The sequence below is a fragment of the Haliotis rubra genome, unplaced genomic scaffold (genome assembly GCF_003918875.1).
Source record: "Haliotis rubra isolate DU_JTF1 unplaced genomic scaffold, ASM391887v1 Scf171, whole genome shotgun sequence".
NCBI classification, from domain to species: Eukaryota; Metazoa; Mollusca; class Gastropoda; order Lepetellida; family Haliotidae; genus Haliotis; species Haliotis rubra.
In genome coordinates, this window is record NW_025765681.1 from 866,429 (window position 1) to 968,302 (window position 101,874).

The window sequence follows — 101,874 nt, forward strand, 5'->3', positions numbered from 1 at the left end:
AAGAATATTGGCACCTTTCAGTTTGTTATAACCTCTAATGGGATAGTAGGTCCCCAGCATCTGAGGACCAATCAATCGGTCAATCAGACTCGGTGACGTGGTTGATGGTGGGTCTCATTCTCCGACAACATTACTCAGTAAATTGATCAGGGGTGGCGGGGTAGCCTAAAGCGTTTGCTCGTCACGCTGAAGACATTCGATTTCCTACATGTGTACAATGTGTGAAGCCCATTTCTGATGTCCTCTGCCGTGATATTGCTAGGATATTGCTAAAAGTAGCATAAAACCAAAACTCAGGATTGTCAGGGCATTGTATAGCTGGAATATTGCTGAGTGTGGAATTAATCAGAAAGCAAACCATCCAAGGGTCCTGAAAAGAGGCCTTGATGAGGCGATAGGTGAAACTTGGTAGAACTGTATAGTGGCAGGCCCTACAGTGAAGTACTGACATTCCATGCATCAAATAACATACAGTTAACATGTATTATGAACATGTTTATAATGAAGTGACGGATATGATGACTTATACATGTATTTGGTCCTGAACACTTGGTGTGTGTTTAAGCTGAAATGCATATAATGAACTACGGTTATTATGAACTAAGAATATTGGTACCTTTCAGTTTGTTATAACCTCTAACGGGATCGGGTGGTCAGGGTCACTGACTTGGTTGACACGTCATCGGTTCCCAATTGCGCAGATCGATGCTCATGCTGTTGATCACTGGATTGTCTGGTCTAGACTTGATTATTTACAGACTGCCGCCATATAGCTGGAATATTGCTGAGTGCGGCATATAACTAAACTCACTCACTTGTTATAACCTCAGTTTAATGTAATTATGGAATTTGACATATGTTTTATTGCAGAAACAGATTATGGGAGCAAGACTTTAAAACAGACAGGTCTTTATTTGCCTGGTTTCTCTATGCCTAAACTAGTAGATAGGCAGCAGTTGATTTATGAAAGCCTGCATCCGGACAATACTAAACACATTGGTCCATAGTTCTGAATGAAAACAATAAGTGGACTATGTGAACAGGTTTCATTTTTGACAAAAAGAAACCTAAAGAAACCAAGTCATACGTTCTCAGAGGTTTCAGTCAAGAGTCACATTGTTTTGATTTTATTGAGAGACCACATACCTGTATATGGTCTGTTGATAAAATACTGTATATTACCGTAGATTTCCCCTATTTATTCTTACCAAACATACTTATGATTGTCAGTTGTCTTGTACGTGGTCTGAGTTGGCTGCTATTAAGACCCCCATTACAGGGGGTCGGCTTATGTATGAAACATACCATTTTGATACTGATTTTAAGGGTCAAGTTTGGGGGTTGGCTTATCTATGAGATCGGCTTATATACGGTACCTGGATATTATCTCTTGTTAAAATACCTGTAAATGGTATCTTGTAAAAATACCTCTTTATGTCTTAACCTTATACTGTTTTTAAGTGTAAATGAATGATACAGTGTCTATGATTGCTGAAAATATGATTGTCAGTGAATGTTTGTAGTAATAAGAATTTGATTAAGAATTACCCTTTGTTGAATAGCATAACTGATGGAACAGCATAACAATCAACTGAACTGGATGTTGTTATGGCTAGGGTCATACAAGTCATGAAAGCATGGAATTTCAGTTTGAATTTCAAGGGCACAATAATTTTGAAAAATGAAATATTGTTATGAAGTGTAATATTTTTACGCCAGTAAGATTTTTCTGGTGATCTGCTACTTGAACGGAGTTGGCAAGCACCCAGTTCTTCCATATTGTTTTAGATATCCTGCCATAACCCAATACACTGTTGTACACTTGAAATTTCTTGAAAGTTTTGAAAGTTTCTTTTCAGTTGTACATATCAAGCATTAGCCATTTTGTGTGTTGTTATCAGTTTGTTATCTTATTGCCATTGTCTTGTTAAATTGGAATGATAATCTGTGAGAGTCATAAAGATCTGTCAGGCTAATTGTGTATGAATCCTGTATGGTCTAGAAATAGTTGAGGAGCAGGTGCCCCAGTTGTTGGTGCACTTTTCAGTGTAGAGTTGCCTCCCTTGCTAGAAATCAGTGATCCTGGGTTTGAATCCCAGTTTGCCCTGATTACGACTTTTAGGTTTGTCTCCACCATTTCCATACTGACAGGTTTCGGGGCGGAGGGGTAGCCCAGTGGTTAAAGCGTCTGCTCGTCACCCTGAAGACCCAGGTTCGATTCCACATGGGTACAATGTGTGAAGCCCATTTCTGATGTGATATTGCTGGAATATTGCTAAAAGTGGCGTAAAGCCAAACTCACTCACTCACTGATAGGTTTCACTAAGGTTGTAAATGTCTCAGACATGGATCACTTTGAGCTCTCCTCACATTGCTGACTGACTGACTGACTGAGTTTGGTTTTACGCCGCTTTTAGCAATATTTCAGCAACATCACGGCTGGGTACACCAGAAATGGGCTTCACACATTGTACCCATGTGGGGATTCGAACCCGGGTCTTCGGCGTGACGAGCCAACGCTTTAACCACTAGGCTTCCCCTCACATTAAGCCAACTGTTCCAATATACCTGGAATACTGTTCCAACCAGCATTAAACCCCAGTTACTTTTGTTATGGGTACAATTGTTATTTTAAGGGATCATAGTGCCATAAATGTTCTCAAATTGTGCCATTCCTGTGTACTATGTGATGTCTCTGCCCTTTTAACCATATACTTATATAACAGTGTGAAATTCATTGTAAATGAGAAAATATGCAGAGGTGACCAGTCTGTTATACAAGATTGTTTCTAATCTGGTTCCCAATAAACATGATAACCAATCATAATCAACCTCCTTGTTATTTACAGTGCATGAACAGTGTTTGAGTTTATATTTTTGATGCCACACTGAACACTGGAAAGTATTGAAGACTGGACAAGGCAATCCAGTGGGGGATCTTTTGAGAAACACTCCATGGTCATCAGAATAAGGTGACACTCCTTCAACCAACTGGACTACCCGATGTTATTTGGTGCCACTTCCAACCAGCTCAATTTGTGGGTCCAATTCTAAGTCAGATTTCCCATAGGGAATGTGAACAGCGAGTGTACGTCTCTTGAAGTCACAGCAGTATTCCAGCTGTATCAGACCAATGATGTTACAGGTTAGAATTCTTCAGCAACCCATGCTTGTCGTAAGAGGCGATTAACAGGATCGGGTGGTCAGGCTCGCTGACTTGGTTGACACATGTCATTGTATCCCAATCTCATAGATCGATGCTCATGCTGTTGATCACTGGATTGTTTGTGTATAATTTTATTCTTACAATATGGCTGCCAATGGAGGCCATTTTAAATCAAAATTCAACAAATTCATCATTATGACAAAGAACAAGCAGCACACAAAAGAAGCTCATTTTAATTTCAGCCCAGAGAACTTAAACTGAAAAATCACTCAACACCAAGTATCTCAAAGTGAGTTTATTTACACAAAGCATTCACATCCCAAGGAATGATGCTTCTAGTTGTACCTTGTCCCATAGTGATTCATACAAATGCCCTTACTAACATCATGATGCAAGTATATCATGGGACCAGTAGCTTTTTTCCACACTTTTCAGTTCATGGTTTACACATTCTTGCTTACCAATTACCTTAGATTGGTCGAAATACAAATAGGTTAGTGAAGCTCAGTATATTCTCATTTCTATTGACACGATACTGTTTGGGTCAGTAGATGTAGTGGAAAAGTAAATGCAAATTCTGTATTAGGTGCAGGATTCATAGTATAATAGTAGCTTAATATGTTCTTCTGAGGTTTTAAATACACAATGCCATTTAGAAAGTGGTCAAATGCAATGGTATATTTGGGATTACTTTCTCAGTAAAGGACAGATTCTAGTACTTTTGGGGGTTGAACTGAACTCAGGATTCAAACCCACATTCTCAGGGTGAGGTATCAAATTGCCAGCACATAAAGGAGGTATTGTTGTCTATAGAAGAGTTCTGCAGACATAAGGGTGTATCAGTAAGTTTCGAGCCTGGCATACATAAGTTAAACATACATGTGACATTAGTATTGACTGGAGTCACTTTTATCAATAACTGATAACTGATGTTGACTGAGATACCCAATTTATTAGTAAGGACAGGGACAAAACTGAAGAAATGGAAAGAACTGAACATAGAGCAGTCATCAAATATTTTACCTAGTAAAGTCAATCACCAAAGACCCTAATATGCCACAATGAAACATATTTATGCCACTTCTATGATGAATTTAATCAATTTTATCAGTTATTTATCAATTCACATTCAAGTCACGTCCATTTTTCGAAGATCAGTGTAATATTTTTTACTAAGCCCGTGAAAGCAATATTACACTAGTGTAATATTAACAGCTAGACGTATGACGTCATAACGATTTACAGTTATGATGTCACAATGCTAATACCTCTGTCACAATGTTATGAGACCTTGCTTGACTCGCAGAAAGCTGAGAGTCATCACACTGTAGGCAGTTTCTATCAATTTACATTGGAGAGTAATAAACAGAATACTAAACTCGCTTCCATGAAATACCATTTTTATTAAACCTCGTGAAAGATTTAGTATCAAACTTGCTTTCGCTCGTTTGATACCAAATCATTAACTCGTTTAATAAAAATGGTATTACATGGAAGATCGTTTAGTATCCTCTATTTATTTTACTGACTTGTCACAGCAGACAGTTTGCTTAACTGAGTCAAGTTTTGTGGATACACTTCTATGACCATCAGTGATTTACTGTTCAACTAACAGATAAAAACATCAATCTGTTGTTATTAACCTGTTTCTTCACCCCTATAGAATGTAATGCGTAGTATCGAATGTATGGGCATACAGAGGCTGTAAAACCATGTACTTTATAATAATCCTCTTACAGGGACACTCTACCATATCACAGTACCATTACTCAATTGATATCATACTGTAAACAACACAGTTCCTCACTAGGTGAGAGCAGCTTGACTCTCCTAACTACCAGTAACTAACCTGTCCTATAAGCTGCTTTGGCCTCAACAGTACAACACTCACACAACCTTAATAGATCATACAGAAAACATCACAGATCACAGATGCTTAAATTATCAACAACTGTTCTACAAATATATCCAAGACACTGAATTTCGTATAAAAGTAGGTGTGAAATTTACAACACGTACATTTCGATCCTGTCATTTTGCACCAAGGACTATAATATATCTCGCTAAAAGTTATGCAAACAATTAGACATACTTAAACAATAAACTGATTATAGGACTTGCATAGAAAACAAAATATCATTCATACGACTTAAATAAACGTAAATACTGGCGGTGTGTGTGAATTTGGTTTTACACAGTTTTAACGACAATGTTATGTCAAGAGACACCAGTACCCCGTTCCTCAAAGCGATCGTAGTGCTACAACAGTCGTAAGTCTATGTTAAAGTATAGGAGTTACGATCATCTTAGCGCTACGATTGTTTTGTGGATCGGGGCCCAGAAATGGTCATCACACAGTACAGCCATTCAACTCACATTATCTGGAGAACAAACATGATCAAATGTCCACAAAACAAACTGCATTGATATGTCTAATATTATTATTATGGCTTATGCTGATAGAAACAATTACTAATCAAGTTTGTAAACTACAAACACGTGCAAAATAGTTAAATGTAGCCTATTCCCAGTGTTTCTGCAAAATAGTTAAACATAGCCAATTTCCAGAGTTTCACCAAAGTAGTTAAGTGCAGCCTATTCCCACTGTTACAGCCAAAATAGTTAAGTGCAGCCTATTCCCACTGTTTCAGCAAAATAGTTACCGGGCAAGTGCAGCCTATTCCCATTGTTTCAGCAAAATAGTTAAGTGCAGCCTATTCCCACTGTTTCAGCAAAATAGTTACAGAGTAAGTGCAGCCTATTCCCATTGTTTCAGCAAAATAGTTACAAGGTAAGTGCAGCCTCTTCCCATTGGTTCAGCAAAATAGTAAAGTGCAGCCTATTCCCACTGACTTAGCAACAAAATTAAGTGAAACATATTCACATTGCTTCAGCAAAACAGTGTATCACAATTCAAACATGCCGTGAAATAAATAGTCCATTCACCAAAACGACTGCCAAATATCAGCTGCACTCAACACAAGCTACAACTACTGTATGTATTATGTTCAGAGCACCACAGGAATCAGTGGAACACGTTCAGCTACAGAACAGATGGAATAAGCAGCACATCTGCAACATCTGAGCTATTGTGGTTCTATTAGGAACAAAAGCAAGTCCTGAGTTTTTATGTGCATCTAGAATTGTTATTATCTTTACACACATACAAATGTTTAGGATCCAGTATCATGGTATCTGGTTATGTATTCATACACTGAAAGCATACTTTTACATGATTAGGCCATGGTTTCTTCTCAGTTGGTTTACGAGCTCAATGACAAAGAAATAAAACTTATTTTAGGGGGGGAAAAAGACTTCCGGACAACTTTTTCACTATTAGGTAAAATGAAAAAAAACAAAAAACAAAATGTATCTCCAATGTTGGTAACATATGGAGAAGTAAAATTTAAAGATATTTATTTTAACCCCCCAAAAAACTCCTATTACCAGGTATCTTTCAGTTTCTCGTTCATAAGTAGTAGTACCAATCTAAAGTTTAGGCCAAATGTTTAACAAACTAATTTACAAAGCATAACATGCCCTAAAAATATACCTTGCCGTGATTGTCTTTCATTTTCAAAATTTCCTAACTCCTAGAGACAAACATTAACATATCAAGCAGTTCAATACAAGATTATTGGTTGGGATGTACAGAGCTGAGATTCCATTTGCTTGAATTGGATTTCAATATAGGTTTCTTTGACCTTGGCCTAAAGAAACATCAACATGGCAGATCAGTATGATTTGTATTACCGTAAATAAAGTATTTTGTGGCTCCCTGTTTTTGGCCAAATGTGTTAAAAAGTGGAACCAGTTAGAAAAGAAAAATTATCATGGTACCATGCTTTTTATCATACTGTGTTAACTGTTTAGACTGCACTGAATACTAAATGCAGGTCAAAGTCTTGCAACTGAGTATTGAATGGCAAGACTAGCATCATCATATTTTATATAAATATGCAAATATAGGTTGTTAGGATGATATGATTTAGCGGGTCTTGAATATGTCTAATAACCACAGAAAAGTAAAACTGTCATTGAAATATGCAAGCTGGAACCTACAGCTTTTCATGGCTACTGGTATAGATAACAGTTGTTAACAATCGATGGATTATTGATAAATTGAAGGGAAGTAAATTTGAGCAAAAATGCAAAAAAGGTCTGATAGAAATCAACATATTTCACATCACTGGAGAGTGAAGACATGTTTATGCATGGATGACTAACAAAACAGCCTCCTGAACATAATTTAGAAGTAGCCTATGAGTTAAAGACCTAACTTTGTGTACTGTGTGAGTAAGTTCAAACTATATTTCATCACAAATGTTTATGTAGGATAATTTTCATATCTGAAGATGCCACAATTTTCATATCAATGTTATTACTGATTATCGATCGTTATAGCCAGCCGTAAGTTAGCTTCTATTTATTTCAGTGTAGCAGAGAGAGTGGTACAGTGAAAGAACAAAGAAATTGTTAGTGTTCTGATGCGAGTGTCAACCAATTGGGAGATCCTGACGACCCATTCCAATAAATCGCCTCTTACAACATGCATGGGTTACTGAAGATCAATTCTTGAACAGATATCATGAGAACTATCTACAAAACTGGAATACAATATGACAAGGCTGACCATCCAATCCATTGTCACTTCTTCGACAAATATGTTTGTTTGTACCTATTTTCTTACCTGTAATCCACACTAGTAGCAATAGTCAGCTATACCAAGTGAACATCTGCCTTGGAAAAGCCTATGACACCGTGTGTACATCATCCTTCACTTACACATTCTAGTTTGTCTGATCTTGTTTCCATTTTAAAAAAATTATATTACAAAACATAAGTGCACAAAAGAAACCAAAACATCTAAACAAATATAATTTAAATAGACGAAAATATCTTCTGAAACAACAAGACATGAGGACACTTTTCACAGGAAAAATGGGTCACTTTGTACATGTATATGTATGTACACCGAACACACATTATGTGTAGTAGTGTTGGGATTTGGTTAAAATCTCATAATTGATGATTGGTTCATTACCACCTTCAATCATCGAAAATAATTGGTTAGCGTCATTTATGAAATTTGTTAATGCACCAAAAATAAGGAAAAAAACATAGTTATTTTGGGGTTTTTTGGCAAAATTTCACATCTTTAAAGGATGACTAGTATGTTAGGAACATAAATTTCTTGGTGTCTTTAAGATAAATTCAATCATGAGCTTGTAGTGCTTATGAAATGTAACAGACAAAACCAATCTTGTGAAAAATGTTGTTGATGAAAACAAGTGTTCCAGAATTGTTTGTGTTCCATTATGGGAAAACATGATCGATTGCTTGATTGTTTAGTCACTGCGACCAATCTTCGATTATTTCGATTAATCGGATCACCACTAATGTGTAGCCATACTGCTGTAGTTAGTTTCATGGGTTAGAAATGCACCGCTAGCAATAAAAGTATCTGGTAGTCAGTATTACATCAGACATCAAGAAATACTACTTCAATTCAAATTGTAAAAACAAGATTACTTCACAAAAACGAATATAGAATGAATTTTAAATAATATAAATTGTCTTCTTAACACGAATTAGTTACAGATAACATTTTACATCGCATTAGCATTATTTCAGCCATATAGCGACAAGATATTAGTGATAATACTGGGCTGTATCATTTCATCTGAATCAGGAATAAGCTGGAAGATATATGAATCCCGGAGCCACTCTTACCACCAAGCCAGTAATCCAGTATAGACTTTAGACAAACATAAATACACACCAATATAACCAGGGTTTCACTTACTCAGTTTCCATTGTGGTTGTACATCTCTTGACACACTTCTAGCCTACCAGATGATATTCATTATAAAACAGCTTATGACTGCATCACAAGTTGTTTATCTCAGATGAATATATACAGTACCATCCTCACTTATTTAGATCTCTTACACTGATACAACATCCTTCTGAAAGAAGATATGAGCTTACTTTGTTTGTCAAATTGAAATCAAAGATTCATTGGTTCTTCAGTCAGATGTCGTCTTTCCTAAACAATTCAGATTAATGTTTTTACCACCATGGAATTCACTTAATAGCGCACCTTCTTGGACATAGATGTCATTGTGCCAAAAATGAAAGGGTATATAATATCTTCAAAGTATAACAGCATTGCTTTTGGTATATTCCATTCAGAGTTACCGTGCTGTTTAATGATAATTTAGTCGCCTCAGTGCTGATAGCCAATAAGAAACATGTCCAATCTAGGATTTGTCACTTGTTCATGCAGAAAACATCTTATGAGAGAGAGAGGATAGATGTTGATGAGATCATTGTATCATCATGACTAAAAACATTCACAATAACTCACATGAATATTCTTTGGTTTGTCTGAACACATCAAGATCTGGTACAGCTGATTATCAGTGGAATATGTCTCTACAGGTATATTCTGGTTATACAAGATCAGCACTACTACCAGCTGCATGTTAGCACTATAACAGTTACCATGGTTACTGATGCCTCACTATTGTGCCAGCCACACCACATTTTGACTCTTCTCACAATTTCACATAAAGTCTCTGACATGCTTCCAAACATAAAGACTTTCAAATTACCACATGTACTGTATACAACTCACTTTAATATGCTTCAAGCATTATCAGTTACAAGTGTGTCTTCTTTAATATTTGATATGTCCCTCTGTTCCAGCAGTAACGAATACCACTACACAACAATATGAATACAATTCAGTATTCATGCAAATTGTGTTGGTAAAAGTTGACATAATTTTCATAACAGCACTTTCAGCATTTTCAGCACTTAATAAACACCTATGTTACTATCAGTTCTGTTCACGGGTACCAGTAAGTCTTCATCTTCACATTCATCACATAATCAACGCACCTAACTAATGACAAGAAATCACATTTCAAATCATGGCAGACAATCAAGTCCACTGGGTCATCAAAAGGTTGGATTCATGTACATACATAATTCCATGGATTGTGGAATATTCAGGTGTTTTCTCATCAAAACGTTCAAGCAACCGAGGCTCGAACTCAGACACTTGTGCACAGAGCTCTCCTTGTTGTTCTCTACTGGGACTGTATCTGTTCCTATACATTTACTTCATAGTTCAATATCATATCTGTAGAAGGAATGAGAACGTATCGTCGGCAACCACTACTGCTGTTGCTGCTGCTGCTCCTGCTGTGTCTCCTGCTTCGTGTTCTCTTTCTCCTCCTTCTCACGGCGCTTCTCCTCCTCCTGAATGACATCCTCTTGTCTCAGCAGCTCCAGCATCTCGGCCACCTGGGACTTGTTCAACTTCACATTCTCCCGCCCTAGGGTCTCAATCACCTGGAACAATCCGAGATTAGAAGATGTTAACTTGTAATGGGTGCTTTCTGCTGTAATAATCCTGTTTCACCCTCACTGAACATCCAACTTATCAAAGAGGTCGGTAACAAGATCGGATGTCAGGACTTTCTTCATACCCCAATTACTAAAATCGATTGGAGCAGACTTTGCTTACAGACCGCCATTGCATATAGCTTGAATATTGCCAACTGCAGAATTCAACCAGAAACAAACTACGACACTAGTCATACTAGTACTAGAATCTGTACTTTATTAAGAAAGTGTTATCCCAAATATAACATATGTTACATTAGTCATACTCTATACAAGCAACTGATAGGTAATATGTAACAATGCACTGTTTATGGATATTAATTAAGACACAGATGGATTTCTTGTAGAAACCATGAGATTTTGTTTCTTTTGACATCAAATAAATGGCTATAATCAATTGCAGTGTCCACTGCTGCTGCATACCTTCAGAGCATCATTGATGTCGATGATGCCGTCCATGTCTTGGTCCAGCACCTCCACGATAGTCTGCAGCTTGGTCTCATCGGGCACCTTCTGGATCCGCTTCAGTGCCAGAACCATCTCGTTGATGCTGATGATGGTGTTTCTGACAAGCACAACAACAGATTAATGAAGTGTTAAACATGAGCTAGAACTGACCATGATCTCAATCATGATTACATTGTGACTGTGAGCAGATAGATCAAGGGGAGATAATTCAATATACTTTTCGAACCTCAATTACAACAAAAATTTGTGGTGACAAAGATGACAAGATCGATGCAGACATGCTAACCCTCAATCTGTGTGTATAACAAATTCCATCAATTTCTGTGATCACATTGGAAAATACTGGAGACTGCTCCTTCAAACCAAATCAGTGAACAGAAATCCTTAACACCCTAGTGACACAAAATGACGTGTATTGCAATCTCCATCTGAGTCTGCTAGACACACACTACCATCCAAAATCAACTCTACATCCACACTCAACTCTATAAAGCCCGAGCAACAGACACAAGATGACATGTACTGACTTCTCATCTGCAATCTCCTTGCGTATCTGTTCTAGTCGTTCGTCATCTTTGTTCTCTGAAGTCCACTTCATCCTGACCTGCTTGACCTCCAGCTCCTCCTGGAACTTCTGCTTCTCCTTGTGAAGTCCCGTGATCACGTCATCCAGCTGGGAGATCATCTTACTCACTCGCTTCGTCAGACGCTGGGCGGCCTTGGACTCACGAAGATCCTCCTGAGGTCTCCCAGATGCCAGAATGACACTCTTCAAGTCTTCCAAGTCCTAATGATGAGCATACTGATGTCAATTTCATTTTCCACTCACCTACAGATGGCCTAACAATACATATTATCTATTAGGGTTGAATGATCACATTCATAATTAGCTATATCATGCTCGAAAAGGACACAGTGAAAGGGCTTCTTCACACATTGTAACAATGAAGGAATAAACAGGAACAACTACATGATGATGATTTCAAGTTTAACGTCGGCTTCTGGCTGTAGCCAATGTCGCCGACGGAACAACTACATCGTGTTTAACTGCTTTAAATACTGGGTGAACTTCACCACTGACACCCAAACCCCCTGCCCCCTCACCCCATGTGACTCCTCACCTCCTTATACTCTTCCACTTCCTCCTTGAGATCCTGGAGTTCCTCTTTCTCAATGTTCAGCTGCTTCTGCTCAGCAATCTCCTCCAGAGCAGATTCAATCTCCTCCAAGTCTTTACTTGAGATCTTCTCTTCCTCTGGCTCTTCCATCACAGGGGCAGTGTCCTTCAGCTCTGTGTACACAAACACAGTAGACTGACTGACTGAGTTTAGTTTTACGCCGCTTTTAGCAATATTCCAGCAATATCACGGCGGGGGACACCAGAAATGGGCTTAACACATTGTGCCCATGTGGGGAATCGAACCCGGGTCTTCTGCGTGACGAGCCAACGCTTTAACCACTAGGCTACCCCACCACCCCCTCAAACACAGTAGAAGTAATCATCATGTCATAACCACACAACCACAATGTCAGGGATTTACTAAGCAGTCATACATCATTATTTATGATAGATTATTTTGGATAATGATGGGAATTACAATCATCTTAGCACTTTGATGGCTTTGTGGAATGGGTATATAATGATACACAAACTGTAGCTAAATGTTAGAGGATCATCACAAGCTGTTTCCCAACCTTCTGCAGGTTTGACATCTAGAATGGCAGCTTCATCCTGGAGCACGTCCTTGGTATCCATGGCAGTCTGTGCTGCCAGTGCTTCAGCAGCCTCACGCTCCAATTGCTGAAACAGACACCCTTGTTATACACCCAATATCATACTGATGGTCACACCATGCTTACATTGCTGAAACACACACCCTCATTATATATATACCAATATTATCATACTGATTGTCAGACCATGCTCCAGCTGCTGAAATACAAACACCCTAAACCCACTCACATACATGCACATCACCTCATCCGTAACCACAAATACCCACAAATACACACCCATCACACACACTGACACCTTGGCCTTGTCCATCTCTCCTCCTCCCCTTCACACTAAGGATATTAAATGGTCAATGTCCAAGCTGGTTGTCACATTACACCAAAGATTGTCCTAACCTTGGCCTTGTCCATCTCCTCCTCCTCCATCTATGCCTGCTTCTCCTTCTGAATGCACATCACCTCATCCGTAATCACAAATACACACCCATACATACACACTCATATCCACACACTCAGAATATTAAATGGTCAATGTCCAAGCTGGTTGTCACAATACATCAAAGATTGTCCTAACCTTGGCCTTGTCCATCTCCTCCTCCTCCATCTGTGCCTGCTTCTCCTTTTGGATGGCCTCCTCCTCGTGCTTGATGATGTCCCTCTTAGTCTTGTTGTCCACCTCCTCACCTACAGTGCTTGATGAGGATGTCCAGCTACAGTACATAACACACATACACATTGATGAGGACAGCCTACAGTACATAACACACACATACTTGTGAGGACAGCCTGTCCACCTTGTACATAACCACTACACAGTGAGGACAGCCACGCCACCTTGATCAGCTACAGTACATAACACACATACAAATTGATGGCCATAACACCTCCATTGATGAGGACAGCTCCATACTAACACACATACACATTGATGATGGACCTCCTACAGTACATAACACACATACACATTGATGAGGACAGCCTACAGTACATAACACACATACACATTGATGAGGACAGCCTACAGTACATAACACACATACACATTGATGAGGACAGCCTACAGTACATAACACACATACACATTGATGAAGACAGCACACAGAAAAACACAGACAATGTTCAGGACAGGAATACAGCCACAACTGCTGGATCATCTTGTTTCCTAAACTTCAAAGAGTGAAGGGATTGTCAGAGCCCCATTAGACAATAACCTAAATGAAATATTCTTGCCAGGCCTTTTGTTTTCAGCGACACAACTTTTATCATAAGCAATTTTCTAAGAGAGTGGTACACTGTTCAAACACCATAAAATATCACTCACACATACCACTTTTCAAATGGCATGCTTGATCTATATACCTTTTAGTATGTATTAAGATCTTTATGAAGTACTACTAATTAATACTAAGAATGACATTTTAATTTTAACATGCATTTTGAGTTATGGCAACTGAGGTCTATATCTCTTTCCTCATTCAACAAAGGACAGCAACTTCTGAATTAATTCTCGAAGGGATACAACAGACACACACATCAATATCTTCACAGAGATACTAGCTGCTGAATCATATGAACATATTTGGCATCCATTTGCTCTAAATATTTCAAGTTCTCCATATTCTGATCCTGGTAGAAATGACATGACAGCAAGCTGAACTGACCGGTGTGTCAGAGAGAGTTGAGATGGTAGCCTCCAGTTGCTGTGTAGTGGACAATGTCTCCGGGAGATAAAGGGCACGTGATAGCAGCAACAGTGATGTTGGGATCTTCTCGTAAAGGTGAAGGTCAAGCCACTGCTGCAGCTGTAGGCGGAGTCTGTTTTCTGACACACCCAAGGCTCGCATACCCCTGGCTCGGCAGGCCACCTGCAGCTCCGTTACTGATAGACTCTCAATACCATCCTTGATGATCATCTGATTAGAATCAAAGAATAGAACATTATGATCAAAAGTTTGTTTCTCGTCTAACACAGCATCCAGCAACATTCCAGCTATATGATGGTGATTTGTAAAGAATAGTCAGGACCAGACAATCCAGTGTTTGTCATCTTGAGCAATGATATACGCAATTGGGAAAAGATGACATGCATCAACCAAGTCAGTGAACCTGACCACCCAAGTCTACTCTTACAATAAACATGGGTTGCTGAAGACCAGTTCTGAGAGGGATCTTCAATGGTCAGTGATCAGTGCTGCAGCAGTCAAGGAACAGGTTAAACAAGACTTTGAGAGGCATCTTCAAGAGATACACATCTTTCTTAAAAAGACCACAATATTTAAGAGTATATGCTTGCTCCTTTCATCAGCTGATTCAAAAAAGAACAGAATATTCCTAATTAATTCTCAAACAGTCTCAATAGACAGACTGACTGACTGACTGAGTTTGGTTTTACGCCACTTTTAGCAATATTCCAGCAACATCACGGCAGGGGACACCAGAAATGGGCTTCACACATTGTAACCCATGTGGGGATTCGAACCCAGGTCATCTGCGTGACGTCAATAGACAGACAAACAGACAGTTGTAATTGTTGTTTGCTTGTTGTTTAAGACTGCTCTCCGTAATTTTCTAGCAATATGACATCATGAGCATTGATCTATGCAGTCAGGATACAATGACATGCATCAACCAAGTCAGCAAGCCTGACCACCTGATCCTGTTAGTCACCTTTTACAACAAACATGGGTTGCTGAAAATCAATTTTTGTAATCATAGGTTTGTGGTGTGCCTAAGGGACACAACTCTGCACAGTCAATTGAAGCATTACACAAGACTGAGCCCTCCATGCCCCTACCTCCTTATGAATTCCAAGGAATGAACACTACTAGCTCATGTGTCTTAGTTGTAACATAGAGACTCTCTTTCCTGAGATATTTCTTCACAAGGAATGAGCTAAGATATGTTTTTCTTTGCTTTCAAATTTATATATGAAATAGGGAATGCCTCTAGTCAAGACTCTACCTTGTCGTCAGCCTTGAGTTGCCTGAGCTTAAGCTTCAGCTGGAAGCGGAGCAGGGCGTCAGTGCCAATGGGGGTGATGCTGAGAACACGACACAGTGCCTGCAGCTGCTGGTGGGACAGGTTGTCCAACGTCATCTCATCCTCAAATAGCTTCGAGAACTTGATAATGTCATCTGTGCTTGGGCGGATACCTTCATTTCGAATCTGGTAAATCAGAAGCACTTTCAGTACAAGCAAATCTCCAGCCACAATTATAGAATGTCTTGGTTTACAAATCATACAACTGGCTTTTGAGAATAAAGGAGAAAGATAAAATACCCGCGTATTAACTCACATTCTTTGTACCTCATTCTACCTCCACAAACAGGCTGAAAAAATACCCAACTCTTTGAAAACAAATACAAGAGCAAGCTTGACTTACCTTGTTCATGAAGTCAGAGAACTTCTGGACCTTCTCCCCAGAGGACTTCTTGCCCTGGAGAGCACTCTCATTGATGGTGTCCTGGAGGAACTTGGCCATCTCCAGCTTCACCTTCAGCTGCTTCTTCAGCTTCTCTTGCTGCAACACACAGACAAACATTTCTACAACCTCCTAATGGAACCTGTCGGAAAGTAAACCTACAGCCTACATATGCCAAGGTAGAAGAGTACCATTTACAAAAGTGGTCTTAGTGCTACAACAAAATTATACGCAGAATTTGCTGGATGTCCAGCAGCTGAAACAAACATTTCCTTGAAGTATAAAGAACAGTTTGTTTCTTTTTGCCAACAAACTAACAGTCGCATAACTATAATTGTATTCAGTTTTTGTAACATGTTTATTCAAGATCTGACTCGAACTGTTTCTACAATATCTGTTACATCCTCACAACCTAACCAGATATCCTAGCAACAAGTAGCAACCATTCCATCCCTTGCTCTTACTCACTTTTACCTAGCAATATTAGCATATCCCTATTTAACTGACAGTGTTTACATTCCTTATCACCACCGATATCTTGAGTTACCTCCCTTTGACAATAACTACCTTTAGCAGTCATCGGATTCCCATTAATATACTCCCTTCTGATGAAAAAGGGGGGGAGGGGAGATGATGATAAATTTAAGGGGGGTCATCAATTTTGTACACATCTACTAGGGGGTCATCAATTTTGTACCTAAATATTTAAAAATTATGCATAAAAATTAAGGAAAGGGGAGGGGGGTCAGTGATTTTGTACATGACATGCAGGGCGGGGTCACTTACTGTGTACATAAAGTGTGTGTGTGGGGGGGGGCTTTCACATTGTACATGCTTCTCCATAAAAATCATCATCACGCCCCTCTAGCCATAAATTATGAACGGTCCCTAAATTTCAACAAAATCATTCATAAAATTTACTTTTGGATGTTTTGCTGTTAGAAAAATAGTTTGCACCTATAATCTGGATGGTGCTAGTTACAAGAAACTCATGTATACTTCACCTCTTTGTTCTCTTCCTTGAACGTACTGGGTAGCATGGTTGGGAAAAGTTTGATAGCCACTGGCAGCAGAAACTCCATGAACGGTACCAACAGGAACACCAAGAATGGCACCAGTCGAAACAGGTCAGCAGTTGTGCGGACAAGCTACAAGATGTTATTATTCTTATTCAATCACTTTATGTCATTATCAAAATATATTTCAGAAATGCAGCAAACATTACTTTACACACAGTTTTCCCAATAGCTTGATTATTTTAGGAGGGAAATTATTGACAAAATAAGTCAGATCGGGCTCAACATTTAATAGCTAAAAGAGGAAGTGAATGATTATTGTCTAATGACACTCTTATCCACAAGAACTTTGAACTAAAGTAAACATTCCTGAGTACAACTATACCTGTCTGTGTTCTCTCCGTGATAAGCTGCTTCCATTGAGGATGGTCCACACCATTCTGGCAGCAATCTTAATATCTATGAACAACAACCTAAACCCATGGTAGTAATGTTTACATTCTGCTACAAATCTTTGCCACAAAGACTTTTTCACCATCACCACAGTCTCTTCTTCTGGTTTCTTAGCAACATCAGTGGCCTCCTCTTTCAGTGCTTTCACAGTTTTTTCTACTTTTGACTCTTCTTTGTAAAATAACTTAGTTGTATGAAATCCTCTATAAATCACATTATTATGGAACGCAGACAGACTACTAAGATCTAGGGAAGAGCCTATGAGATATCTTGACTTGTAGTAGCTAGAGTCTTGAGGGGAATCTAGCTTGTACTTTGTTGAAAGAACATAGGCAGCTGGGTGAATCTGTGATAATAGTGTTTTCCTTGTTGCTTCAGTCTGTACTTTAGCCACAGTCATCAGATAACTCCTGGAAAAAGCATACAATGCATGACACTTGTCTGAAAGTAATTAACAGCAAATAAACATTCATGACAGGTATCATCGCAAAGCTCAAACTAAACATTATAAAGTCATCATTTCATCCAGGTATTAATAACTGCTGCCTCCCATTGAATACCTTTAAAATTCATTGCCACAATGTTTCTAAACTTGTCCAAATACCTATGATGTAACTTGTAAAATTCTGTTGCAAGGTATAGTGTATATCATGGTTTGGTGATTGCGAGTGGGAAGTGACTGGTCTTGGGTAGCAAAAAGAAAGCCCTCAGTTTCACATTTAAGACCAGCAGACTTCATCCAGGTGAAGAGTCTGTTGGATCACTATTCTGTTCCACACACTGCATGTACACACGATGCAATGGTTTCTAAGAAAGCTTCTCCACAAAAGACCGACTCTGAGCAGACTTGGTGGAGGACTTCACCTGGTTTACTCCCATTACTGTACCATAGAGCAGTGAATCGTCATCAACAAAATCAAACTCTAATTTCAGATTCTGTCCAACAACCTTGGCATGCTTAACATAGCTTAAACGACATGATGGCATGGCTGGTTGCTTCTACTATCGTCTTCGCCATGCCTGTGACTTTGACTCTGAGGTCCATCCATGGTACGACCCTGAACATGTCCAGGGCATCACGGAAAATGATGCCTTCAAACTTCTTTGGAATAGGCCCATATACAGCCTCAGAAGAATTCCAGCCAACAAACCTGATCTTGTCCTTTTTGATAAAGCCAATGAATTTATTGATATCATTGAATTTTCTGTCCCTTTTGACAGCAACTTGATTGACAAGATTTAGGAAAAGCATGTTAAATATGAGGACCTCGCCTAGGAAATGTCTCGCTTTCATCCCAGTTCATTGTCATCAGGCTCTCCATTGTTCTCGGTGCCCTTGGTTTGGTCCCTCCTTAATCTCTTAATAGCACAGATCAGGAGAGTGCCCAGGTTCTCCACTGGGAGCACAGCCCTTCTGACACTCTGGGTAATGCAGAAGGCTGCAATGTTGGGGAGTCTACTTTGGTGGGTTCGACTAGGCAGCATGTTCAAGTTATTTTTGTTGTTTTCAAATTGTTAGGGGCATGGGTGGCCTATTTATTCTCCACACTGAAATATTTAGAGAGTTGAATAAAGTGGTTGGGAGAAGACTATTGTGGCTGGTGGAAACTGTCAGAACTTTCAGTAGCCATGCTCATGCCTCTTTCATTCCTTACTATATTACGTGTTATCATTTCCACACTCTGCTGTCACAAAACCACCCAATGAATTATCAAATACCCTGTCAGTCAATATACTCATGTAATCCATATCTGACATCTGGAACCATTTCCAGTTCATTCAACATTCCTCACCAGTGACACTATGACTAACCATAGCCTTCAGAAATGTCTGTCACCTATTCACCTCTTTCCATTCATTTCTATATTTAGTGGACAGAGTGGACATAGTTCAGTCGGTTATCTTGTTGGGTTAACAGTCTGATGGTCAATGGTTCCGCTTCAACAGATTCTCACATGACACAAACAAATGGCAGATATCGCCCTAACAGGTCACTGTGGTGCTGAATTCTAAAGGTACTCCATTCATTATTACCCAAACATAGCATTGATTCAAACTACATCAAATGCTACTGGCTAGCGAACAGTTATCGCCGCATAACACTTATCGCCAACACATCAGTATCACACGTGCGCAGTTCTGGTCAATTTCAATTCCGGTATTTTTGCCTACGGTATTTGACAACAATACAGGACAGCAAAAGAAAATTCTTCATGGCAAGTAACATAAGAGAAAAATTACAGATAAAGTTATGAACCCTGTAATTTTTTTTAACTTAGTCGGGGGGGAATGTCCTGCGACCTATATAATAGCAAGTGCAGGTTCACAAGTCATTAATTGTTTCATTCCCTATCAATCTACTGTAAAAGAAACACTCAAATAGTCACACAATCAATTATTCGAGGGTTACTGTATGATATAAATATATATTATTTCACGAATGGCATGAGAAATTCTGAATGGCGATAACTGTTACAGTTAGTTGTGAGAAAACAGCTATTTATACTTCCATTATTCCCTTCCGCCGCGTTATATAAAAACATGATCGGCGGCAGTGAACGGGCTGGACACATCGATGAATAGCTTATTATGTATCATAATTAATTCTGTTTCAATAATTTAACAAACGGCAGAGTAATTTTGTAAATACCAATAAAATATGGCGATAACTGTTCGCTAGCCAGTATAGCATTTCAATCAAAGAATTTACTTAGTTCGGAACATTTCATTTTCTAGCCAACATCTTATTGAATGTGTAGAAAATATTAATGTCATTTAACAAGTTAGCTATTTTTTTTAAATATTTACATGAACATGACAAAGGACAATGAGAGGACAATATGAAAATTATTAATATTATTATCTTGTGACATCAATACATGCTCTTTCATCATTTTTTCATCTCCATAATTCTCTTTAGTTGCTATTTGCTCTGTGAAACTTGTTTGACATAAAATCTACAGATTGTCGAAAACAGGACATGTCAAGTAGGTGATAGACTTGTTAAAATAGTGACGTTTCCTTATATTGGGTTACCGTGGGCATAACCCTGTTACGTCATGGAGAGCTGTTGACAGTGACACCAACCTCTTTGAGTTCGAAGTCATGAGTGAGCGAGTATGGCACCGACATACACAAGGTGGTCGACGACAGATCTTTAACCCTGCAAACAAACAAAAACTTGCGTGAACTGTCACTAATATATCCAAGATTATAATCACCGAGACTAGAGAGTAACTGTTGCCGGCGCTGGCGTTGTTTTGATTTGGAGCAACTGTCGGCATCGGTTGATAAAGACGTGAACCTAAATCTTTCAGTATCGCTTACCATAGTTTACTGCCCTGGGCACGGTACTTGATATCACCCGATGCGACATTTTGCACCTCTAGAAACAGCATATCATGAAAAATAATTCAATGTCATTCACAGCTGACCGACACACTTTCCCCAAACCTTCATGCAGTCGGCCATCTTAGTGACCTCCAAGGTCATTCAAATGGATGATGGGAAAGTTTGGCATTCGCATCAATCGTGGTTTTTTTTAACTATTGCCTAACTTATTATGATGATACCACTAAATACATGCTTGAAATTATTAGTAATATTATTAACATTCTTAATTGTGTGCATATTAGAGTTACGTCCCTTTCATTTAGACTTGTGGGTCATGTCGCTTGTTAGAAAAAGGTGATAAATAGATATATATCTTGCAACTGGCAAACAGTTAAATTACCAGCTGAGTTCTACTTAAATTATTATAACAGTGGTATGATTTCTAGTTTATGAATGAACAAACCATTTAACATGTAACACAATGTTATACAGTTTATGTATAAATCAAACTGCAAGTTTGACACACACTTGAGATAAAACTCCACAAATGCCTCCAACTATTTATTGCTTCATAAATAAATCATCGCTCTCATTTTCTCATTTGAACAATCAAACACTTCCTTTACCATGTCAGTTTAAACCTCTAGCTACATATGAGAGTATCAGAGTACCCCATGTTCATTGTTCAATTTATGAAGTTACCCTTCATTATCATCCCTGATGGGAATGCAACCAAGTCATGTATTTATTTAATAAAGAACCTAAAAAGTGAGTGAGTGAGTTTACTTTTACACCATGTTTAGCAATATTCCAGCAATATCACGGTGGGGACACCAGAAATTGGCTTCACACATAGTACCCATGTGGGGATCGAACATGGGCCTTTGACGTGATGAGTGAACGCTTTAACCACTAGGCTACCCCACCGCCTAGAACCCCCAAAGACATATGTGATATTAATAAAATGGTTTGTCAAGATAATTTCATTGGCTGAATGGACTATGATTGAGTGTGAGATATGCATTGTAAGCGGAGTCCAGACATCTGTTCCTGAAACTGAATTATTGTACATGGAGTTACATCCCTTAGTCATGCCAGGTTCTGCTAGTACTGTGTTTGAATTGACAATTCATTTGAATTATGTTCTATTATTCCTTTCCAGGTATGTTTTGAGAGCTAGTTCACATGCTGTGATGTAAATGAAATACTTCTCACTCACTCTCCTTCATTTTAGCTTTCTGGCTCAAATATCACAGCAGAGGACACCAGAAATGGGTTTCACACATTGTGCTCATGTGGGGAATCGAACCGGGGTCTCTTGCATGACTAGCAAACGCCTTAACCACTGGGCTACCCAACCGCCTCGTTTCTTTTTTGTGTATACTACCGTATATCACTTTAAACAGTCAATGTGTCTGGAGTTCAGCACATTACATATTACCTGTTGTTGATGATGATGATGATGATGATGATGATGATGTTGATGATGATTATGTCATCTTAGTTACTATTGCTGTCATTGTCATCATCTTAGGGCTAATATATGGGGTATTTCGAACCCTGCATCATCTTATAATTATTATTGTATATCTGTATCAGCACTGCAGTCTTCATTGGTTGTCAACAGGACAGGGTGAGTGAGTAAGTTTTCTGAAGCTATCATCAGTATCTAACCTGCATATTTTTCACCCTTGAGGGATCCAAAACAGATATTTTAACATTTTCATCTGCTATCATTCTTGGTCACTAACGCTACATTGCTTATTAATGGAAGCATTTACGATGGGCAACATCTTAAGAATTGATTTCTTGCAGCATTAAAGTATACAGGAATAAATAAACCAGTCTCGACCAACACTGTCTCAACAAATAGACAACAAAATCAGGTTCATACCTCATCTTTTAATAACAGTTATGACAAGTTACAAACAATATGTATTCTGTTTATACAAAAACCTCACCATCAACAACCACAGACATATCAATATTAGAACAAGCAACATTTGATGCGGAAAGATGAATGAGATCTGCTTATGATATCACACACATTTTGATACTTACAAAGAAATATTTCCAGGATCTGTTATACACTCGCAACAATCCTGTTCCACCACAAATAAAGTGCTTCTGAATATGGAAGACTAAGCCTTGAAAACAAGTTAATAGACAATGAATCTTTGTTAAAATATGTGAAAGATATTTCTATGGCTACTGTAGCAATGTGGGCATAGGCATAGTTATATTTGGCATTACACTTTCTAAGTAAAATACAGATTCTAGTACATCCGGGATTCAAACCCACCACTCTTGAGTCGGGCACCTAATGCCAGCATACAAAGTCAGCACTCTAACCCACTCAGCCACCACGGCTTCCACAAGAAACAGACTGTTGGGGATCTAGTCTAATCCAGGTTCTAGACACAAGTCACATAATGTTGAGGGTACTAACCTGTACTCCACCCTCTTGGCATCCAGCACTACTTAATTTGTCTTGGCATTCTCTTTAAGACCTCTCGAGTCATGACAATGGTCACAGCTGGTATAAATAAATTAAACTGGATTTTCATATAGAAAGCATGGCCATGTATGCTCATATCTATTGGGCTAAATATTGGGCTACTTTGTCACTCTTTGTGAAAAAACACAACTTAAACATTGAAATTTTGACATCCATTTCCCAGAGAATACTTCATGGAATCCAGGATATTGCACTATGGCATCGAGAATACCACAAACTGGGGTCAGCAAACTGTATTACTAAAAGACTGTTGACACTATCAGTTTAATATCACAACGCTACGGTTCATAAACAACTGACATAATATATGGTGAAGCAGCTATCATGTGGCTATAACAACAGCTACTCTTTAGGGTCCTGATCCACAAAGCTTTCGAAGCACAACGACATTTGTAAGCAGATGATAAACTATAGAGTTATGACAGGTCATAACATTATGAATGAGTGAGTGAGTTGGTTTTTACGCCGCTTTTACAATATTCCAGCAATATCACAGCATGGGGACACCGCAAATGGGCTTCACACATTGTACCCACGTGGGGAATCAAACTCGGACCCTCGGCATGACGAACGAACGCTTTAACCACTAGGCTGCCCCACCGCCCCCATAACATTATGAATGCTTTGCGGATTGAAACCCTTGAGATATATTTTTAACAAAATATATTTCCCAATGCTAAAATGAAGCAACACGCCCAATCCTTTAAGGTATAATTAAAACTATTACTTAGTCATTGACTAAACTCATTTTCTTAGGAAATGCTAATCCTTCAGTATGTGCAACAATATATTATCATCATTAATGTAATCTGTACAATCATGAAATACTAGTCACTGAACATGACAAGGGCTCAAGATAATGTTAGAGACAATCAGCAATGACACACAAGTTATACACATTGAAGATATATTTTTAAGAACAAAATATCTTTCCCAATGCTATTTGAGTATTAATAGTCTCATTTGGTATTCAATACATTTTTATTCGCTTGGGTCTAGTCTTTTGGTATTTCAACTCCCATGTTTGCTGTATAATGCCGCACTCAGCAATATTCCTGCTATATGGCAGCAGTCTGTAAATGATCGAATCTGGACAAGACAATCCAGTGGTCAACATCCTGAGCATTGATCTACTCCCCAGAGACCAATTAGTTAAAAAAATTCTTCTCAAAATTCTGTTTCAGGTGACTTTTTATTTGTATCTGTCACATAAGCTCCAAGAGTGTAATATGTTGGTTAAACTCACAACTGCAACATATACAGGTGTAATTACATGTACCAATTAGCGAGTCTCACATAACTACTGTGCTTGCATTTGATCGTAAAATTATATGATCTTTAAAGGAAAATAGGCACCTCTGTTGAAAAGAAACATTGTGTACTCCTGCCCAGTGCAGTAATACTACAAAATCTTTCATGCATATTTGTACACAAGTAACTTAGTGGTCAGTTGATAAAATCAAATTTGTACTGGATATTTTATGCAAATATTCAACACACCTGAGTTAAGCATGCATCTGAATAACTGGAATGAATCTGATTGTATACATAGACAAGCTGTTTCAAAGTAAAAGACCCTGTCATCCAGCAATACTGAATTTTCCATTAAGATGTTATATTCTGTCTCAAACAACATTGTTGATGGTTTTGCCAATATCTTCAATTCCACATTCAACAACGTCTCCTCTCTGAAACAGACATGAATATACATATATATATATACATACATAGTTATTGTAGACATTTATGACAAGGAAAACTGTACTTGTCAGTTGCAATATTGCCATTTATCACATCCTGCTTAGGCCAGACCAATTATATTTCTTGTACGTATCCACCAACCATATTTTTTCAAGAATTAGAAAAAATAAAACTAAATTTTCCCCACTCCAAAAATAAACAGTTAACAAATTGCCAAAAGTAAAATACTTTTAGCATTTGAAAGGAATATTACTTTGGTGATTTTTTTTCCCCTCCTGCCTCTAGGTTTTCTAAGGACAAAACTCTGTAAAACAAGAAATAAAATTGGTCTGGCCTTAGTATGGATTTCACATAATTTGTAACAATTCTTAATGCTACAAAATGCAAGGTCAGCACAACCTTTTTTTAGGGAGTACACTAGCTTTTTCTTTAAAGGAGCAGGTAAGGGAAGGTGTTGGACTTTACAAAAAAAGAAAAAATACCACAATTCAGGAAACAATTTGCACTTGTAAGTAAGAACATAAGTCAGTCAGTTGTTACTTTTGCTGAAAAAGATGTCGCCGAATGATTTACAATTGCTTTCATATTTGTTAATGTGTTATCATGATTAATGGGCTTCAAAAAGGACTGGACACCCTAAATACAATCTGGTGAGTGAGTTTTCGATTTACGCTGCTTTTACCAATATCATGGCAGGGACACTAGAAATGGGCTTCACACACTGTACCCATGAGGAGAATCGAACCCAGGTTTTCGGCATGACAAGTGAACACTTTAACCACTAGGCTACTCCACCACCCCAATCCCCATCTGGATTCAGCACCATGAAGTGTGGACTCAAAGTAGGGTACCGGTATACATATTCCTGATTAACCCCTCACATTGGGTTGGGGGTGGTTTACTACAGGATTATCATGGCATATGAATGCTTCTGTCAAACTGTCAAATGTCTGCTTCAAACTCTAAAATTCACCATTCTATAAATATTGTAGAGCTATAATGATAACACTACGACTCTCATAGGCCTGTGTTCCAGTACTTTGTTCACTTGTTCATCGTCACACTCAGCAATATTCCAGCTGTAAGGAAGAGATCTGTAACTAATCGAGTTCAGACCAGACAATCACATGATAAACAGCATGAGCATGTGAAAATACTATCTGTAATGATTACGCCGACAGGAAATATATCTGGTTTATCGAACGCTACCTTAAGGAACTCTGGGGGTTTCCTGAAAACTCCAACACCAGGGGGAGTTCCTGTTAGGATGATATCTCCTGGTCTCAGAGTGAGGAACCTGGTGACAGAAATATTTAAGGGAGATAACTCATGAACTCATGTGAGAGTTGAAGTGGGTTAATTCATTAAACTAGATGTATCACCACAGATGTATACTACCCATCAAGAGTTTAGACTCACTTAAAGCACTCACTATATGTTATGCATATATGTGTGGTTACTTTGGAGATGAATTTCTCCACTAACTTCAGGGAACCAACTGCAAACTTTATGCAGATGAATTGCATACACGAGGATCATGCATTAAATTGCTAAAAGCATGTGCAAATATCGTGCATGTGTTGTGGCAGGGGCGTAGGAACAGGGGGCTTTTCAAAGGTCCCACCGAAACCATATCTACCTTACCATAATTCTACAATTTCATCTTTTCAATACTTTTCATAAATTAGCCCCATTGCAACTTATCAGGCTTACACGAAGAAAAGTGGATTGCTACGTGCCTGGCTATATCACAGCAATATATATCGCAAGTATTAACAGAATACAGGTTCATGTCACTGCTTCATCCCAAACAAAATATCCAACTAAGATACGTTTCTGTATACAGATCTGTAGTAGCCATGCCAACGACCCCTTCAGCCTAGCTAAGGCATCTAAAGTTCACAAAATACATGTATTTCAAATAGTTTGTATTTACCCCCAAATTTCCAGATCTAAAATTCGATTAAAAAGTAAACTAAGACTAATAATCTATACCTGATCAAATGCATTGTATGCCTATGCAACTACTTTGAGTTATCCAAGGTTGCAAGTTATCCCATTAACAGGCTCAACTATATATATTTACACATATTATCAAAATGTTCAAAGCTATGGAGAGATAACTGGAAATGCTGACCTTGACAGAAACACCAGCAGCTCCTCTGTCTTGTGGACAAGATTACTGGTAGTGCTGTCCTGCTTGGTCACCCCATTCACCTTACACCACAGTCGCAGATTGTGGGGATCTGGAAACAACAGCCTCATGAGTCACATGTAAAATTGATATACTGAACAACAAAAGATAGGGATCATGCTAGAGCTGTCCTGCTTGGTCACCCCATTGACCTTACACCAGTCGCAGAAAATGTATACTGAACAACAAAAGATAGGGATCATGGTAGAGCTGTCCTGCTTGGTCACCCCATTGACCTTACACCACAATTACAGAAAATGTATATACTGAACAACAAAAGTTATGGATCATGGTAGAGCTGTCCTGCTTGGTCACCCCATTGACCTTACACCACAATTACAGAAAATGTATATACTGTAGTGTTGGGTATTGGTTAAAATCTCATAATTGATGATTGGTTCATTACTACCGATCAATCATCAAAAATAATTGGTTAGCGTCATTTATGGAATTTGTGAATGCAGATTAAAATAAGGGAGAAAAAATGAAGTTCTTCTGAAGTTTTTTGGGCAAAGTTTCACATCTTTAAAGGTTAATTGACTTAAATCGACCTTTTTGACAACAGTGCACAATTCTCACCCACCCGAACAAAATTTCAACCAATCAAGCGGCGCGCCTCTGTGACGTCATATGAGGGAATAGCTTTGAGAGGCGATGCAGAATTCATCTACATTTTAGGGGTAAATTATCATTGTCTACAGGCTTGTATAAACCTGAAAAAATCGTGACAATTGTTGTGGAAAATGAAAGCTATATGTTCTCACAATCTACTGTCATTTAATTTTGTCTCCTGCTTTGCCCTAGTTTCGAGTTACAACTTGTTTTCATAGAGCGATTCTGTCAAAATCGATTGGTGTCGTTAGGCCCTATTTGTGTAATGACTGATCCAAATTGATCCCATTTCTGTGTTGTTTTACCTCGATATTTAATCATGTCATGTAAAAATCTGTTTGTATTCTCAAAACAGTGTCGGCCCATAAGTTTTCACATGCAATACAGCAATTAATACTCCCTCGTTGTAACCCGTGTTAGGTGGTATAAACCTACACATGTTATTTGTCATCATTCACTTGATGGTCAGTTAATGACTTTATAACAGGTATAATTAGTGGTAACACACTTAGATTACCCGACAAAGGTTCCCATTTGGCATTTCTTGTGTCTGGAGTAAATATTCAACATTATAAACATCGATCAAAGGATTAACCGATAACAGCTGATTGATTAATTACTTTTATCTTACACAGCAGAATTGTCAAAGGTAGTGTTTATGTATGTAGATTTACTAATCTTTACTGAATACACTCTGTCGTGTCGGTGTCTGCGTAAAAACAACATCCTTCTTTCAAAGGATTAACTGGCAATACATTGATTGATTGCCCATTATTGGCTAACTAAATTACTGTTTTAAAGAAAGGCGGACATTATGCAATTAGTTGCCAGGTGTGCTATCTTGGGTGACCAATGAGACTATACACCAATACCTGAAAAGATTTATCACTTTTTCGTATATTAAACTGTTAAAAGACACATCATTTGGAACAGTTTTGTGGATATTGATGGATACATTCCTCGAACAAGGTAATGGCCTGATATTGTTCCTATAACTTTAATCTGTTTTAATTTTAATATTTGCATTTTGTTTTTATTCATTTTGTCGTAGCATTCAACAGAATCATTGTTTTCGCCGTGAAGTGTAATGAGACAGACAACATGCACTAGGTGTGTGTGTGAATTATGATGATTCACAATGGCAAACTATAAAATGTCTAGATATTACAGTTCTGTTATAAATTCACTATAAGTATCAGCAGATCGTCTGCTTTTATTTAGTTTCAAAATGCATACAAGTGTGATAATAAACTAATTAGGATTATAAGACCAAATAAAAAGACGCACATTGACTAAGTATCTACATACTGGTGAGTGGACATTAACAATGGGAATGTAGCAAGAAATTTATCGCGCAGTATTGTGACTTTGACCCCCACCTCGCTTCCGTGGAAGAAATCGTTATGTTATAAGTTGTGTCATGCAAAATCCGTTTGGTTATGATTCCAATACATATTTAACAACGAGTAGAAAGTAGTCTTGATTTTCTAGCAGTGAAAACAAACTATAATCTCATTAATTCTAACAGATTTTTTATTTTTAAAAATGGCGGCGCCCTGTCGGGAACATCCGCCAGTCTGACGATAAATGGTATTTAGGTTTGTTTCACCGAGTTACAAAATCAAAACTACTTTTACTGGTAGTAAAATATGTATTTGATTGATGGTAATGGGATTTTGCATGACATAAGCGTATATCATAACAATTTCTCGTGGCAGCGAGGTGGGTGTCAATATAATACTACTTACAATATTATTGTTACTTCGACCACAACCTCACTTCGAGGAAGAAATCGTTATGTTACAAGTTGTGTCATAGAAAATCTTTATGGTCATCAATCATATACATATTTTACTACAACTAGTAAGTAGTTTTGATTCTTTAACTTCCGTGAAGCGATCTGAACACAAGTAAGATATCGTTTCAGGCTTCCACAACGCTCGCTTCGCACTCCACAAACATAAACCATTTAGCACGAACTGCGGGGTCCTGTGGAAATCTGTGCATGGTCACGCACCATCGCCCGACCCCTAGGAGCAATTGACGACAAGGCAACGATTCGGCATGTCGTCGTTGATGTCGAGAAATCATCAAATGATGAGCGTGCTACACTTTCTGAACAACTAACTGAAAATCGTTCCTCATATGACGTCACTGCAGTGCTCTGGCGACAGAGTTACGTAACCTGTCTGTGGTTTCGTTGGCGGGCGAGAGGGAAGCAGGCGACTTTTGGCCACTTTTAATCGCTCGGTATTAATTAACCACAAGTTTTAAAGAATAAATTTGCTGTTCCGCATAAGACTAACCACAAATCTTTCATATGTAATGGTTAAAAGAGTAACAAAAACAAAGTTTATTGGTTCTTTAAAGGATTACTAGTATGTTAGGAACATAAATTTCTTGGAATCTTTAAGATAAATTCAATCATGACTTGAAACGAGCTTGTAGTGCTTACGAAATGTAACAGACAAAACCAACCACGTGAAAAATATTGTTAATGAAAACAAGTGTTCCAGAATTGTTTGTGTTCGATTATGAGAAATTATGATCGATTGCTTGGTCGTTTAGCCACTACGACCAATCTTTGATTATTTCAATTAATCGGACCACCACTAATATACTGAACAACAAAAGTTATGGAACATGGTAGAAATGTTCTGCTTAGTCACCCCATTGACCTTAAACCAGAGTTGCAGAGTGACATGTAAAATTGATATACTGAACAAAAAAAGTTAATCATCATGATTTTGTTTTGGATACTGGACACAGAATTTCATACATATATCCAAAATGTTCAGTAGCCCTAACTTATGTTGTTCAGGAGAGGAGTGAGTGAGTGAATGAATGACTTTCACTCCTGCACTTAACAATATTCCAGAATTCCGATGCACAAAGCATTTGTAGCTTTATGAGTGAGTTTAGTTTTACGCTGCACTCAGCAATATTCCAACTGTATGGCGGAGGTCTGTAAATAATCGAGTCTGGACCAGACAATCCAGTGATCAACAGTATGAGCATCGATCTGCGTAATCGGGAACCGATGACATGTGTGAACGCCTGACCACCCTCCTCTTACGTGTAGCCTTATGAGCTATCGTAACTATACAGTTTATCATAGAATTACCCCAGGACACCAGGGTCCTGGGCCTAGATTTTTTAAGCTCTCTTAGTGCTAAGATAGTCGTAAGTTAATGTTAATGTATGGGACTTACGACTATCTTCGCGCTAAGAGAACTTCGAAAATCTAGGCCCTGATCCACAAAGCATTTGTACCATTACGACTCATCGTAACTCTACACTCTAACACTGACTTACAAATGGTGTGGTGCTATGAGAGCTCTGTGGGTGGGGTCCCTGCCTTATACCAGTGGTTTGCAGTCTGGACCTTGAAGACTTACAAGATGGGATGCCACCACATATCCCATGTTGGGATTTAAACCACAGATCTTCTACTCCAGGATCAGATGTCCACATGACCAAAATGATATTGCCAGAATGATTGACTGAGTTTAAAACCAAACTTTAGCAATATTCCTCCAGGATCAGATGGGGACATGACCAAAATGATTAACCCAGACTGACATGACTGAGTTTGGTTTCGCCGCTTTAGCAATAGCTTTAACCACTAGGATACCAGAAATGGGCTTCACATTAACCCAGACAACAAGCTGACAAGAAAAGGATGTCATATGTAAGATGACTTCATGCCCGCTAGATACCCTGCTAGGCAATCATATGTCTGTATAACATTTCCTGTAGACAACAAGCTGACAAGTAAAGGATGTCATATGTAAGATGACTTCATGCCCTGCTAGATAATCCCTGCCATTTCTGGTGTGCAATCATATGTCTGTATAACATGTTTCCTGTCCTGTACCCACAGGTCGGATTGGGGCCTGAAGAGCTCTGTATCAAGAGTGAGTGAGTGAGTTTACTTTTATGCTGCTTTTAGCAATATTCCAGCAATATCATAGCGGTGTACACCAGAATTGTCTGTATCAAGAACAGACTGTAACAGAATATGTTTGCCTACCCTTGATATCTTCCTTCATGACGACAGCCGGCCCGAGAGGACAGAAACAGTCCATTGTTTTACCCAGAAGCCACTGGCCGCCATTTTTCTTCATCTGCCAGTCTCGGGCACTGACATCGTGTGCCACGGTGAAGCCAAACACGTGACTCATGGCGTCCTCCCTCTGAGGACACACATATGAGGACACACATGAGGACATACATATATATATATACAAAATTAGCCTTGTAAACATTCATGATAACTCACCACACATTTCTAAAAAATATTCGAAATTTGGGAGTAATGATACTGATGAAGTAACCATAGTTACATATTTCTTGCAATAAGATGTCTGATAATGATTTACAATGTTGTTTATCATGTAAACTACTACATCTCAGATTGTGCAGGTTTCATGCAAACATTTATTTAAGACCAACTGTTTTGACACCCAGAACCCACCTAACAGAAGAGAAATTTATCTCACTCGGACCTTGGCATATGAGGTACAAACACTCACAACATAATGAGACAGATAGATTATCAACAGGGAGCTTTAACAACTTTCATGATGATATCAGTATAATTACAAAGATTCTTGTGGACAGAGATTTTTGAAGAATTAAAGAATTCTATGAACTTATTTAGTTGATTTCTATATTAACATCGGACATACAATTTTCAGGGATTGTTAAAATATGTGAGTGAACGAGTGAATATAGTTTTTCGCCACTTTTAGCAATATTCCAGCAATATCACGGCTTGGAACACAAGAAATGGGCTTCACACATTATACCCATGTGTGGAATCGAACCTGTGTCTTCAGTGTGATGAGCGAATGCTTTAACCACTTGGCCACCCACTGCCCAAGTTAAAACATGTACATATAAGGAGATGATGGTGTTCATCACCAACATCATTTGTTTACAAAAATACAGAAATACTTGCAGCTTATTGGTCGGTCATGTCAGCCAATATTGAGAAAACTAAAAACATTTAAACCTGAATTGCTTTCATATATATATATATTTTGTTCCAGTAACCTCCGACAGGCGTTTTCCTAATAAATCCATGAAGTGTGACATTATGAGTTTCATATTTCACAAAACATATATATTTCATCAAATTCTAAATAGGTAACCATGTACTTCTGTAAACAACATTGATATGCATGCCTGTGCCAAGCAATATGATGAAAGTGGTGATTGATACACGTGTGTTACCTTAATATGTCTTCCAGTCTTCCCGATGACAATTGTCATCTCCACCTCCCAGTCCAGTTCCTGCAACAGAAGATGACAATAAGTGGGGTGAGGTTACTTACACATAGCTGGAGGGTACATTTGCCACTGACCACACCCACTCAAATCCCACCCCCACACCCAACACTCGCACACCTGCAGCCCACACCCAACCTGCACTTAGCTCGAACACAAATTCACAGGATCCTTCACAGTACTATAGATCATCATGGCCCCACCTGTGTTCATCATAGTAAATGTAGATCATCATGGCCCCACCTGTGTTCATCATAGTAAATGTAGATCATCATGGCCCCACCTGTGTTCATCATAGTAAATGTAGATCATCATGGCCCCACCTGTGTTCATCATAGTAAATGTAGATCATCATGGCCCCATCTGTGTGTTCATCATAGTAAATGTAGATCATCATGGGCCTACCTGTGTTCATCATAGTAAATGTAGATCATCATGGGCCTACCTGTGTTCATCATAGTAAATGTAGATCATCATGGCCCTACCTGTGTTCATCATAGTAAATGTAGATCACCAGCCACATCATCATGGGCCTACCTGTGTTCCATAGTAAATGTCAGATCATCATCAGGGCCACCTGTGTTCATCATAGTAAATGTAGATCATCATGGCCCTACCTGATCATCATGGCCCTACCTGTGTTCATCATAGTAAATGTAGATCATCATGGGCCTACCTGTGTTCATCATAGTAAATGTAGATCATCATGGCCCCACCTGTGTTCATCATAGTAAATGTAGATCATCATGGCCCCACCTGTGTTCATCATAGTAAATGTAGATCATCATGGCCCCACCTGTGTTCATCATAGTAAATGTAGATCATCATGGCCCTACCTGTGTTCATCATAGTAAATGTAGATCATCATGGGCCTACCTGTGTTCATCATAGTAAATGTAGATCATCATGGGCCTACCTGTGTTCATCATAGTAAATGTAGATCATCATGGGCCTACCTGTGTTCATCATAGTAAATGTAGATCATCATGGCCCTACCTGTGTTCATCATAGTAAATGTAGATCATCATGGCCCTACCTGTGTTCATCATAGTAAATGTAGATCATCATGGGCCTACCTGTGTTCATCATAGTAAATGTAGATCATCATGGCCCTACCTGTGTTCATCATAGTAAATGTAGATCATCATGGCCCTACCTGTGTTCATCATAGTAAATGTAGATCATCATGGGCCTACCTGTGTTTCGTCACAGTACTGCAGATCATCATAGGGTCCAACAATGGCACTGGCAAACTTGCTGAATATCACTGGCTCCACTGGGACAGGGGCGTTTTGTTCTTTGCAGTGGTCTATGTAGTTCATGCCGATGCAGATGACCTTCTCAGGGGCTGTAATAGGAGCAAGCAGCCGGACACCATCTCGTTTCATGATGTGGTGTCCACTCTCTACAGCGCTGCAATGAAACAGGCCTTTTTTCATGTCATACGTGCTAAATACTTTGTTATCCGTGAAAATCTGGGTTAGAATATTGATCTTCAGTAACTCATCCTTGTCGTGAGAGGTAGCTAATGGGATCGGGTGGTCAGACTCGCTGACTAGGTTGACAATGTCATCGGTTCCCACTTGCGTAGATCGATGCTCATGCTGTTTATCACTAGATTGTCTGGTCCAGACTCGATTATTTACAGACCGCCACCATATAGCAGGGATATTGCTGAGTGTGGCGTAAAACCCAAATCACTCACTAAATACTTTGTCTGAAATGAGCAAAATTGATTAACTTGCAATGTTGGATGTGAAAGTTCTTAAATTCTTTATTCACAATTTTGATCAGAGTGTCACAAATATTAAGACAGGTAATGGTATGCTATTTCTTTTGGGAGGAAACATGACTGATTTGTCATGCCTTTAAAACGACAGAAAATCTGCAGATGTAACATATGTTATATTTGGGATTACACTTTCTTTGTAAAGTACAGATTCTAGTACTTTTGTTGGATTGAGTCCCATTCAGGATTCGAACCCACACCCTCAGAGTCAGGCACCTAATCGCCAGCACACAAAGTCAGACGCCAAGACCGCTCAGCCACCGCGGTTTCCACAAAAATGGAAGTCGGACAACTGGTAGTCTAGTCTGCAGACTTTGTGTACCCCCCCTGATAAGTGTTAATTGGCACGGCTCCCACGGCCAACACAAAGTCCGCAGTCTAGACTACCAGTTGTCCGACTTCCATTTTTGTGGAAGCCGCCGTTGCTGAGCAGTCTTGGCATCTGACTTTGTGTGCTGGCGATTAGGTGCCTGACTCTGAGGGTGTGGGTTCGAATCCGAATGGGACTCAATCCAACAAAAGTACTAGAATCTGTACTTTACAAAGAAAGTGTAATCCCAAATATAACATATGTTACATTTGACCACTTTCTAAATGGCATTGTGTATTTCAATCTGCAGATGGTCAATGAACGTGGAAACAACGAATGAAACGCTCATAAAATATTCACATTTCAATGGGCGACATTTTTACCCCTACCTCTTGGCCCTCAACAACTGAGCCTGTCCTCCCGCAATGAAGCTTCTTAGATCGTGTGGAATTTCTTTGTCGGCTTCATTTAAGTCGACAATGTCACCTCCATCGGATAATTCCACACCAACCTTCTGTGCACCATTCACTTCAAACTGCACAAATCGCATCTTCTTGCTTGTTTCTGTACTTATATTGCGGACAAAATGATGACAAACATATGAAACACGACCAAAGTACACACGGGCACTCCACATATTACAACCTTTGACCCCAGCGACCGTCGGTACTTCAGCCAATGAATGCTTCGCCCTCAAGGTCGAGGGTCAAATTTACACTTGTCCAACATGGCAGATGCGAGGTAAGAAGTGGGGTGGAACCGGGTTATCAAAACGACGGTCACAGCCGCCATGACAGTGGTGTTACTGTAGTGCCATTGTATATCCGTTTTAAAGCGTATTCAAAGATCTAGCTTGGTTCACTCGGTGTTTTATGGAGAGACACGGTTACTTTTTTGCATCTTGCAAATTTTGTCGTTCATGGCTTATCTGACGATGAGGGTGTAAACAGGTGGTCAACTATTTACTTTATATCTTGACACCTAAAACATGATTTGTTATCCCAGATATCTGTTTAGTCTCAAGACATATCAGTTATATTCAGTATGCCCTTCCAATTGCACATGAAAAATATGCTAAAATGGTGAACTAAACGTTATTCTCTTTGAATACAGATGAGGAACTATATTGGGAGCTAAATCATTTAGTAAATGTGATTCTCTCACAATATATAATATATGGGGAACTAAACATGATTCTCTTTGAATATGGATAGGAAACTAAATGGGGAACTAGATTATCTTATTCTGAAAATATGTGAGGTGAGGTGAGGTGAAATTGGGTTTAACATCGTGCTTGAGAATATTTTGCTCATATGACGACGTGCATGCATGTGTATGTTTATGTGCGGCTGCTTGTACTACCCCAGACTGAAGCTGGTTTTATAGTGCTAGCCCACTGAGATACAATGCCGCAGTGAAGCATGAATACCCCACTCTGACACATTATACTGACTCCGAGCCGACCAGTCCTTGTTGTACCCATTAATGCCGAGCGCCAGGCAGGGACCAACAAGTACCATATTTTAACGTCTTTTGGTATGACGCGTTCGGGGATCAAACCCGCGACCTTCCGCTCTCCGGGCGGACGCTCTAACCACTACACCACGGAGGCGGTCCTGAAAATATGTAAACTCGGCTAAATAATTGATCCCGCAAGTAGGATAATCATGCTGAAGGGGTCGTTGTCGGCACAGGTACTACAGATATGTACCCCAGGTTCGTTTTCGTTTCTGTATACAGACATGTACCCTAAACAAAGACAAACTACAGAAACGTACCCGGTACCCAAAACGACGGACGAGTCCATATTCCGCAACCCAAAACCAAAACTGTATGTAGTTGTTCCCGTTCAGATGATTGCGAGTGGTGTACCTTGTGCACCGTGAAATATTCGTTACTGTGTATGCTCTTATATAACGCAATTAAATGCATCTTAATACAACAGTATGACAGTTCTGATCAAGAAAACTCCACAATGCAGAATGGAATCGTCCAAGGGTACGTTTCTGTATTCTGATTTTGGCTAGGGTACGTGTCTTTAAACAGAAACATACCTGGGGTACACATCTGTAGTACCCTTGCCGACAACGACTCCTTCAGCAATAATCATGTTTTGAAGCAAGTACACATATTTCTTTGAGAGGCATTTTAGAAGTTGTATAGATGATGGAAAACCAAGTTCTATGTATAGTCAACTTCTTTATTGCAGTCACCAGTAATCCACCCATACCTTGTCCAATTGGCTTCTATGCACCCTTTTGTGTATTGTAATCACAACCAGTTAATGTGTACATCATCCTACTCTCTTCAACTCACGATTACCATCTCAGTGTACATCAACTCATCTATTGTATAAACTCATTCTGCATATAGTTTTAATCACTATCACTCTGTACATCAACCTACTCTGCTCAAATCACTAATTAGCAATCCAATGTATATCGGTCAATTGTATACACACACTATGCAGCTATGTATATATTCTCCATGTTACAACTCTTTGTATCACTTGCTTGATAATGGTATTAGTACCTACATCGAAACGACGCACTCGACATTGCAATAAAGAAGTTGACTATCCATATAACTTGGTTTTCCTTCAAGTACACATATTAATTATAGTCTGTTTGCAGTGAACTGAACATTTAAATCTCAGAATTCTATTCAGCTTAGGATAAAAAGTTGTTTAACAAACAATCATAGTTTCAAATTGCTATTATTGGTTTGTATTACAAGGGGGTATGCACATTAAATGAAACACCAAGAACATGTAGGTTTGGTCGAAGTTAACTCTCATCACGTACCGCACGTGCATTTGTTTCACTGTTCCAACTACTGCGCTTACCCCCTTGTAATACAAACCAATAATACTGATTTGAAACTATAATCCTTTGTTAAACAACTTTTATTCTACGTTGAGTAAAATTCTGAGATTTAAATGTCAATTGGCAAGGTAAAGTTATGAGGATTAGCAATCTCAATTTCATTTTATTTGATTTACTTTTTTGTTTAAAGTGAAATTCATTGGTACGCTTTGCAAACAGACTATAAATGAGGACCACAAATATTAGTCCAAACCACAAATATTGGTCAACAATATATATATATATATATAGAAAATCTATATAGAAAATCTAGGCCCATGAGTATTGGTCAACGGGAATAAAAGTAAAATGTTTTCTTGCTCTAGCAAACAAAGGCCTACACTGTACCTCCAGTGAAAGAAAATCATACACTGATGCAGTTGTTAGAATTTCAGTTTCTGCATGTGGAAATAATGCAATGAAATTATTGAAGTGTTTTCCACAAATGCAGCATTTGTTTATGTTCATCTCACATGAACTGTGCTGAGAAACCAATGTTTCCACAACTTCTCTACATCAGACAGTGTTAATTTATCACAATAATGACAAGTGACCATATTACTATCAGTTTGTATATAGAAGAGTGTTGGCTGTTATCCTGCCTGGCTTGGATATATTCGGTGTCCTCCCATTACGCAGACAGCCAGTTCGCAGACACCTTAAAACAACAACATTTAAGGTTCAGTGAACAGATTATCTACTACCTGTTACCTACACATTATTATGGAATAGTCCAAATAAAAACACAGGAACAAACTGAAGCTAAATTCTTCAAAGGCATTTAGAAGTTGGTGTAGTAATACAAGACAAATCTTATGGATAACATAAATCAAGAAGTTGTTATCCATAAGATTTGTCTTGTATTAAAACTGAAGCTATATTATTTATTTTGAAAGATGGACGAAAGGACAGTAATTTGAATTTTTATTGCTGCAATATGAAAACAGTTTTTCACAAACATTTCGGTTTAACCTTCTAGTCTAGCGGGAGTCGGCATCATTATATTGAAAACATTAGCTTAGCTATTAGAAATTGCAACACTGATGTATAATATAAAGACAAATGTGAACCTAAATATTATTCATATGGATTAAAGAAGTTATATGTTTTGCACACAGTATTAAGATATATGACAAGTGCACTTAATTACGATTTATTTAGAATAAATATTTAAAATATTTTTGCTTGTTATATTTTGATAAATAACATGCAAATTACAGTGAAAACACTTTTTATTAATATATTCATAAATATTCTATCCTTGCTATTGTGAATAACAAACAGAATTCATTAAGAGATAGGGTTCAATTCACAAAATACACCAAGTGAATTGTACCATCCCTCATATGGAGGATATTGTAAGTCATTTATGCAAAGGAACGTCATTTGCATATTTATTAGATGACGTATCATTAATGCTATCAAGAATTCTTATATCATGTATATTGCCATTGACTGAAGTACATGTATGACTTTAACATGAACTCTGGACAACTATTCAGTCAAGTGACATGAGAAAGCTTTTACATGTGATTTAAGAATGGACATCAAATGTTTTATGGAAACAAAAACAGATTTGATAATATCAGCATTATTTGAATTAAGTAGGTTATACATTGTTTGTGGGGTATCATTAGGACAATTTTTAATAATAATATGTGAAATATGTCTTCAGTTTTATAAGAAGAACAATGAGAACATGTTAAATCTTCCACTGTATTGTTATCTGTACTAAAACGTTGTATTTTTAAGACATGTAGAGAGATTCTAAATTTACAAAAAAATTCTCAAAAGTGACTTATCATTAAGAACACTGATATATCTTTTGGGCCCGAACATCAATTTACATTGTGAATAATGACTAAGAAAACTGGATGAATTTACTGTTTCGGACCAATTCCGAGTGAATGGGTGAGTTTAATTTTTATGCCGCACTCAGCAATATTGCAGCTATATGGTGGCGGTCTGTAAATAATCGAGTCTGGTGGACCAGACAATCCAGTGATCAACAGCATGATCATCAATCTACGCAATTAGGAACCGATGACATGTGTCAACCAAGTCAGCGAGCCTGACCACCCGATCCCGTTAGTAGCCTCAATTCTAACCTCAATCAATCAATTCTATCCCGAATCCTCACAGGTCCGACCAATTCTAAATATGAATATCTTTCATTATATCAGCTTTATCACATGTGTGATTTATATGGGTGGAAAGTTAGAAGTGACATGGGGTATGAAGCCTGGCCACTGATTTGCTTTGTTTTACAGATGGGCTTACATTTAACTAAGAATTCCATTATCCAACACCACTGAGGTGTGTTATTATGATTATCCAACGCCATTGAGCTGTGTCATTGTCATTATAATGATCATCAAATCTAGAGCTCATTGGAGTATATGTTAATGAAAGAAGTACCCATATATTATGTTATAAACTGTCTGTTCAAATCAGCTCATATATCTTGAATTCTTATGATTGATATGAACTTTTCATGTACTACTTGTCTAAAACTGATCTCAGTATACTGAGTGAGTGAGTTTAGTTTTACGCTGCACTCAACAATATTCCAGCTATATAGTGGCGGTCTGTAAATAATCAAGTCTGGACCAGATAATCCAGTAAAAAACAGCATGAACATCGATCTGCGCAATTGGGAACCGATGACATATGTCAACCATGTCACCGAGCCTGACCACCCGATTCCGTTAGTTGTCTTTTACGACAAGCATGGGTTACTGGAGATCAATATTCTAACCTTTACCGGTCTCAGCAGTAAAGATAACAATACAGTGGAAGATTTATCATGTTCTCATTGTTCTTCTGATAAAACTGAAGACATATTTCACATATTATTTAGTCTGTGAAGATTCAAGTATTAAAAATTGTCCTAATGATACCCCACAAACAATGTATAATCTACTTAATGCTGATATTATCAAATGTGTTGCTTTTTTCATAAAACATTTGATGTCCATTCTTAAATCACATGTAAAGCCTTTCTTATGCCACATGACCAATAGTTGTCATTAAGAAACGTATCATATAAAACCTGTCTGTCTGTCTGATATACTGATGAAAGCAGAATTAAACCCAACTCACTCACTCATCCCACATCTAAGCAACAAATCATGTCATAACTGAAATACTGTTCAAAGCAGCAGTAAGCACAGCTTACTCACTCACTCACTCACTATATGGCACATGTTAATAATCTATCACAAAGAAAATGAAAATAAATATATCAACTATACAGTTTGTGTCTTTGTATTATCTTGTTATTGTGTGCGTACAAGATAGGATATCTATAGGCCTTTGTGAGATATACAAAGTTCATTTCACAGAAAAACAGCATATTCCTGGGGAATTACAGAGTTTAACCCCAAGAAACATGTATTCCTGGGGAATGCACTGAGGCATTGAATAGCCTCTGTTTTTTGGATATACTATTATATCAGCAGGGAGGACAAGTCTGTTGAATTACAGAAATGTATGGCACTATACTTGCGCAATCTTTCATGCATCAAATTCTTACTTGTGTCAAACTAATAGACTACGCTCAGCAAATTTCTACAATCTTTTCATGAATTGACTAGTCATAAGTCAATTGAAATGTGTCAGTGTTATGTCTGACTATCTGCTACAGATTATAATTCCCCAAATTTGACCCAAAAATTTATCTTAATATTATTCCATATGACGACTGATCACTGTGTCAGTGTCAATTTTTGAAAAGGTTCATGTAAGTTTCCCCTTCCAATGATATTGGCAATAAAGTATGTTTGACCCAAACGCTCAAAACAACTTGCCACAAATCAGTCGTATGGTGGTCACTTTAAGGCAGACACATTGAAATAGTATCCTGTCTCCCATCAGTTTGATAATGAACTCTTCTGTGCAGTATAAGTGTCGCCTGTTTGCCTTGGACTGCTAGATAGTTGCAGCTAGCAGCTCAGGAAGGACACTGTCTGAGAGTACTATGTGAGTTAAAAGTTAACGAAATTTGTTTGTCTTTGTAATTAATTGAACTTAAAGAGCAAGTGATTTACTTTCAATTGTGATTTTAATGCCTATTGCAGCATTAGAGGTTATGCCCTCTCGGTAACGTACTGATAATAGTACTTTTTCGGGGCTTAGTCTCATCTGGAATTCAAACCCACATTCTAAGAGTAAGGCACCTAGTCGCCAGTTCAAAGTCAGCAGTCAGTAGTGGAGTAGACTAGTGGTTCAAACGTTAGTCACATGAAAGACACGGGTTTGATTGCCATACATGGGTACAATGTGTCAAACCCATGCCTGGTGTCTTCCCCCCCCCCCATGATATTGCTTAAAGCGGCATTAAACTACACTCTCACTCACTCACTAGCTCACGTACTTTGTGATCTGTTCTTTACTGATCCATAACATATATTGCATTTGGCCCCTTTCTAAAAGTCAAAATGTGTTCATTAATGCTGATTGATTGTAGTTGTTTGCATCCCGTTAAACCCCAAATGCATTTTTTTTGTACTTACGTTGTGCAATATTTTGCGTCCTTTAAACACGAACTCTGTGACAATAGACATTCATACTACATATGCTAATTTTTATGCTTATGTGCAGCCATATATATATTATGTTTTGTGTCCCCCAAAATGCTGACTCCTTATCAGCTTAATGTGACAATGACCACACATGATGGTTTGTATACTGATATGGCAATATTTTGTGCACCTGAAAATGCTGACTCCGAATGTGGCAATGGGCGTTTCTCAAAGACGATGTGGTATTTTTATACTTATATTGTGCAGGGTGTGGGGTAGCCTAGTGTTTCGTGTGTTCAATCCCCAAAATGCTGACTCTTCTGGTATCAGCGGATGTTGCTGGAATATTGCTAAAATGTGACAAAAGTGACCACACTATGATGGTTTGTATACTGAAAAAACATTAATGGCATATATTTATCTTTTAGCCCTGAAAATGCTTGATTTCCTGAAGCTGATGAAATCTAATGGGCATTTCTAGACTTGCATGGACTTTCTTGGCGATGTATTTTTATCAGTCAGTCAGTATATTGTGCAATATTTTGTGCACCTAAAAACACTTTATCAGCTTAAAGTGACAATGTTTGTTTCTCCCGCATGATATGGAATAACTAAAATACTGTTTTAGTAGCAGGATTTACTATATATGTTTAAAATAATTATGGCCATAAAATAATTATGTAAATTTAACCATTTGGAATGGAATTTGTAACGAAACTGATAAAATAGTTTACAAACATGAGTCAAGATATACGATGAACATTTTTATTCGGCAATTTTATAACATGATTAAAATAATGATGTTGAATGTTGGATAGGGAATGATGAAGTGAAGAAAATACTGACAAGTGTGTATGTTGTCAGTAAGAGGGATACAGTACAGTGTATTTTGCAGTGTTGGTCATTCAGCAGGGCTCCAGATAACTTTTGGGGGTGTGAGTGTACTTACACATCATATTGCAAGTGGAGGTGTACTGAGAATTTTGAAGGAGTACTGACATGTTTTGTGTGAGCGAAGTTGATGTGGGTTTGTCTGGACGATTCATCGATCACTATTTCCAACCATGTATTTGTATTTGAAGACGCCAGCGTGAGAAATAACTGAGCCGACTGTGTGATGCGCTGAAATGTCAGGTCCGACTGGATATAAATAGGAACAGTGTAGTTTTTAGCCAATCGAAAAAATAGTGACGATATCATCATGCATTGGCAACGCAAGGGATTCCTACTGTCAGGGTTTCCTTATGTGTCAAATCGTGTTTCGCGAAAGAAACTCTTGACAACAAGTATTTATCCGAAATAGATTTCCATTTACACGCACGATACTCACGGAAATTAAATGTTAGACGTACGAAGGTATTTATGTAATGCATTACCGATAGGCTTGAAATCTTATATTGTGTCGTACTTAATTGATTTTGAGGTGTACATTACGCCTATACGCCCCTCTTATCTGTAGCCCTGATTCAGGAAACTGGAAGTCTTTATAAATTATATTGTATGTAGTGTGTATTTTGTTTCATGTAAATATCATCTGGAAATGAGGTGTCCAGATATCTAGGGTCGAGATAAATGAGGTGTTCACATAGCTAGGGTCCAGTTTAGTGAGGTGTCCACATATCTAGGGTGCACTATAGTGAGGTGTCCACATATCTAAGGTCCAGATAAGTGAGGTGTCCACATAAGCGAGGTTTCACTGTGTAATAGATTATTTCTAATATTCTGCTGACCACTTGTATCCCAGGCTTCCAACACTTGTCCCCTGCCTGGATGTCAACGACCGCCAGTTTGATGGGGTTGTCGTGGTAACAGATTCCATCTCCAAACTGACTGTGTAACAGATTATTTCTAATATTCTCTAATATTCTGCCTGACCACTTGTATCCCAGGCTTCCAACACTTGTCCCCTGCCTGAATGTCAAGGACCCCCACTTTGATGGGGTTGTCGTGGTAACAGATTCCATCTCCAAACTGACAGGTGACTTGGAGTGTCTGAAAGCTCCTTTGGAGAACTATGGAAGGGTAATATACTAAGCATGCTATTACTTCCTTATTTTTATACTTTCATATATGTAAAATTACAACTCGGGTAGAAATTTGTATTGACTTATTTTATAATTCTTTGGAAATGGTACTTACAAAATCTTCTTAAGAATATAAGCAGATTTCAAAATTATATCTCGGTTATAATAATTGAAAATAAAAATACAAACTATTCTATTAATGAACCATTAAGTACATGCCATGCTTAACTATTTAACACTTTTTACTTACACTAAACGTGGACATGTGATTAATAACTAATAGTAATAACTAATAGATATGATTTACTGATGTCTACCTGATATCATTTAAAGAGAGTTGTTTGGATAAGGAGAGGACCAGGTGTGCTGAATATATGTTTGATTAATGAGCATACCTGGCCTTTTCAAACAAATTTGTAATATGAAATATCAGTTTATTTTGTTCTGTTAATTTAAACTATTGTATTCCACCATGAATTCTCAAATGTGTTCATTCAACAATTATCGTATCTGGACTCAATTCTTTGTCATGTTCACTGAAAAATGGTCAAATCTGGCCTTCTGTCCATTAGCTGTATGTGATGCTACCTGTTGGATCTGTTCACTGATCTGTGAACAGGTGAACATCATTGCCCTCTGTGCATGAGCTGTATGTGATGCTGCCAATCGTCTCTGTACCCTGATCTGTGAACAGGTGGTCAGTATTGTCCTTTTGTCCATGAGCTGTATGTGATGCTGCCAATCGTCTCTGTACCCTGATCTGTGAACAGGTGGTCAGTATTGCCCTTCCGTTCATGAGCCATCTGTTACTGCCTATTGGTTCCATTCACCAAATGTGAACACGGTGAACAGCATTGCCCTTTCAAGGTGAGGTAAATTGGGTTTAACGTCACGTTGGAGAATATTTTGCTCATATGACGACGTGATGCGTGTGTATGTGTATGTGCGGCTGCTTGTACTAGCCCAGACTGAAGCTGGTTTTATAGTGCTAGCCCACTGAGATACCTTGCCGCAGTGAAGCATGAATACCCCACTCAGACACATTATACTGACTCCGAGCCGACCAGTCCTTGTTGTACCCATTAATGCCGAGCGCCAGGCAGGGACCAACAAGTACCATATTTTAACGTCTTTTGGTATGACGCGGTCGGGGATTAAACCTGCGACCTTCCGCTCTCCGGGCGGACACTCTAATTACTACACCCTGGAGGCGGCCCTGCCCTTTCAATCTATTGGAGGTTATATTTGCAATGGTCACTTTCTGCCCAGGTGGACAGTGCGTTGGAGAAGGACGTGGTACTGGTGCAGACAGATGAGACAGTTGTGCCGTCCCGGAGACTGGTAACATATTACACTAATTATATTTGTGAAGCGCCATCTTCCACTCAGGATATGTTTGCTCAAAACATGCATGATAAATATGATAATTTCTTGTGTGGTATTTGTGAAAGAAAACATTATTTAGACTTCAACATAAAAGTGGAGGATAGTTCTCAGGGGCGGATCCAGAAGTGGGGTGCGCATCCCCCATCTCCCCGAAAAAAATGTCCATGAGGAGCATTTCCCCCTAACCTTTGGACTTCATGATTTATGCACCCTCCCACTTCCACAAAATCCTGGATCCGCTCCTGGTTCTTGAGTTCATTTGGGAGAGAGTTTCACAATGAACGTCCACAGGTTTTGAGGTTAACACTGGAAATGGAGAGATTAAGTTTATCTGTGGATCAGAGATTCTTTATTTGCCTGTTATCTCCACCATCTCTAACGGAAACACCTGGTATAGGATGATGAATCATTTCCATTATTGATAACAATGGGAGAATTTATGCTTAGATTGATTTCTGTAAGGAAAGATTTGGAAACGTTTATTAGGCTCTATTTTATTCATGCGAAGTATTTATACTTGATACAAATTAGGCGTATTCAAAACTTTAAAAAAGGCCATAATAGTTTTGTTCCCTTCCCTTTTTGGGTATCATGCCTAGGATAAAAAATGCATTGTAGTTTTAAGATGATGACACTAGAAAAGTGAAGTGTGGATTACAGTTAAACAGGTTACAAACATACCTTGTCAGTCCTTACACCACTTGAAGCAATCACTCCATGCACTGAAGTGAACATGCTGTTCTCTATAGATCTTCTCCCCCACTGGCCCTCTGAACCGTGACCAGGACGATGTGAGGAGCTTCGCTGATGCAGGACTCAAGGGCATCAAAAGGTGAGAGAGGGGTACTTGATTTAGTTTGTTTGTTTTGACTTTGTCCCACCGGTCAATGTTGTTCATGACAGCTTCATGTCTGGGTGAATGTTGTTTGATGCGTTAGTCAGCAGTACCCTGGCATCATGTCAGATGGGAAATGCCTCTCAAAGAAAGTTAATTTCCAAGTGAGTGAGTTAGTGAATGTTTAATGCTGGCTTAATGTATGAGTGAATATTGTTTATGGTGGCATAATGAGTAAGTGAGTTGCTGTTATTTACTTTTTGTGTTTTAGTGTTTATGTCTAGCTTAATGTATGCAATGTTGAAAATTCCCCAAATTTCATCCAGACAACCAGTCTGGCAACTCTCCAAAGTTATCAGACCGGATAAAATGCTGCCAGCCCAGAATTTTCTGGACTAGCAAAAGCAACAGGAAGGTAAATGTGAGGAGGAACGCTGGGGTGTCATCATGTTGTCAACTTTAACCAGAGCTCATATACACGTTCGCAAGCTTCTGCATGTCCACAGTGTACTCTGTAATACAGCCTTACGAGTACAAGTCTAAAATGGGCTCTGATTGGATAATGTCAATCACTTGGCCAATGGCGAGGGAGGATAGAAACACAATTTTTATGTCAGAAAAAGTGAGGAAGAATAAAGTAACTTTGGTCTTACCGGTACATTAAGTTAGAATTTACCTCATATAGTAAAATGGATTGTATTGCATACATTACACAATAACAGCCTGACCATCAGGCGTGCTACTTTTAAAGCTGACCATTCGTCCTCAAAACAGACCGTCCCGGACTGTCGGGCAGGCGGGAATTTACAACACTGGTGTATTAGTGAATTTTCTTTTGTGATTGCTTAATGTCTAAGTGAGAGAGTTTCTCCTGTTATCAGGTTGTTTTAGTTAATGCTGTTTATGGCTGGCCTAGTCTTTGATTGAATGTTTTTGACAGCTGAGTAGGTGAGTGAGTGATGTTTGTTGCTGCAGTCAGCTGTATTCCTGTTGTATCATGGTGGACTGGAAAATAATTTTGAGCCAAGCAAACCCATGACTGGCTTGCCTCTAGTAGGCCTTCACTAGACAATGCTTCGAGACAAGTACCACTTCCTGTGTTATTATCGCACTTCCTTGGAAAACATACTACTTTCTGAACAACAACCTTTAGTAGTAAATCTTCAGGGGTTCTATAGTTTTATAAAATTGAGTTAATTATACTCTCTACATATCAGCTATCATTGTGGACAGTAAAATACAACAACTTTTTATTCACATTCGTTCAAAGTCAATAAATGTATTTTCGCAATAGAGTGTCAGGAGTTAGAGTAAGGAAAGTGTCTTGTTTTCACAGAGCACTACAAGCAGGTTGCAAGGCTCCCCCTCTTTGTCAGACCCATTGACGACAGCTTCCCCAGTGCAGGCCTTGTTGCAACACTGGGGGCCCTACAGGCTCTGTATGTGGTGAGTCTTTGGCCTTCTTCATATGTTATTCACCTTTCTGAATTATAGGACTGAGTATGTGCTATGCCTAGATCATGCCTAAAGAATCAGTGAGTGAGTATGGTTTTATGACACATTTTTGCAAAATCATTGCCAGGTAGGGCTCTCATGAGTCCAAAATTTGGGACTCGAGTACTCGAGGGGTCAGATCCAACTCGGACCCGAGTACCCGACAATTTCGATGCTTATCTGAAACCAACATTCAAGCATGCACATAGTTGTTCCAACTTCCAATCTACGAATAATGCAACATGTATATGTGAATCCAAACGTTCTTGAATAAAGAAATTGATATGCAATGTCAATGGAAGTATCTGTTACCTTTTTGTTATTGCAAACAGCATGTGAAGGCAGCGTAAGTGTCACTGTGACCCAGTTGTATGCGATCAATAATGTGATTAATATTCATGAGCTGGGCCGGTGATACCTTATTACGCCTGTAAATGCTGTAACATGATTGGATGTGTCCGGGAAAAGAAACCCATCAATGTACATATACTTCTCTTTTCATTTGGTTTTAAGTTTGACTGCGCTTTCAAGATTATCTAATATTAATATGTCGTTGCAGTTATGACATATTAGCAACTTTTAAACATTCACATAGACGATAAGTCACATAATCAATTAACCTTAATCACGGTTAAAATGTGGAAAAACATGTGTGCAAGCTGGAAGATACATAGACATAGCATTCATTGATCGACTATGGAACTTAAAGAATATGTAAAACAGCATTGATGTTTATTTGAGACTTCTTATAGTGAAAACGTTTTGGTTTCAAACTAAAGACTAACCATTTATTGAGTAACACTACGCTGTATTTCTTCTTCCGAAACTCTGCTGAACGGAGATCACGTCAATGGTATTCATTGTGATTAAAACTTTCACTATTTAGGATATAGGTCTCCAAGTGTGAATGTTATTTTGAATGCTTATGTATGTGTTGATTGTTGAATATGTAACACTGAAATACGCTGGATAAGAACGACTGTATATCTATGTAGAAAACAAGTTGAACATAGGTAGTGGGCAGTGACAGTGATACAGCCGTGAGTGGCTACGCTTGTCCATGTGTCCGTAGTTAGGGCAACGGCAGGTACTGTTTTGAGTACTGATATTTTGTTCTCCTTGCAAACTTCATACGACTTTATGAGGTAGTTGTGAATTGTTGCGGTACATGGGACCTGGTAATTTGGGTTCAATGGTTCACAGAAAGCTCTGAAACCCTCCCCTTTAACAAGGCTTAATGGTCGTATATCCATAACACACATAAGCATTGCTTTTTGTGAAATACCTTCATACCATTTCCTGTCAACAGGTTTGCGACTTTTGCTATCAAAATTACCAAACTGCTCCAGCGTTGCCTGCTGAGCTGGTTTTCTGTCTACAGTGCTTATTTGTTGGTGCTTACAGGACAAATGCTTCCACATGGAACTTGTCGTACTACCTGCGTAACTAAGGGAAACGCCACAAAGACGGCATTTCGTATTTTGGCCACTAAATCAAGATCAAAATGCGTCCAGACATTGGATTTTTTCTCACGATCATCCATCTTGATTGCGTGAGACGTTTAGAGTTATCTCCCCTGCGAGTCATCAAGTCCCTTCAATTGGTCTCGAGTCCTGCTTTACCCAATTCAGCCCCAAGTACCTGAGTACTCGTGAGAGCCCTATTGCCAGGGACACCAGAAACTGGATTCACATGGCATGCCTAGAGAACATAAAAGATAATGCTTTTTGTAACCCTGCCTGGTGATATTCATGTTTATTCCCCAGCTGTTGAATATGAATATTCAGAGTCCTCAGGTGCGACTACACGTTGTATTGCCCTAGCAACTGATCACAACAGCTGTTTCGTTTGGTCCAGGTGTTTTACAGGGAAGCCTTTGAAGCCACAATACATTAAACGCTAGATTTCCATCAAGATTCATCACAAGCACCATGCATGAGTTATTTCATGTGTCTTTGATCAATCATGATTTACATGCAGCTTGAATGTTTGGTAGGACTACATGTACGGTGATATCGGATGAGTAGAAGGGAATAATGTAGATATTGTCTTCATCTGCAGGTGCTTGGGGTCAATAGTGTCAGCTGATGTTTAGTGGTTCAGCAGGCAGCGATGAAAATCTATTTATTCATTTTAATGGACTGTTTGAAGTATATGGAAATATTACTGACAGTGGGAGAAAGCAACAGCATAAAACCATACTCACTCACTCACTCACTCACTCAACACACTCACTCCCTCACTAACTCATTTACTCACTCACTCACTCACACTCATGCATTTTGAAATTGCACTTTCTCAGAGGCAGAATTGTTTTATTGTCTGTTGTTTTGTCCCGGAAGAAAAGCAATGTTTGATCATTATCGTCCTGGAGATCTATTTATTCACTGACTGTACAACCAACAGCCTCTAGAGGTTCGGGAGGCGGTGCCAGCTAAAGCCATCAAGGCGGAGAAGCTTGGGATATGGTGTAATGACGAAGCTCGTGTTAAAAAGGGGATCATCATCAACAATGCCCTGGAGTATGGGAGGTAAATCTGTCTGTTCTGTGTGCATTGTATCAGTTAGAATATTTTATATCATTTTAGTGTTGCTCTCTCAGATTCATTTTTATGTCAGAACACAAATAGTTACACAATAGGTGAAATACCTATAATCCACCATAGAGACTAAAATAGATTTTCATCAGCATTATTTGTCGTAGAAAATCAGGTTTGACTAGCTCAACTGATTAAATGTCAAACTGCACTGTCCTATTAACATCTCAGAAATCTATGAATGTATGAATCTGAAACTACAAATAACTGTTTAGTTTGTTGAATACTGTCAAATTTGACTTTGAAATTATGAAAAAGCTATTTATGGTGATTTTTAGCACTTGTAGAAAATAATTAGTATTTGTTTCATTATTTGTGGGATTCAATATTTAGCTTTGCAATTTGTATAAGTTACATTGTTTCTTTATGTGTCAGTCCATGCTGAAATGCCTAGAACCACACTGCTCAATTTTTGTTCGAATCATTTGAATCATTTCTAAGTGTTGACTGCATATCCAAGTGAGATACAGTGCCTTTCAGTAATTATGTCTTTCCTAACTTTCCTGCGATTATCTGATGAGGTGAATACTGGTACTTATTTCACCTCTCCCACAGACTGGTGACACGTGACATTGGAGGATCCGACCCAGAGAGAATGGCGGCTCCTCGAGTGCTGGAATATGTCCAGGAAGCTTTCAAAGACACCTGTATCAAGGTGAGATTTGAATATTGGAATATACCCTAGAAGCATTTTGAGACACCTGTATCAAGGTGAGACTCAGTACTTGAATTTGCCCAGGAAGCATTCAGATACACCTTTGACAAATACTGGAATATTCCCATGGAGCATTGAGATACACCTGTCTCAAACTGAGTCAAAGAGTGAGAAGTGAATGCTGGAATATTTCCAAGAAGCATTAAGATACACCTGTTTCAAGGTGAGACTAAAATACTGGAATATTCCCATGGGGCATTGACATACACCTGTATCAAAGTGAGACTCTTGAAATAATTTTTCAATTCTTTAAAACATAATATATGAGGATTTGTTTTACTCTAAACACCAAAGTGACCTATTATTGTTATGTGATAGGAGAATCAGAACTGTGTTGCCATTGTATTGCTTTCAGACATATCCCCATGAAAAGAAACGATGAAGAATGTGTGTTTAAATGAGACTTTCTTGTTGACTTGTTCCGAGCTATGAAATCATGATTAACATTGACAGGTGTCTGTGGTATCGGACAGGTCTGTCATTGAGAAGGAATACCCACTGATGGCTGCAGTCAACCGATCAGCCAGCTGTAAGTTTATATGTTGTTTGTGTATGCTTTAACAAAAAGGGCATTTGCAGGACCATGACCTGTTCACCCAGTGCAGTGTCCTCTTATCTTGCATTAAGCAATGCACCTGCATGGCTTATTTTGAGATAAATTCTGTCCAAGAAAGGGTCATTGTTCTGCGAATGAACCATGGCTATACCATGTCAAATTGTCTTGGCTTTGTGGATTGATGTAATGTTCCTGACATACCGGGTAATGGAATGTGTAAATGTTGACTTTACAGAAAGTGTGATATTGCTGATTTTATTCACTTAGGAAATATTGCTGACATATTTCCTGACTTTACTGGCTGCTGTAATACTGATGACTTTACGGACTGTGGTAATATTGCTGACTTTACTGACTGTGGTAATATTGATGACTTTACGGACTGTGGTAATATTGATGACTTTAGGGGCTGTGGTAATATTGATGACTTTATGAACTGTGGTAATATTGATGACTTTACTGAACTGTGGTAATATTGATGACTTTACGAACTGTGGTAATATTGATGACTTTACGGGCTGTGGTAATATTGATGACTTTACGAACTGTGGTAATATTGATGACTTATGAACTGTGGTAATATTGATGACTTTACAAACTGTGGTAATATTGATGACTTTAGGAACTGTGGTAATATTGATGACTTTACAAACTGTGGTAATATTGATGACTTTATGAACTGTGGTAATATTGATGACTTTACAAACTGTGGTAATATTGATGACTTTAGGGGCTGTGGTAACTGACTGTGGTAATATTGATGACTTTATGAACTGTGGTAATATTGATGACTGGTTATTGAACTTTACTTAACTGTGGTAATATTGATGACTTTATGACTGGACTGTGGTAATATTGATGACTTTATGAACTGTTGTAATATTGATGACTTCTGAACTGTGGTAATATTGATGACTTTAGGGACTGTGGTAATATTGATGACTTTTGAACTGTGGTATTTTGAATTGCAGTGGGTAATATTGATGACTTTACTGTGGGACTGTGGTAATATTGATGACTTTATGGTAATATTGTAATATTAACATTGACTTTATGAACTGTGGTAATATTGATGACTTTATGGACTGTGGTAATATTGATGACTTTATGGGCTGTGGTAATATTGATGACTTTATGAACTGTGGTAATATTGATGACTTTAGGGGCTGTGGTAATATTGATGACTTTATGAACTGTGGTAATATTGATGACTTTATGAACTGTGGTAATATTGATGACTTTAGGGACTGTGGTAATATTGATGACTTTATGAACTGTGGTAATATTGATGACTCTACAAACAGTGGTAATATTGATGACTTTAGGGGCTGTGGTAATATTGATCACTTTACGAACTGTGGTAATATTATAGACTTTACAGGCTGCTGTATTACTGATGACAGGTCATATATTGCTGATGTTTGTCTACAGTTGTGGAGCGGCACCAGGCTCGACTCATCTACCTGGACTATGATGGGGAGGGTGATACAGACGAGACCATCTTCCTTGTTGGCAAGGTACTTACAGTGACGGACTGCTTCAAGTCAATCAGTGTCTTTAATAATATTACCTGACAACCAAATAGGTGACCTGTAACACAATTTATGGATCTGTTGCTATGTACAGTTTCACCTGTTCCAGACCTGATTTATTTACAGGCAGCCATAATACAACAGAAATGTTTGTCATTGAAGTTTAATTGTTTGACATAAACACACTCACTCACTCTGACACTCCTTCAACAACCAAATAGGTCCCATCAGGTGACCTGTAACACAATTTATGGATCTGTTGCTATGTACTGTTTCACCTGTTCTAGACCTGATTTATTTACAGGCAGCCATGATATGACAGAAATGTTTGTCATTGAAGTTTAATTGTTTGACATAAACACACTCACTCACTCTGACAGTACTTTGACAGGGCATCACTTACGACACTGGCGGCGCTGACATCAAGGCTGGGGGTGTCATGGCCGGAATGCACCGAGACAAGTGTGGGGCCGCAGCAGTTGGGGGATTCTTCAAGGTGAGATAGTGGAGCTGAAGGGGTCGTTTTCGGCACAGGTACTAGAAATCGAAATGTACCCTAGCCAAAGCGTCTGCCCGGAGAGCGGAAGGTCGTGGGTTCTATCCCCGGCTGCGTCATACCAAAAGACGTTAATATATGGTACTTGTTGGTCCCTGCCTGGCGCTCTGCATTAATGGGTACATCAAGGACTGGTCAGCTCGGAGTCAGTATAATGTGTCTGAGTTGGGTATTCATGCTTCACTGCGGCGTGGTATCTCAGTGGGCTAGCACTATAAAACCAGCTTCAGTCTGGGCTAGTACAAGCAGCTGCACATACACATACACATACACATACACATACACACATGAGCGAAAGATTCTCAAGCACGACGTTAAACCCAATTTCACCACACCTCACCCTAGCCAAATTAAAAATACAGAAGTGTACCCTAAGATGAGTTCATTCCATATTGCACTGTTTTCTTGATCAGAACTGTCATACTGTATGAGATTCATTTGATAGCGTTATATAAGAAACAAGCATACACAATGAAGAATATTATCACAATGCACACTGTCATTTGAAATTAGGCTAAAGGGGAGTTCAGTATTAACCGGCCTCAGATTGGGCTTGAGGAGTATATGCTCGTATCCTGTTTAGGGTACCAGGTAGTTTCTGTATTTGGACTTTGTTGTTATATCTGTAGTTCCCTGAAGTTCAGCGATACTGGAGTGCATGCTAGTGTTGGTGTCATGCTAGTGTTGGTGTCATGCTAGTGTTGGTGTCATGCCAGTGTTGGTGTCATGCCAGTGTTGGTGTCATGCTAGTGTTGGTGTCATGCCAGTGTTGGTGTCATGCCAGTGTTGGTGTCATGCCAGTGTTGGTGTCATGCCAGTGTTGGTGTCATGCTAGTGTTGGTGTCATGCCAGTGTTGGTGTCATGCCAGTGTTGGTGTCATGCTAGTGTTGTTGCAGCTGATTTTTTCCAGCCATTAATGGGAAATTCTGAATGTGAATTTTGAACAAGTAATACTGACATACCTATAAGTCATAATGCAGAAGTATGCTCAAATTTTATATAAACCATGAGATGATTCATATAAGAAATATCACCAGACTCTCCTTGTTCATTCTACATCTTGAGGAAACAGATTCTCACTTCTTATTGGGGTGTGGTAATTAACTGACTATAAAAGTCCTTGTGAAGCTCATTTCTGGTGTCCCCTGCCGTGATATTGCTGGAATATTGCTAAAAGCGGCATAAAACCAAACTCACTCACTCACTCACTCACTATAAAAGTCCAGTTTCTACCCTTACAGAACTAGGCTGGAATTTCAGACTAATGTCTTTACTGGACTGACTAGTTTATGCATATTTCGATCAAAATTGTGTAGTGAAATTAACCTCATGTTCGTGAACAACTTGGTGTTTACGAATTTATTCAAAATCTTTCATGTTCTTATTGGATGTTTTAGTGGATTTACACCAGGGCTCGATTTAGTGCTTTGTTACTTGCACTGGTGCAACCCAATATTACAAAGTGCAACCTAGTTATTTGTCTAACTTGCACCAGGTGCAAGTCAATTTTTGAGTGGGTAAACTTCTGAATAAAACATCTAAATAATTCAATAGCATATTCCTGTTTTACATATTGCATTAAAAACAGTGCAACTGGAATTTGACTGGTGCAACTAGGTTTGTATCTTAGGTTGCACCTGGTGCAAGTGGGTTAACATCTCCGTACACCATTGTGCTACATTACAAGAACATCTTCTTGTCATTCTGTTTAATACACACTTGATGGAGAAAATGTAAGAGGCATAACAATTTTTGAAGTAATAATTTTCTTTTATGACTTTCTAGATTCTGTCTGCCCTGAAGCCAAAGGGTCTGAAAGCTCGTGGCGCCATGGTGATGGTCAGGAACAGTGTGGGATCTGGTCAGTGGAGTTATACCTCTACAGAACTCATAAACTCACTGTGTAGGAAAAACAACACTCATAGCCTTGTAATGTCAGTGGTTGATTGTATTTGAACTATTCATAAGTATCTAAGAGGGCATTCCCACCCTGACCATGCCTGAGTGAACCCTAGGGTCTCCACCAGATCAACACCCACCTATCTTGACCCTTCTTCCCCTGGTATTCACCCAGTCCTCATCCCCAACCCTCCTTAACCAAACTATTTCCAGTCCTAACCTTGATCATCCAAATGGACTCCACCCAGACCCCACCCTCACCTCCTATCCTGAGGGAGGGTATAGGCACCACCCAGTCCCAACCCAACCTGATATCCTGAGGGGGTCCAATTCGATTCCGCCCAGAACCAACCCTGACCCTCTTTTCCTAAGGGGTCCATATTGACTTTACCCAGACCTCACCCTGTCCTCCTTTCTTGAGGGGACCCATATTAACCAGTCCCAACCTTTACCCCCATCCTGACGTCCTTTCTGAGGGGACCCATAGGCACACCAAACAGTCCCCACCCTTACATTTCTTTCTGAGGAAATCCCTACGTTTCCTCCAAACCCCTGGCCTACACAAGGGCCTCCACCCTCCAGTCCTACAGACGTTTTTCCCAAATAAACCCAAAGGACATCAACCAATCCATCCCTAATTCTGTAACCTAACAGGACATCTAGCAACTCAAACCTGTCCCTACCAAGGGTACTTACCTTCCAGTTCCCACCCCACCCAACCTAACCTGCTTGGAGGTGGTGGGGTGGATGTTGGGGTATCCTAGTGGTTAAAGCGTTTGCTCGTCACGCTGAAGACCCGGGTTCGATTCTCCTCATTGGTACAATGTGTGAAGCCCATTCCTGATGTCCCCCGCCGTGATATTGCTGGAATATTGCTAAAAGCGATGTAAAACCCAACTCACTCACTCACTAACCTGATGGGACCCCAGAGCACTAGTGCCTACATTAAAAAAGGATCACAACTTTTGACTAAACAAAGCTTTGTATTCCCCAGAGTGCTATGTGTCTGACGAGATCATCACTTCCCGAGCTGGGGTGAGGGTGAGAGTTGGCAACACAGACGCTGAGGGCAGAATGGTCATGGCCGACGTCCTGTGTAAATTCAAGGAAGATGTAAGTAACTAATATACAATGTCAGACATCACAGGGGAGAAAACTATTCTTAACACCTCCTGATTCCAGGATTGGTTTTATGTTTAGTCAGCTTAAATTTGTTCTTTTCAGGCTGTAAAAGCAGTAAAGCCGCAAATCTTCACCATCGCTACATTGACTGGTCACGCTATCAGGGCCATGGGACCAGAATATTCTGTGAGTAGAACCATTGATCTGTTGCCAAGATGTTTCCTTGAATGGTAGCTTGGTCTGACAGATGTTGCTTTAGGAGACATTTCCATTTTTTCAAGAGCACCTTAATTTGCTGCACATTACTGCATCCCTTAGACCCGCGAAGGTCCGGGTTAGAATGAACCTTCAGTAACCCATGCTTGTCGTTATAGGCGACTAACGGGATCGGTTGTCAGGCTTGCTGGCTTGGTTGACACATGTCATCGGTTCCCAATTGCGCAAATCGATGCTCATGCTGTTGATCACTGGATTGTCTGGTCCAGACTTGATTAGCTGGAATATTACTGAGCGCTGTGTAAAACTAAACTCACGCACTCACTAATTGCCAGACTATGACTTTAATTAAATGCCTGACCATAACGTTAAATCATGATTTGAGGTTTTAAATTAACACTGGATTGTCTGGTCCAGACTTGATTATTTACAGACCGCCGCCATATAGCTGTAATATTGCTGAGTGCGGCATAAAACTAAACTCACTCAATCACTCACTCACTACATCCCTTAAATGTGTCAGAAACCTATGAATCTATGTGTGCCCTGATTAAGTTTCAAGGTTTTATCAGCTCCATACACTATCTTGAGGGTTTCTGCATAACAGGTTTTCCTCACAGGCCTAGCTGACATGATATGATAGTTATTATAACATTGGGTTCTTACATCTTCTATAAAACACCCATCGTGCTTCCTGATGATATATGGGCAGTGGGGTGGCCTAGTGGTTCAAGCGTTCGCCCGTCTCGCCAAAGACCCGGGTTTTATTTCCCACATGGGTACAATGTGTGAAGCCCATTTCTGGTGTCCCCTGCTGTGATATTGCTGGAACATTGCTAAAAGCCATGTAAAGCTAAACTCACTCACTCCTGATGATGTGTCTTCCTACTGCAGATAATCTTGGACAATGGCCCGGCCAAACAGCTGGGGACTGCTCAGAAGATTCAAAGAAGGGAGAGGAGTATGGTGACCCCTTTGAGATCTCCACCATTCGTAGGGAGGTGCGTCAACATCTATGATACATGACGCTGGGTTTACCTTTCATGTTAAGCTGACTTGCCACCACTACCTTTAAACGTATCCTACAATATTTGTTCTCTCTCAGCCTTGGGGGCGGTGGGGTAGCCTAGTGGTTAAAGCGTTGGCTCGTCACGCTGAAGACCCGGGTTCGAATCCCCACATGGGTACAATGTGTGGAGCCCATTTCTGGTGTCCCCTGCCGTGATGTTGCTGGAATATTGCTAAAAATGGCGTAAAACCAAACTCAGTCAGTCAGTCTCTCTCAGCCTTGAACGTTAATTTTGCATTGATAAACTTGAATGCCCATTTTATATGTATTTGTGCAGGACTATGTGTTTGTCTCGGGAAAGTCGGAGTATGAGGACGTCCTCCAAGCAAACAACCTCCCATCCAGCGCCACAGCCAGAGGACATCAGTCCCCTGCAGCCTTCATGATCATGGCGGCCGGCGTTAATAAGGTAACTTTGTCGAACACTGTATATGTATTTGCCAAGACAAATGTTGAAGTTAAGACCCTGGAGGATATATCTTCTCCAGCATTTGTTGTCTGCTGGAAGACGAGACCACGTCTGGATGTCTGGTCTCCAGGATCAGTTGTGGTCTCCTGAAAGACAAGACACCCCTGAATTTCTGGTCTCCAGGTACCCGTGAAGATCCAGGTTGGAATATTGATCTTCAGTAACCCATGCTTGTCGTAAGAGGCGACTAATGGGATAGGGTGGTCAGGCTCGCTGACTTAGTTGACACATGTCATCAGTTCCCAGTTGCGTAGATCGATGCTCATGCTGTTCATCACTGGATTGTCTGGTCCAGACTCGATTATTTACAGACCGCTGCCATATCGCTGGAATATTGCTGAGTTCAGCGTAAAACTAAACTCACTCACTCACTCACTGGCCTCCAGAATCGGTAGTGGCCTCCTGGAAGGACCACCTCAGGCCTCCAGGATCGGTTGTGGCCTCCTGGAAGACAAGACCACCTCGGAATTTCTGGTCTCTAGGATCGGTTGTGGTTTCTTGGAAGATGAGACCACCTCTGAATTCTGGTCTCCAGGATCAGTTGTCATCTCCTGAAAGACGAGACCACCTCTGAATTTCTGGTCTTTTTTGATACGTTTAGTCCAGTGGTTGGTAGTATATACTGTACCCTTTTGGGTTTCTGTGTACATAGTTGACTCCATAGTTGTACTGAGATCCACAGTTCCTGGTTTGAATCTCACGTCTGGCTTGATTATAGTTCTTGAGCCCAATGTCCATGCGGAACCGTTTCTTCAAAGCTGTTATCTTGTTTATCATGCATCATTAGGCTTCAAGGATTAACCTGATCCAGCATGTTATCACTGAAGTATGGGCTCGTACCTTTTGGGTCAGAATGATAGGTTCACTCTACCTGGGAAGTCTTAATTTCACCTTGTAGTTAGTGTAATACAAGGGGTGGGGTAGCCTAGTGGTTCAAGTGTTTGCCCGTCACGCCGAAGACCCGGGTTCGATTTCCCACATGGGTACAGTGTGTGAAGCCCATTTCTGGTGATATTGCTGGAATATTGCTAAACTCACTCACTGGTGTATTGTGGCCGACTAAAGGGTTTGACAATCTGAGTTAATGCTCTTACATGGCTCAGTGCTGAGGTGTTCCTTTAAGTGTGCTTGCAGGTCACAAAGATTATGTTTCTTGGTTTGCCATGCTCAAAGTTGCTAATGTCACTAACCTGCATCCCATATCAAGCTGACATCCAATAGTGTCACATCCCAGATCACTTACATGCACACAAAGTATGGTCACGGTCAATCTTATAAAAATATACTTTCTGACACAATAACCTCGAAGACTGCTTATTCAGTATTAAAACACAAGACAGAATCAGTGACATCTTTTAAGCCACAAATGCAATAAAAACCAAAACCAAACTTTTATCAGCCAATAATTGGTCATCAGATAGTGGGCATGGCCTATTTTTAGCTTTAGGAAGAGTAACCGCTTGGTAAGCCAATCAAACGATTTGGAATCTTTTCTAGTTATTTTTTTTCTAAACAGCTGTATATACAGAATTGTAAAGATGGGGTTTATGTTGCAGCATGGCAAGGACTCGGACAAGCCCATCCCCTACTCCCATATCGACATCGCCGGCTCCAGTGGACCCTTCCCCGGAGTCCCAACAGGGGCCCCGATTGTAGCCCTCGCTGCAACCTTCGTCCTGCCGAGATGCTAGAGCCAGAACCAAATATTCAAATTTCCTGACAAACAAATATCCGATCAAACCTTAATGTAGACTATAGTCAGTATGGGAAGCCGGACTTTACTTATGTCTTGATCAACAGGGTTGGGCCAAAATATAATGGTTCCGATTACCCGACCGACTCTTGAATTATAGTGCTGATCCTATTTTTTTGTAAGCAGTATGAATGAAATAAGCTTTCAGATACCATTGTTTCTTCCTGGCATTGATGGACATTGGTCATTCTGATAGAGAAAGTCGACATGATGGCCGCAAGCTTGATTGAATAAACAAGTACACATTGATAAATGTGTTATTAATTGAACTTAATTTTTTTTTAAATGTAAAAAACAAATCCTACCTACCTACCCTAAATTTTGAACAGGTGTAATCAAACCACAACATTTTGTTTGGCCCTTATATGACCAATGATACTTCATCATTTTTTTAGCTCCTTGTGTTGTGATCAAAGTTATATTTCATTTGAATGTATTTGAATAGAGTTGCATCCCTTAGTTGTTGCAGGCAGATCATGTGAGTTAAAGGTCGCGGGTTCAATCCCGGTCATGTCAGCTCAGCATTAATGGGTACAACAAGGACCTCGACTCTGGGGAACTGCGACATGGTCAGTATATCTGATACAATACAGATACTACTGACAGCTGAGTTAAACCTCACACTCAACTGTAGTATATCTGAGTTACTATACTACTGACAGCTGAGTTAAACCTCACACTCAACTGTAGTATATCTAAGTTACTACTGACAGCTGAGTTAAACCTCACACTCAACTGTAGTATATCTAAGTTACTACTGACAGCAGAGTTAAACCACACACTTAATCATGATCTATCTGAGATACTACTGACAGCTGAGTTAAACCTCACTCTGAACTGTAGTATATCTGAGATACTACTGACAGCTGAGTTAAACCTCACACTCTGAACTGTAGTATATCTGAGATACTACTGACAGCTGAGTTAAACCTCACACTCAACTGTAGTATATCTAAGTTACTACTGACAGCAGAGTTAAACCACACACTTAATCATGATCTATCTGAGATACTACTGACAGCTGAGTTAAACCACACACTCAACTGTAGTATATCTGAGATACTACTGACAGCTGAGTTAAACCACACACTCAACTGTAGTATATCTGAGATACTACTGACAGCTGAGTTAAACCTCACACTCAACTGTAGTATATCTGAGATACTACTGACAGCTGAGTTAAACCTCACACTCAACTGTAGTATATCTGAGATACTACTGACAGCTGAGTTAAACCACACACTCAACCATGGTATATCTGAGATACTACTGACAGCTGAGTTAAACCACACTCTGAACTGTAGTATATCTGAGATACTACTGACAGCTGAGTTAAACCTCACACTCAACTGTAGTATATCTGAGATACTACTGACAGCTGAGTTAAACCACACACTCAACTGTAGTATATCTGAGATACTACTGACAGCTGAGTTAAACCACACTGAACTGTAGTATATCTGAGATACTACTGACAGCTGAGTTAAACCACACTCTGAACTGTAGTATATCTGAGATACTACTGACAGCTGAGTTAAACCTCACACTGAACTGTAGTATATCTGAGATACTACTGACAGCTGAGTTAAACCTCACACTCAACTGTAGTATATCTGAGATACTACTGACAGCTGAGTTAAACCACACACTCAACCATGGTATATCTGAGATACTACTGACAGCTGAGTTAAACCACACTCTAAACTGTAGTATATCTGAGATACTACTGACAGCTGAGTTAAACCACACTCTGAACTGTAGTATATCTGAGATACTACTGACAGCTGAGTTAAACCTCACACTCAACTGTAGTATATCTGAGATACTACTGACAGCAGAGTTAAACCACACACTTAATCATTATATCTGAGATACTACTGACAGCTGAGTTAAACCACACACTCGAACTGTAGTATATCTGAGATACTACTGACAGCTGAGTTAAACCACACTCTGAACTGTAGTATATCTGAGATACTACTGACAGCTGAGTTAAAACCACACTGTGTAGTATATCTGAGATAACTGACAGCTGAGTTAAACCACACACTGAACTGTAGTATATCTGAGATACTACTGACAGCTGAGTTAAACCACACACTCTGAACTGTAGTATATCTGAGATACTACTGACAGCTGAGTTAAACCACACTCTCAACTGAACTAGTATATCTGAGATACTACTGACAGCTGAGTTAAACCTCACACCATAGTATATCTGAGATACTACTGACAGCTGAGTTAAACCACACTCTGAACTGTAGTATATCTGAGATACTACTGACAGCTGAGTTAAACCTCACTCTGAACTGTAGTATATCTGAGATACTACTGACAGCTGAGTTAAACCACACACTCAACCATGGTATATCTGAGATACTACTGACAGCTGAGTTAAACCTCACACTCAACTGTAGTATATCTGAGATACTACTGACAGCTGAGTTAAACCACACACTCAACTGTAGTATATCTGAGATACTACTAGCTGAGTTACTGACACTCAACTGTAGTATATCTGAATACTACACAGCTGAAAACCTCAGTATATCTGAGTATACTGAGATACTACTGACAGCTGAGTTAAACCTCACACTCAACTGTAGTATATCTGAGATACTACTGACAGCTGAGTTAAACACACTCTGAACTGTAGTATATCTGAGATACTACTGACAGCTGAGTTAAACCACACTCTGAACTGTAGTATATCTGAGATACTACTGACAGCTGAGTTAAACCACACACTCAACTGTAGTATATCTGAGATACTACTGACAGCTGAGTTAAACCACACACTCAACCATGGTATATCTGAGATACTACTGACAGCTGAGTTAAACCACACTCTGAACTGTAGTATATCTGAGATACTACTGACAGCTGAGTTAAACACACTCAACTGTAGTATATCTGAGATACTACTGACAGCTGAGTTAAACCACACACTCAACTGTAGTATATATCTGAGATACTACTGACAGCTGAGTTAAACCTCACACTCAACTGTAGTATATCTGAGATACTACTGACAGCTGAGTTAAACCACACACTCAACATGTAGTATATCTGAGATACTACTGACAGCTGAGTTAAACCACACACTCAACTGTAGTATATCTGAGATACTACTGACAGCTGAGTTAAACCACACACTGAACTGTAGTATATCTGAGATACTACTGACAGCTGAGTTAAACTCACACTCAACTGTAGTATATCTGAGATACTACTGACAGCTGAGTTAAACCACACACTCAACCATGGTATATCTGAGATACTACTGACAGCTGAGTTAAAGTATATCTGAGATACTACTGACAGCTGAGTTAAACTCTCAACTGTAGTATATCTGAGATACTACTGACAGCTGAGTTAAACCACACACTCAACTGTAGTATATCTGAGATACTACTGACAGCTGAGTTAAACCACACACTCTGAACTACATGAGTATATCTGAGATACTACTGACAGCTGAGTTAAACCTCACACTCAACTGTAGTATATCTGAGATACTACTGACAGCTGAGTTAAACCACACACTTAACTGTAGTATATCTGAGATACTACTACTTAACAGCTGAGTTAAACCTCACACTCTGAGATAACTGTAACCAGTATATCTGAGATACTACTGACAGCTGAGTTAAACCTCACACTCAACTGTAGTATATCACTACTACTGACAGCAGAGTTAAACCACACACTTAATCATGATCTATCTGAGATACTACTGACAGCTGAGTTTACTCTGAACTGTAACTGAGATACTACTGACAGCTGAGTTAAACACTCAACTGTAGTATATCTGAGATACTACTGACAGCTGAGTTAAACCACACACTCAACTGTAGTATATCTGAGATACTACTGACAGCTGAGTTAAACCACACACTCAACTGTAGTATATCTGAGATACTACTGACAGCTGAGTTAAACCACACACTCAACCTAAACTGTAGATATATCTGAGATACTACTGACAGCTGAGTTAAACCTCACTCTCAACTGTAGTATATCTGAGATACTACTGACAGCTGAGTTAAACCTCACACTCAACTGTAGTATATCTGAGATACTACTGACAGCTGAGTTAAACCACACACTCAACCATGGTATATCTGAGATACTACTGACAGCTGAGTTAAACTACTGACAGCACACACTCTGAACTGTAGTATATCTGAGATACTACTGACAGCTGAGTTAAACCTCACACTCAACTGTAGTATATCTGAGATACTACTGACAGCTGAGTTAAACCACACACTCAACTGTAGTATATCTGAGATACTACTGACAGCTGAGTTAAACACGTTCGACTGGGTATAAATTCGATGCAGAAGGCAAGCACAGCATCATTGTCTCAAAACGACACCAGAAGAATGCCGAGATTTGACAGCGCAGCAGCGAGAAAGAGCATTGGGAATGTTGGAGATGGGCGCCACTCACGACCACGTCGCTCAGACCCTCGGCTGTCACCGCGTAACAGTGTCCAGACTCGTCCAACGATATCGACAGACTGGCCAGACTACTGATAGACCCAGAACTGGCCGACCCAGGGTTACAACACCACGCGAGGACCGGTACCTGCGCACATTGCACTTGCGCAACCGTTTCCTGACGGTGACGTCATCGGCGGCGTTGGCGTTAGGTCGTCGTGTCATTCGACACACAGTGACCAGGCGGCTTAGAGCTTTTTGGCATCAGGGCTTACAGACCGTTCCGGGGACAGCAGCTGACCCAGGCACATCGACAGAGACGACTGGAGTGGGTACGGCGAAAGTACGACGATGGCAGCGACGTCAATGGCAGCGAGTGCTCTTTAGACGACGAGCAGATTTCTCTTGTACCCGAAACGATGGCAGGGCACGGGTTTATCGTCGTACTGGAGAACGACAGGCCGCCTGTTGCGTTCAGGAGGTCGTTCCCTATGGAATGGGAAGTGTGATGGTGTGGGGAGGCATTTGTGGAGAACAAAAGACGCCACTGGTCATCGTCAATGGCAACCTGACGGCCAGACGGTATATCGATGACATTCTTCGCCCCACAGTACTGCCATTTCTGCGCAATCGCCAACAGGGCATCCTGCTTCCAGCATGACAATGCAAGACCCCATGTGGCAAAGAATTACACAGAACTTCCTTCAAGCAAACAACGTTAATGTTCTTCCGTGGCCAGCATGCTCCCCTGACATGTCACCAATCGAGCACTTGTGGGACGCTCTTGATCGTCGTGTTCGGCGCCGTCAACATCCCCAACAAACCGTCAAGAACTCGCTGACACCCTCCAAGAAGAATGGCGGAACATTCCACCTGCTGACGTCAGACGACTGGACGTCATCAATGCGTAGAAGGGTCTATGCATGTCTTGAGGCGCGAGGGAGGCCATACTCGCTACTAGAGTTCACCATAGTCATTGCTATAGACTTTTCTTTAGCAGAAGTTTATGTGTAAAAAAATGAAAATGAAATTGCTGAAGTGTCGTTAAAAGAATCCTCTGTAACATTGGTACCATATCGTTATTTATAATTGTTGACAATCATCAAATAACTTTTTATGTCAGTCGTCTCAATAAACTTTATTGCATGTTTCTAGTGTTTGTGGTTTCTTCACAGGGTAATTTTGAAAAGTTGGTAGCGTTTCTTTTGTACTTGAGTTTATATCCGAAGGCTCCTGACAACTGAGTTAAACCTCACACTCAGCCATGGTATGGGGGTGACCTATATTTAATCAAATGATAGGTGCTCATAGCAATATGATATATACACCGACAGACAGGGTAACACCTGTACTTTGAACCTGTGGACCATTTCAATGGTACGTACATTATTAACTGAAACTGAGAGCATTCGGTAGCCTACACTTTAGACCTAATACAGTGCGTTATGACAATATTTCTACGTTGTCTTTAAAGATTGATGTTAATCTTGTGATTGCGCACAGGCGTAGACACATGACAGCTCAATGCCTAGACTACCCCTTTGTCTCTGAATGTATATAGTTTTGATTATAACAAATAAACCCATTTAATTGAAAAGGAGCCCCAGTCAGATGGGAAATTCTGAGCCTGAGGAAATTTAGTCTTGCTTCATTTAAGGTTTTAGCATTGCATTGAGGGCTAGGCAGTAGGGAAAATAATGTGGTTCAGGGACTGTGAGACAGTGAGTGAGTTTAGTTTTACGCCGCACTCAGCAATATTCCAGCTATATGGCAGCGATCATCTGTAAATAATCGAGTCTGGACCAGACAATCCAGTGATCAACAGCGTGAGCATCGATCTACGCAATTGGGAACCAATGACATGTGTCAACCAAGTCAGCGAGCCTGACCATCTGATCCCGTTAGTCGCCCCTTACGACAAGCATGGGTTACTGGAGGCCAATATTCTAACCCGAACCTTCGACTGTGAGACAGACTACTTAATGCCGTGCTGTAGGTACTGGGGTCAATGGGAAAGTAATGCTGAGTCTATGTCTTCTTGGGTCAAAATAACCAGGCATTTCACCTTCTAAGTGTACTAGTCATACATACCATTCAAAAAAATAGGGGATATTGGATTTACAAGATTGGTAGAATGCAAATGATGAAGCCAAGGAGGAAACAGATGAAGAGAAATTAAGGGAAAATGTGAGAATTTATTCCATTCCTTTGGAAATGTTTCATCTGTATGGATACATATTACTTTTTCTCATATGCATTGGCATTGGCTAGTGGTATGCTTGTAAAATGGAATATCCCCTACTTTTTTTAATGGTATATGTTAAAATCTGAAATGTGAAAAATTAGCATGCTTAAGAAAGGCTGTTTCGGTACTTTTTCGCCCCAGGTTAACACAGGGACATTTGATAAAGTCAACTATGGTTATAACGAAGGCATTATAACCCTATTTCGTTATACGCATTTCAACTAAAATATATAGGTAGTGCCAGGGACCCCCAAACAGTCCGTTATATACAATTTCAAATTATGAATCTACGTTAAAGTAAAGCTGTGAATTATTGTGATCCTTAGCAAAGTGTGAGTAGTATATAAATCAGTTCGTAATAAGTGTATAATTCGTTGTATACGTATGTTCCTGTACCTTAATCGAATCTGTGTTCTCATTTGTGTTTCTTATCAAATTATCATAAACGATAACACGAATGCAATTTATTTCTGTGTGGTATATATATTAAACTTCTATAAGAATGCAAGGTGCTTGTCGTGACGATTTACAATGCATTGTTGTGGATGTGTTGAGGTTATCCTTGACCTGGTCAGGTGATAATCAGTAGAGTCAGTTCATCTCGTCGCCTCGATTCTGCAAGGTAGGTAGGTGCCCCTGTTGTTAGACAATAGACATGCGCTGCTTCTCGATGTACCCTGCAATGTTTCAGATTTGTATATTTTGTGTATGGAAGTTTCGAGCATGTGTGTTTTGTGTGTGTGTGTGTGAGAGAGAGAGAGAGGGAGAGAGAGAGAGAGACACAGAAAGTGAGAAACAGACTGACATACATAGAGACTGACACCCACCCCCCCACCCCACACACACACATAAAGTGAGAAACAGACTGACATACATAGAGACTCACACACACACATAAAGTGAGAAACAGACTGACATACATAGAGACTGACACACACACATAAAGTGAGAAACAGACTGACATACATAGAGACTGACACACACACACATACACACACACACACACACACACATAAAGTGAGAAACAGACTGACATACATAGAGAGTGACACACACACATAAAGTGAGAAACAGACTGACATACATAGAGACTGACACACACACATAAAGTGAGAAACAGACTGACATACATAGAGATTGACACACACACATAAAGTGAGAAACAGACTGACATACATAGAGACTGACACACACACACATACACACACACATAAAGTGAGAAACAGACTGACATACATAGAGACTGACACACACACACACATAAAGTGAGAAACAGTCTGACATACATAGAGACTGACACACACATACACACATAAAGTGAGAAACAGACTGACATACATACATAGAGACTGACACACACACATAAAGTGAGAAACAGACTGACAAACATAGGGAGTGACACCCCCCACACACACACACACATAAAGTGAGAAACAGACTGACATACATAGAGAGTGACACACACACATAAAGTGAGAAACAGACTGACATACATAGAGACTGACACACACACACATACATAAAGTGAGAAACAGACTGACATACATAGATAGAGACTGACACACACACACACATACACACATAAAGTGAGAAACAGACTGACATACATACATAGAGACTGACACACACACATAAAGTGAGAAACAGACTGACATACATAGAGACTGACACACACACACACACACACACACACACATACACACATAAAGTGAGAAACAGACTGACATACATAGAGACTGACACACACACACATAAAGTGAGAAACAGACTGACATACATAGAGACTGACACACACACACATAAAGTGAGAAACAGACTGACATACATAGAGACTGACACACACACACATACACACACACATAAAGTGAGAAATAGACTGACATACATAGAGACTGACACACACACATAAAGTGAGAAACAGACTGACATACATAGAGACTGACACACACACACACATACACACACACACACATAAAGTGAGAAACAGACTGACATACATAGGGAGTGACACACACACACACCCACACACACACACACATAAAGTGAGAAACAGACTGACATACATAGAGAGTGACACACACATATAAAGTGAGAAACAGACTGACATACATAGAGACACACACACACACACACACATAAAGTGAGAAACAGACTGACATACATAGAGACTGACACACACACACACACACACACACATAAAGTGAGAAACAGACTGACATACATAGAGACTGACACACACACACACACACACACACACATAAAGTGAGAAACAGACTGACATACATAGAGACTGACACACACACATACACACACACACATAAAGTGAGAAACAGACTGACATACATAGGGAGTGACACCACACACACACACACATAAAGTGAGAAACAGATTGACATACATAGGGAGAGAGTGAGACACACACACACACACACATAAAGTGAGAAACAGACTGACATACATAGAGACTGACACACACACATAAAGTGAGAAACAGACTGACATACATAGAGACTGACACACACACACACACATAAAGTGAGAAACAGACTGACATACATAGAGAGTGACACACACACACACACATAAAGTGAGAAACAGACTGACATACATAGAGACTGACACACACACACACACACACACACACACACATATAAAGTGAGAAACAGACTGACATACATAGAGACTGACACACACACACACACATAAAGTGAGAAACAGACTGACATACATAGAGGGGTGACACACACACACACACACACATAAAGTGAGAAACAGATTGACATACATAGGGAGAGAGTGAGACACACACACACACACACACACACACACACACATAAAGTGAGAAACAGACTGACATACATAGGAGAGAGAGAGACACACACACACACACACACACACACACACACACACACACATAAAGTGAGAAACAGACTGACATACATAGGGAGAGAGTGACACACACACACACACATAAAGTGAGAAACAGATTGACATACATAGAAGAAAGAAAGCAGTAGAAGAAAAACAAGCTGGTCATTCCATTAACTAACAATAAACAAAAACGTATTTCTTCAGTACTTACAGCTAAAACTTTCCAACGACAACCTAAACCGTTGCTTCACTCAAGTCTGTCTCCATCTAGTTAATTGACTGTTTTTGACGTGGCAAACGTATTGACCTAAAATTGCGAAAAGCTAAATATTTTTTTAAAATATTTTTTTAGCAGTAACGTATTGTTTCTAAATCCAGTGATACTAATTCATTAATTATGAGTGGAACAAGCACGAATATATACTGACATTAGTTAATCTATTGTGTTTCCCTGTCACGGCTCCCGATTACTGACATATGCGCGCGTTAACTCGAGCGTGATTAGAATATCAGTTATCTCAACTGCCGAGAGTAGCGTCTCCCTCAATAAGCCATCTTGTTTGCTGCCATTTAAGGTAATGTCGGTTTATCAATTTGTATTATATCGCTTTCACTGGATTCTCATACTGGTCCAGTAGCATCAAAACCATCAACTAAAGCTATCTCGATTCCAAATCGAAACAGTTTTAATTTTACGATGTTGTTATTCAAGAATTACATTTCGTACTATCTGCATCCATAATGTTCAATGTTCGATCATAGGCATGGTAGTAGAGAATGCGGGCTTTTGGCGTTTAGTGCTGGGTGGAGTTGACTATGCAGGTAGCTCTAATAAGTGTTCATGCATTTAATTTGTAAATGTTGTGATGGCAATACGATGAGGACGAAGTTCACTTTTTGGTCAGCTGTCCACTATATTCGGATTTACGATATGACTTGTGGGAAAATGTATTAAATATTAACCCTTGTTTACTCTCTTGTCACCTTCTGACCAGGCCACATATATGCTAGGTAAAATGAAATTAATAAAACCTTTAGCTGCATTGGTTACTAAAATGTTTAATAGACGTAAGCGCACTTTGTAGTCATGTAATTAAATATACCACACTCCACTGTTGCTTATAGAATTGTGATATTCTATTCACTAATATCTGTTTTAGGTAGAATGTAGTGGCTTGTCTCATATGCCATATGGCCAGATGTTATATTATATCAAGTGTCTTAAGGTGTCTATGTTTGTGTCATATATAACATGTGACACACAAATAATAACACTCTTTCTTCTCTGTAACCATACGCAAACAGATTCTCTCTCTCTCTAGCACTCTCTCTCTCTCCCTCACCCTCCCCCTCTCTCTCTCTCTCTCTCTCTCTCTCTCTCTCTCTCTCTCTCTCTCTCTCTCTCTCTCTCTCTCAATATGCTGGAATATTGCTCTAAAGCGGCGTAAAATGGCCACTCACCTCGTTATAAGCGTATGTCGTTATGAACGTCGTCACGTTAGCCCTGCAGTGTCATATATACACATTTTAAACTGAAATTCTTCTTTACCTGGCAGATCCTCCGCACAAAATGAAATTTCGAAGTTACCCTTACTTTGGCAGCGAACACTGCTCCATCGATCTAACACGAGGAATCTGGATCTCCTCGTGTTTGATCGATGGAGCATGTTCGCAAGTAAACCCACTGGGTAACTATCGAAATGCTCATTTTGTGCGGAGAGCGCCAGGTAACTAATCGAACCTGGGCCTTCGGCGTGACGAGAGTGAACTCTTTAACCGTTAGGCTTATAAAGAACTGACGGATATTTATTTACCTTTGTGTGCGACTCAACAAACAAATATAAACCGCCTTCAATTACAACAAACGTACATAAAGAGTACAAATGATTACCGATAGCATACAAGATCCTTCTGTCTCGTACACTCTTCGTTGTGACTTTAAATACTATGTTTGGATATACCTCCCAAACTCCCGGCAAGTGAGGAGATATTTTAACGTAGTTTGTGATACTGTTTACCAGTATGTCTCCGTGTTAGCCAGAAAACATTAAACTGTACTATTCTACTTGGAAACAAGATATATACTATGAAGTCGAATTTAGGGTGCGGGAGTCAGGTTTGCATGCCCTACAGTGCTTGCACTCATCGCTGCAGCCGCAAGAAGGCAAAGAGCAGGATGCCAGTTAGACTGTCTCACAGTCCCTGAACCACATTATTTTCTCTACGGCCAAGCCCTCTCTGCAGTGCTAAAGCCCTGAATAAAGCAAGTCTACATTTCCTCAGGTTCAGGAATCTCTGGTCTCCCTGGGGCTCCTTTTCAATTTAAATGGGCTTGTTTGTTACTACCAAATTATATATATTCAGAGACTAAGCATTAGTCTAGATACCAGTCTATCACGTACGTTAAATCATGGAACCGACTATGTTGAATTAAATGCTCCTAGTGAATGATTCCAGTTCCTCATAATGTTCCTTTGTGAAATATGTGTGGATTTTCCATATTTCTTTACATGAGATATTTTCGCACATCAACAAAATACCATAACATGTTACATACCCGGTAAATAGATATTTCTTTTGTTTTTTTGGTTCTCTTTATCAGGATTCAACATTTCCAGGAACTCAACAACAAACTGAAAATGCCAATACCACGAAGCCCCTTAAAATAGGCCTATTGTATCACCAACACACATCAATATTGAGTATTGTCGCACACCCATAAAATGGGTCTATTATCAACAACACGAAACAATATTGTGTTACGTTTACGTATTGTACACCTTGGAGGTCAGGGTGACCCATAGCTGTCTGCACACAAGGGAACCATTAAACTTCTTTGAGTGGCATTTTATAAGTTGGGAAGTACAATATAGAACATTTTTTTTATTAATATAAAGAAGTTGTTATCCATAAAGTTTGTTCTATATTAAACCTTGAATTGTAATGTGTTTTCTATTAAACTGTTTAAATCCTTTGTAACCCATGCCGTAAACACCAATAAAGCCTCACACCTTGCAATGTGTCCAGTGTTACATGTGTCATGTGCGTAACATGTGTCTAGTGGTAAATGTGTGTCTAGGGTTACATATGTGTCCAGTGGTACATATGTGTCCATGGTTAAATGTGTGTGCCCTGTGTTACATGTTAGTTCAATTATACATATGTATCTAGGTTACATACGTGTCCAGCGTTACATGTGTGTGTTCAGTGTTACATGTGTTACATGTGTGTCCAGTGTCACATGTGTGTCCAGTGTTACATTTGTGTCCAGTGTTATGTATATCCTTCCGCTGTTACATGTGTGTGTGTAGTGTTACATGTGTGTGTCGAACGTTACTGGTGTATTTCTAGGCCAGGAGTAAGATACAAAGTTCTGCAAATGCTACCTTGTGGCATTTTCAAAATGGCCGCCAATTTCAACATGCCCACCAAAATCATTAAAATGATTATACAAACAGATATTTTGTCAATAATTACGCCATGTGATATATCAAATGAAAGCTCATCTCACAGGGATTCTAAATATATTGATATCATGCCTTGTGGCATTTTCAAAATGGCCGCCATTGTCCTTAAAATATTCAAAATAATCTCACGAAAATATTTCTTTTTAATTAAATTAACCATATCTTGTGATATCTTAAAAGAAAGCCCTTCTCACAAGGAATCTAAATGTATCACCTTAACACTACACCTACATAAGAGAATTAATTATGGCATGATAACCACACATTTGATGCAGATTTGATTCGTTCCGTTGTTACATGTGTTTCTTGGTTATTATACTTCTTGTTCTCCCGGCCTCAGTCACACTGTTGTTGCAGTAAGCATCAGGGGCGGGTACAGATTTTTGAGGAAGTGGTGTGCACACTATTGGGAAAGGGTGGGGTGGGGTGGGGGGTGCACACTTCATTTTCACCCGTTTTCATGGGTCATTTAATAAACTTTTAAGGAGGGGGGGTTGCGCACTAGTGGTGGTCCGATTAATTGAAACAATCGAAGATTGGTCGCAGTGCCTAAACGACCAAGCAATCGATTATGTTTTCTCATAATCGAACACAACCAATCTTGGAACACTTGTTTGCATCAACAATGTTTTGCACAAGGTTGGTTTTGTCTGTGTCATTAAGTTTACATTTCATAAGCATTACGAGCTCATTCCAAGTCATGATTGAATTTATCTTTAAGAATCCAGGAAATATGTGTTCCTAACATACTAATCATCCTTTAAATATGCGAAATTTGCCTATGGATTTTGTGCAATTTGCAAAAAACCCAAATTACTACATGTTTCTTCTTTATTTTTTTGTGTGTGCATTAACAAAGATAACAGAACATTTGATAAATGACGCTAACCAATTATTTTCGATGATTGATCGGTTGTAATGAACCAATCATCAATTATGAGATTTTAATTCCCAACACTAGTGCGCACCCCTGCACCCCCTCTGGATTCGCCTATGAACATACCTCATGGTTATGGTACTGGTTACATAAACGTTCAACCGGCTGACAATTGTGACTGATTATTTGGACTGCTGCCAGATTCACCCTTGTCACATGCAGGATGTAAGGTACTCGAGGTTACATTCTCGAGGAATGTTGAGTCAGTCGTTGTGAAAACCCAGATTCTAGGAAAAGTTTCTTTTTTATATTTGATTATATTCAATACGTTATCACGACGTTAAAGGTGTCCCACTTGCAGCATGGAGGCCGTCGGTGTAGTCGCTTGTTCAAGTCTCAGTGACGCCTCATATGATGGTGTCGTGGTTGTCACAGACGATGTTGAGAAACTAAGAGGTGCTCTTCAAGTGTTGCAGGCTCCCATACAAGAGTTTGCAAAGGTGAGCAACAAGGGGCCGGTGGTTGAGTGGAAGTGGTGTTCAGAGTCAGTGCCATATAAAACTACATGTACATCCAATTTCTACGATAATAGCCCTTTTAGGCCCATGTTTTTTTAAAGTTAAGGAAGTGTGTCGGGGGAGTTTGGTGTGAAAAGTATCAAAAATCCTCAGATATTTGTAAAGCTAGCCTTTAGTTTTATACTACGTTTCCAATTATTATAATTTCTACCAAGTTCATGAGAATGACTAAAGGAATTGAGAACAATGTTTTGTCAGCATTCTGCTTTGTCCGTACCCCAAGATGACCTTTTACGTTATACGGTGTAGTGCTGTTTTTGGTCCAAATTCACTTTCAGTGGAACTCATCTGCCATGACAATATCTTGTTCATTTCGCAGATTTATCCAGATCACTATGGCCAAAGCATGTTCTTATTAGACTGTCCATTCAACATTACGGAACTGACCTTTCTCCCAATATCTGTTAGCAAATTTAGGTCTTATTAAATCGTCTCGAAAGTGAGCTGAGGTCAAACGCTTGCTGTTGTTAATACATTAGAAAATATATGTATTAGTTAAAACCGCTACAGACTGTTAAACAAATTTTAGCCTTGCCTCAACAATAAGTGTTATAAAATTCACAACAGCTGGAATACGCGTTTTCGGTCAAAATAATGAAATTGATCATATTTCTAAGAATGTGAATAGGCTTTCAACACGTTTTGTATTTGGAAGTTCTTTAAAAATGTTGATAGATGCATGGAACACGAAAAAGTCATGGCAAGCACACGACGGTACAACGTATGCGAATTGTATCATTATGCAGTCTCAGGATCTGTTCCTTATTCAGCAAAACGTAAATTGTAATTTATTTACTTCAACACTTTTTCAAATATAATTTAGTCATGCTGTGTCTTGTCTGATGTGTCAGACGCTCTAAATTTAAAACAAAATATTTAACCATGGAGAATAGAAGGCTGTAGATTATCCCTGGTTTAACCATCGAGCATCAAAAGGCTACGACTTTGCCACCAAAAATAAATATCTCCCAGCCTACACACATATGTTAGAAGAAGCAATGAAAATGTGGTTTTATGATTGTATTTTTCACTTTCGTCAAAAACCATTTTGGCTTCATTTTTCAGCTGGACAAGAACTATGACGACGTGGACGCTGTACATCTGATCTCTACGGACCGTGTTCCATCACAGAGACTGGTATGTATACACAGCAACGACACGCGTGAGTATGGTGGCTGATTAGGGATCGCTTTCCCGTCTCGTGATATCGCTTTCTCGCCTCCGAATTTTAAGGCGAGAAAGCGATGGCCCTAATCAGCCACCATACTAGTCAGCCACCATATACGTGAGCCTTGTTACATGTATATAATGTTACATTTCACTTGTACTAAACGACCTGGGCTCCGTTGTTCAAAACAACCTTATCTCTAAGATTACAACCTTAGACCTTTACTAAGGTTAGCCTCCCGTTGCGCGAAACAACCTTAACTAAGGTTAACCTTAGTTAAGGTTGATAACTAAGGTTGGTCCGACCCAACCTTAGCGTCTCTAAGGTTGGGTAGGGAATATGGCGACTGCTTTTATTTTATACAACGAGATTGAGAGAAGTTTGAGGAAGCAGAAAGTGTACAGAGACAATATCTTTGGTGTAAAGCCCGATAGGTTGCAATGCGTTATATTTAGATAATATTGAGGGCTTGCCCAACCTTTTTAGCAACAATTATGTGAGCCCTGGTTTTTTCACAATGCTAGCTGCGCCCGGACGATTGAAATAACCCCGATGAAACTATTACTCTCTTTTACGCATATCCTCCCTGACATTGCAACGTTTCTTGTAGACTGACGCTTACTCTCTGAATGCATATAATTTTGATAGAAACCAACAATTAAAAAGGAGACCAAGTGAGATGGGAGAATCAGAACCTGACGAAATCTAGACTTGCTTTATTTAGAGCTTAAGCATTGCTGAAAGGGCTAGACAAAAGGGAAAATAATGTAGTTCAGGGCATGGGCGGATCTAGAAGGTGGATCTCCCCTCAAGCCCATCTCTCGCCACCGACCCGTGAAGGTCCGGGTTAGAATTAACCTTCAGTAACCCATGCTTGTCGTAAGAGGCGACTAACGGGATTGGGTGGTCAGGCCCGCTGACTTGGTTGACACATGTCATCGGTTCCCAGTTGCGCAGTTCGTGCTGTTGATCACTGGATTATCTGGTCCAGACTAGATGTATTACAGACCGCCGCCGTATAGCTGGAATAGTGATGAGTGCGGCGTAAATCTAAACTCACTCACTCACTCTCTCCACCGGATGTTTTGCCCCTGATGGGGAGCATTTCCCCCTAACCTTTGGACTGCATAATTTATGTGCATGTCCCCTTCCGCCCCTACATGGATTGTGAGACAGGCTACGTTTCTTGTTCCCTGTGTAAGTACTGGTGTAAATCCACTTAAGGTGAAGAGTTAGACCACTCAACAATAACGTTAACTTTTTCAAACGCTTTAAGCCAGGAACGAGGAAATGGGTACTGGAAGTTTAATAATTCCTTGTTGTTAAATCCTGAATATGGAAACTTAGTCAGAACTATTTTAAATGACACTGTTCAGGAATACTCAACAGAAAAAATGGATAACTTTAAAAACACTGAAAATATTAAACTTACAATTTCCAACTCCTTATTTCTAGAAACATTATTAATGAAAATCCGAGGAAAGACCATATCTTTTTCATCCTACATAAAGAAAACAAAGGTAAAACAAACAGAAGAACTAGAATTAAAAATAAAACAGGTCGAAGATACTATTCGAAAAAACTTCCAAAACATTAATGAAGAACTTTTGAATGAACTATCAAAATATAAGAAAGAAATGGAAGAAATTAAAAGTGAGGAAATGAAAGGAATACAAATCCGAAACCGAATTCTTTGGTATGAAGAAGGAGAAAAACCTTCAAAATATTTCTGCCATCTAGAAAATAGGAATTTCTCAAAAAAATCAATTAATAAGATAATAACTAATGATAAGAACGAAATCACTGACAGCAAATCAATACTGAATGAAGTCAAACTATTTCATAAAATTCTCTATGCTTCTCAGGAACAATATAAGGGAGAAGACTGCTTAAAGGATATTAAAACTCCAACTTTAAACAAAACACTAAGAGATTAACTTGAAAGAGAAATCAGTTTGGATTAAATTAGCAATGCTGTTTACAGGATGAAGAATATTAAAAGCCCTGGGATTGATGGATTTCCTATTGATTTCTTTAATTTTTTTGGAAAGAATTAAACATTTGGATCTATAGATTTATTAAAGAAGTATCAACAAAAAATGAAATGTCTTTGAATATGAAAAGGGGTGTTATCACCTGTATTCCAAAACCCCCAAAAGATAGAACATTTCTTAAAAATTGGAGGCCAGTCACTTTACTTAATGCTATTTTAAAAATTATCAGCTCCTGCATTGCACATAGATTAAAAACTACTTTAGATGAACTTATTCACTCTAACCAAACTGGTTTTATACCGGGTAGGACTATTAGTGAAAATACAAGATTGTTATATGATATAATGTTTGAAACAAAGAAACAAAACATTCCTGGTTTGCTGATTCTGATTGACTTTGAAAAAGCGTTTGACACTGTTTCAAAAGATTTTATCAACCTGGTTTTACATAAACTTGAACTTGGCCCTGAAATGATAAGATGGATAAATATATTAACCTATGAAACAACATCTTGTGTTATCCAACATGGTAATCTATCCGAGTTCTTTGCAAATGAAAGGGGATGTAGACAGGGAGACCCACTATCCCCATATCTTTTCCTTTTTGTGGCTGAGATTCTCGGTTGCATGATAAGAAATAATGAAAACATCAAAGGTATTGTCATCAATCATAATGAATATAAACTGGATCAATATGCCGATGATACTGAACTATTTCTTGATGGAACTGAAGAGAGTTTGTACTCTGCTATTGACACAATTAATAAGTTTTACAAAATGTCAGGCTTGAAAATTAATTTAGACAAATCAAAAGCAATCTGGATTGGATCCAAAGCTAAATCTATGGATAAAGTATGTAATGATCTGAAAATTGAATGGGTAATTGGTGAATTTGATGTGCTAGGTATTAAATTTACACCAGATCTTAAAGACTTATGGGTAATCAACACAAGAAAGAGACTGGAGGGAATTAATAGACTCTTAGCATCTTGGAGAAAAAGAAATTAAACACTTATTGGTAAAATAACAGTAATAAAAACTCTAGCAATCTCCAAATTGGTCTATATTTTCAATTCCTTGCCAAACCCACCAGCAGAATTTATCACGTCCCTTGACAAAATGTCTTTTAAATTTATTTGGAATGACAAGAATGATAAAATAAAAAGGAACGTAATTAAAAACAACTATGAAGAAGGAGGTTTGAGAATGATTGATGCAAAAACATTTATAGACGCTTTGAAATTATCTACTTTAAGACAGTATTGCAAAAGAGGTGATAAGAATAATCCATGCAAAATATCTTTTAAAGACATATTTAATTTCGGAGCAAATTCTGAAACTTACTTTAAGATTGAAAATCCTTTTTGGCGTGATGTGCTAAAAGCATGGCAACTATTCCACAAAAAACATTATATTGACCCTAATAACATTAATGAAATTCTATCCCAACCATTATGGTTTAATCATAATTTTTAAAATTCATTAAACTTCATAAAGAACTGGGCAGATAAAGGGATTATAAATATTAGGGATATTTGTGATGAAACTGGATTATTGTCAATAGAATCTTTAAAAGAAATATATGGTATCAAAGGCATTTTTTTACATTATGAATATTTACTACATGTATGACCTCACTCTTGGAAAAATACTCTTAACCACTGTCATTTAATACCAGTCAGGGATTTAAATATTAACCAATGTCAGATATATCTAGTAAAAACATCTAAAGGCTGCAGGACTTTTTATGATAAACTTATTTCCAATGATATACACCCAAATATGTGTAATAAATGGCAGCTGCTATTTCCTGAAATAGACTTTGATTGGAAAAATATATTTACAGCATACAGAAAAGGATTGCAAGACACAAAACTTTTAGATTTTCAATGTAGATTTCTACAAGGAGTTATTTATACAAAAAGAGAATTGCTTAAGATGAAAAAGGTTGATAGCAGTCTATGTTGTTTCTGCAATGATCTAAATGAGAGTGTTTGTCATGTGTACTGGGAATGTCAGGAGACACAAACTTTTTGGAAACCCTACAAATTTGGCTTAACAATTTATACCCTCATCCACTGCTATTATCAAAACATATGGTTTGGTTTGGTACTCAACATCATAATATATTACTAAATCACATCATCATTGCAGCAAAAAGACACATTTACGTATGCAGTATTAAAAATACGCATCCAAACATAGCTCTATTTATAAAAACTTTGAAAGAAATATTCTTTGTGGAAAACCATATATGCAAAAGAAATAATAAAATAGAACATTTCAATCATAAATGGGGTCTTCTCTTCCCAGTACTTTGATGAATTTAAAATGTATCCAATTTACCTGAGGTCATATTTCTCTTTTATTGACTTATATATTAACATGATATTGACATAATACCTGTACATCATCCATCTGTCTGTACATCACTGTTCTACATATCATGACATTGTAATCATGGGAACCAATAAAAATAAAAAAATCAACCTTACGGGGGTGTATATACAGGAGTGGTATCTTGAGCCTGTTAACTGAGTATGATGTCGTTATAAGTGAGTTTAGTTTTACGCCGCTTTTAGCAATATTCCAGCAATATCACGTCGGGGGACACCAGAAATGGGCTTCACACATTTTACACATGTGGGGAATCGAACACAGGTGTTCGTCGTGAAGAGCAAACGTTTCAACTACTAGGCTACCCCTTGTCATTTTAAGGGGCATTATTACAAATACATCAAATTTCATCAGAATGAATGAAAACTTCATCACACAGGCCATAGTGGCGATGCGAAATCGTGACTATTTTGTATCCAGCCTAATTATCACATAAATATATTAGCCACAGGTACACAGTCATATGTTTCCACGTGACTGTACGTGAACTGTAGTTGAAATATGCCGGTGAGCGACCATGTATTTCAACAGTTATAATCTGACAGTACAGAAAAACGTGATGTTAAAGTTAATCAGATAAGTACGTAAACTGCCCAACAAGTGTTTTAACTGTGTAAGCACGCCCGTATGTATTTACTTTGTGTGTCTATTTTTCATCTTCATCCTCAGCTTGGTGGAGTGCAGCGGGCGGAACAACTTTTCACAAATTGTGCAACGTATTTTATGTGATTCTAAATTTTGTATCACTTGATTACTTGGCTATGGTCTTTAAAAGAATGTATAATGTAGAACGAGTCGATTTGCTTCGAAACATTTTTTGAAATACACATCAACCTCACCTGTGATCTTTATGTTTGGCAAGCGTAAGAGTACTTTTGCATCACATCGGGACAGACATTTCCTCCCCAGAGGGGGAAATTGAGAAAAAAGTTTTTATCATTTCACCCGAATGAAAACAGAAAAAAATAAATGTTCGACAAGCTGATCATGCAAGATGTACGTACAAAGAAAGTTTCTTCATGCATCTGTTCACTTAACGGTCTTCTGGTACCCTGGCTTGTATAGTAAGATTGGTAGGTTTAACGCCGCACTCAGCAAAACTCCAGCTATAAGGCAACGGTCTGTTAATAATCGAGTCTGAACCAAACAATTCAGTGATCAACAGCATTAACATCGATCTATGCAATTGGGATACGATGACATGTGTCAACCAAGTCAGCGAGCCTGCGACCACCCGATCCCATTAGTCGCCTCTTACGACAAGCATTGGTTGCTGAAGATCAATTCTAACCCGGATCTACAAGGGTGGCTTGTAGTAAGAGGAAATTATTGTCGTGAGAAGCGACTAATGACACAGAGTGCACATCTGTACCTTCTCTAGCTAGTCTAAATTGAATTACAATTACCAATTACATAAATTAAATTCCTACTCTTCTCACTGCAAATATGACACTTTTGTCTCATTTTGGTCGTCTTGCCACAATCTATTTACAATGCACATACATAATGTATTTAAGTTGTTTTATATATTACAAATATGCCGACCTGTTAAATGTGTATGAAATGCTATACCCAGATCAAAAAGAAATAAAGTGATAAAAATTGTGGCACCAAGTGGTCCCATTTCTCGTCTTCGTGGAGGTTGGTGAGGGGCGATGCACAAGAGGGGCACGGGTCGGTATTCGATCTGTCCCGGAATATCACGAGTGGGTCACGAAAGATTTCAGAAGTTTCATTGATTCTTCAGATTTTCGCCCCGACTGGCCCCGTCACGCGGGATTATGATGACGTCAGACGCTACGGGGAGGCGGCCACCAAAGGCATCAAAAGGTATTCAGGTTCTAGCCCACGACCACAGTATGGTGCTGACGAACCAAATAATGTCATAATGAAAAGGATCGTAATCACGATCATCGGATCCTGGCACATCTAACGGGGACAACCATGCACAGAACTGCATTCTTATCAACAATGGCGGATCGTTCAGTAACATATATGGCATTCTTTGAAAGTCCTAACTAATAAATATTTCTTGTTTCATAGTTTCATAAACGTACACATCTTCTGTTTTAATCTATAATGAATACTGTTTGGTCTGCAGATGTCTCCAGTGTGGATGTAAGCGCCCCCTTCTGGTATGCACCGGAAACGAGAAATTCCCCGACGCATGCGCTGTGGCGGCTCTTGGGGCTCTTCAGGCTCTCTATGTGGTAGGCTGATAAGAAAACATAGAAACAAACACGCTATAGCATTCTTTTACATATAAGAAACGCAATAGGAATGTTTGTCATATCTCAGGCGACTGTGATATTGTTATTACTTATATGCGCCTTCTGATTAAAAACTGTTATATTGTGAATATGGGCACAATGTGTTAAGCCCACGTGATATTTATTCTAAAAGCGGCCTTCTGATCACAGAAAAATGAGTTCCTAACTCATAGTTGTCAACAGGTTTTTAATAAGATAATTACATGTAATTGAGTGAGTCGGGTTTTACGCCGCTTTTAGCAATATCCATCAACATCACTACGGGGGCACCAGAAATGGGCTTCACACATTGTACCGGAATCAAACCCGGGCCTTCGGCGTGACGAGCCAACGCTTTAACCACTAGGCTACCCCCACTACGCCTGTATCGAGTGAATTGCTTGGGTTTGAACCACGGTTCCGACCATACACATGATCCTTGATCCCTTATTGGAAGCTGCAGGTTGGACAGTCAGTTGAAACTCAAATAAAAGACATGGGATAAAATCCTGTGTCGCTGATCTTCCCTGCGTCTATTTTCCATCAGGAATGATTTTGAGTGGAGGTGGTGTTCGAGGTAAAGCAAGTTAGGATCAACACCTGATAATAAGTTGCTGATGTCGTAATCTGAGGATCGATGTTGTTTGTGCAGCCTTTAGAGGTATGTGAGGGTCGCCCAGAAAAGAAGCAGAAGGCGGAGGTGTTGGGGCTGTTCTGTGCTGATGGACAAGGGGAGGCAACTGCTGCCACTGCTGAAGCCGTTGAGAAGGGGAGGTAAGCTTGGCCCTTGTATGACCATAAAAAAACTTGAGCAACCGATCTGCTAGACTATTGCGAAATCTTTGAAAATGTATAAGTTTTATACCGACAAATGACTCCATATCAATTAAAAAAAGCTTCAGAACCTGAGAAAAATCTAGACTTGCTTTATTGATGCATTAGTTTGACAGAAAGGGGTGTTTGAAGAGATATTAATAATGGTTCAGGCACTGTGAGTGAGTGAGTATGGTTTTACGCCGCTTCGGCAATTTTCCAGCAATATCAGCGGGGGACACCAGTTCAGGGACTGTGAAACAGACTGCCTGACTGCCCATCTGTCGGTTTGATTGTCTCTTCGTTTAATCGTTCGTTCGTTCGTTCGTTCGTTCGTTCTCATTTGTTTGCATGTTTAATTGTCCCTCGTTTTATTACCATCTGTTCGTCCGTCCTTAAGTTCGATTGTTCGTTCATTCATCTTTTATCTATATTTAAATAATTTCCAGAATTGTGACTCGTGACATTGGTGGATCTGACCCTGAGCGGATGGCTGCTCCCCGAGTTGAAGAATATGTGCGCAAAACCTTTGAAGGGACATGCATTAAGGTAAGCCATATGCCTATAAATTAGCTAACGACAGAGATTATTATATACAGTGACTGTTTCAATAGACTGATACATGTGCCTTACGCTATTTTATACAATGACTACGTTTTAATGAACTGAATCTCTTACTTGTTGCAGCTATATACAAGGAAGCATGTTTCAATAGACTGATACACGTGCCTTGTGGTATTATATACAAGGACTGCCTTTATAAATGAAGTGATCCCTATCTTATACAAAACTGTTTCAAAAGCTATTACACGTGTGTCTTTGTGCTACTATATCCAAGACGTATGTTTGAGTAGACCGATACGCGCGTCTTTGTGCTACTATATCCAAGACGTATCTTTGAGTAGACTGATACGCGTGTCTTTGCGCTACTATATCCAAGACGTATGTTGGAGTAGACTGATACGCGTGTCTTTGTGCTGCTATATCCAAGACGTATGTTTGAGTAGACTGATACGCATGTCTTTGTGCTACTATATCCAAGACGTATGTTTGAGTAGACTGATACGCGTGTCTTTGTGCTACTATATCCAAGACGTATGTTGGAGTAGACTGATACGCGTGTCTTTGTGCTGCTATATCCAAGACGTATGTTTGAGTAGACTGATACGCGTGTCTTTGTGCTGCTATACCCAAGACGTATGTTTGAGTAGACTGATACGTGTGTCTTTGTGCTACTATATCCAAGACGTATGTTTGAGTAGACTGATACGCGTGTCTTTGTGCTACTATATCCAAGACGTATGTTTGAGTAGACTGATACGCGTGTCTTTGTGCTGCTATATCCAAGACGTATGTTTGAGTAGACTGATACGCGCGTCTTTGTGCTACTATATCCAAGACGTATGTTTGAGTAGACTGATACGCGTGTCTTTGTGCTACTATATCCAAGACGTATGTTTGAGTAGACTGATACGCGTGTCTGTATGTTTCAGTTGGAAGTTGAGTCGGATCGGGCGGTCCTGGAGCGGGATTATCCATGTGTGGCCGCTGTTGACCGGGCCGCCAGATGTCAGTACATACATTTTTATAGTCTGTATCACAGTCCCTGAACCACATACTACTGCCTAGCCCTCTTAGTCTGTCTCACAGTCCCTCATCCACATTATGTTCCCTACTGCCTAGCCCTCCTGGTCTGTATCACAGTCCCGGAACCACACCATTTTCCCTACTGCTTAGCCAACCCTGCAATGCTCAGGCCCTAAAGCAAGTTTAGATTTCCTCAGGTTCAGGATTTCCTATCTCTCTGGGTATTTGTTATTATCAAAATAATATAATATATTCAGACACTGTGCGTTAGTCTAACACGTTTATCAGGATGGCGTACCCCCTTTTAGCAATATTCCAGCAACATCACGGCGGTGGACACCAGAAACAAGATTCACACGTTGTACCCATGTGGGGAATCGAACCCCGGTCATCGGCGTGACGAGCAGACGCTTTGACCACTACTCTACCGACCGCCCATCGTTAACTTTAATGCACACGTGGCTATTACCGAAGATATTGAATGTACGTTCTCCCAGTAACTAGCTGTAGCTTTGTGGTTAAAGCGTCCGCTCGTCACGACAAAGGAACGGGTTTGATTCCTCACTTGAATACAACATGTGAAGAAAGTGCCTCGATTTATATCAGTTATTTCACTTTCATTAAACAGAAATCAAATGCCATATTAATTGTTGTTACCCTTGAACGTGTATGACAAGGGTGAAGTGAACTGACGCTGTGGTTAGTGACCTACGGCATGATGGCGCCGGGATGGTATAGTGGTTGAACGTTTCCTCGTCACGCCGAACATCCGGGTTCTACCCAGATGTCATATGATGACATGTGTCAACCAAGTCAGCGAGCCTGACCACCCGATCGAGTTAGTCGCCTCTTACGACAAGCATGGCTGTTGAAGGCCAATATTCTAACCCGGACCTTCGCGGGTCGACTGTGAGACAGACTACTTAATGCCGTGCTGTAGGTATTGGGGTCAATGGGAAGGTAATGCTGAGTCTATGTCTTCTTGGGTCAAAACAACCAGACATTTCACCTTCTAAGTGTACTAGGACCCGGACCTTCACGGGTCGACGGTGCAGTGTAATGATATTTATGACATATTTCAGTTGTCCCCCGTCACCACGCTCGACTCATCTTCCTGGAGTACAAGGGGGAGGGTGACATCAAGAAAACCATGTTCCTGGTCGGGAAGGTAAGCCTAACCATTGGGTTTGCTAGTTGTTTCACGCCGCACTCAGCAATATTCCAGCTATATGGCGGCGATCTGTAAATAATAGAGTCTGGACCAGACTATCCAGTGATCAACACCATGATCAACGATCTAAATAATTGGGATACGATGTCATGTGTCAACCAAGTCAGCGAGCATGACCACCTGATCCCGTTTGTCGCTTCTTGCGACAGGCATGGGTTTCTGAATACCAATTCTAACCCGGATCTTCACGGGTGCGTGGCCTTGGACCTGTAGACACTGTTTGGCAACATGATCTCGAGCTTAAGTAACAGTAAAGAATTTGACTGGCTTTTAGCGTCAATCTGTTTTCTGTTGAACCAAAATTAAAGAACGAACACAGACATTTTGTTGATACAGGTTTTCCTGCGCTTCCTTATTACAATGTAAACTGAAAACAGGGGGACGTTTCGTGATTTCTTTACTGGCTGAACGGGGCGTAAATAAGGTTACACGTTTTGATTTTCGTATAGAAATCAGGTGTGCCACCCAACCCCTTAACGCTGTTGTATCCACACAGGGAGTCACCTACGACACCGGCGGCGCTGACATCAAAGCCGGCGGCAACATGGCCGGCATGCACAGGGACAAGTGTGGCGCAGCGGCCGTCGCCGGATTCTTCAAGGTCGGTCACGTTGATGATCCTGTTTGTCTGTTTAATGCCGCACACGCTTTTGTCTCAACGCACGGTGTCCTCCCATTTGTGAGAACTCCCAGTTGTGAGACACATTAATTAATGGTTCAGTGCACACAGGTGGTGCTTCCCCATCCCTACGATGAAAGTGGGAACAGCCCTGTTGCTGAAGAGTACCCGCAGGAGGCATAGTTCATTAATGAGCATTAAAGAGCATTTATTGTTTTTCAATAAAGAACAAGTTAAATACTGAAATACTGAAAAAGATTATCATTATATTTACACAGAAGAAATAGTTAATTACTTTATCTTTTAAGTTACCTCCACAAGATTCAGTTAAATAGCTAATCCCTAATTAGCTGGGGTTAATCTATTCTATCAGATAGGGGAGTAAGGTGTGTTTTCTTTGCTACTTACCTACTCCACTGTCTCACAACTGGGAGTCTCACAACTGGGAGTTCTCACAAATGGGAGTAGACCATCCTGGCCATTTAAACCCTTCCGTTACACGCGTGAGGCTCGGGTTCAGGCTCTGATTTTGCTGGTAGATCTGAACGGGAAATACAGGATGAAAACCTACATTAACATTTTATGGAAAACGTGCCTAAGACGTTACTTTGGTAAATTTGTGAGTGAGTGAGTTTAGTTTTACGCCGCTTTTAGCAATATTAAAGCAATACATCGGTTGATACCAGAAATGGGCTTCATAATTGTACAAAACGTGGAAAATCGAACCCCGGTCAGCGGCCTTACGAGCGAACGCTTTAGCCACTAGGCTACCACACTGCCCCCGCAGGTCGTAGACTGACTGACTGAGTTTGGTTTTACGCCGCTTTTAGCAATATGCCAGCAACATCACGGCGGGGGACACCAGAAATGGGCTTCACACATTCTGCCCATGTGGGGATTCGAACCCGGATCTTCGGCGTGACGAGCCAACGCTTTGACCATTAGGCTACGCCACCGCCCCGCAGGTCGTAGAAGTATACGAGCACGGGTATGATGTGTACAGACAAGAGCCACTGCGATGGATCTGGGGTTCTAAACACTGTCATGGTCAGTCCTCAAGACTCGTACGACGGCCATGTTGAAAAACTATGTAGAGGTTTAAGCAAAGTGGTAAATACATGCATGACCAAAACTAACAAGTGAAACAAGTTTTCGGGAACACTTTCCTTTGTTACAGATTCTGTCGATCCTGAAACCCCCTGGCATCAGGGTGAGGGGTGCGTTGGGCATGGTGAGGAACAGTGTGGGTGCAGGTATGTAATCCCAGCTATTCTTTGTTTGATTGTGTATTTTTGTTTGTCTGTTTGTTGTTTAACGCCGGACAATATTCCAGCCATATTACAATAGAACTGTTGTCTATAACTAATCGTGTCTTGCCCACAGGCCCTCGTGTCTTTGCGAGGATTAAAAATTTAAGATATTGTTTTTGAGATGATCCCGACTAAACATACTTCACAGTACAATACATAATGACGTCATAATGTATTGTACTGTGAAGCATTTCGAGTCGGGGGTCATCTCAAATTTTTATATATAATTTTTTTTAAATTTAATCCTCGCAAAGACACGAGTGCCTGTGGTCTTGTCCCGAACAATCCAGTGATTGACATCATGAGCATCGATCTACACAATTATAAAACGATGACATGCATGAAACAAATCAGCTGAACACCGATCCTATAAATCGCCTGTTCCGACAAGCATGGGTTGCTGAAGACCAAAATTCTTACCCGTGTCTTCGCGGGTATCCTCAAGTGGTGATAGTATAAATGTATTATATACTACTGGGTGGTAGCACAGAATTTGTCTCGCTCATGAGTGTAATTTGATTGGGCGACAATTCGAGCGTTGTGTCATTGCGGACTCGAAACGACGATATTTAAGCCAACAGAATGTAGACAACTGTCTAATCGAATGCGGAAATTTATGAACCATTCATCTTCAGAGACTTTGATTTTCGACATGTTGTCAAATTGCCTCCGCTGTGCTGTGTTTCAGAGTGCTACGTGGCTGATGAGATCGTGACGTCACGCGCGGGGGTGAGGGTGAGAGTCGGGAACACGGACGCCGAGGGGAGGATGGTGATGACTGATCTCCTCTGCAAATTCAAGGAAGAGGTAGGCAACTTGACTTCAGAGACATTTTCTTAAGATGTTCGGGTTAACGGTTGTTTTTAACACAAAAATTCGACCCTCTTTTTAAGATATACCTGGACCACATTTGCCACGGGCGCCGTACGATAAAGTAGTCTACGATTTTCCGTAGGATTGTTTAGGCATCGTCGGTGACCGCGGGTTACGACGTTTGTGTTCACACTGTCTACGGGCATCGTGCGATTTCCTGGGGAAAGGCCGAGGCACCATGGCAAGGCTGCCGCACGGCCATCATGCGGCTGCCGTGGGATGACCGTACAATGTCCGCGTGATTTCACGGGCACCGCACGGAGGCCGCACGGTGATCATGCGGTAGCCGTGCGATGGCCTTGCGAATATCCCACGATCGCCATACGATTTTTTTTCGGGTACACTTGTAGGTAAATTTTGACAGAATAAATCATTTTGCGTTTGTATGTTTCTGGTTTTGTTACTATTACCTCATTTGACACCACAATTTCAACAGTATGGCGTACCCTCTTTTATAGCAATATTCCACCAACTTTATCGCATATATGTTATTTTTGTAATTCGTAAAACGTGCAAACATTTATCATAGTTTGCTTTTCAACCCCTCAGGCAAGCGAGCCAGGTGTTGTCAACCCCCACATCTTCACCATCGCCACCCTCACGGGCCACGCCAAGAGGACCTGCGGTGACGCCTACTCGGTGAGTGAAGACACTGGGATCCGTTTTCCGATCTGCGGGGGAGATCAGTTTCGGAGACGCATAACTACTCGTGTCATTCCGTGGCAACTTGCAGGTTGCAGTGGTGACGAATCTGGGAGAGGTCCTACTTCCTGTGTCGTCCATGACTGCAAAAATTCCAATAGGCGATATCAATTCCGAATATTAACTCTGATATCGCCAATAGTGATTTTCAATGAGTCCAATTTTATTCTTGAAACGTGTTATTTGCTGCTACTGCGAGCTGAATGACAAACCTAGAATATGAGCTGGGCCCACTTCCACAAAGCGATCTTAGTGCTAAGATTGTCGTAAGGCTAATGTTTTAGGACTTACACGTGTCTTAACACTAAGATTTCTTTGCTGAACGGATCTTTATCTTAAAGAGAGCAAATCAAAGCAGATTCAATTCAAGTCATTCGAACTCCGTAAAGTTTAACCCAAGAGTTGACGATACCGCATTATTTTCCCTTCGGTCCAGTCCTTTCTGCAATGATAAAACCCTAAATGGAGCATCCAGAAGTCTATATTTCCTCAGGTTCAGAAATCTCAAATCTCACTGGGGCTCCTTTCATTTGAAATAGAGTTGTTTGTTGCTGTCAAAAATATATATTTTCAGATACTAAAGCGTTAGTTAAATGCGTCCGTTGGAGACAAGTGTTTACGTTGTACGTTTAACAACAGACTGACACAGGAAAATTCTCTAAGCAAAAAATGTCAAAATTACCCAAAGTGCGACAATGCAGCAATGCGACAACGCGAAGATGTCCCTTCTAGGATTCCATACGATCGAGACTGAAATCGTGTTACGTTACCGGGAGAACATGGAAATGGTTGCACTGCTCGTTTGGGGTTATTCGTCGTCGTCGTTGTTGTTGTTTTGTTCTCTTTTGAATATTTGAGAAAGACTCACTCACTCACTCACTCACTCACTCTGACATGAAGGTAGGACTTCCTTCAAATATAATATAATTTTCATGATTGTAACCAGGGAATAGTGATAGACATACACTTACTTATTACAAACGGTCCACAATTAGGACTGGGCTCGGATAAGCATTAGAGTGACAGTTTGATTTGAACAGTACTGTAGCGCAGTTAGAACACAAACAACAGATTAAGTCCACGAAGTCTGTAGGTATGGTTAGCGCATGGAGAAGAAGCTTGTTCTATATTGTCTGGTATCACTATGCTCCATATGTGCACAGATTATCATGGACAACGGGCCAGCGGGAGAGGTGGACACGGCACATGCCATACAGCGTTCTGGAGACAGGTTCGGGGACCCCCTTGAGGTGTCGACCATCAGGAGAGAGGTAGTACTGAGCAACAAGTGTTTTGTCAGTTTGTAGATTGAAGCCTAGCGTGACACATTTTGTCAAAACAATGCAATTGATCACATTCTGACATGTCTTGTGTCTTGAACATCAATGGGAAACGTGACGAACGCAAGGCGGTACAACATAAGCGAATTGCTGAATTTTACAATTTTTGCAAGGATACCGGTGTATCACTGTACGTTGCTGGAATATTGCTTAAAGCGGCCTAAAACTAACTCACTCACTCGTACAACAACGGTGGGAATCGTTGCTCATAATATCGATCACTGGATTGTCTGGTCCAGATTGTCATTTGCAGCTCTCCTTAATATAGTTTGAACATTGCTGCAACATGGTATCGGTAAACAACATACACACAAAATATTTAACATGGTGTCCAACTAATGAGGGTCTCTACTTCAGTTGTTCTTGTCGCCGTCTTCGTTATTAATAGGTAACATCGTCGTCGTCGTCATGATCATCACCATCATCGTCGTCGTCAATATTATCACTATTACCATTATAATCTTCATCATCATTGTAACAATCATTATCATCATCGTCGTCGTGATTATTATCACGATTATCATTTTTCTTCTGCATTATAACAACCATCATCACCATCATCGGCGTCGTCATTATTGTCTATTATCATTTGTCATTGTCGTCGTCGTCATTATTATCATTATTGTTTTCATCATTGTAACAATCATCATCATCGTAACAATCATGATCATTATCATCATGACAGGACTACACCATCCACAAGGGGAAGTCGGAGTACGAGGATACTCTGCAATGCCAGGTTGGTGTGAGTGCCCCGCAAGTCAGCAGAGGTCACCAGTCTCCAGCAGCCTACATGATGATGGCATCAGGGCTTGACAAGGTATGGCGGCCATATTTATGCCATCTTGTTTCTCCTGTAGGATTATGGTGTCCACAAAGGGAGGTCGGAGTATGAGGACACACTCCAGTGCGTGATCCGTAACCCTGGTCCTTGGCTGCATAGAGGACATCAGTCCCCAGCTGCTTTCATGATGATAGCGTCTGGTTTGGACCAGGTATATATAGGCGGGTGATGCATGGACCAGGTATATATAGGAGGGTGATGCATGGACCAGGTATATATAGGCGGGTGATGCATGGACCAGGTATATATAGGCGGGTGATGCATGGACCAGGTATATATAGGCGGGTGATGCATGGACCAGGTATATATAGACGGGTGATGCATGGACCAGGTATATGAGGCGGGTGATGCATGGACCAGCGATATATATAGGCGGGTGATGCATGGATCAGGTATATATAGGCGGGTGGTACATGGACCAGGTATATATAGGCGGGTGATGCATGGACCAGGTATATATAGGCGGGGGTGATGCATGGACCAGGTATATATAGGCGGGTGATGCATGGACCAGGTATATATAGGCGGGTGATGCATGGACCAGGTATATATTGGCGAGTGATGCATGGACCAGATAGGTATATATAGGCGGGTGATGCATGGACCAGGTATATATAGGCGGGTGATGCATGGACCAGGTATATATAGGCGGGTGATGCATGGACCAGGTATATATAGGCGGGTGATGCATGGACCAGGTATATATAGGCGGGTGATGCATGGACCAGGTATATATAGGCGGGTGATGCATGGACCAGGTATATATAGGCGGGTGATGCATGGACCAGGTATATATAGGCGGGTGATGCATGGACCAGGTATATATAGGCGGGTGATGCATGGACCAGGTATATATAGGCGGGTGATGCATGGACCAGGTATATATAGGAGGGTGATGCATGGACCAGGTATATATAGGCGGGTGATGCATGGACCAGGTATATATAGGCGGGTGATGCATGGACCAGGTATATATAGGCGGGTGATGCATGGACCAGGTATATATAGGCGGGTGATGCATGGACCAGGTATATATAGGCGGGTGATGCATGGACCAGGTATATATATATATAGGCGGGTAATGCATGGACCAGGTATATATAGGCGGGTGATGCATGGACCAGGTATATATAGGCGGGTGATGCATGGACCAGGTATATATAGGCGGGTGATGCATGGACCAGGTATATATAGGCGGGTGATGCATGGACCAGGTATATATAGGGACCAGGGTGATGCATGGACCAGGTATATATAGGCGGGTGATGCATGGACCAGGTATATATAGGCGGGTGATGCATGGACCAGGTATATATAGGCGGGTGATGCATGGACCAGGTATATATAGGTGGGTGGTGATGCATGGACCAGGTATATATAGGCGGGTGGTGCATGGACCAGGTATATGTAGGCGGGTAGTGCATGGACCAGGTGTATGTAGGAGTGTGATGCATGGACCAGGTATATATAGGCGGGTGGCAGTGCATGGACCAGGTATATATAGGCTAGTGGCAGTGCATGGACCAGGTATATATAGGCTAGTGGCAGTCCATGGACCAGGTATATATAGGCTAGTGGCAGTGCATGGACCAGGTATATATAGGCTAGTGGCAGTCCATGGACCAGGTATATATAGGCTAGTGGCAGTGCATGGACCAGGTATATATAGGCTAGTGGCAGTGCATGGACCAGGTATATATAGGCTAGTGGCAGTGCATGGACCAGGTATATATAGGCTAGTGGCAGTGCATGGACCAGGTATATATAGGCTAGTGGCAGTGCAGATGCATGGACCAGGTATATATAGGCTAGTGGCAGTGCATGGACCAGGTATATATAGGCTAGTGGCAGTGCATGGACCAGGTATATATAGGCTAGTGGCAGTCCATGGACCAGGTATATATAGGCTAGTGGCAGTGCATGGACCAGGTATATATATGGGCTAGTGGCAGTCCATGGACCAGGTATATATAGGCTAGTGGCAGTGCATGGACCAGGTATATATAGGCTAGTGGCAGTGCATGGACCAGGGTATATATAGGCTAGTGGCAGTCCATGGACCAGGTATATATAGGCTAGTGGCAGTGCATGGACCAGGTATATATAGGCTGAGTGGCAGTGCATGGACCAGGTATATATAGGCTAGTGGCAGTCCATGGACCAGGTATATATAGGCGAGTGGCAGTGCATGGACCAGGTATATATAGGCTAGTGGCAGTCCATGGACCAGGTATATATAGGCTAGTGGCAGTCCATGGACCAGGTATATATAGGCGAGTGGCAGTGCATGGACCAGGTATATATAGGCTAGTGGCAGTGCATGGACCAGGTATATATAGGCTAGTGGCAGTGCATGGACCAGGTATATATAGGCGGGCTGCAGTCCATGGACCAGGTATATAGAGGCTAGTGGCAGTGCATGGACCAGGTATATATAGGCTAGTGGCAGTGCATGGACCAGGTATATATAGGCTAGTGGCAGTGCATGGACCAGGTATATATAGGCTGAGTGGCAGTGCATGGACCAGGTATATATAGGCTAGTGGCGGTGCATGGACCAGGTATATATAGGCTGGCAGTGCATGGACCAGGTATATATAGGCTAGTGGCAGTCCATGGACCAGGTATATATAGGCGAGTGGCAGTGCATGGACCAGGTATATATAGGCTAGTGGCAGTGCATGGACAAAGGTATATATAGGCGAGTGGCAGTGCATGGACCAGGTATATATATAGGCTAGTGGCAGTGCATGGACCAGGTATATATAGGCTAGTGGCAGTGCATGGACCAGGTATATATAGGCTAGTGGCAGTGCATGGACCAGGTATATATAGGCGAGTGGCAGTCCATGGACCAGGTATATATAGGCTAGTGGCAGTGCATGGACCAGGTATATATAGGCTAGTGGCAGTGCATGGACCAGGTATATATAGGCGGGTGGCAGTCCATGGACCAGGTATATAGAGGCTAGTGGCAGTGCATGGACCACGTATATATAGGCTAGTGGCAGTGCATGGACCAGGTATATATAGGCTAGTGGCAGTGCATGGACCAGGTATATATAGGCTAGTGGCAGGCCTTTCGTTGAATCTCGATACAACTGTTAACATCAACTACTGTACGGAGACGAAGGTTTCGTGTATTTAATATCTGTAGCAAAACCCGTATTCACACTGAATATAATGATTTGATCTTTATGTATTCCAGCATGGCAAAGACTCTGCGACACCCCTGAAATACTCCCACATCGACATCGCGGGGTCAAGTGGGCCCTACCCTGGGGTCCCCACAGCGGCCCCTGTCGTGGCCCTGGCAGCTCAGTTTGTCATGTAGGATCTCCTGGGTGCCCGGCTGTCCTAAAGGGATCTCCGGTTGACCGGATGCGTTCATGTTCGTGAAGACGCGGTTCCCAAAACAGATCAAACACTAATATTACACAGTAAACTAGAACTTCAGAACAGTTAATCATAGTATCAGCGTGATAATTTATTTACTGCTAAGAGGTATTTTCGTTATGCTGTCGCTTTGTCTCTGTAAATCTGAGAACGTCTGAAATGGCCTCTTAGTAGTGTTCGGAATTGGTTGAAATCTAATGATTGATGATTGGTCCATTACAACCGATCAATCATCGAAAATAATTGGTTAGCGTCATTTATTAAATGTCCCTGTTATTTTTTGTTAATGCACACAGAAAAATAAAGTAAAATACATGTAGTAATTTGGTTTTTTTGCAAATTGCTTAAAGTCCATTGGCAAATTTTGCATATTTAAATAATGGTTAGTATGTTAGGAACACATATTTCCTGGCTTCTTTAAGATAAATACAGTCATGACTTGGAACGAGCTTGTAGTGCTTATGAAATGTAAATTTAATGACACAGACAAAACCAGCCTTGTGAAAAATATTGTTAATGCAAACAAGTGTTCCAAGATTGGTCGTGTTCGATTACGAGAAAACATGTTCGACTGCTTGGTCGCTTAGTCACTGTGACCAATCTTCGATTATTTCAATGAATCGGACCACCACTACCTCTTAGCAAATAGTCGCTGCGGCGTTAAACAATAGTCACTCAGTCACACTGAGTCGATAGAACGGAAGGTGTTTTAAGCAAGTTATATTAGTCCGCTGTGATAGTGTCTTTAACTTTTAATATGAAGTGGATATAGACTAGATTGACCATATTGGATTAACCCCTGGCTTATTTTTATATCAATGTCTGCTTATTTCACATTAAGTGTCTTTTTTTTATAATTATTTGAACAATTATAGATGTATGGATTTATCTCTCACTTTGAAATAAAACATTTGTAACTGAAAATGTGTGATTTCATTTTGTACAAATACCTAGCAATTGTAAGAAACGGTTAAATGCGAGTTGGATGTTTTAAGAATGCGACTTGAATGACGGTGAGTCAATAAAGTCAGGGTCGGGTGGATTCAGAATGTGACCATAATGTCTGTGGGTAATTTAAATGATGATCGGGTGGTTTCATAATGTGACCAGGATAGATCCGATACCCAGTTCCGGATGTAGCAGTACATTAGCTGATACATTGATGTATTATATACTAGTAAATATATATGTTAATTATATATTTTCAATTTTAATTACTCCAATTTACGGAAGCGTAGTAGGGCCACGGTGCATTTTTTCACCGTGGCCCTACTACACTACCCTAATATTATCCCCCGCAACGCGTTTTGCGGGGGGTATTAAAATGGACTCCGTCCGTCCGTCCGTCCGTCTGTCCGTCCGTCTGTCCGTCCGTCCGTCCGTCCGTGCACATTTGTCTTTTCCGGAGCAGAACTCTAAAACCGTTCAATATTTCTTCACCAAACTTGGCACATACATGGATCTGGTGGTGTTGTGGTGCCTTTTGGTAGTTTTGGAATTCTGAATAAAATATTTTTGGCGTTTCCATGGCACAAGTTCGACTTAGACTGAAATTGGTGGTAGCGCTCTTTTCCGGAGCAGAACTCTAAAACCGTTCAATATGTCTTCACCAAACTTGGCACATAGATAGATCTGGTGGTGTAGTGGTGCCTTTTGGTAGTTTTGGAATTCTGAATAAAATATTTTTGGGGTTTCCATGGCACAAGTTCGACTTAGACTGAAATTGGTGGTAGTGCTCTTTTCCGGAGCAGAACTCTAAAACCGTTCAATATGTCTTCACCAAACTTGGCACATAGATAGATCTGGTGGTGTAGTGGTGCCTTTTGGTAGTTTTGGAATTCTGAATTAAAATATTTTTGGCGTTTCCATGGCAACAAGTTCGACTTAGCCTGAAATTGGTGGTAGTGCTCTTTTCCGGAGCAGAACTGTAAAACCGTTCAATATGTCGTCACCAAACATGGCACATAGATAGATCTGGTGGTGTACTGGTGCCTTTTGGTAGTTTTGGAATTCTGAATCAAATATTTTTGGCGTTTCCATGGTACAAGTTCGACTTAGACTGAAATTGGTGGTAGTGCTCTTTTCCGGAGCAGAACTCTAAAACCGTTCAATATGTCGTCACCAAACATGGCACATAGATTGATCTGGTGGTGTAGTGGTGCCTTTTGGTAGTTTTGGAATTCTGAATCAAATATTTTTGGCGTTTCCATGGCAACAAGTTTGACTTAGACTGAAATTGGTGGTTGTGCTCTTTTCCGAAGCAGAACTCTAACACCATTCAATATTTCTTCACCAAACTTGGCACATAGATAGATCTGGTGGTGTACTGGTGCCTTTTGGTAGTTTTGGAATTCTGAATAAAATATTTTTGGCATTTCCATGGCAACAAGTTTGACTTAGACTGAAATTGGTGATAGTGCTCCTTTCTGGAGCAGAACTTTTAAACCCTTTCAATACTCTCCTTCCACTTTTCTATGTACACACCTAAATATTTGACATAATCATAACTCGTAGACATAATCATGAAGAGTATTTTGCCATTGCGGGGGATATTGATGACTTTGTCTTCTTGTTTAATTCTATGACGGATTTATTTTTGGAAGGTGAACTGCTGATATTTAAATTTATTTTATAGTTCGTATTTTGAAAATGACACAATACAATAATACTTCAAAGGGAATAGCTAGAACATATCCTGTGTTGAAACTGCTCCGTGACAATATTTATTTGAGATCTATTTATCGGATGATTTAAAATACTTCGTAAACAATTATAAACTGATAATATAGTACTGTCTTCAATTTTGCCATTTACACAATGTACATTATGTAGACACTAGTTGAAATTCATCCAATGCATGCACTCGTAGTGTGTCTGAGTGTCTGACATGCGAGTGAGTGCATGAGTGAGTTTAGTTTTACGCAGCTTTAGCAATATTCCAGCAACATATTTACAGCTGGGGACACCAGAAATGGGCTTCACGCATTGTATCCAAGTGGGGAATCGAACCCGGGTCTTCGGCGTGACGAGCGAACGCTTTAACTACTAGGCTACCCTACCGCTCCGACATGCATGTACTGTCTTAACATATATGTTTCGGATAATGTGTTTGAGCGTCCGAAGTGCCACAGCAACTGGAAAATGCAAGCACGACAACTCCGGATTGAAAGACATCTGTTTGTTCAGATATTCATTTCTGAAAGAAAAAATAGATATTAGAAAGGTGTGTTCATGGAGACAAATTGACGGCGTCGTAGTGCGGTGTCGGGAATCGATGTGCATAATGCTGTCGATGGATACTTCTGATTGCACGCTGATAAATCTGAAATCGGCGTTTGTTTTGTATTTTCAGCATAGCGTCCGTACTGAGTAGGGTTCACATGAACAGATGCTATCTCGGGTTAATTAGTGGGCCCAGCCTTCACAGTTATAACAGAACATGACGTATCTGTGAAAGATGGTTCAAGATTGATCTGCCATCGACGTCAGTGCATGTGTTTGCATGTCCGGAATTCGGTCTGGTTGGAGTGCTAGTAGACAAAGGTACCGTATCATTCGTAAGTATTCGTGTCATTCCGGCAAGCCGGATGTAGGTCACGGATAGAGGCGAGTAGTTACGAATGGTACCATATCCGGCAGGCACGTTAAGTGATTTCGACACGACAAGTCCTTGTCTCATCACCATAATACCACGACCGACATTCTGCTCTCCGGTAAAACACTCTCTCAGCTACACCAAGGTCTTTCACTGAAACATAAATTTGCAAATTACGAATTTGATGATTTAATACGAACCAGGATCGAGAGGGATACTTTTGAAGTAAACTATTAGTGTAACAAAACATATGTAAACATTTGTAAAAATATGTATAAAATATTGACTATGTCAAGAATTGATTTCCGAGGTATGTGCTAGCGTTTCAGTCAGTTACCCACCCCATTTGCCCCACCCCACCCCAAACAGATGGCCGCCGGGCTTGATAAAGGAGCCTTCATCGTTTCTATGTCACTATTCAGATTACGCAATTCTGAAATAGCCATACAAGCATGGTCAATCCTAAAACAGGGATGCTTATTTTCATGTTTACAAAAGTTCCCATTCATCAGATATCTCTTTAAATATCTCCACTAATACTAGTGTCGGACTGCCTCCGTGGTGTAGTGGTTAGAGCGTCCGCCCGGAGAGCGGAAGGTCGTGGGTTCGATCCCCGACCGCGTCATACCAAAAGACGTTAAAATATGGTACTTGTTGGTCCCTGCCTGGCGCGCGGCATTAATGGGTACAACAAGGACTGGTCGGCTCGGAGTCAGTATAATGTGTCTGAGTGAGGTATTCATGCTTCACTGCGGCATAGTATTTCAGTGGGCTAGCACTATAAAACCAGCTTCAGTCTGGGCTAGTACAAGCAGCTGCACATACACATACACACGCATGCACGTCGTCATATGAGCGAAATATTCTCAAGTACGACGTTAAACCCAATTTCATCTCACCTCAGATACTAGTATCTCTTTAAATATCTCCACTAATACTAGTGTCCAATTCGAACCGAAAATTAAATTTTGTGAAATCAGTACCGCCACCTGACATGGATTTAGAAACAGTCGTATAACAATTTGCAACAGAATTATCGTAGCATTGTATGTGGCACAAATAATTGTTTGCAGCAATCATGAACATCAGTTTAAATGCATTATAGAGAGATAACTGATATCAATCTTTAAAAATATTGAATCAAGAACTACAAGAACAAGTTGTTTCACGATGATCTTACAGCTCACCTGAGTAGCTAAATGTTGACCACAGACAAGTATAGTTGTGGTGGAGAGTGAGTGAGTGAAATCAACCTTACGGTGGTATATAGATATATATATATATATACAGGAGTGGTATCTTGAGCCTGTTAACTGAGTGTGTGTCATTATTAGTGAATGAGTTTAGTTTTACACGGCTTTTAGCAATATTGCAACAATATCATGGCAGTGGATACCAGAAATGGGCTTCACACATTGTACGCATGTGGAGAATCGAACCCGGGTCTTCAGCGTGACGAGCGGACGCTTTAACCATTAGGCTACACCACCGCCCCTATAGTTGTGGCAACGTTATTCGACCAACATATAGTCACAGAAATTGATCTTATCTCTGTAAAATAAAATTTACAATCCAAATAGAACCAGACCAGTGTTACAGGGTTACGCAATCCGGGTTTGCGAAATCATTTCAGACTTGAGTTGAAGGCACTTTTTAACATAGTTTTTATTGCTTGTTATATATGCCATATTTACGAGACTCTCGCCCCTACACCACGAAAATATTGGCTAAATAACTGATTATCAAATATAGACGCAGGTGTTCGCTTCCTGGGGGATTATATGATCTGCTCACTGGTCAAATAGCAAAGGGCGACCACACGCTTGTTGTTTGGCTAGAGCAGGACCGAGTCTATTGAAGTTGATAACGAGCTTGTCTGGTGTTTATAAACCCTTACCCAAAACGTCGACCTCCATATCGGCGTCATTGACTCACGTCAGTTTGACTGTGACATCACGGCGCTGTAGAATGCCAGCGAAGGTCAAACGTTATCTTAATGGGGAAATACAGTATTTATTGCCTATCGGGAGGTTATTGTGCTATAAATAATTTTTGAAGAATGTCTTTAGTATTCTGCTCCATGCTTTGTGTTTGGTTATAACGCCTTGCCGGAAAGTAACGTGACAAGCAATGTCGCGATATTATTATCTGTACAACTAATTAAGAGAATGTTTATATGCCATTCGTGATGCGTGCAGAATGTGTTATATCTCTGATAGGAGTTTAATAGTGGATTCTAC

General features: G+C 39.9%; 5 protein-coding genes across 5 annotated transcripts; 3 read left to right on the plus strand and 2 right to left on the minus strand.

Annotated features, from left to right (window-relative positions):
* Positions 1–9,792: 9,792 nt before the first annotated feature.
* LOC124272604 (mitochondrial proton/calcium exchanger protein-like) lies at positions 9,793–21,168 on the minus strand. Its single transcript, XM_046707804.1, has 14 exons — positions 21,002–21,168; positions 20,762–20,837; positions 17,607–18,084; positions 17,210–17,353; positions 16,167–16,304; positions 15,746–15,949; positions 14,446–14,697; positions 13,825–13,841; positions 13,359–13,494; positions 12,746–12,851; positions 12,172–12,341; positions 11,578–11,837; positions 11,006–11,147; positions 9,793–10,528 (listed from the first exon to the last, which is right to left on the minus strand). Exons 1-14 carry the CDS (start codon positions 21,048–21,050, stop codon positions 10,352–10,354), a joined length of 2,349 nt encoding a protein of 782 aa, XP_046563760.1. The 5' UTR covers positions 21,051–21,168; the 3' UTR covers positions 9,793–10,351.
* Positions 21,169–24,526: 3,358 nt separating this feature from the next.
* Positions 24,527–36,060, minus strand: LOC124272630 (fumarylacetoacetate hydrolase domain-containing protein 2-like). Its single transcript, XM_046707828.1, has 7 exons — positions 35,813–36,060; positions 34,521–34,737; positions 33,271–33,330; positions 32,066–32,228; positions 27,364–27,472; positions 26,436–26,523; positions 24,527–25,213 (listed from the first exon to the last, which is right to left on the minus strand). The coding sequence occupies exons 1-7, from the start codon at positions 36,058–36,060 to the stop codon at positions 25,151–25,153; spliced, it is 948 nt and encodes a 315-aa protein (XP_046563784.1). The 3' UTR covers positions 24,527–25,150.
* On the plus strand, positions 36,049–61,094 carry LOC124272627 (putative aminopeptidase W07G4.4). Its single transcript, XM_046707826.1, is given in 18 exon segments — positions 36,049–36,164; positions 44,700–44,832; positions 46,104–46,175; positions 46,970–47,052; positions 48,392–48,416; positions 48,418–48,501; positions 50,956–51,080; positions 51,702–51,801; positions 52,315–52,390; positions 53,849–53,934; positions 54,341–54,445; positions 56,292–56,367; positions 57,400–57,518; positions 57,630–57,713; positions 58,638–58,689; positions 58,692–58,744; positions 59,090–59,221; positions 60,838–61,094. Coding segments are annotated over 18 exon segments (1,599 nt in total). The 5' UTR covers positions 36,049–36,105; the 3' UTR covers positions 60,973–61,094.
* A 4,371-nt stretch (positions 61,095–65,465) lies between these two features.
* LOC124272605 lies at positions 65,466–66,140 on the plus strand. Its single transcript, XM_046707805.1, has one exon. The coding sequence runs from the start codon at positions 65,466–65,468 to the stop codon at positions 66,138–66,140; it is 675 nt and encodes a 224-aa protein (XP_046563761.1).
* A 2,180-nt stretch (positions 66,141–68,320) lies between these two features.
* Positions 68,321–96,059, plus strand: LOC124272629 (putative aminopeptidase W07G4.4). Its single transcript, XM_046707827.1, has 16 exons — positions 68,321–68,346; positions 75,301–75,439; positions 76,583–76,654; positions 82,823–82,905; positions 83,177–83,285; positions 83,977–84,098; positions 84,587–84,686; positions 85,631–85,706; positions 86,807–86,892; positions 87,452–87,556; positions 88,752–88,827; positions 89,573–89,691; positions 90,307–90,396; positions 91,623–91,730; positions 92,485–92,619; positions 95,852–96,059. The coding sequence occupies exons 2-16, from the start codon at positions 75,302–75,304 to the stop codon at positions 95,975–95,977; spliced, it is 1,545 nt and encodes a 514-aa protein (XP_046563783.1). The 5' UTR covers positions 68,321–68,346; position 75,301; the 3' UTR covers positions 95,978–96,059.
* The last annotated feature ends 5,815 nt before the right edge of the window (positions 96,060–101,874 follow it).

Bases quoted from the DNA above. Each gene is read 5' to 3' on its own strand.
- LOC124272604 (XM_046707804.1), bottom strand. From the start codon at position 21,050: ATGTCGCATCGGGTGATATCAAGTACCGTGCCCAGGGCAGTAAACTAT. The intron at 18,085-20,761 runs GTTGGTGTCACT...TGCTTTTTCCAG, and splicing joins ATGACTTCGAACTCAAAGAG to GAGTTATCTGATGACTGTGG. The intron at 12,852-13,358 runs GTTAGGACAATC...TGTCTGTTTCAG, and splicing joins AGGAGATGGACAAGGCCAAG to CAATTGGAGCGTGAGGCTGC.
- LOC124272630 (XM_046707828.1), bottom strand. From the start codon at position 36,060: ATGTGGAGTGCCCGTGTGTACTTTGGTCGTGTTTCATATGTTTGTCAT. The intron at 32,229-33,270 runs GTAACACACGTG...GTGTGTCCTCAG, and splicing joins AGACTGGAAGACATATTAAG to AGGGAGGACGCCATGAGTCA. The intron at 26,524-27,363 runs GTCAGCATTTCC...TTCTGTCACCAG, and splicing joins CTGCTGGTGTTTCTGTCAAG to GTTCCTCACTCTGAGACCAG.
- LOC124272605 (XM_046707805.1), top strand. From the start codon at position 65,466: ATGTTGGAGATGGGCGCCACTCACGACCACGTCGCTCAGACCCTCGGC.
- LOC124272629 (XM_046707827.1), top strand. From the start codon at position 75,302: ATGGAGGCCGTCGGTGTAGTCGCTTGTTCAAGTCTCAGTGACGCCTCA. The intron at 84,099-84,586 runs GTAAGCTTGGCC...AATAATTTCCAG, and splicing joins GAAGCCGTTGAGAAGGGGAG to AATTGTGACTCGTGACATTG. The intron at 87,557-88,751 runs GTCGGTCACGTT...CCTTTGTTACAG, and splicing joins CCGTCGCCGGATTCTTCAAG to ATTCTGTCGATCCTGAAACC.